Here is a 121,896-nt window from a genome sequence, read left to right on the forward strand (position 1 = left end):
GTTGGAGAAGACTCTTGAGGGTCCCTTGGACTGCAAGGAGATCCAACCAGTCCATTCTGAAGGAGATCAACCCTGGGATTTCTTTGGAAGGAATGATGCTAAAGCTGAAGCTCCAGTACTTTGGACACCTCATGCGAAGAATTGACTCATTGGAAAAGAGTCTGATGCTGGGAGAGATTGGGGGCAGGAGGAGAAGGGGACGACCCAGGATGAGATGGCTGGATGGCATCACGGACTCAATGGACGTGAGTCTGAGTGAACTCCGGGAGATGGTGATGGACAGGGAGGCCTGGCGTGCTGTGATTCATGGGGTCACAAAGAGTCGGACATGACTGAGCGACTGAACTGAACTGAACTGATGGAGAACAGTGTGGAGATTCCTTTAAAAACCGAAGATAGAACTGCCACACGACCCAGAAATCCCACTGCTGGGCATAGACACCGAGGAAACCAGAACTGAAAGAGACACGTGTACCACAGTGTTCATTGCAGCACTGTTTACAATGGCTAGGACATGGAAGCAACCTAGATGTCCATCGACAGATGAATGGATAAGTATGCTGTGGTACATATACACAATGGAATATTACTCAGCTATTAAAAAGAATGCATTTAAACCAATTCTAATGAGGTAGATGAAACTGGAGTAGCTTGGACAGTAAAGTGTCTGCCTACAATGCAGGAGACCCAGGTTTGATCCCTGTGTCAGAAAGATCCCCTGGAGAAGGAAATGGCAACCCACTCCAGTATTCATGCCTGCAAAATCCCATGGACCAAGGAGCCTGGTGGGCTACAGTCCATGGGGTTGGAAAGAGTCAGACATGACTAAGCAACTTCTCTTCACTTCATTATACAGAGTGAAGTAAGTCAGAAAGACCAATACAGTATATTGATGTATATATATGAAATTTAGAAAGATGGTAATGATGACCTTATATGCAAGACAGCAAAAGAGACACAATATAAAGAACAAACTTTTGGACTCTGTGGGGAAGGTGAGGGTGGGATGATTTGAGAGAATGGCATTGAAACATACATATAACCATATGTGAAATAGATTACCAGTCCAAGTTTGATGCATGATGCAGGGCACTCAAAGCCAGTGAGCTGGGATGGCCCAGAGGGATGGAATGGGGAGGGAAGAGGGTGGGGGGTTTGGGATGGGGGACACATGTACACTCGGGCCTGATTCATGTCAATGTATGGCAAAAACCACCACAATATCATGACGTAATTAGCCTCCAATTAAAATAAATACTTTTTTTAAAAAATAAAAAGGAAACACAACAGAGAAGGAACAATTAAGTTTCCATTTCCCTGTTCAGGGGTCTTCAAACTATGGCCATTGATGAATCAGTTCAGTTCAGTTGCTCAGTCATGTCAGATTCTTTGTGACTCCATGGACTGCAGCATGCCAGGCTTTCCTGTCCATCACCAACACCTGAAGTTTACTCAAACTAATGTCCATTGAGTGGTGATGCCATCCAACCACCTCATTCTCTGCCATCCACTTCTCCTCCTGCCGTCAATCTCTACCAGCATCACGGTCTTTTCAATAAGTCAGCCCTTCGCATCAGGTGGCCAAAGTATTGGAGCTTCAGCTTCATCATCAGTCCTTCCAATGAATATTAAGGACTGATTTCTTTTAGGATTGACTGGTTTGATCTCCTTGCTGTCCAAGGGACTCTCAAGAGTCTCCTCCAATACCACATTTCAAAAGCATCAGTTCTTTGGCACTCAGCTTTCTTTATAGTTCAACTCTCACATCCATACATGACTATTGGAAAAACCATAGCCTTGACTAAATGGACGTTTATTGACAAAGCAATGTCTCTGCTTTTTAATATGCTGTCTACGTTGGTCATAACTTTCCTTCCAAGGAGTAAGCATCTTTTTTAATTTCATTGCTGCAGTCACCATCTGCAGTGATTTTGAAGCCCCAAAAACTAAAGTCTCACTGTTTTCAATGTTTCCCCATCTGTTTGCCATAAAGTAATAGGATGAGATGCAATGATCTTAGTTTTCTGAATGTTGAGCTTTAAGCCAAATTTTCACCCTCCTCTTTCACTTTCATCAACAGGCTCTTTAGTTCTTCTTCACTTTCTGCCATAAAGGTGGTGTCATCTGTATATCTGAGGTTATTGATATTTCTCCCAGCAATCTTGATTCCAGCTTGGGCTTCCTCCAGCCCAGCATTTCTCACGATGTACTCTGCATATAAGTTAAATAAGCAGGGTGACAATATACAGCAGCATTTCTCACGATGTACTCTGCATATAAGTTAAATAAGCAGGGTGACAATATACAGCCTTGACATACTCCTTTCCCATTTGGAACCAGTCTGTTTTTCCAAGCTCAGTTTCTTCTCATTTATCATTTTTTATTGGAGTATAGTTCAATGGCACCCCACTCCAGTACTCTTGCCTGGAAAATCCCATGGACGGAGGAGCCTGGTAGGCTGCAGTCCATGGGGTCTCTAAGAGTCGGACACGACTGAGTGACTTCACTTTCATTTTTCACTTTCATACATTGGAGAAGGAAATGGCAACCCACTCCAGTGTTCTTGCCTGGAGAATCCCAGGGACGGGGGAGCTTCGCACAGAGTTGGACATGACTAAAGTGACTTAGCAGCTTAGCAGCAACTTAGCATAGTTGCTTTACAAGGTTGTATTAGTTTCTGCTATATAGCAGTCAATTATACATATACATATATGTCCTCTTTTTTGGATTGCCTTTCCATTAAATCACCACACAGCATTGGATAGAGTTCCTGTGCTACACAACAGGTTCTCATTAGTTATCTCTTTATACATCATATCAATAGTATATATGTGTCAAGCCCAATCTCCCAGTGCCATCTGTTTTTATAAATAAAGTTTCATTGGGACAAATCCATGTTCACTCAGCTACATACTATCTGTGGCTGCTTTTGAGCTACAGTGGCAAAGAAGAGCAGTAACAACTGATACCTAATGATCTATGAAGCCTAAAATATGCACTATTTGGATCCTTACAGAAAAATCTACAATCTCTGCTGTAGTTCCTCTCATGACCGGCAGCTCCTTGTTTCCCAAATGCTTCAAGCAAATGGATAAGAGGATGGCTTTCTATGTTGCCATTACTAGAATGGCTGCTGATTACTTTCTCTGAAAAACCGTCTTTTGCTAAACAAAAGGGAGGCTTCTTGCTGAATTTCTCCCAAGTTTCTTGGTGGCTTTCAAGTTCCTTTCAAGTAAGTACTTTTCCTATTAAAAATATATAGACAGAGTTACTTATTCATGAGGCAGTCTATCAGTCATGTAAAAGCAGCATTAACTTGGTGCCTTTTTACATTAAACTCACATGAAGAATATTAAAAGCCTTGACAGCAAAGAGCTTGACGGGAGAGACAATAACAACCTTGCATCTAGACCTCTGGAACATTTCCAAAGTGGGCAAACAGTTGCTAAACAAACGAGTTCTCTCATTTCCCAGAGAACTGGGGGCTGTTTTTGTCAAAGCTTCAAAGAATAGAAAGCATCATAAATATATAAAGCAAATTTCAACAAACAAAAGCTTCCGGCCTTTGAATTCATTGTAAGTAACACTCTTCACACAGCAGGATAGTAGGATGCTTGGGTAAAAGCAGAAACCCACCAAAAAAGCTCTGTGTAACACTGTGTTAACAAAACACAGTTGTGTCACTTTTAGCCAGTTGGAAGGAAGCAAGGGCTGCATCAGTTACCTAATGTTCAGCAAAGGCAAACTTATAAATACTACTAGTGCCACCTTCTGGTCATTTGCTTCTATAGCATGCCCCTCGTCACATGCTGGCCTCATTTTCTGCAAGCCAGTGAATAATATGTATTGTAGAATTATGGACTCCTAGAAAAAGATGTGCAGAGATCTCTAGAGCTCTTTACAGGTTCTAAAGACTCCAGACCATGTTACCTTTGAGATAACTTTTAAAACTGCAAATGCTTCTTTAAACCATATTTGTTGTTGTTCAGTCACTAAGTCACGTTGGACTCTTTGCAACTCCATAGACTGCAGCACACCGGGCTTCCTTGTCCTTCACTATCTCCCAGAGTTTGCTCAAACTCATGTCCATTGAGTCTGTGATGTCATCCAACCATCTCATCCTCTGTTGCTCCCTTCTCCTCCTGCCCTCAATTTTCCCAGCATCGGGGTCTTTTCCAATGAGTAGGCTCTTTGCATTAGGAGGACAAAGTACTGGAGCTTCAGCATTAGTCCTTCCAGTGAATATTCAGGATTAATGTCCTTTTAGGATTCATTGGTTTTAGCCACCTTGGAAAGACCAGGATCAATCTAACTCCACTTCTTGGCTTCAAAACCTTGAGAATTCTCTGTGAGCAAGAAAGATATGACTGTACTACTAACCCCCCATTCACCTGCAGCTCTCGCCACATCCCAAAGACAGTCAGGCAGAGGGCAGTCATTGGAGAAGGTAAGATACACATTACTACTTGGAGCCACTTTCCCTGGATAAAGAGGAAAGGAACTCTTAGTTCTGTGAAAAGACTGCCATGTTCCCTCTGGTATGTGTGTGGGTATATGTGTGCATGAGTGCTCAGTCACTCAGCCATGTCCCACTCCTTGTAACCCTATGGACTGTAGCCTGCCAGACTCCTCTGTCCATGGAATTTTCCAGGCAAGAACACTGGAGTGGGTTGCCATTTCCTTCTCTAGGGGGTCTTCCCAACCCAGGAATCAAACCTGCGTCTCCTGCATTGGCAGGTGGATTCTTTACCACTGTGTCACCTGGGAACCCCCTGGCATTAGGGATCAAATACTGGTTAGAAAACTAGCCATCCTTGTGTTTTGTAACTCTTACTGCAGAAATTAGATTAAGTAAGTAGTCCATGGGATCGCAAGAGCCAGACACGACTTAGCAACTAAACCACTATCACCACCAAGTAAGTAGAGGGAATACCCAGAACCAGCTGGGAAAAAACTCAACTACACAATCACAAGGATAGAAATAGTCTTGCTCTTCACAGTAAGATCTCTCTGCCTTGCCTGCCTTCATCCTCAATTACTCTCTGGATTCAGAACAGAGCAGAGCCTGGCCAAGACATCTCAAGAAGGGAAGGCTTAAAGCGTGATAGGTAAATGAGGCCCAGTGGGAAATATCTGAGGGACTACAGAGGGGGAAATGAGAATTTCATTGTCTCTTCCTTGACAAACATGTGGGCCTGGCCTACCTGTGTTAAATACCTTTGCTTCTGATTTGAAAAACATTTGACTTCCTGAAAAGTAAAAACTATTAAAGGACTTTTCTTAATCTATCTTGAACATCCTCAGGATTGACGTCAAAAAGCCACAGAGGAGTTTCTACCAGGCCTCTCTGGGCGGAGTAATGATGGCAAAGATGCAGGGCCAGTGTGGCCCAGGATCCTAAGGGGAAGAGAGTGGAAGGATGCTCACTGGGATCCTGGGCTCCATCAGGAAGAAGAAGAAACACATCTCTCCGAGGGGAGAAAAAAAGGCATTTGTCTCAAAGAAAAATGGTTGCATTAGGGGGAAATGTCATACTTAATGAAGCCAACCAATGGTAAAAGAAGCAAGCTGTAATCTCAGAATGTTAGAAAAACAGTGTTTGTGCTGGGAAGACATTGTTATGATTTACAATTATAGCTGTCACTTACTGATGAACGTTGTTTTCATTTAATCATATAGGCTTTATTACCCCTGTTGTATGGATGATGAAACTGAGGTTCAGAAAAGTTCAATAACCCTTCTAGGGTCAACAGGGAGTCAGTTGGAATAAACCCAGTTCTGTCTCCAAGCTTGTGCTTTGTCCTCTCTGTCCCCTGCTTCCATGATGACAGAGGTTGGTTTGCTCTCACAAATAAACTTGCACATGATTCCTTACTTTGAAATCCTCCCATTTCTGAAACTGAAGACCTGAAACACAGATTTTCACATCGAGATCACACATGTGCAAAAGCACTCCTCTACAACTCGCTCCACTCTCCCAAACCCTCAGCCAAAATGGATGAGGGGATCCAAGGCTGGCTTGAGCAGGAGCTTTCCCTTTGGCCTGAGCCAAGGCAGCTAGCCCAATTCTCACTAGTGTGCTAGTGTGCCCATTCTTAACCCGAAGCGGTCATCAGTTCACTGTCATCTTTTCTGTCTCTGCACTTTTACCTGGACTCTTCAGGGTGGCAAAATGGGCTGCAACTTATAGCAGATAGATGCTTCACAAGGAGCCTTGTTGAAGACTCCATCAGATGCCAGAGGACACCCAATGATTGAGAGATAAGGAACATCTCCACAGTGACCAGGGAAGACTGCAAAGACCCCGACAAGGATGAACTACCTGAGGGCCCCTCACTGATGCCCATATAGCACCCTAGGGATCAGGAAGTAGAGGGCAAATCTTTGAAAGGAGCGAAATACCCTTCCTGGTAAGAAGTCTTGAGTCTTGGATCTGAATAAATATTTATCCAGAAGATACTGAGCTCACCTAACAGAGACTATTTAAAAACAGAAGAGACTCTTTTACCAAGACCAAGAATTGATAAGTTTTAGATTTATTTTTCCTGCTTCCAAATGGAATATGGGATTGAGGGCAAAATGATATCACTTATGGAAAATAAGGAATACTATTTTTTTTTTTGCACATTTAAGTTGTAATGTGTAAATGTTGTCTCATGTGTGATTGTGTGTATTCTTTATATGACATAACCCAATTTCCTTTTTGACATGGTAAATTCATGCAAAGATTTCAGCAAGGCATTTTTATAAAGTCTCCCATGATATCTTCGTGGACAACATGGAGAAATATGGGCTGGATGATAAAACACTTATGTGAACTCTCGTGCTGCCTATATTTTGTTCCTTTTTGGACACCAAATTTTCAGCGAGACATTGATAAAGTGAATTTCCCTGTAAGAAAATGGTCAGAATGATGAAGAATCTGGTAATCCTATCCTGGGAGGGATGAAATGTTTTATCTTTGAAAAATGAAGACTCTGGGGGAACCGGGGAAGGGGTGTGCATCTGTGACAGAGTGGAATGAGTGTAACTCTGTCGGGTAACAGAGGTCCAAATCATGAATTTTCCTTTACTGCAAAAGGCTTTGTGTCATCCACATGCACTTACCATGCTCTGTACTGGAACTCCATTGTTTGCAGCAATATCTACAGGGCTGAGTGGGTAGTGCAAGGCAGTGGGAGACACAAAGCCAGAACTAGAGAGAAGAGGGTAGGAAATGAGAAAACCTGGGGGAAGGGTCAGCAGCCCCAAGGAGACGTTAAACTCACAAAGTAAGCTCATATTATAGATATGGCATCTCTAGAGCAATTCCAGATGGAAGGCAACAGGAGTCCATCACAAAACATATGGAATGTGGCTTTAGAATGGTCAGCTGAAGATGGTAGGAGGACCAAATCTGGAATAGGACTGTATCTGAGGTAGATCCTTCCAAGAATTGGTGGGAACCATTGCAAACAGGCCAAACCTGGATGTGGACCTGGCAGGAACACAGTTGGAAGGGAATCTCCTGCCAGCCTGGATATAAGGGCAGGGGAGGGGTTCTCAGAAAGCCTACTGAAGGTATGAGATGGGAAGAAAGTCTAGGAAGAAAGGGATTTGTCTGCCCCAGAAGAGACAGAGAAAGCTGTCTCCTCTAGGCCAACTGGACCATAGATTTGCCTGAAATTCCACTTTAGGATGACCATTCCTTTGCTATAAATCTAAATGGTCCTTAAGAGTTTCTTATCAAAACGCCAGCAATCTCAGGAGCAATAATATATCACGCATTCCAGTGCATTAAGATTTTCATGAGGCTTAATTCTGGAAGTGGCACTCATCTCTAGTAGGAGCATCCAGTGGGATCCAGATGCAAGATTAGGAATCTGCTCTGTCTAGTTTAGATGATTGGCTGAAAGAGCAAACGAGGGCATGATGCACTGCCTGGAGCTGGAAGACCTTGGTGGGCAGGAACAAACCCCAACTGCAGAATGGCCTGAGAGCCCTGCATATCTGGAAGCAAAGACAGGTGGAGAATGGGGCCCAGGAAACAGGAAAAGAGCAAAAGAGGGGATGTGTGAGGGCCCCTGAGGCCCTCATATCATGGTTCAGCAAAAAGCCAGGCCTACTTGTTAATGCTTTATTTCACATCTCTATGCCAGCAGCAAAACCAATAAGCATTCACTCAGTGAATTTCTTCCATAATTTGAAAATATTAACAGAATAACTGAAAGAAAACCATTTGGTCATTTATAAAGCATGAAGTTGGTAAAATTAGTTTTAACCTAGGTCCATCACAGTAAAAATTAGACATCTGCCATTGGCAAGATGCAAAGATCCAATTTCTCCTTGCCATTTTTTTCACACCCAGAACCCAGAAAATACTAGAAAAGAAGAGAGAGAAGGATGAGAGTCAGAAAACCAAACTCAACACTCCAAAATAAATGCATTAAATGCATGCACTTGAATTATATGCAACATGCAAGCTGATTCAGTTCTCCTTATCTTAGAAAATAAGATGGAAGCCAGGTGGTGTCCTAAAATCAGTTACACTGACAGTTCTCTGAAGTGACAGCTATTAGAAATAGAGAAATACCAAAATTAAGAAAGCTCAACAGCCTGGGGTCATCTGCACAGAAAGAGCTTCAGTAGTCTAGAAATCCATGAGGGCATTGGAATGTTAAAGTTTACAGTTAAAGAAACGTTATTAAGAAAATATGGAAGAGGATTAAATTTTAAGAATACTAGCCTTCAATTAAGCTTTACAGTCTTTATAATCTGCATCCATATTGGTGTTTCTTCTAATAACTGAAATTATTTCATATCTTAAACACATCCCTAGGCATAGCAGAGTTAATAAAGATTACATAGCTACTGAATCCTCAAGTCTTGGACTGATGAAAGTGAAAGTTGCTCAGTCGTGTCTGACTCTTTGCGACCCCATGGACTATACAGTCCCTGGAATTCTCGAGGCCAGAATACTGGAGTAACCTTTCCCTTCTCCAGGGGATCTTCCCAACCCAGGGATTGAATCTAGGTCTCCCGTATTGCAGGTGGATTCTTTACCAACTGAGCTATCAGGGAAGCCTCTTGGACTAATGAGTGGCAGGTAATCACTGATAAGGTATCGTGGTAGGGGAAAAAATGTGGACAGGGTTAATGTTTACATAAATTCAGACATGAATAGGATTCAAGTATCCTTCACCAAACATGAAGAAAGAAAGAGATATGTTGTAGAAGGAACATTATACAAAAACAGTCTACAGAAAACAGATTAGAGAGTCACCAAGCTGACCTACCTGTGATGGTCACTCACTTCTAAAGTCAAAAGGTAGAGTGTGAGAGTCTGGAGGCTCCTGGCTAATTCAGATGGCCAGGGCCACTGGATAGGGTCTTCTCATTCCAATTCACCTTCCTGACTTAGTTACTGTCCCACAAGTATTACTCCTGTAGAGGATAATCCACAGTCTATCTGAGAAGAGCGCATTCCACCCCACCCAGGAAGTGCAATTTGTTAGAGGTTCACTGCATATTTCTATGACTAAGATGGAAGAGACAGGATATAAAAGATACAAATTCCTATTTAACCCATGCCTTCTCAATAAACATTTTCTAAAATGCCTATATGAGGAAGATATTAAATATGATTGCCTTCACACAAGTCAGATAGAAATTTGAAAAACATCAATTACTAAAAACAGTAAATTTTATTTACCTAGGTAGGGCTTTCACAAAATTTTACTTTTTTCATTTTCTAAAATTATTTTTTGTTTCTTAATTTTTACCATGTTGTGTTGGTTTCTGCCATACAACAACATGAATCAGCCATAATTATATAATAAACTATTAAAGAAAGTAAAAAAAATTACGTGTTTTAAAATAAGATTTTGGTACATATGACAGACATTTATCATTGCCTTTCTAGCTTTCATTATACTTTCTTATGCCCTTAATTTTCAGAGCTTACTCCTTGCTCTCTTTCAAGCTACTGGACAGTTCAGGGCTCCCCAGGCCCCAAAGTCAACCACCCAGACCTAAGGCAATCAATACATAGAATTTCTCTAAATCATATTCATGATTGGGAAGAAGATGGGCATGTGATCTAAACCAGTTCAATCAGAGTGAATCTAAAAAGTTTTCAGGATCATGTGGAAAAGAGGCAGTGGGTAGTGAAGCGCTGAGGCTGAAATAGGTGCCACAATGTCTACCCATGCAGGGTAGACAATCTGTAGGAAGAAGAAATGGACAGATGGAGAGAAGTAGAGCTCTGGTCATACCATCTGAGTCCTTTCATCAATCAGCCCTTACTACCTTTCACTTTTAACAGCCATTAAATTCTCCTTTTGCTTAAGCCCATTTGTGTTGGTTTCCTATTAATAACCACCAAAGTCACTGGCTATCATGATTTCATATAAATGAGATGCTACCCTATGGAAATGTATGTTTACAGAGCCAATACGACCATGCATCAGTTAATACTCTTCCCTCTATATTCTATTTTCCTCTTTTGCTAAACCTCAGGAATCACTAATTCTACCTGCTCACAGGACTCTTGACTTTTGCATCTGTAATCTAACAGAGTGGAATGTTTCTTCTTGCTTTCTTATAACCCTCAAATCAGGATTATTTATTTCACCAAATTTTCATTAATTTTTTTCTCACTAAAGTTTTCCTTATTTTTTTCCACTGAAATCTACTACAAAATGTTTCCTTTAGAACAAAAACTTTCCCTGAAAATTGTAAAAGCTGAAAAACAATGGGCTTGAAATGGTAGATAATTCAAAAATTCCTCTTGAGGATTATTCTCAAAGATAATTATTATATAATAAGCTCTAGGTTCATCCACCTCATTAGAACTGACTCAAACGTGTTTCTTTTTATAGCTGAGTAATATTCCATTGTGTATGTGTACCGCTACTTCCTTATCCCTTCATCTATCAATGGACAGCTAGGTTGCTTCCAGGTCCTAGCTACTATAAATGGTGCTGCAATGGAAGGCAGGTACAAGAAGGAGGGGACATACATATGTATACCTATGACTGATTCAAGTTGATGTATGGCAAAAAATCATCACAATGTTGTAATTATCCTATAATTTTTTTAAAGATAATTATTATATTTGGCCTATATAATATTGTGCATAAAATACATAGAAACAGTTTAAAGGGGAATTAGGGCTCCAATCCAAAACATGCAAAAAAACAAAAACAAAAACCCTACCTATGAGTAAAACAGTCAAAGGTACTTCAAACAAACATGTCCTGTGTCCCCCAATCAGCCTTAGAGCCAGTTCTGAGATCCCTCAGCAAGGTTAGCCTGATTCCCTTGGGCTCAACTCAAGCTGGCTCTTTCTCTCTGCACAGCATTGCTCACATGCCCTGAGATGGAGAGCGAGCGAGCCTTCAAAGTGTTACTTTTTGAATGGGCATAAAGTGCCTATTGAGACCAAGAAAGCAGCTTCATTGTAGGGCTGACCTAGCCACAGTGCCCACATTCCCCAGAGGTACAGACCATAGCTGGAATGGAGGAAATGTCATAGAGCAGTTTTGTACAAATGAAATTTGAGAAATTTGCACGATTCATGTGGAGCCCATTGTTCACATCTAACCTTGTTAGCTATTTTCCTCCCAAGAGCACAAAAGCGTTACTCAGAGTAAAAAAGAAATCCCATTGGATGAAGGAGAAACCTGAGGGGCCTCCTGAAGGACCCTTCTCTGCAGGCAGGCCTTATTTCATGCCAAGTGAGTTCAACAGAGGCCGACTGAAAGGAGATCACAAGTATTTACCTTTCTCCTCCATCTGCTTCAATCAGTTTTGTTGAAAAAGGGGCAAAAATGCAAACACTCTCCTCATTCTTGAGCCCTCAATGCATTCATTTTACATATTTTTTATGGAAGATAGACTTTTAAAACAACAAAAGAAAATGTCATAGGAACAGACTTAAGGCTGAGAGACTGATTTCTTACCTTAGCTACACTTAGCTACATCCACCCAGTCCTGTCATTTCTTACAAATGATACTACATCAGAACAGACATCACCATAAACATCACCCACCTCTAATAACACTACAGCAGTGTTCACCCAGAGAACTGGACAAGGGATAAGAAGATAGAATAATAGTTTATAAATGCATTTATTTGATTATTAGATTAACATAAGTATAAATAATCCAAAAGAGAGGATGTTCCAAAATCTATCTATATTTTCCCTTGTACATATGGTTAAATATGTGTAGCAACTAACCTCAATTAATATATTTTGTTTTTTCCAATAAATATTAAATACATACTTTATGCCCAGTAATGTGCTATATACTAAAAAATAAAAAAGAACTATCTGTTTTCAAAGGTTCTTCCCTCTGGTAAGAAAAACAAGAAAATAGACAGGGTTCTATAAAGTTTAAGCAAAGTTTAAGTTTAATGTTGAACAGTAAGGAAAACGAACATACATTCAGGTGCAAGTGTTAACAGAACAGGCCACATGGCAAACTGCCAAGAAGCTTCTCAGGGTGGACTTACCTTGGTAAATTTCTATGTACAAGGCCTGGCTTGCTCCCTGGAAAGCTCAAACAGCTGATTTTGTCAGCACACTGAGCATGAATCTGTCTCTGTAACATTAACTTATATTAACTGAGCTTACCAACTTTAAAGCATAACCCGGAATTCTAACTAATGAGTTGATAATGAACAAAGCATCCCAGTCCGGTTTTCTTGCCTGGAAAATCCCATGGACAGAGGAGCCTGGCAGGCTACAGTCCATGGGGTTGCAAAGAGTCAGACATGACTGAACCGACTCAGCATGCACCCAGATTATAATGAAACATGTATTGTTATGAGGACTAGGGACAGAGGGCTTGTAATGATACAACGTGCTCACTCTGCTTCTGAAGACAGATCTTCCTACACATTCTCAACCTTGCTTATACTCAAAAAATATATATAGATAACTACAGAGTCAAAACTAGGGCAATGACTTAAATGAAACACACATTTGATGACTTCAGGCTATGACACCATGAAGAATCCATCTCCACACTAACGAAACCTGCTAAGAATACCTGAATCATTAAGACGACAGTCACCCTACTCCTGGTCAAGACAACGGCATGCTTTCCCTGCTGACCAGCCTACTCCCTCATTAACTCACTTTTTAAGTATACCTAATTTTAATGTATGTATATACTTTTATAACTGCAAAAAAAATTAAGAACATTTTAATTAACTGTAATCCTAGATACTGGAATGCATTTCCCCCCAACGTTGATTACATTTGCATAGAGAGATGCATGTATATTTGTACATGCACGTGTGCATGCTGAATCACTTTAGTCGTGTCCAGCTCTCTGTGATCCTATGGACTGTAGCCTGCCAGGATCCTCTGTCCCATAGGATTCTCCAGGCAAGAATACTGGAGTGGGTTGCCATGCCCTCCACCAGGGGATCCTCTCCAAGGAGTAAACATCTCTGTGTTGGCAAGTGGGTCCTCTACCACTAGCACCACCCAGGAACCCCATATGTATATGTATCCCATGGTAAGCAGGGGGCTCTGGAATGTTCCTTGTCAGTGTGGTGTCATATCTAAATGATATTTCAGTTCAGCATCTAAAATAACTGTAAAGTAACTTAAATATTTGTGAAAGCCCCTTATTTTAAAAAAAGGAAAAGAAATAGCAGGAATACATTTAGTAGAAATTCTTACACATCTTTTTACCTCATTTGATTTATTCTCTCTTAATATTACACACCTACAATTCTTTACCACCCCCAAAACATATTTAACCCCTTCAAAACTCACTCAGTCTTTTCAAACCAACAAGCTCTCTGGCTTGCTCCTTTTTCTTCTTAGTCTTTCCATTTCCAGTGTAAATATAGCTATTACCCCATCAGCATCAAAGCCATTTAGCATCTATTTTTCCCACAAATCTGTAAGCAGGGTGAGGGAAGTGACCATGTCTTTCTTCTTTACAAAAAAGCCCTAGTGCCAAACAAAGTATGTTAATACATTTGTGATCACTGAACATACACACATATTTAGGATTTTACAGAATTGAATTAATCCTCTATATACCTTTGAATCAATTTTACATTGTGAATAACTGCCAAAGTCATAGCAATTTCTCCCTATAGAGCACTTCTTATTGATGGCATAATATTCCACTACATAACTGTTCCATGGAACAACCATCATTCCTTGTTGAAAAACATCATCATTTCCCAATTTGGATTTTTTTTCTCTTTTCTTTGCATAAATAATGCATCAATAAACATCTTTGCACAAAATTGTCTCGATTATTCCCTTAGAATAATTTTCTAGAAGCAGAATCACTGGATCTGACATAAAATGAACTTTTTAAGGTCTCAATACTGACTACCCAATGGCTTTAGAGGACAATTCCAATTCCAATCCCACAGCACCCATGTGTGCCCTTCTCCCTGAGCCCTTATCAACACAGAGTATTGGGGGTTTTGCTTTTATCTTTTCAAAACTGAAATCTGAAAAACAAAATATTTCTTTTAGATATACTGATACCTTCTGTAAAGACTGACTTGAATTTTGAATCAATATGTACTAAATCTTACAGTACATAGAGTACTAAATCTTATATGCTCTACAGTTAAAGTTTCCAAGGTGACCCTACACCCTCTATTTCCAAATTGCTGCCTTAAATTTTCCTGGAGTAAGCTGAAGTAAAAATGAATACATTCTCTAAGTTCTGGATGAACACCTCACTGCTGCTTCCAGGTGAGATAATTGCAGACTATGAGCAATAGAAACACATTAAAAAATCTTTAGGGGAAACATGGAAGGCTTTTTAGAGGAGAAAAACGGAGTTTTGAACAAAGTTCTTTAAAAGCTAGACCATGGAGATAAGTAAACATCCTGAATTTTTACATTAGTGGCCCCCAGTGAACCATGTGTTCTGGCATCCAGGCTCCTGTATCGTCCTTTCCCACACTGACTCTGAGCTTGACCACGTGACCTGATTTGGTCAAGGGAATACCAGCAAATACAACATCATGGAGGCTTTAGAAGCACTCATTCATTAGGACTAGCCCACCATCACGTGAAGGAGCGCAGATGAAAGATCACAAAGAGAGAGAGGATTGGTCACTCCAACTGTCCCAGCTGAGGCACCAGACACATGAATAAGGCTATATAAGACCCTCTGATGCTGTCAAACTGCCAGCAGACCACAGTCACATGAGTGAGATCAAGTGAGGCCAACAGAAAAACTGCAGACAAATCAGAGTTGCTTTCACCCGTAAATCTAGGGATTTATACAGCAATTGACAACTGACGCAACACATTCTAGACATAATAAATAGCATTCATTCAACATTTATTGAGCACTTGGAATACAGGGGCTTAAGAGAGACTTGCATGTTAATAAAATAACTACACAGTGTAACAAAGGTTGTAGTACTTGGTAGGGAATGGCATAAAGGAAGGAGTTATCTACCCTACTTTGGCTCATCAGAAGTTTCAAAGCAAAAAGATACATCAGAGCACATCAACTTTGTCTTGAAAAATTGCCATTCCAACTAAAAAGAAAAAGATAATAATGGATAGAGGAAATAGTGATGGTGTAGAAATGAGAAATATAACAGGATGCTCAGGAACCTTCAATGACTTCATTCAATAAGACTACAGCTACATGTTGGAGAGAAGCAAAGGATAAAGTTCTTCAGGCTCAGATGAGAACTAAATTCTTAGTAGCTCCATTTTACACATATTATGTGGGACAGTCAAAACAGAAGCAAATTTGCACTTAAGCCTACACTGCCCTGCCTTTCTAGAATGCCCAACTTCTTTGGATCCAAATGCATCACAGTTTATAAATGTCACATTTCAGTTTGATTTAAGGTGATAAGGCAAGAAGTATTCAGCAGTAATGAATCGTATGCCACTCTGGAGAGAGAACTCAGTCAGAAAGAAGTCTATCCCAGTGAATTCCTCATTCTGTGTCTAATAGCTAACTTATAATTCACCTAAACTTCAGAAATTTTGTTTTAAAATTACAGAAATCTGATACGACTCAACCCAACAAATTTTAAACAATTTAGGTAATAGATACAGAGATTCAAATAATATCCAACAAATAACATGAAACCAGCAGCACTAGACTGTGTGTGTTCTAATTATTTATTCTAATTAAATAAATAGGTCAAGTTTGTTGTTTTAAACAAGCCACTACATTTTTTTGATACAAAGAAACAGAGTAAAATGAAATACCACCAGGTAATCTTTAGCTAGGAAGAAATAATTTATTGAGTCTCTAAACTCCATTTCCATATAAAGGCAGGATTTTACATTAGTTAGAATATAAACAATTAATTAATATATTAATAATATATTAGTTATTAATGTAACTAATAATATAAAAATAAAAGAATGAAGTAATGACAAAGTCTAATTCTAGTTTGTAAATATCTATACTGATGATGACTGTCCAACAACTGCTTTATATATAAAAGAGAGAGCAGGAACTTAAAACTTGGTATTAGAAAATGTGTTAAGTGGAAGCTCAAGAACAGCCCTCCACACAGCCACACACTATGAAGATCCATCCCAGAATAGATGGTGCCTCCCTTAACCTCAACAGTTGTTGATATTTACAGAGGAGCCTCCCTCTCACTCCAGATAAGGAATGACAGACCAGGCAACAAAATTAGTGAGGGTCAATAGAACTAGAGCCAGCAGTTAATCGACTGCAGAAGGAAAGCTTCACTGAAAGGAGCCAGACCCCTGTTTTCTCAGGATAATCAAATGCCTGAGTCATGTAGACAGACTCATAAAATTGACTTTTTTTTTTTCCTCTCAGTCTAATTGACTGATGCCTGGGTATCACATAAACCTTGGGTGTCAAGATAAGACTTAATACTCTCCTACTAAAGCCAGACATCTAATTACTTTCATTCCACATGAAAGATAGCCCAGTGGAATGGATGGATGTCTCCCATCAAGACAAGGCCTTTCTTTCAAACTGTCAAGGAGCTGTGCAGAAGCCCTATTGAGGAACACCTTCTGTAAGTCATACCATTCAGATAAATCTTTAGCCACAAATATTAATAGCAAAGACGAAGTTATAACCACAAAACACACTATACACGTTAAGAAGTATTCTGCATTCTGTGTTGCTTATTTAAACTGACCCTAATATAGTGTTTTACAACTTTAGATCTGATTTTTATAAATAATAGATCAGACCTGGGAGGAACTTTAAAACTTTTCTAGCCTAGTATGTCACCAAAAAGCAAAACCTCTTGTGCAATAACTCTGGAAACTTTACATAAATGTGCATGATGAAAGAAAAGAGGGGAAAACACAGATTATTAAGGTAAAAATAAAATCTTAAAGTAGCAAATTTCATTTTTGAATAGTTCTAATTATAAGAAAATTCTCTCATAAACTGGGACTAAATATGATTCTTAAAATTTCCACCCAATGATATCTTCTAAAAAGCTACGTAAACTAGTATACTTGCTTGTATGTGCATACAAAGCAATACAACCAAACTTTATTATGTTTTTCTCTTGCAAATTTTTTAGTATTTCTGACTTAAGAAATGCTCAGTTCAATTTCTATCTTAATATTTAAAGTTTTCAAAAATTTAACTATATATCTTTAAAATTAGTAGTTTCTAATGTGTTTCTTATCCATACCTTCCATCAGTTAATATTTTGAGCAAATATGTGTGTATAAATTACATGCATGTATTTCTTTATTACTAAATTATTAAAATACATCAATATCAATTTTTATTAGATAATTTAGAAAAATAAAGAATTCTACATGACCCATTAAACATAGCATATTACATACACACATTTATCACTACTTCATCCCAACCCCACAAAAGTGACAGTAAAAGATTTTTTAGAGATAACAGAAAATTGCAATCCTGCAAGTAATGGGTGCAGGAGCAGGGGTCTGAGAGAAGTAAAGTGACTAGAAAACTCAACTCAAAATACAGATTTCTCCTAGGACTTAGAAACTAGAGGCACTGTCTAGAAGTTTTGAGGATTGGTTAGAAGATCCCATCTCTGATTTATGCAGCTGAATGAATCCTCTTACCCCTCACCCCAACCTACACATTCTGGCAAAAGACAGTAAGTCTACTTTCTAGAAAGCTTTGCATGGTTGAGTGAGGCACTATACTGAGAATGATCAAGTTAAATTCTGCATACAGAAAGATGAGACCTCCAGACCCACCTTGCGTTTCTCAGCTACTAGCATGCTAGAAGTCACGTTTATTCCATCCATGCATGAAACTAAAAACTCCTCTGAGGAAATGGAACTGCTAAGTGAACAGCTACATTACTTGGCTATACCATAGTGAAAAAACCTGCTCATTGCCTTTCTTTCCTATTATGAAGCTCCCCAATAGATAAGCCTCAATTGTACATACAGAAATTTCATCATTAAGCTTTTTATGTCTCATTTGTTAATACGAACAAAGGGCCAAAGATCATCAGAAACTTGAGGAAGGTCTCTGACATGAAAAACAGAAATCAAAACTAACAGGAGAAAAAAAAAAGGCACTCAGAAGAAATAGAGCAGATTAAAACAACAATAGCAAACTATAACTAGAGCTCTACTGCTGCTGCTGCTGCTGCTGCTGCTAAGTCGCTTCAGTCGTGTCCAACTCTGGGTGACCCCATAGACAGCAGTCCACCAGGCTCCCCTGTCCCTGGGATTCTCCAGCCAAGAACACTGAAGTGGGTTGCCATTTCCTTCTCCAATGCATGAAAGTGAAAAGTGAAAGTGAAGTCGCTCAGTCGTGTCCGACTCCTAGCGACCCCATGGACTGCAGCCTACCAGGCTCCTCCGTCCACGGGATTTGCCAGACAAGAGTACTGGAGTGGGTTGCCACTGCCTTCTCTGAGAGCTCTACTAGAAGATACTATAACTGTGAAACAAGAGTAATGTGTTATTAATATAATCAAGCAATAACACAGAGAAAGAAAGACCTCTTGGAAATAAAAATGTTAGCCAAAAAAATAGTTTAATATATGGATTGGGAGATAAGGGTGATACAACATACCAGAAAGTAGGACTAAAAAGAAGCAATTCTTCAGCACTCAGCCTTCTTTATGGGCCAACCCTCATATCCGTATGTGACTACTAGAGAAACCACAGCTTTGATTACAGGGATTTTTGTCAGCAAAGTGATGTCTCTGCTTTTTAATATGCTGTCCAGGTTTGTCATAGCTTTTCTTCCAAGTAGCAAGCGTCTTTTAATTTTGTGGCTGCAGTCACCATCTGCAGTGATTTTGGAGCCCAAGAAAATAAAATCTGTCACTGTTTCCACTTTTCCCCCATCTATTTGCCTTAAAGTGATGGGATGGGGTGCCATCATCTTAGTTTTTTTAATTTTGAATTGATGCTTTTGAACTGTGGTGTTGCAGAAGACTCTTGAGAGTCCTCTGGACAGCAAGGAAATCAGACCAGTCAATCCTAAAGAAAATTAACCCTGACTATTCATTGCAAGGACTGATGCTTAAGCTGAAGCTCCAATACTTTGGTCATCTGATGCGAAGATCTGACTCACTGGTAAAGACTCTGATTCTGGGAAAGACTGAGGGCAAGAGGAGAAGGGGACGACAGAGGATGAGATGTTGGATGGCATCACTGACTCGATGGATATGAGTTCGAGCAAACTGTGGGAGATAGTGAAGGACGGGGAAGCCTGGCGTGCTGCAGTTCATGAGGTCACAAAGAGTCAGACATGACTGAACAACAGGACTGCAAAACAGATGGAAAACAAGAGAGAAATGAGAAAATTAAAATAAATATGGAAGTTCCCATATCTAATTAATAAGAATTCTCGAAAGAGAGAATAGAGAAAAAAGAGGGAACTAAAATAAAAATAATACAAGAAAAAAGTTTTCAGAACTGAAGGATATGAGTGCCTAGATTGAAAGGAACCAAGTACTCCACACAATAAAAGAACAAAGATCTACAATAAGACATATAATTGTGAAATTTCAGATCACTGGATGAAAAAGAAACCTTTATAAAAGTTCCCAGAAAACAATAAGGCATCAGGAATCAACATGACATTGAATTTCTTGATGGCAATCTTGGAAACTGGAAGTAGAGGAAATAATGTCTTATGAAGAAAAAAAATTTCTAAACTCCAATATAATCTTCATCAAAATTATCAATCAAGGCATTTCAGACAAGCAAATTCTTGAAAAGTTTATCTCCCACATACCTTCTATCAGGAAGCCATTTGAGAATGGGATTCACCAAAATGTGGAGAAAAGCAATAAAAAAAACATGTGAATAAAGTAAGAAATTGACAAAGAAAAGAGACAAAGGAATTCCAAGACGGTGAAGAAAAGTCAAAGGACAATAGCTATGCAGTAGATCTAGGAAACAATCAATCCACTACCATCATAATGTAACCACTGATTGTTAAACAAAAATTTTACGTAAACATACTGAGGCAATGGCAGTAAGGCAAGAGTATGAGTAAGCAGAATATAGAACAAAATCCTCATCTTTCATGACAGAAAACAACAGGTAATGTCTACAACAGAAAAATCAAGAAATAGTAACATGGGTATACTACTTAGAAATATAAACATAAGTGGCAAAGAAAATAGCCTCTGGGGAAAAGGAATAAGGGTAGCAATGAGTGTAACTGGGAAACACCATTTTTCTGTTATAAACTTTCAAATGGTTAAGTTTTATACATTATTTTATTCACAAAGAAAATAAGTTACAAAGGGAAATTAACAATTTTAATATTTTATTCCTGGAAGTGAGAGGATTATAGATACTGAGTATACACATTCCACTCTGCAGACTATCACTTTATACAGTAAGACAAATAAGACCTTATTTCAATAACAAGGCTTCCTAAGAGCCCTGCAAATGGGAAGAGGTCACAGGAAAAAAGTAGAATTCCAAGAGAATGCCCCAGCCTATCTTAGATAATCTATGAACATGTCATGTAAAACAAGGTAGACTATATAGCCTGTGTCAGTTCTAGGCATCCAGAAGCTCAGTTCCCTTTGCCTACACACTGCAAAGATTCTGGTTCCATACTGGTTGGAAAAACTACCTGAAGGAGCACTAGTTAAAAATGCAAACTCCACAGGCTACTTGGCTCCATGAGTTTCTATTTAGTAGAAAGTGTCATTGGAACCCAGGAATTTGCATTTTTACAATTGTCACAGGTGATTTTATGTCACTGATGCCCAAATCTTGAGAAGAACATCATGGTCTTCTTCCTGAATTCCATGCTTTAAGTCAGGGATTGGCCAACTTCAGTAAGGGACCAGATAGTTAATAATTTAGGCTTAACCCACCATTCAGTCTCCACAGCAAGTATTCATTCCCACTGATGTGTGATAGAAGCCACAGAAAATATGTAAATAAATGAAAGCAGCTATGTGCCAATAAAAATGCAGTTGTGGACACTGAAATTTAGACTTAATACAATTTTGACCTGTTACTAAACATTCTTCCTTTATTTTTTTTTCAACCATTTAAAATATAAAAGCCATTCTCAATTTCAGAGCCTTTTAAAAAAAAACAAGTGGGAGATCTGATTTGGCCCTCAAAGAGTAGTCACCTGATCCCAGCTCCAGGGCACTCCACTAAATGAGCAGTAACACCAAGATGAATCCATGGAAAGAAGGAAGCTCCAGAAACCAGAGTTAGAAAAGATCTGCTATTTTACATAAACCCTCTACAAATCAAACAGTGAAACTGGTGCTTCCTCCCTTCCACACATATCCTACTAGAGAGAATGATTTATGACTTCCTCTCACTCCCTGTAGTCTTATCCCATTCTTCCAGAAGTTTCTTTGATGATTATATTAATCTGATTTCACACAAATAAAAATACTAGGTGGGAAAAATGAGCACACACAGTGATTTCCCCAAAGTCCTTTTTCCCTTCTATGATTAGGAACCCCTCCAGAAATCAGGCTTTCAGAAGGACTCCACTCTGTCTTCTTAGTTCAACCATATGAATTTTTAGCTTATCTAATAAGCAAGTCAGAGTCATGGGTATCCAATAATATGCTTACATTTTAAAGTTGTCTGAATTACAAGCTACCATAACACCGAACCAGAATCTTAGCATCGAAATAAATCATTCATCTTCTTGTCATTAACTTAGTATTTACTATGTGACAACATAGGAGGCACAAATTAGTAAGATTATATCATTACACTAGAAGCTAGGGCAGCTACAGAAACTGGCCCCTAAAATTGACTACTGGCTCATAACCCTGAGGAATTCTGCATCAGCTTATAGGGTTTTAGAAGCATTTTTGACCAGAACGTTAGATAATTCTTCTCTCAGGTTTCAAGCTTCCATTAAGATGATCTGGTACCTATGAGGTTCTCTGTGTCTTTTTTCCTTTCAAGCACCCACATTTAGATTAATAACCATGTCAATTAAAGATTACCTTTTAAACATTTGAATTAAGGTTCTCCCTTTAATACTAAAACATACAGACCAGGTGGACATATATTGTATTACACCGTTTACCATTAACGTGTTATTTTATATTGTTTTTTTAACTAACTGAATAAGCTTACATTATATATTTTCAAGTTATAAATTGAAGTGTTTTCAGAAATATAATCATTTAAATTTTTCATAAATAAAATCTTCATATTAAGATATCAACTTATATATCCTTGATTTCATCATGAAAGGCAACTGATGATTCCAAATGTAGCACAATTTTTTTGGTTTGTTGTGAGCTGAAAATAAAAAGGAAATGGATACTTCCACACAGTGTTTGCAGACTTGGGTCAATACTGAAATAACTGCATGGCCTTGGAAATGAACCATCTACAACCTGCTAACAGCTCTGCCTCACTTGCCTCTTAGATGTCATTTCACATTCAGATCAACAGTTTTCCAAAGTCAATGCAATTGTGATTTTGCTTCATCTTTCGAGTAATACTTATAGACCTAATCAGTTACTTCACCTTAAAATTTCTTAAAAGACTCAAAAAGTACAAATGTCAGTAGCAGCCAGGAGAACAGATGTATAGAAAAACAAGCAAAAGAAGGCTTTGGCATTTCAACTCTATAGTCAGTTGCATCTCACAGATGCCCACAACTGTTCCCAATTCAGTGTTTAGTTCTTCCCTAAAATCCTTCAATACTACATACACACATGGGCATTCTCTTCCTATCTCTTCCTATCTCTCTCCTTCCCTCTCTGCATACCATTTTTTCTCTGCCTCATTTACTGCTCTACACACACCCTACTCTTGATGCTCTCCAGAAAAGCTAGCCACTTCAACAATTCTACATTCATTTACCAAATTTAGAACACTTCCTCAGACGCTCATTCTATAACATATGCTTTTAGCACCTTGTCTCAACTTAGGAGGAAAAAGCAAGAATGAAATAAAGTGTCAAGATCTTGCATTAAAAGTCTTTGGATTTATCAGAAAGCAACAGAAACATAACCACTTTTACTTTAGTCTCTGGAATGCATCTTCAATATGCCCTACTCCCCCTAGATATAAACATTCTAGGAAGGTATGAAGAACAGTGGAAGGTGAGCAGTCTCTGAATATGGGATCGGTTATATCCAGTGCTTTATGAAGTGAATGAGTAAAATCGCTCAGTCATGTCCAACTCTTTGCAACCCCATGGACTATAACCCACCAGGCTGTTCTGTCCATGGAATTCTCCACACAAGAATACTGGAGTGGGTTACATTGCCCTTCTCTACGGGATCTTCCCAATCCTGCAGTCAAACCCAGGCTTCCCACATTCAGGCATATTCTTTACCATTTTAGCTACCCAGGAAGCCCAGTGCTTCATAAGGCTCCACTAACCTGCTGCCTCGTGCTACTGTCACTTATGTTCAAGACAAACACTATTCCTTCAAAACAATTTGCGGATCATCCCTATACAATAAAATTTTTACTCAAGTACTCCAGCTGGAATCAAAATTGTGTAAAAGGTTTTAAGTGCAGAGAGCAGCAACAGCAGGAAATGTCTTCCCTAACCTTGCTTCCACCCCCAAGGACAAAGATTTTGAACGAGCAATTCAGTTCATATAGAAATACGATTATTCTCTACTAAAAACTTATACTAACACTTTCGACAAATTGTCAGGGCCAAAGTAAAAACTGAAAACATCTTAGAAACAATATTTTTATGACTGTTAATCTGGCCCATTTTTGTACCTTTAGATTAGACAGACATGATAGGAGCAATACGTCAGCAGTCACACATTCAGTGAGATTCTAAAACAAAAGGTTCAGACTCAAATGAACACAGGAGCCAGGCAATAATACAAGTGACTGTGCTCTGGGCCAGGAAAAATGGACACAGAAGAATGCATGTCCAAAGGGGACAGGCATCACTGACCTCCATCTGTCGCCATGAAGGAATATAGGCAAAAGGAGGAAAAACTTTTCAATTTTTTAAAAGAAAAGAGAAATCTTAAGTTTTAAGTGAGATTCCCAATGTGAAATGTTAGCAACTGGCATTTTTTTAATTAAACCATGTGCAGGTTGTTTAAAAAAAGTTAGTGCTCAGGCCACCAATGTCATATCCACATATCTAAAACAGATTGTTTCATCACAGCTTTGGCATTACCCTCTACCACGAGGGAGCAACTCTCTTGAGTGAGCCTGTGACAAAACTGACGTGAGAAGTACCCCAGATTGATGTCCCACTCACCACCTCCCCTAGGACTAATGACTGGATGCTTTGGTAAGAGGAACACAGGGTCATGATGAGAAGTGGATTAAGGCAACATTTGCTCTCATCTATCAATGGCCACCTTACTGCATAGGAGAGAATGGTGAACAAGGTTGAGAATGCAGAGAAGCTCCACAGAAAGGTGGCTAGCCTCTGTAGAGAGATGATTTAGCAAATACCAAGGGGATGGAACAAGTGTAGATTCTACTGTGTTATCCCTAAGGCTTAGATCCTGATCATGGCAGGGGATGGGCTGATACATCCTCCAATAATTAATCTTCAAAACTCTACATTCCAAGGGCTAGGGCCTTCACTCAGCACTGTTAAAAATATTTCTGTGCTCTGATTCAGTAGGTGAATGTCACTGAGAAACCCAATTCTCCTATTGCTTCTCCCCACTCTATGTTTTCTTCAACAGATGCTGTTACGGGCCTGAGATTACTTACTGTCCAATCACTCTTTCGAGGCCTTATTTAAATGGACCTCAAAGAGGCTTTGAGATTCCCAGGTGACACAGTGGTAAAGAATTTGCCTGTCAATGTAGGAGATGCAAGAGACATGGGTCCAATCCCTGAGTAGGGAAGATCTCCTGGAGTAGGAAATGGCAACCCACCCCAGTATTCTTGCCTGGAAAACCCCATGGATAGAGGAGCCTGGTGGGTTACGGTCCATGGGGTTGCAAAGAGTAGGATACAACTGACCACATGTGCACACATGGCAAGATGAGGTTTTAGGGAAAAAGGAAGATCTAGGCTTTCAAGTGAGAAAAGATGAAAAGAGAGTCACTGAGGTTTAAATATGATCAAGCTCAACCCCCTGGGGTTGAAAGTAAAATGGGGGTATAGGCAGGATGGAAATCTAGCCACAAATGCACTACTAGCAACTCCTCTTCATCAGAACTCTCAGTAATCAGTAACAAAACAGGGTCCAGTGAAAGCAAGGTAGCTGCAATTCACAACCAGAAGCTCCTTTTTTTCGGTTATAGAAAAATACTGTAAGTACTGTACTGTGCTCAGTCATTATAAAAAAGAAGACTGACTAAAACAGGAAATACTGCAACATTACACCTTGCAGTTACCCATTCAAGAGCAACAAAAACCAGCTAGTGAAGTCCTGATATCACTCTTGCACATTCCTGTTGCTTCACATCAGGTGGCTGGTTATGATACTGATCAAAAAATTGGTTTTTCGAAAGGTATTCTGACCTGCTAAAAGCTCATACAGTTGAAGTTATATTAAGGTAGAGCAGTTTGGGCTCTTTGGAAGTTTTAATAATTCACAATTATATAAGGAAGGGTAAGTTATCTAATTATCTGTAAGATCTATGAAAATGTTGAAAAGCTAAGACTTAGTTCATTAAGATAGATTCAGTTATTAAGGAGTCAAATATAGATGAAAGAAAAGATGATTGTAAAATAAAATTAACATGAACAAACTTTAGCAATTATTTTGTCACAGACTGAGCAAAGACATGAAGATGATTTGGGGGGGGGCAAATATTTAATATAATAAATATTAATCAGTAATTAAATCAGAAGAAATCCATAATACTTAGAAGCCTTAAATGTCTAAATATCTGATGCAAAAGTAATGCAAATATGGACTTTTTCTTTCACATCAACAGACTGCTTCATGAAGAATTTATACTACATGAGAAATCAGGCTTGATGTACAGAAATGGTGGAGTGCTTGGGTTTTCTTTTTAACTAGAAAGAAACAAACTATAATTTCTTCACCATATTTTTGCAGTAAAGCTAGGTTGATTTCCACTTTCCTATTTTGAGCTAAAGCATTTGAATAATAAATCAACAATCAAGAGATAACTTTCTTACCTTTAAGAATATGAAAAAAATGACCTGTATTCTGAATGTAATTCAGGAAGATTTCTAAAATATTGTGGAGAATGTGTGTAACATCTTGACCTGACTATTCTGATGGGGACAGTGCTCCTTGGGATGTATATATGCAGGTATATTTTAAAGAAATCACTTTAATGATTTTATAAAAATTCTCTACCATGAGTATTTCATAAAGGAATCTTTGTGATCTGGGGAGGGGCTTAATATTCTCAAGACTGGTAGCTGTAGGTGCAGCATTTCGGGGGCTTGAACTCCCCGCTTCTCTGAACGACCTTCATGCCCCTCTTCTCTTTCTGCTATCTCTAGTTTATGAGGGTCTTTGTAGATCAGCATTTACTTTTTCTTTCTTAATCACGTGTGTCTGGCGCTTTTGAGAGAACACATCCGTTTTTCATCAGGAGCTCTAGAGATACAGTAACGAAAACCTCACATCTAGAAAGGCAAGCCTGAAAGAGATCACAGGATCTTAAGGATCCTGGGCAGCAGCATCTCCACAATCCAGAGCACTCTTTCTGCACAGGGAGGATCAGCATGCGTCAGCCTGGTCCAGGCTCCACAAGGTTTTCCCTTTTTGGCATAACTGCTAATGGAACTGCCAAGTGCCCTTAAGGGCTCTTCTGCTGGGCCTCAGAGTTTCACTTTCTTAACAGTTCACCTCAGGTACAGCTGACTCCCTGCACTCTAATGCAGTGACCAACCATAGCTGGCCCATCTCCAGCACTCAGCTGGTGATAATCACAATATGAAGCCAAGGGAGAGTTACTGGGGAGTAGACAGTACAGCTTTCAGCCAAAAACCTTTAGACAATAAATTAGCTTTTCCTTCAAAAGGCAACAAACACATTTTAAAATTTCACATACTGCAGGGACCAATGTTTCTCTTTGCTCTTCCTGACTTTTGAGCAAGTCAGGCAGTTTGAGAGCAGAACACTTGATATTATAGTACAGATTTTATTATTCATTTTCTACTTAAAAGGAGTGGGGAGATTTACCCCTCACATTATGTTTGAGATGCTACTACAGAATCTGTCACAAAATTTCTATCAGAATTTTAAAATCTGACAATCAGGAACCTGGCTTACAATAACATCGGGTTAAGTCACTATGAGTATGCAGAGAGGGAGGGAGAGAAAGGGAGAGAATTTTTCTAGACTGCTTTAAATATATGGGCAAATAAGGTGAAAGAGGAGCAAAAAGTTGATGCAAAAACTGTATCTATATCCAATCTAAATGCAAGAACTATATCTGTATCTAAATTATGTAATGCTGTTTGGCTGATTGCTGGATTCTTAGCAATGCAGAATGAGAATTTTATTTGTGAATTAGGAAACATTTCAGATTTTGATCATTTAAAAATATGTTTTGCAAAAGAAAAGACTAGGAATTGATGAGCTATTTATTACCTTACTTCACTTACTCTAATGCAGTCCTAAGATAATAAATTAAAAGCAGTTCTGTCAGAGGTATGATGTCCTTTATGAATAACTATTTTAGGATTCTCCATATATTGCTCTATTTTCTTTTGCATATTATAACAACATATTTGAGGCTCTTTGTTCGATAAGCAAATTTCAGAAATGTTTACCTACATGTTTCTTCATAAATTTTTTTGGCTATGCCTGCTTTTTCATACACATATCTAAATAATTAAAAGATCTCACCATAGCCTTGAAAAATACACTGCTCCCTTTGACGCATGTGATGGGTAGTACTGTACTTAGAGCCAGAAAGTTTTTTCTAGCCTCACCTTTTGTGCAAATCCTGTATTCACATCAAGGAATGTTAGTACAACTTCAGACAAGCACTCAAACTCTTTCTGGTTCTATTTTTAAAAGACTGTTTTGACAGCTCTAATTGTGGCATGCAAAAATATCAGTCAGGTAGCTGAGCTTGCATTTCAAAGACTATCCTTCAGGGCTGGATTTATTAAATATTAAATAAGAACATTAAGGAAATCATACATTTTACATGAAATATTTTGGTTTTAACATGACTTCCTCACTGAAATCATTGGTCAGTGCAGTCCCTTGCTATTATCATACCTAAATTATGCACCAGGCAAGGAATTTTCCTGTAGAAATCAGCAAGTCAACTAGAACAACCTCTCTGCAGGAAAGCCCTGTCAAGATATATTATAATCCTTTTTCTGATTATATTTTGATAATAAAGTGAAGTAGGTTAAGAAAAGAAAATTAATTTTCTTTATAAGAAACATCTAATGAAGCTTTTATTCACTTCTGACAGGGATTCACCACATGTTGAGAATAACATCCTGAACTCAAAGAGGAAAAATCAGATTCCATTCCCCATTCAGAAAGGACGTAAATGTGACATGGTTTCTAAAGTAATACAGTAAAGAATTAATGACCAGATCACAGTATTGAGACAACTATTTTAATCAAATACATATAAAATATTACTGTTGTTATATGCTTCCTTATAAAGATCCAGACAGGATTAAAGGATTTACTAAAGACTGCTGATGCCTACCACTGTGACTAAAAGTATTCTATTTTTTCCTGGTAGACATTTATAACCACAAAAAAGAATTAACTGGACAGTCAGGCTATGAAAATTGGCTTTTTTCCTTTAAGAATAAGACTTTTTTAGGAACCAACATTTATGTGAAAATCTTCTACCACTCTCAACTTTTCCTAACTTCAAACTAAAGGAAAATCCAAATAACTAGATTTTTTTAAACATACAACATTGTAGTTAAGACAGTACCTGACAGCTACTAGGTGTTAAATATACATATGTTGGATGAAGGATAAAATAACATGGATTAGAAAATTTAAAAAGTCAAAATCTGCATGGTATATCTCTTTCCAACCTTTTACCTTTTACCTTGTCTTGACTTTTAAAATGTCTGGAGCATCTTATGGAATGTATACAGTTGGGTCTTATTCTACTAATCATCAGAGAAATGAAAATCAAACCCATAATTATGCAGCCACTATGGAGAACAGTATGGAAGTTCCTTAAAAAATTAAAAACAGAGTTAACATATGATCCTGCAATCCCACCCCTGGGCATATATCCAGAGAAAACTATAATTCAAAAAGATACATGCACCCCAATGTTCACTGCATCACTATTTACAATAGCCAAGACATGGAAGGAATTTAAATGTCCACTGACAGATGAATGGATATAGAAGTTGTGTGTGTGTGTGTGTGTGTGTGTGTGTGTGTGTGTGCGCGCACGCACGCACGCACATGTGTATAATGGAATTATTACTCAGCCATTAAAAAAGAACAAAATAACACCATTTGTAGCAACAGGGATGGACTCAGAGTTTATCATGCTAAGTGAAGTCAGAGAAAAACAAGTATCGTGACATTGCTTATATGTAGAATAAAAAATACAAATGAACTTATTTACAAAGCAGAAACAAATTCACAGACACAGAAAACAAACTTATGGCTACCAAAGTGGAAAGAGGAGGAGGGGCAATTTATCCCTTCTAATTTAGAAGGCTGGAATTAACACATGCACACTACTATATATAAAATAGATCACCAACAAAGACCTACTGTATAGCACAGGGAAACATATTCAATATTCTGTAGTAACCTAAAATGGAAAAGAATCTGAAAAAGAATATATATATATATATATACATATACACACACAGATACATATATACACTCAAACTGAATCACTGTGTGGTACACCTGAAATTAATATGTCAGTGTTAATCGCTCAGTCGTGTCCAACTCCAACTTGGCGACCCCATGTAGCCTGCCAGGCTCCTCTAACCACGGAATTGTCCAGGCAAGAATACTGCAGAATATGATAACTGTAACCCAACTATACTTCAATAAAGAAATAAAAAAGTTTAAAACTACAATGAGTTATCATCTCATACCTGTTAAAAGAGAACAAGAACACAAGAGAGAACAAAACTGTTGAGAAAAGGGAATCCCTAAACACTGCAGGTAGAAATGTAAAAATGGTACAGCCACTATGGAAAACAGTATGACAGTTCCTCAAAAAATAAAAAAATAGAGCCACCATAAGGTCCAGCAATCCCACTTCTGGGTATATATATGAAGGAATTAAAATCAGAATCTTTAAGACAAACTTCTGCATCCTCATGTTATAGCATTTTTCACAATAGCCAAAACATGAACACAATCTAAACGTACTTCAATAGGTCGACAGATTAAGAGACAATATTACACACACACACACACACATACAGATATTATTCAGCCATAAAAAAGAAGTAAATCCTGCCATGTGCAACAACATGGATGTACAGTGGAGAGCACTATGTAAGTAAAATAAAGAAAAATACTAAATGGTATCACTTATAAGTGAAATCTTAAAAAAAATGCTAATTTCACTGGAAAAGAAAATAGAATGGTAGTTACCAGGGGCTGGGGTAGGCAGCAATAGGGTGATACAGGGCAATGGGCACAAATTTTCAGTTACAAGAATAAGTTCTGAGGATCTAATATACAGCATGGGGACTACACTTAATAATATTTGTATATTTGAAAGTTGCTATGAAAGTAAACCTTGAAAGTTCTCATAGCAGGCAAAAAAAAATTGCAACTCTGTATGGTTATGGATATTAACTAGACTTACTGAGATGATCACTTTGCAGTTTACACAATTATCAGGTTACTTTGTGCCTTAGAGCCTAAGCATTCTCACCAGATACACAAGAGCTGCCAGTGTCAACTATGGGAGGTGATGGATGTGTTAATCATCTTGATCTTGGTAATCATTTTATAATATATATATTATATATAAATATATATCAAATCATCACATTATATAAATATATAAATCATATTTTCCAATTATTCCTTTGTAACAATAAAAAAACATTCTTGGGATTTAAAGATTTACTGAGTGTTCTGACCTCAGGATGAGTCCCATCATACTTTACATGTCCAGTCATTTCAACAAGAAATGCAAACTTCCAAGATTATCTGTCATCCTATAGACTCACCACTAGACTTCTCTAAAACTCCATTTCCTACTCTTCCTATCCTTACAAACTGTGATACTGTGATTTATAACAAGAAATATGTATTTCATCTTCTCATTTCTGACAGACCTCCTAAAATCTTTGGAATTTCCTAAGTGATAAAAGCAATAAAGGGGCCCTTGCATTTATAATAAACTCCTTTCTACCAACCCTGAGTTTATATTAACAAGGTGACTTTTAAGCACTTAATGATGGAAGCCTGCTGCCAGGAGTACCAGCCACAGGATTGGAGGGTTGAAACTTTCAGTAACCCCATGTTACTATAGGATTATTCACAACAGCCAAAATATAGAAGTAAACTAAGTGTCCTTTAATGGATAAATAAAATGTAGTGTGTGTGTGTGTGTGTGTGTTTAATGATTTTAAAAAAGGAAATTCTACCATTTTCAACAACATGGATGATTCTGGAGGTTATAACTCTAAGTAAAATAAGCCATAATTAGAAAGACCATGAAGAAGAGAGCAGTTGGAGGCTGAATCAATCTCCAATGGTCACTGATTTAATCAAACATACTTATATAATGAAGCTTCTGTAAAAATCCAGAAAGGAAAGTGTTCAGAGAGCTTCCAGGTTGTTGAAAATATGGAGATTCAGGGAGAGTGATGAGCCTAGAGAGGGCACGGAAGCTCCAAGCCCCATCCCATATACCTTGTCCTATGTAATTCTTCCATCTGGCTCTTCTTGAGTTACATTCTTCAGTAATAAACTGCCAGTCTTGTAAGTAAAATGTTTCTCCAAGTTCTGTGAGCCACTCCAGCAAACTAATCCAACCCAAGGCAAGGATTGCTTTCAGTCTACAGTCAGCTGGTCAGAAGGCACAGGTGACAACCTGGACCTGAGGCAGGGGAGTGACTTGGGAGGTTGAGCCTGTAGTCTGTGGAATCCACCACTGTCTCTCAGGAGTATCAGAACTGAGTTATATTTGTGGAATATTAGGTCAGTGTCCTCAGAAACTGATTTAATTCCTTGGTAGTGTGGGAAAAATACACAATGAACAAACCTTTCCAGTGCACCTTTTAGAATTCATGGTCAGTAATCAATAGGGTGACTATGTATTACCATTTGAACATTCCTATCTCACTTTACTGTTTGTACGGTGTCACACCCAATAGATAAAATTTCCCTCATTTATATAATAAATTAGATGTTCAACCTAATTACCAGTAAGCTCTCCTATCCTTGAATGTTTCCCTCACCATAAGTGCAACTGGGTGCTCCCCTAGGACGTGGCTTCTCCTGTGGTCCTCTCAAGTGGAAGCTGCTTTTCCTCCCATTCCTCTTACCTCAAAGCCTGGAGACAGAGCAGCTCTCCTTGATGGCCCTTGTCACTTTCCATCAAACTCACTTGTTCTTTCCTCTTTCTTCATTAAAAATTTATAGCACCTTTGAAAGGCATTACCAGACTATTGCCCCTTTCCCTCCTTGTTGACATTACCTATTAACTTCCAGTCACTTCCCCTCACTCATTAATGAATTCAGCACCTACTTTCCACCAATACTCCTGTTATTCTTGGGGACTTCCAGACCCCAAAACCTGACCATTCAATTCCACAGCCTCTTAATTCTTTACTTGATGGCTTTCCAGGTGGAGCTAGTGGTAAAGAACCCACCTGCCAATGCAGGAGATATGAGACATGGGTTCGATCCCTGGGTCGGGAAGATCCCCTGGAGAAGGAAATGGCATCCCAGTACCCCTGCCTGGACAATCTTATGGATAGAGGAGCCTGGTGGGCTATAGCCCATAGGGTCACAGAGTCAGACACGATCGAAAAGGCTTTGCACACACACGGTCTAGATGTCCTTCTCTCCTCATCCATCCTAGATCTGCAGTCTAGTTTATAACATAGTACCCCCAACTCCCTTACCCTCTCTCCTTCTCTTGTGCTCATCTAACAATACCCCAATCCAATCATCTGCTTCCTCTAGGACTAGGCAACACAGCAGAACATAGAGTACACACATACACAACTCACATACACAGATCTACTTCAAATGTATACTCATTACCTGAAAGGGGTACACAACAATGCCAAACAGTCCTACTCCTTGCCCTAGTAAACCCACTCTCCAGATAAATACCTCATTCTCTCTCTCCATAAACATATCCCAATATCCTTCCACTTTCTTTACTGAAAAAATATAATCAGATTCAACAATCTGTCGTTTGTTTCTTCAGCAAGTCTACCAATCTACCCAGCCAGCCATCCTTAATATCGCATATCTCTAAAAAAAAATTCCTGTCCTTTGATCCCTCTGAATGATTATTTCCCTGAAAAATTCCTTAAGACTATTTATGTGCTGTATCTTTCTCATCACTTAGCAGAAAAACGGAGAAGTCACCTCGTCCAACAAGGCCTTTACCAACTGCTCTGGCTGAACTCTCATACTCGACTTCTGGACTCTCTTCTGTAACAGCTATCAATAACTGAAATTATTTTATTACATCTGTTTCCAACCACCAAACTTCAGCTTCTTGGACACAAGGATTCTGTCTTCAACATCACTATATTCTTTAGTACTTAAAATAGTGCCTAATACATACTAAGTGCTACATAAAAATATTTACTAAATTACTGAGAAACACTAAGTAGACTAAGATCTATCTACTAACAGACATAAAAGACAGACCTTAAGACACTTTTATTATATACTGACCTTGAATTTTTATAAATACTAAAGCCTATTTCACTACTAAAGCATCACATCCAATTATCCAAAATAATGGTAGATGCATGAAGAGATATATTGCCTAACATTTTGTTCTTTGATGCAAAATACTAGGAATGATTCATATATTAATATTTCAAATTAATCATTCAAGATATTTTAATAATAATGTTATTGATAATCACCATAAAAATAAAACATAACAATTTTAATTTTGAAATAATTCAAATAACTTAACAAAAATTAGTAGAAACATTAAGTCATTAGTCATGTAATGATTTCTTTTAAAATGGAAATTAATTTTATTATATTAATCTACTGAATATTAGATATTATAAATTACAAATGTTAAGTTCTAAATAAAAACTATTGTTATACGCTGTAAGAATAAACATTAATAAATGTTAAGCTAAAATGAAGACCAATACTCTGAAAAGTAATGAAATCAAGTAGCACAAATTAAAAAATCAAAAAGTAACATCGTAATCCATTTTTCCCACTTTAACTTACTGAATGAACCCTTTATAAATTAAAGAAATAGCCAATTTGTTAATATATTTTGCCAGAAAGGTACTGTTTCTACTCATTTTAATTTTACTTTATTCACTAAATATATATTTTTCTTTTATAAAAGGCTACCCATCATGGGTGAAAGTATCTGTCATTGTCTGCCCCGCAGAATTTGAATTTGCAAGAATTCTAAGAGTTACTAAACAATACTATTAAATGTATGTTAAAATACTGGTTTCATTTCTATAATTGCAGATAATCCAGAGATGTGAAAAGGCAAGCTTACATTTTAGATTCAAAATCATGGTTTTTCATGTATATTTTTAACTGCTTCTTCATTGATTATATTAAGAAAGATGCAATTTTAGAAATAAAATTATTTAATAAAGCTTTAAAAATATGCAATTATATTTATAAAATCTGATATTTTTCACATTGTATGTTATTGCCTTTTTCACATCAATTATGTTTCCCATAAAATTAAATATATGCAAAAAATGTAATAAGAGATTTTTCACCTTGCAAATAACATATCTGGACACAGAAATGGATAAATACTTTTAGCATACAAAATTAATGAAGAGTTCATCTGTGATGAAAATAATCCTGAGGCCGATGTACTTTTAAAAATGTCTGAATTCCACAGTATATTCTTAAGTAACAGTAAATTATAATCTCTTATTCAAGGAATATCTATTTCAGTGTTTTTAATCCCTTACACTATAAAATTTCTTTAAAAAATAATTCTTATGTTTTTAGTTCAAGTGAACAATTATTAAAGACTAATAAACAATTATTTGTTTCTCTAATATGCTTTTTTAATAAACGAAGGGAGCCAAGTCATCAGCATAGAGTAAGTTAAGGAGCACTGATTTCCTGCACAAATTTTAATCTATTATAATCTACTAAAACTGCTACAGGAATTAAGAGGCAGTGGTTTATCCTATGCTATAAACAATTAGATTCCAAGTTTCATACATCTAAAACACATTATTACTAAAAAAAAAAAGCACAGTATTACTAATCTATAAAAACATCCAATTATCTATAAAAATTTATCTATTAAAAACTCACATCTATTTTTAAGGAATAACTCTACATAGTAAAAATCCAGTTATATAAAACTTCTAAGTTTACTAAGTCAAAACTAATGCTTTACTTAGAGAATCAATAACATTTACTTCTACACCAATGAAGTTGTATCCATGATCAATTTACTTTTCTGAAATTCAACATCATTCAATGGAAAGGATTCTCAATTAACATGATCACATTTTTAAACAGCCAATTTAGGGCATTAAATGGGGATATGTGATGAGGAAAGGGATATGTGATGAAGAATGCCATATGGAAGTGCTCTTCTACATAATTCACTAACAATGGTGGTGGTGAAGAGCTTCCTCCTTCCAAAATCTTAGGGAAAAGACCCCAAGATAGTAATGGTTACAGCGAAGGAAAATTTGGAGTCTTAAAGTGGGGGGAAATAATTTTTCTTAATAAAACTCTCAAGTTCCATATAACACATTTTATAACCTAAGCTACAGAAAGCTGCTAAGCACTGTGACTTGTTTTGTATACCATAGTCCTCAACACTTTATGTACATAAAATTCTCAAATACACAGTGATTTTTTAACCCACCACAAACAGGCTGATGAAACACACAGTCACCTTTATATAAATGAATACTCTCTGAGTTAACTCCATGGCTTAAATAACAATTCACAAAATAATCTACCCTACATCAAAGTATAGAGTCTACATGTAAAGTCTTCTATCAGCTACAAATCCACAACATCTGGAACTAGTCCAGGCAACTCAACCAAATACAAAGCAACTGAAGTTAAAAGTCAACTAATATAATTTTTAAAAAGTAACTTTTAAAAGTCAGATTGTTAAATTCTCACATAACACTACATATTTTGAAAAATTTTAGTAACTAAAAATATTAATAATGATAGTTTTAAAAATGTATTTAAAACTGCTTAATGAGAGTAAGTGACTTAAAAAAGCTCTGTATACTAGAAAAATTAAATATGTGTGTGTGTGCATATAAAGCTTACTTTTAAATCTAATGTTTAGTTTTTCTTTATAAGTACAAACTATATACAGGAAACTCTAGAAGTAGTAAAGAAAAAAACCAGAGCTCCCTCCTTCTTGCCTAAATATGTAAATAACTGGAGTAAATCTGAGTTAGAAATACATATATACTACATATACATCTCTTATTCTATACAAAAATCCCCATAAATATTTTCCCAAGCAGACAGGAAAATTTATTTTCTCAAATTGAAAGCTTTTGCCCACTAAAAATATTTAAATTTGTTCTCAAAATTACAGTAGTCTTATATCCTACAGTTATTTCCATGTGAAAACTTCAATATCAGTAAGGTATCACAGTCAACAAATCTATTCAATGAATACTGAGAAATCTAAAATTATTCAGATTTCATAAAAATGAAAATGTTTGCTATTTCAAAATGGCACGCACCTAGTTAAAAATTACGGCTCTATCCAAGACAATCTACAGATTCTGTGCTTTATCTATCAAAATTCCAGTGGCATTTTTACAGAAATAGAACAAATAATCCTAAAATGTGTATGAAACCAAAAAAGATTCTAAATAGTCAAAGCAATCTTGAGAAGAAAACAAAGCTAGAGATATCATGCTCCTTGATTTCAAAATACATTATAAAGCTATAGTAATCAAAAAAGTACAATACAGGTACAAAACAAATGAAACAAATAGAGAACCCAGAAATAAACCCACACTTATATGGTCAATTAGTCTACCATAAAGGATGGAAATTTTCTTCAATAAATGCTGTTGGGAAAACTAAACAGCCATATACAGTCACATGCAAAAGAAAGGAAATGGAACCACTATCTCACAGTATACACAAAGATCAACTCAAAATGTATTATGACCTAAAATTTAAGACTAGAAATCATAAAACTCCTAGAAGAAAACATAAGCAATAAGCTCTATGACATAGGGATTGGCAATGATTTTTTAAAATCTGACACCAAAAGCAAAGGCAGGCAATAAAAGCAAAAAATAAACAAGTAGGACTACATTAAACTGAATAACTTTTACACAGTAAAGGAAATCATAAACAAAATGAAAAAGCATCCTACTTAAACAGGGGAAAATATCTGCAAGCACATACTCATAATAGATTAATACCTAACATATATAAATAATCAATAAAATTAAATATTAAAAAATCCAATTTAAAAATGGGCATATGATCTGAACAGACATTTTTTCAAAGACATATAAATGGCCAACAGGTACATGAGAAGATGCTCAACATGACTAACAATTAGGGAAATGCAAATAAAAACCATGAAGAGCTACCACTTCACACCTGTTAGAATGGCCTATCACCAAAAAGACAATAAATAATAAATGCTAGTAAGGATGTAGAGAAAAGGGAACCCTTGTGCACTGTTGGTGGGAATATAAATTGATGCAGCCACTATGGAAAACAGCATGGAGGCTCCTCAAAAATTGAAAACAGAATTACCATATGACCCAGTGACCCCACTTCTGGGTATTTATCCGAAGAAAACACTAACTTGAAAAGATATATGCACCTCCATGTTCATTACAGCATTATATACAATAGCCGAGACAAGGAAACAATCTAAGCATCCATCAGTGGATGAAGAAAATGTGATACACACACGTGTGCATGTGTGTGTGCGTGTCTGTGTGTGTGTGTATATATATATATATATACACATAGGTATACATATATATATATATATGAATATGTGTAGATCTATAAAGGAATAGTATTTAACCATAAAAAATTATGAAATCTTACCATCTCCAAAAACATGGATGGACTTCTGGGTATTATGCAAAGTGAAGTAAGAAAAAGAAATGATATCACTTATATACGGAACCAGGGAAGGGGGGAAGCTTATATAAAGACAAGCTCTATGATAAATAGAACATGACTGGTGTTTTCCAGAGGCAGAAGTGGAAGTAAGGGTGGAATGAAATGAATGAAGAAGGTCAAAAAGGTCCATTTTCTAAGTCATGGGGATATAATATATGGCATGGTGACTATACTTAGTAATACTCTACAGTTTAAAGTTGCTAATGGAGTAAATCTTAAAACTGCTCATCACAAGAAAAAAATTTGTTATAACTATGAATGGTGACAGATGCTAACCAGACTTACTGTAGTGATCATTTTGTAATGTATAGAAATACCGAATCATTATTGTATATAAATACCAATAATAATATATATTATTATATACATAATAATATAATATAATAATATACATAATAATACATTATATGTCAAATGTACTTTTTCTAATCATACTTTAATTTTTTAAATTAGGGCAATTAATAGCACACTTAAGTCACATTAGCTGAATTCAAGTTTAGTTCCTAAATACTTATTTACGAAATAAAATTTCAACCTAAATTACTTGATTATTATTTTCATTTGCTACTTATTTCAAGCTATAAAGCTCATGTACAAGACTGTAACTTGCTATAGGTATCCTCTACTGTAGGTCTCTATGTAATTATCTATAAACACCCACAGAAACAATACTGAACCAATCAGGCATACCATTTTCCTTTCATTCCATTTTATAAATAAGAACTTCTAACCCAGTTCAACAACTAATCACATTTCAAATTACTGATTTGGAAAAAAAAAAAAATTTGAGGTACATTTTTAAAACAATATAGTATGAAATAAATCTTGTTTTCTGTTGAGTAAGTGAAATTTGTTTTTATGGCTATTTGGATTACTTTCTTCTTCTAGGTAAGTTTAGTATGTAACTCTTAATCTTTTAGACAAAAACCCACAGACTTAAAATGTATAAAAAATTTAACCTGGTATTGTCAGCTGCAGATTATCATAATTAGCACCATAAGAACAATTGTACTAAATTTTAACACTGTTCATTAATAGTTCCATTTTCCTGAGTTTGCGTTTGTTCTTTGGCATTGGCTTGGGATATAATCCATTTTTCAGAAGATGTTCCTTGCTGAGGCGAATTTGAGCACCATGCTGAAGCTGGAAAGAGCATAAAGCCTGAAGAGGGCGAAGCAAAGTCTGTTAAGATAAACAAAAAAAAAAGAAACATACACAAGTGTGACAAATCATGATTTTTTTCTCTGGAAACAGAGATTATTATATTTTTATTATCAGCTGTTAACTATGAAAAGCAATAGATACGCTAATAAATATATGATAATTTCTAAATGAATAATTCATATAAATTCATACCTTATATCACTGAGGAATTCCAGTAAGAAGATACAAATACTAATTTTCTATATAGGTGATAAAGTCTAAACTTAGTTTTATACTTTAATATATTCAAACAGTACAAAAATTGGTGTCATTATAATAACTAATTTGTAACAAGCAGACTAAAAGAGACATTTCAGTACAAATTAGTTAATTCAGTTTCAATCACAGACTAACACAAGCTTCCTGCTACTTGATAACAATTAGATGATGGCAACAATGGATAAGTTTACTAATTCTCACACTACTCCATGGCCTACACGCATGCTCAGTTGCTTCAGTCGTGTCCAACTCTTTGTGACCCCATGGACTGCAGCCTTCCAGGCTCCTCTGTCCATGGGATTCTGCAGGAAAGTATACTGGAATGGGTTGCCATTTCCTTCTCCAGGGGATCTTCCCGACCCAGGGATCAAACCTGCATTTTTGTGTCTCCTGCATTGCAAGTGGATTCTTTACCACTGAGCCACAGGGGAAGCCCACCCAAGGCCCACATACCAGTTAGATATTCAGTTTTTGGTGCATTTGAAATAACTGTAACTGTATACATACGTGTGACCTAGATGGACCCACAAGATAACACAAGAATAGTGAAGGTTGTAAAACAACTGGAGCATAATGTCCTTGCTGCTGCTGCTGCTGCCATAATGTCCATGAAGTTATTCAAAATCAAAAGTTAGGAAAAAATAAAAAGATTAAGCCAGCATATTTGAGTCAGATTTTTTCCTTGGGCCTGAGATACCTGATCTACTGCTACTGCTACTGCTACGTCACTTCAGTCGTGTCCGACTCTGTGCGACCCCATAGACAGCAGCCCACCAGGCTCCCCCCCCTCGGATTCTCCAGGCAAGAACACTGGAGTGGGTTGCCATTGCCTTCTCCAATGCATGAAAGTGAAAAGTGAAAGTGAAGTTGCTCAGTCGTGTCCGACTCTTAGTGACTCCATGGACTGCAGCCTACCAGGCTCCTCTACCCATGGGATTTTCCAGGCAAGAGTACTGGAGTGGGTTGCCATTACCTTCTCCGATACCTGATCTAATGCTTTTAAATAACAAACCTGATTGTGCAGATTGTTTTGAAAAAATAAAAAGATACACAGATCTTTTTAGTTAAATAGATAGTTAAATCTAAAGATAGATTTAACAACAAAAATTTCACAATGTCTAAGTAAAAATGTATTCCCTCCCATGTACAACATAAGTGGTAGCAAAGGGCTTTTAAGTTTTAATTTACAATGAATTCTTACAAATATGTGGCACTCACTGATAGCTGCTTTTCCATATCCATTCTTTTCTTATTTCAAAAAACTCCAAAACTTCATACAAGGTGGCAATGTGTCCAATTAGCAATACTACACTAACTAGTGACAGTTTATCCAACAAGATAAGTGGAAGACCTTGGATTAAGACAGACTTAGCAGGCATTGTAGGCTTTTGCCTTTTCTTCATATCTGGAACATGACTGTTAGATGTGAGATAACCATTATGTGACTACCGGGCAATAAAAATGAAGATTAAAGCCAAAAACATACAATAATGAACAGAAAGAGAAGAAATCTGGGTCTCTGATGTTCTTTTCAGCTGCATCCGCAGCCCTGGACTACTCACTTCAGCATTTCTTATTCACAGGAGAAAAATAAGCCCATATATGGTTCAACCACTGCAGTAAGGGCTCTGTTACATGCAACCAAATGAAACTCCCAACTGACACCAATGAGAAAAAGACAAACATATTGGCAAAAGCTCTGACATTGCTGCAGAAAGTCTCTGGTATGTTCTTAGAATTTTAGTATCTTCAATTCTTCAAACAAGAGAAGAAATACAGAAATGACTATATATTACTTTTAGGATCAACAAAGGAAGTGTCTGGATCCTGAAACATCGTATCAGAGACACACATCCAGGACCATATACAGACTAAGACAACTGAAGTTTCTATTGCTATGCTACGACATTTATTAGATTCTTCATGATAGAAGAGTCATGCTCCTATAATACTCTTATAACTCCTATGAGGGCTTCCAACTTTTACTTCCTGAAGATTCTATCAATTCTGTGAAGTAATTAAGAGAATGAATTTTGGAGACAGACAGATTTGTGATAATCACTAGGGCTGCTTACAAATATACCAGTCCTCTTTCAGGATACATGAGCAGACTGCATTTTTCTAGTCCCCTCTGAAGTTAGGTATGGCCATATCACTTGACCTGGTTAACAAAATATGAGCGAATAGCGTGCATCATCTCTGCTGCTAAGTCGCTTCAGTCGTGTCCGACCCTGTGTGACCCCACAGACGGCAGCCCACCAGGCTCCCCCATCCCTGGGATTCTCCAGGCAAGAGCACTGGGGTGGGTTGCCATTTCCTTCTCCAATGCATGAAAGTGAAAAGTGAAAGTGAAGTTGCTCAGTCGTCTGGACAGGTGCTTTAAAAGTGGTTAATGATTCCCCACGTCCTCTCACTCCTTCCTTGATAAAAGTAGAATGATGTGTCTAGATGGTGCATCCATCAGCCTGCATCCCTAAGTATTATTAGTAGAGGTCCCACTGGAAACCCCACTGTACAGAGAGTGCATTATGCCATTCTGATTTTGGGGTTTTAAGTACTGATGAAATCACCAGCTATGTGTTTCCAGATAAATTAGGTAATCTCTATTTGCCTCACTTTCTTAATCTGTAAAGTGAGGAATATGTAAGATGTAAAGTCCATCTTACACAGTTACTAATATGGTGGGCTATAATGATACATTTGAAGTGCTTAGCATACAACTTGATATTAAGGATCATTTTTCTCCATACATTCATAAGATTATATGTGAGGCAATGTGAAGCTATATGAGAGGTTTACATGTTCAGAAGAACAAAAATATCCTCTAGTTATAAAATTAGCTAATTTCTAAAAGTTTACTTGGGGGAAAATCAGGGTTCTGTAAATCCCTTGTCTATAGATGCAAAGTGACAGTTTCAAAAGACCATTATTACCAGCTTCTGATGATGGGGTAGAACTGAGGCATTTCGGCTACAGCACAAGCCTTGCCCCATCTAGTTATAAAAGTTCATATGGCTTCCAAGGTATGAAAAACCCTGGTACATATTACAATAGCAGAATGAAAGTTACCAACTCTCAGTTCAATTTTTCTGTCAATCTACAGACAAGAACATGAGAGACAAGGAAAGGCAAAACAATGAAATCTTCTTGAAGAGTCTGTCAGGCATTTAACATAAAGTATCCCTATGTTGTGCTTCTCATAACAATATTATGAGGTAATTATTTCTTGTATATTACACATAAGAAAGCAGCCACAAAGAGATTACATGAATTGCCTTCTGGGAAAAACTGATGATGACAAGTGATAAAGTTCTAATTCAAACTTGCTTCAAAACTCGTATCATGCTATTTCCCAGTGTTTGAAAACTGCTCAAGAATAAAGGAAAAGAATGAGTCAACAGACTAAGAAGGCCATTCTATGCCAAGTGCTTTATTTTGAGAAGCCCCACCTCTACAGAATGAAGCCAGCTGAAAAATAGTAATTTTTCTCCCCTCATCATCTTAAGGTTATATTAGAATACATCTAATAAAAGATTATTGGGGGGAAAAGGCATGCTATAGCTTTCCTTCCCAGGAAAGAAAGAAAACACCTATTTCTAAGCAGATGTTAATTGTGTTTCTCAGAAGAATGCACCAATTTTCTTTTTCTTTTTTTTTCTTTTTTACTGCAGCTAGATTTAAACAGGCTGACTTGGAGTTCTCCCACTAAGAAAGCTAATTGTCAGCCAGATGCAATAATAAGCGATTTGTGATGTCTCATTATGCTTTTTTTCTGCTCATGCTCCTGCTGTTCATCTTATCAGAACCTCCCAAATAACATACCTGACTATCAAACATCGTTTTTCTACTCCTGGTCACTACCACTACCTCAAGTGACCAAAGCAAAAAGAATGATAACTTAATGACCTCACTATTGCTTTGGGACCTTATGTTCAGCTTGACCCATTCTGTAAGGGGGCTTCTTAAAGAGATGAGAATACCAGACCATCTTACATGCCTCCTGAGAAATCTGTATGCAGGTCAAGAAGCAACAGTTAGAACTGGACATGGAAAAACAGACTGGTTGCAAATAGGAAAAGGAGTGTGTCAAGGCTGTATATTGTCACCCTGCTTATTTAACTTATATTCAGAGTACATCATGAGAAATGCTGGGCTGGAAGAAGCACAAACTGGAGTCAAGATTGCTGGGAGAAATATCAATAACCTCAGATATGCAGATGACACCACCCTTATGGCAGAAAGTGAAGAGGAACTAAAAAGCCTCTTGATGAGAAAGTAAAAGAGGAGAGTGAAAAAGTTGGCTTAAAGCTTAACATTCAGAAAACAAAGATCATGGATCTGGTTCCATCACTTCATGGCAAATAGATGGGCAAACAGTGGAAACAGTGGCTGACTTTATTTTTCTGGGCTCCAAAATTACTGCAGATGGTGATTGCAGCAATTAAATTAAAAGACACTTACTCCTTGGAAGGAAAGTTATGACCAGCCTAGATAGCATATTCAAGAGCAGAGACATTACTTTGCCGACTAAGGTCCGTTTAGTCAAGGCTATGGCTTTTCCAGTAGTCATGTATGGATGTAAGAGTTGGACTATAAGGAAAGATGAGTGCCGAAGAATTGATGCTTCTGAATTGTGGTGTTGGATAAGACTCTTGAGAGTCCCTTGGGCTGCAAGGAGATCCAACCAGTCCATCCTAAAGGAGATCAGTCCTGAGTGTTCATTGGAAGGACTGATGTTGAAGCTGAAACTCTAATACTCTGGCCACCTGATGCGAAGAGCTGACTCATTTGAAAAGACCCTGATGCTGGGAAAGATTGAGGGCAGGAGGAGAAGGGGACAACAGTGGATGAGATGGTTGGATAGCATCACAGACTCAATGGACATGAGTTTGGGTGAACTTTGGGAGTTGGTGATGGACAGGGAGGCCTGGCATGCTGCAGTTCATGGGGTCACAAAGAGTCGGACACGACTGAGTGACTGAAGTGATGTCTGATGTTGGCTGATCCTAGTGTTTTACATCAACAAAAAAGGAAAAAACAGAGACTGTACAAAAAGCAAGCCTGAACAACAGTCTTGAGTTTCATCTCTCCCTTAAGATACCTAAGTATAGCGTTACTTTCTTCTCAAGAACATACAGCGATGATGGTTAATAAACAAAGCTGACAGATTAGGGGAATATTAAGTATGTTTTGCTGATGCAAGGTACATTGGAATAGGTGATAAAGTTAAGGGAGAGGGGAAAATGTCTGAGAATACTCCCTGGTCAATTGGAGGAAGGATTTAGGATCCCTCATGAATTTTTTTCCTCAAAAGAGAAAAAGAAATTGTCAAGACCCCAAATTAACTCTACTCACACAGATTCACACAAAAATAGTCTATTCACAATACCCTACTTCTTCCAAAAGAAGAAAGTCTGCAATCCTGACACAGGACATGGCTTAGGGTAGGGTGAAAGGAAAAGGGCAATTCAATGCTTCTTCTAGCATTCTTTAACTCTCCTCGCCCTGCAGGTCTTTCATTTTTTTGTTTTTCGGTAACTAATCCAGTGATTCTGACCTGAGCTTTTATCCATTATTGGAATTTCTTTCATGGCTAAGGCATACTTTTATAATAGAAACCATGATGTATGAGGGAGAGAGGAAAAAGGCAGAATAGAGGATTCTGTGTGTGGTGTGTGTGTGTGTGTGTGTGTGTGTGTGTGTGTGAAGAAGGAGTTACAAAACTTCATTTAGTTATGCTCTATTATCCTCTGACTTATCTTCTTGAGTTGAATTTATCAAAAATTTTCACCAATTAAAAAAATCTAACAATTCAGTTTTATTTTGGTAATTTTTTCTTGTCATAAGTGTAAAGTTTCTTACATGTTCTAACAGAATGAGATAGTGAGCTTATTAAAATGTTATTATTTACTAATGATTATGAATTATATATGAAATCATCAGGCTTTTATGGAAATTAAATAAAATGTTGATTGCAGGTTATAACCTTTTCATATTCAGTAGGCTTTTTCCTCAAAAAAAATTGTATCTTTTTATACTCTAAGCAATGTTAATAAGATAAACAGAAAGTTGATATTTCTGCTCAAATAAAAGTACCAATGGAAAAAACGTTGCTGTAAAATGTTCTTTTAATTAAAAAGAAAAAAGTCGAGTACAAGAGAACACAAATATTAAGAAATACAGAATGCTGAAATATCTAGCCAAGAAAAAACTGTATTTAATGTTATGCTACTTAAAAACAATTTAGCATATTACAAATGCTGTTTGCACAGCCTAGAATGAATATTTAAATAATGCAATCTGGTATGCTAAACTAACAGAAAAACATCAGAGGAGAAAGGAAGGTTTTAAAAGTACACACATTTCTATCACAGATATAGTCTACTTGTCACTTGAGCTACAAATTTAACAAGTTATGCATTTTTTAATTTTCCAGACAAAAATCTAACCGAACACTTACTTTCAAAAACTATGTAACTTTCCAAAGACATACCTCTTGTATGTAGTTATTTTTCTCCAAGATAGAAAGAGCAACAGCTGCACACTCCAGTGTAGAAAGGCACCTATTAGTTGGTTGTGCCCGAATTACATACTGACTAGAAATGCTAGTTTTTAATTGCACCTGAAACCAAAAACAGAATAGAATGCAATTTTCATTTTAAGTTTAAAACATAAGGTCTGTATTTTAAATACCAATTACTCTAATTTCCTTCCAAAATCACTAGTTTATAAATTTAAATTTATCAATATCTTCTTTATATAAATCTTTTCATTATTGTTCTGTTAAAAAGAAGATAGTTACACATCGAATAAAGAGGATACATTCAAAATATATACAAATTCCTACAAATCAAAAATAATAAGACTAATAACACCCTCCCAGTGGGCAAAAGAGTAAACAGACACATCACAAGAGAATATATACAAGTACAAACAGGTACATGTAAAGGGGCTTAACATGATTTAATATAAATTAAAATCACAATAAGATAACATTTCATACTCGTTACTGTTATTGTTGCTTTTAGTCATTAAATTGTGTCCAACTCTTTTGCGACCATATGGACTATAGCCCACCAGGATCCTCTATCCACGGGATTTCCAAGGCAAGAATACTAGGGTGCATTGACATTTCCTCCTCCAGGGGATCTTCCCAACCCAGGGACTGAACCTGTGTCTCCTGCATTAACAGGCAGATTCTATTCCACTGAACCACCAGAGAAGCCCCCTTTCACAGCCATTAGAACAGTTAAAATAAAAAAGACTAACACCACCAAATCGGGATGCAGCAAATGAAACTCTCATACATTGAATTAGGAGTGAAAATGGTTTAATCACTTTGGAGAATTGACAACTGGGATTTTTTGTTTTACAGTTTATTCTTCCATTATTTTTTTAAATGTCTTTGAGGTCTCCTGTTGTATCTTTTTTAAACAATTATTTTTTTAAATTTATTTTTGATTATGTTGGGTCTGTTGTTACATACAGGTTTTCTCTAGCTGCAGAGAGTGGGGCCTGTTCTCTAATTTCACTGCAAAGGCTTCTCATTGTACTGGCTTCTCTTGTTGCAGAGCACATGCTCTAGGCGCACAGGCCTCAGCAGTTGTGGCACGTAGGCTCAGCAGCTGTGGCTCAAGGCACGGCTTGGTTGATCCACAGCACGTGGAATCTTCCCAGACAAGGAGCTGAACCCACGTCCTCTTCATTGGCAGGCAAATTCCCAGCCACTATACCACCAGGGAAGTCCCTTCCATTATTTTTTAAACTGGTAAGTGTATGTCTGTGTGGATGTGAATGCATATAAACACACAGACATATACATACATACCCTCTTTTTAGATAAAAGTAGTAGCATACTACAAATACTTTTCTCCATCAAGATAATATTCTAGCTGAGACAGAGTCATACATGAGAAAAGCAATAGAAAAATGAATGTCAGAATTTTGGCTCTTTGATTTCTACTTTAATTACATGAAACTCAAGCATTATCCTATACTCATAAAGCTATATCCTAAGCCCATACTCATATTTAAGAAAACGTGATGAGAAATATGGTTCCTTCACTCTTCTTTTTGTAAAGAATTCTCTACAACTTATTTCCTTTCCTTCCTCAAAAAGAGATAAAGGAGAGAGGGGGGAGGGAGAGAAGTGGGGAAATAAAGTGAGAAATAAAGTGGGTAGAGATTCACTACAGAATGTATGTGATTTTGAAATACATATTTGACTAATTATGTTTTAGATATGATCATATTAAAATCACTTCACATTTTAACCAAAGGACAAGATAAAAAATAGATGCAGCGAGGGAAAGAAATAGAAGAAAATGGTTGAGAAACACCTATAATTATAAAAGAAAGCATAAAAATCCATAATGCTGATTAACTGTTATTACTAACAGCTTTGATTATTTCATCAGGTCAACATACTAAAACAGAGTAAAGCCAACTACTGCTTTCAATACTCATTTCCAAGTTGTCAGTGGAGGAGTTTATAACAGACATCTGATTAAAACAAAACCTATGGGAAACATGCAAAATTCACAGTGAATTTTGTTTATTGGAATTAATTTTATCTTTGAAAGAAAATGGGGGGCAGTTTTATTTCTTACTATGGCTCACGTGGCTGTATGAAAACAGAATTTGAAATCTGTCATTTGTTAAAAGATTTCAGAATATCCTTCACAAATCATCTCTCCAGGGATTATCCGGTAACTGGATATATTAAAAGAGTATACATAACTACTATCTGTTATATTAGCAGCATATATGTTATTAAAACATTATAATATGATCTCACAGCTCTTCTTTTTATACTTATGTGCTATATCACCTTCAACACATGCTTAATTCAATGAGTAAATGAGCAAGACCAAAAAAAAAACCTGTTGACCCATCTTCTTGAGAAATCACAAGCATCATAATAATTTTTAGAAACTGCCTCATCAGCATGAATAAGAGGTCAAGAAAATCCATGGCAAAATTAGCTATTCCAAGAAAGAAAAAAATGAACATATAATAAAAGTATGTTATGTAGAAAGAGGAACTACTAAAGGGATCAAGACTACTATATCAAAGTTGACAATAATTAATTTCAGTCAAGTCATTTAGTTTTTCAGTTCCTGCTCACCTGATAAAAAAAATCAGACAGCTAGACATGATGGTATTAAAACCTATGTTTAGTGATGAATCCCAAGATCATATAATATATACACAATTATAATTCTATATTAACTATACATCATTATGATTAATGTGTATATTATATATATTATGTATAATTATTATATATAATCTTCATTTTCAGTTTTTGGAAGCCATGTTTATGCAAAGAATGTTTCACTAATTTTGATCTTGGAAGTTGGCTGTCCGAGGGTAGAAGCTGTCTAAGGACTCTTAATATGACTTCTTTAGGAACAGGAGTAAGACTAGCTGGTTTAGAATCCTACTGGTACAGGTTGTAAGCCTATCACTTCCACTTTAGTAACAGCCAACTTATCCAAACCTTACTCCTAAGATGTAGCTTCAATCTTTTCCACTGATTCTCTGGATTAGCTATGATTTTAATTCCTTAAAATCTCTTAAAATCCTTTTTTCTCTTCCATTAAGTTTATATTTAATATATAAGAATAGCAGATAACAGCTCAACAGCTATGATCACTGTTCAGATACCTTTTCAAAGGGTCTGTTCAAACATGTCTTTGCCAACAAAGGTCTGTCTAGTCAAGGCTATGGTTTTTCCAGTAGTCATGTATGGATGTGAGAGTTGGACTATAAGGAAAGCTGAGCACAGAAGAATTGATGCTTTTGAACTATGGTGTTGGAGAAGACTCTTGAGAGTCCCTTGGACTGCAAGGAGATCCAACCAGCCCATCCTAAGGGAGATCAGTCCTGGGTGTTCACTGGAAGGACTGATGTTGAAGCTGAAACTCCAATACTTTGGCCACCTGATGAGAAGAGCTAATTCATTGGAAAAGACTCTGATGCTGGAAAAGATTGAGGGCAGGAGGAGAAGGGAACAACAGTGGATGAGACAGTTGGATGGCATCACCGATTCAATGGACATGAGTTTGGGTGAACTCTGGGAGTTGGTGATGGACAGGGAGGACTGGCATGCTGTGGGTCATGGGGTCGCAAAGAGTCGGACACAACTGAGCAACTGAATTGAACTGAACTGAACAGCTTTCTTAAAACCATAGCCTTGACTAGACGGACCTTTGTTGGCAAAGTAATGTCTCTGCTTTTTAATATGCTGTCTAGGTTGGTCATGGCTTTTATTCCAAGGAGCAAGTGTCTTTTGATTTTTGTGGCTGCAGTCACCATCTGAAGTGATTTTGGAGCCCAGAAAAATAAAGTCAGCCACTGTTTCCACTGTTTCCCATCTCTTTGCCATGAAGTGATGAGATAAGATGCCATTATCTTCGTTTTCTGAATGTTGAGTTTTAAACCAACTTTTTTACTCTCCTCTTTGACTTTCATTAAGAGGCTCTTAAGTTCTTCACTTTCTGCCATAAGGGTGGTGTCATCTGCATATCTGAGGTTATTGATATTTCTCCTGGCAATCTTGATTCCAGCTTGTGTTTCATCCAGCCCAGTGTTTCTCATGATGTACTCTGCATAGAAGTTAAAGAAGCAGGGTGACAATATACAGCCTTGACGTACTCCTTTTCCTATTTGGAACCAGTCTGTTGTTCCATGTCCAGTTTTAACTGTTGTTTCCTGACCTGCATACAAGTTTCTCAAGAGGCAAGTCAGGTGGTCTAGTATTCCCATCGCTTTCAGAATTTTCTGCAGTTTGTTGTGATCCACACAGTCAAAGGCTTTGGCATAGTTAATAAAGCAGGAATAGACATTTTTCTGGAACTCTCTTGCTTTTTTTATGATCCAACCAATGTTGGCAATTTGATCTCTGGTTCCTCTGCCTTTTCTAAATCCAGCTTGAACATCTGGAAGTTCATGGTTCACGTATTGCTGAAGCCTCACTTGGAGAATTTTGAGCATTACTTTGCTAGCGTGTGAGATGAGTGCAATTGTGCAGTAGTTTGAGCATTCTTTGGCATTGCCTTTCTTTGGGATTGGAATGAAAACTGATCTTTTCCAATCCTGAGGCCACTGCTGAGTTTTCCAAATTTGCTGACATACTGAGGGCAGCACTTTCACAGCAGCACTCTAAAGCTGCACTTCTAAAGGATTCTAGAAAAATCAATCTATTTTGTAGTCTTTCTGAAACAACCCTAATCTAGAACAAGCTGAAATAAACTTTTTAGTGACATTCTGAATTCCTTACCAGTGGAAGATACACATAAAAACCCTCCTTTCTGAAGCAACCTTTCTTCTATGATCTTTCATAAACAGGATTCATTATCTGAGCTTAGGGCCTGCCCTTTGAAGGCAAGGTGCTATATGTTTTCTTCTGGTCCCAATCCTTCAACCCACTTCATTCATTTCCTCAGTTTAGTTCAACACTATGTTCTCATAGTGATAAGGGTCCAGCTTTGACATCAGAGAGTTGCCAATATGAACACAGACTTTGCCACTTACATGCACAGTGTCATGCACTTGGACAATAACTGCTTTTCTAGAAAATGTACATGTATTGTCTCATTCAATTCTCACAAAGACCTTATGAAGTAAGTACTGGTATTATCTCAGTTTTACAGATGAGGAAAATAAAGTACACTGAGGTAAAGTAACTTACCCAAGGTTCCAAAATCAATCATGGTAAAAGAGATAAATGAATTTATAAAGTCTTATTCAAGACTCTGAGCTCTTTATAACTAGGTTAATAATTAAATGGATGAATTCTTCAGCAAATCCCAACAAACAAAACAAAGCTATTCTGATGGAAAACAAGACTGAGGCACTCCTGAGGAATTTTATGGTTCGGATTCATGCTAATGTATGGCAAAACCAATACAGTATTGTAAAGTAAAAAAATAAATAAAATAAAGAGCAAAAAATAATAATAATAAATAAAACTAAAAAACAACAGTACAGGGGAGGAGTCTTCTCAACAGTGAAAGTTTCTCAATAAATATCACTATCTGTGGTCTTGCTCCAACCTCATCACACCATGAAGTCTGTACACTTTTTCTAAAACATAAGATTCCAAGCATATTAAAAGGATATATATATTAAAAAGACATATATAAAAGACAGAATATTAAAAAGCAGAGACATTATTTTGCCAACAAAGGGCCGTCTAGACAAAGCTATGGTGTTTCCAGTATCACGTATGGATGTGAGAGCTGGACCATGAAGAAAGCTGAGCGCGGAAGAATTGATGCTTTTGAACTGCGGTGTTGGAGAAGACTCTTGAGAGTCCGTTGGACTGCAAGGAGATCCAACCAGTTCACCCTAAGGAGATCAGTCCTGAATACTCACTGCAAGGACTGATGCTGAAGTGGAAACTTCAATATTTTGGCAACCTGATGCAAAGAACTGAACCATTTGAAAATACCCTGATGCTGGGAAAGATCAAGGGCAGGAGGAGAAGGGGACGACAGAGGATGAGATGGTTGGATGACATCACCGACTCAATGGACATGAGTTTGAGTAAACTCCAGGAGTTAGTGATGGACAGGGAGGCCTGGCGTGCTGCAGTCCATGTCGTAGCAAAAAGTAGCACACGACGGAGCGACTGAACTGAACTGAACTGAAAGATTCCAAGGTTAATGTTGAAATTCAGAAAACTTGATAAAAATAAATTTAAAGGGAGCATTAGTTATAGATTAAATGATAATATTAGTACTACTTCTAAAACACATTATTGTTTTTTATTTTTCTGAGTTGACCAGAGAAAATTCACCTCTTAAGTTTCCATGGTAAAGCACAATTCCAAAATTACTAAAAAACTTGTGGAACACATCGGGTTTAAAATTTAGTGCTTTCTTATACATTAAAGTGATAATAAAGTTACACCACATTTTTTCAACATACAAAAACTTTGATGTTAAAATGCAAACATACAATTCAGAAGTCTAAAAATTAAGCAGTTAAAAATTTCAAACTTAAGCAAATCCAAATAATGATACAAATTTAAAATTTTATTCAGTGACATATTTAATCATATATATATATCATTTATATATTTCATTTATATTATATATTTGTTTATATTATATTTATATATAAATATATATTATATATTTAGTCATTTAGACATATCTTGACTAGTGCTTTTTCCTAATAATACAAATATTTAATCTACCATTGTTTTTCACATAACTCCAAGTAATGTATATCTGAAGTCACTGAGAACTATGGGTATGGAAACATCTAGAGAAAGAAAGTAAAAACACATAGATTCATGAGATCACAGAATAGGAAGCTATCATTATAAGTCAAATAGTCTATCTCCTTATTCTAAGACATAATTATTCTTTTAAAACATTAGATTGACAGAATTAATATAAACTTTAAAATAATACTGAAATACAATTTATCTTAAATAAATAATTTTATCTGAGTTTCAAAGCCTCTTCTTTAAAAAAAAAAAAAAGAATTAATAGAGGCACAAAAACACTTTTCCACAACCTTGAATTAAAATTGATGGTTACAGTCTAGGATATGAAAGCAACCTAGATGTCCATCAACAGATGAATGGATAACGAAGCTGTTATACACATATACAATGGAACATCGCTCAGCCATAAAAAGGAACAAAGGTCAATCAGCTGAACTGAGGTAGATAAACCTAGAGCCTGTCATACAAAGTGAAATAAGTCAGAAAGAGAAAAACAAATTTTGTATATTAATGCATATATATTGAATCTAGAAAAACAGCACTGATGAACTTATTTGCAGGCAAGAATAGAGATGCAGACATAGACATTAGACTTGTAGACATGGGGGAGGAGAGGGTGGGACGAACTGAGAAGGCAGCACTGACATGTATACACTGCCATGTGTCCAACAGACAGCTAGTGGGAAGCTGCTGTGGAGCCCAGCGAGCCCAGCCTGGTGCTCTGTAACGACCCAGAGGAGAGGGAGGGGCAGCGAGAGGAAGAGTCAAGAGGGAGGGGATATACACATAGTTATGACTGGTTCATGCTGTTGTACAGGAGAAACCAACACAACATTGTAAAGAATTAGCCATCAATTAAAAATAAACTTTTAAAAACTATAAAAAGAAATGATTGGTTACAATAACTCTTTAGAAGACTACAGTAAATTAACTAAATTTTATACCATTAAACAGGCCAGAGAGAAGAATGTCACTACAGATTAGAAGCTTTAGCATTACTTTCTGCTGCCCAAATACCTATTTTTTCCAGCAATACTTAATGGAGACAAGTCTCTGTTGAGCAATGCTATAGAAACTAACTTTTGGAACATCTCCTAAAAAGGAAATTGTCCAACCTAACCATATCTACAGGTATGTATTTATTCATACTGTGCTTATATCAATTTATATCATTTATTAGGAAACAGAACAGAAACTGATTTAGGATATTAGAAATTGATTTCCTAGTCTCATCTAAGTAATAACCAATTTTATAATGTCTTGCGAGTGAAACATTTTTTTACCAAAGATAAATTTCATTTAACAAAGCTGTCATGGCTTCATAAACAGCTACTGGAAAATGAATCATAAATTAGCCTAGGTGTGAAATAAAGCACATATTATGCAATTACCTCATAAGTTCAACCTGTCACATAAAACTTTTATTTTAAGATTTACTGAGTTAAAACTGTACACTTTTTCATTTTATTAAAAACACTTTTCTATAACCTTGAATTAAAATAATGTGCATGAATGGAGAGGTAGAAAAACACCACACTAAAGGCTTAAGACAGGAAATTAGACTTATATAATTTAACTCTGCATAATAGTATGACCTCAAACAAGATTTAAACTCTGAGAGTCTAAAACTTAAACAATCTTAAAGAATAACTGTGCTTTATGGCACTAATACACGTGAAGTGTTCAGCAACGCCTGCCATATAGTACGCACTTGATTACAGACAAAGATGTTATGAGGGTGGTACTGACGCTACTGATGTTAACAAGGGTAGTGCTAGTGATGATTCACAATTCTTTCTTCACAATTTAATGAGTAAGTGTGAAGCAACTCAGCTTTTCTGCAATAAATCCAGATGAGTAGTTTGATCAACAGTGTAGGATAAGATAAAACTTATTAGCAGAATGTCAACTTTTACAAGATGGAAGAAGAAAAGGTATTGAAGAGGCAGAGAAAAAGCAGTCTTAGAAGCAAAAGAAAGAACCAGAAGAGAGCTTCACTGAATACCAGAAAAGAACAAGTTACTGACAAATAATTAATTATCAAAAGATAACCCAATCAAAAAGTGGGTAGAAGCACTGAATAGATGGTTTTCTAAACAAGACGTACAGATGTCTAACAGGTACATGAAAAGATGTTCAACACTGCTAATTATTAGAGAAATGCAAATAAAAACCACGATGAGATTTCACCTCTCACTTGTCAGGATGGCTATCATTAAAAAGTCTACAAATAACAAATGTTGGCCAGGATGGGAAGAAAAGGAAACACTTGTGCACTGTCAGTGAGAATGTAAATTGGTGCAGTCACTGTGCAAAACAGTATGGAAAATCCTCAATAAATTAAAAAACAGAACTATCATACAATCCAGCAATTCCATTCCTGAGGATATATATCCAAAGAAAATAAAAACACTAATTTGAAAAGATACATGCACTGCACCTCAAAATTCACAGCAGCATTATTTACAATAGCAAAGATATGTAAACAACCTAAGTAACCAGTATCCAAAAACATATGAATGGATAAAGAAGATGCTATAGCCAGATAGCTGGATATATATATATATACACACACACACACACACACACACACAATATAATATTGCTGCTGCTGCTAAGTCACTTCAGTCGTGTCTGACTCTGTGCGACCCCATAGACGGCAGCCCACGAGGCTCCCCCGTCCCTCGGATTCTCCAGGCAAGAATACTGGAGTGGGTTGCCATTGCCTTCTCCAATGCATGAAAGTGAAAAGTGAAAGTGAAGTCGCTCAGTCGTATCCGACTCTTAGTGACCCCATGGACTGCAGCCTATCAGGCTCCTCCATCCATGGGATTTTCCAGGCAAGAGTACTGGAGTGGGGTGCCACTGCCCTCAGCCATAAAAAAGAATTCTGCTACTTACAACAATGTGGACCTATGAAGTATTATTCTTTAAAAAATATTTTTTTAATTATTTAGTTTAATTAGAGGCTAATTACTTTACAATATTGTGGTGGTTTTCACCATACAGTCACATGAATCAGCCATGGGTGTACATGTGTCCCCCTGACCCTGAACTCCCCTCCCACCTCCTCCCCATCCCATCCCTCTGGGTTGTCCCAGTGCACTGGCTTTGAGTGCCCTGTTTCATGCACAGAACTTAGACTGGTCATCTATTTCATATGGCAATATACATATTTCAGTGCTATTCTCTTAAATCATCCCACCCTTGCCTTCTCCCACAGAGTCCAAAAGTCTGTTCTTTATAGTTGTGTCTCTTTTGCTGGCTTGCATATAGAGTTGTAGTTACATCTTTCTAAATGCCGTATATATGCATTAATATCCTGTATTCGTATTTTTCTTTCTGACTTACTTCACTATGTATAACAGGCTCCAGTTTCATCCACCTCATTAAAACTTATTCAAGCACATTCTTTTGAACAGCTGAATAATATTCCATTGTGTATATGTACCACAGCTTTACTTATCCATTCATCTGCCAATGGACATCTATATCCTATATCCTGTTGCTTCCATATCCTAGCTATTGTAAACAGTGCTTCAATGAACGTTGCAGTACACATGCCTCTTTCAATTCTGCTTTCCTTGGTGCATATGCCCAGAGGTGGGATTGCTGAGTCATTATGGCAGTTCTATTTCCAGTTTTCTAAGGAATCTCCACACTGTTCTCCATAGTGGCTGTACTAGTTTACATTCCTACCAACTGTGTAAGAGGGTTCCCTTTTCTCTGCATCCTCTGCAGCATTTATTGTTTGTAGACTTTTGGATCGCAGCCATTCTGACCAGCATGAGATGGTATGTCACTGTGGTTTTGACTTGCATTTCTCTGATCATCAGTGATGTAGAGCATCTTTTCATGTGTTTGTTAGCCATCTATATGTCTTCTTTGGAGAAATGTCTGTATAGGTCTTTGGCCCACTTTTTGATTGGGTTGTTTGTTTTTCTGGTATTGAGCTGCATGAGCTGCTGTATATTTTTGAGATTAACTCTTTGTCAGTTGCTTCGTTTGCTATTATTTTCTCTCATTCTGAAGGCTGTCTTTTCACCTTGCTAATAGTTTCTTTTGTTGTGCAGAAGCTTTTAATTTTAATTAGGTCCCATTTGTTTATTTTTGCTTTTATTTCCTTTATTCTGGGAGGTGGGTCATAGAGGACCCTGCTGTGATTTATGTCAGAGAGTGTTTTGCCTATATTTTCCTCGAGGAGTTTTATAGTTTCTAGTCTTACATTTAGAGCTTCAATCCATTTTGAGTTTATTTTTGTGTATGGTATTAGAAAGTGTTCTAGTTTCATTCTTCTGCAAGTGGTTGACCAGCTTTCCCAGCACCACTTGTTAACAGAGACTGTCTTTTCTTCATTGTATATTCTTGCCGGCTTTGTCAAAGATGAGGTGTCCATAGGTGCATGGATTTATCTCTGGGCTTTCTATTTTGTCCCATTGATCTATATTTCTGTCTTTCTTGCCACCTCTTCTTAATATCTTTTGCTTCTGTTAGGTCCCTACCATCTGTCCTTTATTGCACCCATCTTTGCATAAAATGTTTCCTTGGTATCTCTAGTTTTCTTGAAGAGATCTGATCTCTCCCATTTTATTGTTTTCCTCTATTTCTTTGCATTGATCACTGAGGAAGGCTTCCCTCATAGCTCCCAGAATGGCTACCCCTCCAGTATTCTGCCATGGTGAATTCCATAGATAGAGGAGCCTGGGGAGCTACAGTCCATGGGGTCACAAAAAGTCAAACAGAACTGAGGGACTTTCACTTCCACTTTCTTCTGGCAGAAGTATTTAAAATTTTAGCCAATCCATTCTTTAACTGAGATGTTTATTCTCTTATTACTGAATGCTAAAAGTTCATTACATATTATGAATACAGCTCTTTTTTCCAACCTATTCTTTGCAAACATTATCTCTCAGTCTCTGGTTTTTCTTTTCATTCTCTTAATAGTGACTTTTGAAAAGCAGAAGCTTTTATTCTGAGGAAAGTACAAGACAATCATCTGTTCTTTTATAGACAGTGCTTTGGGTGAAATCTTGAGCACACCTAAGATAATAAAGAAAATTCCTCCCAGGGCTATGGCCATTTTCTCACAGTTACCTCCCTGCATTAACAGGCCTCAAGAACAGAAACTAGCACAGCACCCACGCAAAGCTATTGCCAGAAAATTAAGGAAAAAATTGAATAGGAAAAACAAATAACCAAGGAAGCATAATTTAACATCGTTAATAAATTACATACATCCATACCTAAGAAGTGAGGCAGTTAAAATAAATACAGAAGCTATTTACCTATAGATACAAGTAAGTCCTAAAATAACTTGTTAAATGAAAAAAGCAAAGATTAGAGCAGCAGGTATCTACCACATATTGAGGAAAGGGGGGATTTAGTTGTATATAAATAAAGTAATCTGGAAAAATGCGTAAGAACTTGATATATTGGTTACCTCTGGGAATGATAAAAGGGCATATGGGGTATAGAGGCCAGAAGAAGACTTTTTACTCTAAACTCTTTCATATCTTTTAAACTTTCAGCCATGTGAATATATTACTTTTATAAAAAATTAAATTCCTAAACATGAATTATAATTATAGTCTTTTCAACAATTATTTAATTACTGTGATGCAAGATAGTGATTAAATCATTGCTAAGACTAAAATGTATCCCTTAAAAAATACAATTTTTCCAGAAAGAATTACGAACTTAATTCAGTTGTCTATTAAAACTCAAGATCCTCTAGCTTCAGAAATATTACATCTATTACTATCTGGTAATATGAAGCAAAGTTATTAACTAAGAAAAAAGTAAATGACTTGGGCAAGCCCTAGTTATCCAACAACATTATACATATTATCAGTAAATAATACTTAGTAGGTACATATAAGCCAGGAGCTATGCTAAATGCTTTGTGTGTGTTATCTCATTTAAATGTCACAACAATCTATTATGTAAATGACATTATTATTTCTATTTTCCAAATGAAGACTCTAAGAGCAGAGATAACCTGTCATGTCAAACGGTAAGTAGCTGTAGAGCCAAGTATAAAGCCAGGCAGTCTGATGTCAAGAGTCTGAGCTGAGATATGCCATGAGGCCTGTGCCACACATTCCATTAAACAAGGTACTATAAGTTTCTAAGAAGACAGCCTTGTATCTACTCTTTAGTAATTCATATTTTATAAACTCTAAAGTTGTTAGATTTTGAATTAATTCTTTTAAATTTCTATGTGTCTTTGAAAACTGGTGGACCTCACTTTTTAGGTAGAAGGTAATCCTTAGATATAAATTACAGCAAGTCATCAAAATGCAAAATCCCAATTTCACAAGTTTTGAGCCTTAATTACATGAATTACCTTCCTTAATTCATATGCCAAATGAAGGCATAGGAAGAAAGTGTTTTTAAAAACATATATAGTATATTATTATTATTCGCAATTTGTATGGCAAGACAAAAAACCTCAAATAGCCAAAGCAATCTTGAGAAAGAAGAATGGAACTGGAGGAATCAACTTGCCAGACTTCAGACTATACTACAAAGCTACAGTCATCAAGATAGTATGGTACTGGCAACAATGACAGAAATATGGATCAATGGGACAAAATAGAAAGCCCAGAGATAAATCCAGGTACCTATAGACACCTCATCTTTGACAAAGCCAGCAAGAATATACAATGGAGAAAAGATGATCCCTTTAACAAGTGGTGCTCGGAAAATTGGTTGACCACTTGCAGAAGAATGAAACTAGAACACTTTCTAACACCATACACAAAAATAAACTCAAAATGGATTAAAGATCTAAATGTAAGACCAGAAACTATAAAACTCCTAATGGAAAACATAGGCAAAACACTCTCTGACATAAATCACAGCAGGGTCCTCTATGAATATTCTGGGAGGTCCTCCACCTCCCATAATAAAGGAAATAAAAGCAAAAATAAACAAATGGGACCTAATTAAAATTAAAAGCTTCTGCACAACAAAAGAAACTATAAGCAAAGTGAAAAGACAGCCTTCTGAATGGGAGAAAATAACAGCAAACGAAGCAACTGACAAAAAATTAATCTCAAAAATATACAAGCAACTCCTGCAGCTCAATTCCAGAAAAATAAATGACCCAATCAAAAAGTGGGCCAAAGAACCAAACAGACATTTCTCCAAAGAAGACATATAGATGGCTAACAAACACAGAAAAAGATGCTCAACATCACTCATTATCAGAGAAATGCAAATCAAAACCACAATGAGGTACCATTTCATGCCAGTCAGAACGGCTGTGATCCAAAAGTCTACAAGCAATAAATGCTGGAGAGGGTGTGGAGAAATGGGAACCCTCTTACACTGTCGGTGGGAATGTAAACTAGTACAGCCACTATGGAGAACAGTGTGGAGATTCCTTTAAAAACTGGAAATAGAACTGCCATATGACCCAGCAATCCCACTGCTAGGCATACACACCGAGGAAACCAGAATTGAAAGAGACATGTGTACCCCAACGTACATCGCAGCACTGTTTATAATAGCCAGGACATGGAAACAACCTAGATGTCCATCAACAGATGAATGGATAAGAAAGCTGTGGTACATATACACAGTGGAGTATTACTCAGCCATTAAAAAGAATACATTTGCATCAGTTCTAATGAGGTGGATGAAACTGGAGCTGATTATACAGAGTAAAGTAAGCCAGAAAGAAAAACACCAATACAGTATACTAATGCATATATATGGAATTTAGAAAGATGGTAATGATAACCCTGTATGCAAGACAGCAAAAGAGACACAGATGTATAGAACAGTCTTTTGGACTCTGTGGGAGAGGGAGAGGGTGAGATGATTTGGGAAAATGGCATTGAAACATGTATAATATCATATAAGAAATGAATCACCAGTCTAGGTTTGATGCAGGATATAGGATGCTTGGGGCTGGTGCACTGGGATGACCCAGAGGGATGGTATGGGGGGGGAGGTGGGAGGGGGGTTCAGGATTGGGAACACGGGTACACCCATGGCATATTCATGTTTACATATGGCAAAAACCATTACAATATTATAAAAAAAAAATGTTATTTAGAAAGATAGTAACAATAACCCTGTATGTGAGACAGCAAAAGAGACACAGATGTATAGAACAGTCTTTTGGACTCTGTGCCAGAGGGCGAGGGTGGGATGACTTGGGAGAATGGCATTGAAACATGATAATTATCATATGTGAAATGAATCACCAGTACAAGTTCAATGCATGATACAGGGTGCTCAGGGCTGGTGCACTGGGATGACCCAGAGGGATGGGATGGGGAGGGAGGTAGGAGAGGGGTTCAGGATGGGGAACACATATACACCCATGGTGGATTCATGTCAATGTATGCCAAAACCAATACAATATTGTAAAGTAAAAATAAATAATAAAATAAAATAAAATAAAGTTGCTAAGAGAGTAGATCTTAAGCATTCTAATCACAAGAAAAAAATTCTGTACCTGTGTAGAGGAATGGATATTAACTAGACTTACTGTGGACAGCACTTTGTAATATATACAAATATTGAATCATTATGCTATACACCTGAAACTAATATAACATGTCAATTACACCTCAATAAAAAACATTTTAAGGATAACAATGAATTTTAATTAAGCAACAGATTAGATGTAACATAAGCCAGTCCTTAACAGCTCTATATAGACACAAGACAAAGTTTTTACAAAAATGTCTTAACCAGTGAGTGCTCCCAACAGTGCTCTGATTATCAAGTGAAAAATCAAGCTTTGGTGAAAGTTTTAAAGGCAATAAAGCAAGAATATGCAAACATTTCCTGAAAATAAGTTTATGAAGAAAGCCAGAAGCCTCTACAAACATTTCCATATTCACCTTAGATTTATTCCTAGCAAATGTCAAGAGTTTCCTGTGTAAAATTCTTCTGAGGGAAGAGATAGTCATTCATTGCCAAATGGCCTGGATATATTAGAAATTCAGATTAAAAGGAGGCCAAGTTAATGTTTGCATGGGGCTTCCCAGGTGTCTCAGTGGTAAAGAATCTGCCTGCAAACACAGTAGATGCAGGAGACACAGGACCATTCTCTGGGTCGGGAAGAGCCCCTGGAGGAGGAAGAAATAGCGACCTACTACAGTATTCTTGCCTGTAAAATCCCAAGGCAGAGGAACCTGGCATGCTAGAGTCCATGGAGTCACAAAAGAATCAGACATGACTGAGCATAGCAAGTTAGTATCTGATTTACAATTCTTTCATTTCACAATTAGATAAGTATGAAGTCCACCTGTGTATTTGGGAAAAGACCAATACTTTGGATGTTAATTATGATTTCTGTTTTCTTTTTGTCATTTTTTTCTTTCTTGTATTTAAAGCAGAAACGTATACTACTACAGAAACTAAGCAGATCAACTAAACTGAGAATAATAGCTAAGACAAACTGATGCAAAAGGCAGGTATATGGGTGTATGTATACTGAGGTGGTAGTAAAAGAAATGACAAATAAATTACATTTAGAAATAAAACCTAATTAACTTAAACAAATTATTATTTAGAGATTATTTTAAACTACATCTCATACTGGCGAGAGATGGTGTACATTTTCCTTTTTCATTTTTATTTTTCACTTGGTGAACTAGACTGTAAGAAAGAATTATTAAACTATTTATATAGAGCAGTAGCTTTGAATGAACCAAGAAATGTATAAATAAGCATAGTTTTACAAGTAAACAACTGGTATATAGTAGACTGTAGTTATCTTAAGGGCTTTTGTTCTGCCCATTCATGATTCTAAATCATCCTGCTGATAGCAACACCCCAAGTTCCCTAAGGAATTTATTCCTAATTCCTGCAGTACTTCTGTCAATAATGGTACCACCATCCACAACAACTCCAATGAAAGAACAACCCAGGATTCTACTCTGGGAAAGATAATTTATCTTTCTATTATAATAAATAAAACCAGGGGAGACCACTTCCCACACACATCTTCCAGTGGCAGGGAGGAAGCTCATTCATAACAAGAGAAAAATCAAAACACAAAGGGAAGCAAATTCTCAAAAGATACTTCAGAACCAGATTCAGCCAAGTTAGAACCCATCCCCATCTATTCAGAGTTTCCCAGTAACATGACTTATATACTTTCTTTTGTTTAGCTTGAGTTGGATTTCTGCCATCCATGAGAAAGACATGTTACGTACAATTTACTCATATCATATATTAAAACAAGGCCCCTAGGAAAGTCCACTATATAATAAAATAAATTTTCTTTCAGAAAAGCTGAGGAATAAAGTTAATAATTAAGTAAAAATCATCACATATACAGGAAATGTTTTCAAGAAATGGGAGAAATACTAAAAACAAGCGAATTTTTTAATGTTACAGAAGACAGTTCAGACCTTACTATATAATCACTGCAATTACCAATATCATTTTATAACTAGATATGTGTCTAAGGATATGTGTATAGTAACATTTAAAAATCAATCCACTTTTCAAAAAAAATCCACTTTTCAATTCATCTCACTTATTTCTGTTTGTATATATTTATGTTTATATACATACATCACTTCATGGCAAATAGATGGGGAAACAGTGGCTGACTTTATTTATCTGGGCTCCAAAATCATTGCAGATGGTGGCTGCAGCCATGAAATTAAAAGATACATACTCCTTGGAAGGAAAGTTATGACCAACCTAGACAGCATGTTAAAAAGCAGAGACATCACTTTGTCAACAAAGGTATATTTACTGTCTGTCTAGTCAAGGCTATGGTTTTTCCAGTAGTCAGGTATGGATGTGAGAGTTAGACTATAAAGAAAGCTGAGCGCAGAAGAATTGATGTTTTTGAACGGTGGTGTTGGAGAAGACTCTTGAGAGTCCTTTGGACTGCAAGGACATCCAACTAGTCCATCCTAAATCAGTCCTGGGTGTTCATTGGAAGGACTGATGTTGAAGCTGAAACTCCAATACTTTGGCCACTTGATGCAAAGAGTTGACTCATTTGAAAAGACCTTGATGCTGGGAAAGATTGAGGGCAGGAGGAGAAGGGGACAACAGAGGATGAGATGGCTGGATGGCATCACTGACTCAATGGACATGGGTTTAGGTGGACTCCGGGAGTTGATGATGGACAAGGAGGCCTGGCATGCTGCAGTTCATGGGGTCGCAAAGAGTCGGACACAACTGAGCGACTGAACTGAACTGAACATATACAAAGTATATACGTATATACTGTATATATACCATATATAATTTATGTATAAAATATATTTATATGTTTTAAAAAGAGTAAATATACAGATTTCATTGGGTTTTTTTGCAACAACTTCTAGAAACATATCTTTTCTAAGTCATACTCATATACTGGGGCTGAATACTATGATGCTCTAAAAAGCAATGCATATTGTTTTTACAATGATTCATATTTCCAAAATACATTAAGATGAAACTTATCAAGATATATAAAAAGTTTTTATAAATTATGTCATGTTTTAGTTACTATTTTTTATTTCAAGCAAAAATATTTAGGAAAAAATCATCTTTCTGGTCTAGACCTAGCAAATTTTCAATTCCAAAAAGTAAAACTTGAATATCTATTCCTTACTCTCAAAAGGTTTAGAAAAACATAATTATACAGAGACAGAGTGATATATGGCATAAAGTTAACAGCTGAGGGTATTTGAGGGAACTTTGTACTATTTGTGAAGTTTTTCTGTAAGTTTGAAGTTATGTCAGCATCAAAGTTCACAACTTTGTATCTTGTCTATCAGATGATTATTAGAGTAAGTGATGATGTCATTAAAAGTACATTCTATTTTGTGAATTTTGTTTTTATATTGAAGACCCATTTTTGAGATTTCTGCCTTTACCTTATTAATTTCTAAGAACTCCAAGTTTATGAAGCCTTTTGCTGATTCATACTCTTCTCAAGAGCCATTTGCCTTTTCACTTTAGTTTATGGTGATATTTTCCCCGATGTTAAACCTATCTGATGTTTCTTTTAGGCATTTTCTCCTATGTTCTGGTTGTGACATACCAATTTAAAGGTTTAATATATAATCTACCTACATTTGCTTCTAGTCTAGAAAAACAAGAAGAGAAAAAGATGATAGAAAAGTATGGCATAGTAGGACTAGTAAAATCAATTTACCTATTTCCTTATCTGCTACTAAATTTAAAAGAGAAAAAAGTTTTGGCGAATTTTCATTTTTAAAATAGCTTTTAATTTTTTTAATGTGACTATGTACTTTATTTCTGTGGTAGTCATGTAGTTACCGCAAAATGAAAGCTTAGAGTTGCAGACATGACATAACCGTGCACAAAAGAAAAAAAACATCAAATATTTGCACAAATGTTTTACAAATGTAACATTTTCATCAAACTTTTTTCTTTATACTAAGAAATATCTAAATGTAATACAAACACACACTTCCCTGGTGGCTGAACAGTAAAGAATTTGCCTGCAATGCCAGAGACTTAGGTTTGATCCCTGAGTTGGGAAGATCCCCTGGAAAAGTGAATGTAAACATAAAATTTTACCTGAAATGTGCCACATTCTAACAGTATCTATGCCTTCAATGAGCTGGTTCTTGTGAACACAGGGACTACTTCAGAAGTTAAATAAACCTACAGAAGCCATTATATATATGTAAATAGTCCAGATGAAAGTTTTCCATTTCAGAAGTGGTACAGTACTTTAAGACCATAGGCGATGGCTCTAAACTAGGTAGATTCAAATCACAGTTCTGTTATGAAGTAGTTATATGATCTAAAGTGAGTTAACTAATATAATTAACAATCCTTACATCATGGAATCTGGGGAAAGATTAAACAGATTAATATATGTAAAGTACCTGGAAATAGTACTGACCCATTCAAAGCGTTCAACATGTAAGCTGAGTTTCATCTAAAAACCATGCCCACATTTTAGTTTAAAGGAATGAAAACTAAAAAGAATTTGAGATCGAAAATCTCAGAATTAGGGTTTCACAGCTATTTTTCACTAAGTGCATGGCTTGTATAAACCCAAAAAGAGTGTAGAAAAGTATGTAAAAACTATTGAAGGTATAGGAATGATTTCATTAAAAATATACAAATAGAAGTTTTTCATATACCTGTTTCAATATAAAATATCCTAAGTATGCCAAAAATAAAAGCTTAAAGAAAAAACTGCAAATAAACTTTAAAAAGATGTAAACACTTTCATTGGTAAACAGAGAACATAAATTTTTTATACTCATAGAACATGCATAAAAATTTTCCATGTACTTGCCCTCATAAATATCATAAAATTATTCAAAATATTGTTGGCAATGTTATCATGATCCAACAAAATAAGAAATAAAATACTGACAAAAAATGTTAGAGCACTTGAGAATTAAGAACTCATTGTAGTTCATGAACAGAAAGAAATCAAAACAAGTAAGAAATTATATCAATGTTACAGATAACAAAAAACACATCAATCCAAAGCCACAGAAAACAATGACAATTACACTAAGAAGAAATATTACAGTCTTCCTTTATTATTAAAGAAGAAACTAACTAATCTTGGTAAAGAAACATAGCACTAGTAAGCACAAATCTTACAAAATCAAAAAGAAAAAAGTCTGAAAACATGAAATAAATGGATCAAGGGAAAAGCTCAAATTAATGAAGAAAGAATAAAGTTTAATAGTCATTAAAACAATCTAAAGGTTAATACTTCTGAAAGCTCAATAAATAGGGAAACCCTTTTTGAGTCTGTTCATGGGAAAAAGTGAGTATGTGAGAGAGAAAGAGATTAGAAAAAAGTAAACATTCAAAAGAAATTTAAGTAAGTACTTAAGAATATGGACTTCCCTGGTGGCTCAGACGGTAAATTGTCTGCCTGCAATGCAGGAGACCCATGTTTGATCCCTGGGTCGGGAAGATCCCTGGAGAAGGAAATGGCAACCCACTCCAGTATCCTTGCCTGGAGAATCCCACGGACAGAGGAGCCTGGTAGGCTACAGTCCACGTGGTTCGCAAAGAGTCAGACATGACTGAGCTACTTCACTTTCACTTAAGAATATACAGGTACAGACGACCAATTTGTTAACCCAAGAGAAAGGAATAGTTCCCTTAAAAAGATAAGCTATTAAAAACCAAATCAAATAGAAGTAGAAAGCTTAAATAATTTTGATAAAAGAGTTTGAAAGAAGTATTTTCAAGTTATTTTAAAGTGACCAGGATCAGGTGGTTTACCAGTAAGTTCCATGTAACTTTTAAGGAGCAAACTATTATTTAAACTATTCTAAGCCATAGGAAAATACTAAAATTTCTATTTGGTGAAGTGAATATTATATTAGTTCTCAAATATTGTAATAAAAGTACAAAAAATATATAAATTATAATTTAATGCCATTAACTAAAAATATAAACTTTGGCAATATATCAAAAGAATCTTTAAGTGTTCATTCTAGCAACACAAGAACAGTTTAACAGTTAGGAAATTTATCATCATCAATTACATCAACAAACTAAACTTTGATTTCATTATATGATTATAATGATTATATGATTATAATCATGAGCGACCAAAAAAGCCCTTCATAAAAACTCAGTCATTTCCAATAGAAAAAAAGCAATTTAGTATCCCCAAAATATTTAAACATAACATTTCTTAACAAAAACATTAATACACATAAAGTAAATAATCCATAGACTCTCCTGATTAAATGTTTGAGACTTTTAATAGATCTAAATACCTAAATGATGGTGAAACTTGATGGTAGGAATTAAGAAATAAGGACAAATCTGAAATTTTCTACATATATATAAAACATACACAAAAGCATATTCATACCTATGTACAGACATGCTTATATATAAATACCATCAAATTCACATATAACAGCATATGTGTGTCCTCTCAGAAAATACATACTACACACAGAACTATACATTTGTATTTTCTCTAGGTCAAAATACTAGTGTACCTGTTTAGGCAGTCGGAACAAGGAATTCTTGTAGAAAATGTCCTTGGCCTGGCTCCACGTGCCATCGATGATGATTATTGTGGAAGGATAAACAGGAGAATCTAATATAAATTCTTCCAAATTAGCAGCTTCAGCCCCTGGATATAATATTAATGTATCAGACTTCCGACAAATAGTTGAAAGTTCAGGATCTCTGGAAATAAAAGCAAAAATAAACAAATGGGATCTAATTAAAATTAAAAGCTTCTGCACAACAAAAGAAACTATAAGCAAGGTGAAAAGACAGCCTTCGGAATGGGAGAAAATAATAGCAAATGAAGCAACTGACAAACAACTAATCTCAAAAATATACAAGCAGCACCTGCAGCTCAATTCCAGAAAAATAAACGACCCAACCAAAAAATGGGCCAAAGAACTAAATAGACATTTCTCCAAAGAAGACATACAGATGGCTAAAAAAACACATGAAAAGATGCTCAACATCACTCATTATCAGAGAAATGCAAATCAAAACCACAATGAGGTACCATTTCACACCAGTCAGAATGGCTGCGATCCAAAAGTCTACAAGCAATAAATGCTGGAGAGGGTGTGGAGAAAAGGGAACCCTCTTACACTGTTGGTGGGAATGTAAACTAGTATAGCCACTATGGAGAACAGAGTGGAGATTCCTTAAAAAATTGCAAATAGAACTGCCTTATGACCCAGCAATCCTACTGCTGGGCATACACACCAAGGAAATCAGAATTGAAGGAGACACGTGTACCCCAATGTTCATCGCAGCACTGTTTATAATAGCCAGGACATGGAAACAACCTAGATGTCCATCAGCAGATGAATGGATAAGAAAGCTGTGGTACATATACACAGTGGAGTATTACTCAGCCATTAAAAAGAATACATTTGAATCAGTTCTAATAAGGTGGATGAAACTGGACCTGATTATACAGAGTGAAGTAAGCCAGAAAGAAAAACACCAATACAGTATACTAACACATATATATGGAATTTAGAAAGATGATAATGATAACCCTGTATGCGAGACAGCAAAAGAGACACAGATGTATAGAACAGTCTTTTGGATTCTGTGTGAGAGGGAGAGGGTGGGATGATTTGGGAGAATGGCACTGAAACATGTATACTATCATGTAAGAAACGAATCGCCAGTCTATGTTCGATACAGGATACAGGATGCTTGGGGCTGGTGCACGGAGATGATCCAGAGAGATGATATGGGGAGGGAGGTGGGAGGGGGGTTCAGGATTGGGAACTCATGTACACCCGTGGCTGATTCATGTCAATGTATGGCAAAACCAATACAGTATTGTAAAGCAAAATAAAGTAAAAATTAAAATTAAAAATAAATAAAGTTTAAAATAAAAAGTCTTTATTAGTCTGTGAGGAGGACAGAAGCTTTATTATTCTTGTTGAACTTCTCTCAGAAATGCATGTTAAAGCGTTTTAGCAGAAGAGATATAATAATGAGTAAGACAGCCTGTCTGCAAGCAGCAAAACAAACTTCAGGGGGAAAGAGACAAGTTAAAGAATCAATTAACAATAATATATGGTATCATCTCTGAACTAATAAATGGCATCTACAAAAATATACAGTTAATATAAGTTTTAACAATGTCCCTTGAGATTAGGATCAGGTAAAGATATGGGCTTTTGCCACTCACAGTACACATTGTACATACTGAAAGTCCCAGTTACTGCAATAAGGCAAGAAAAAGAAATAAAAGCCATAAGCAACAGAAAAGAAGACATATAAATGACATAAAATGCTACTTACATATAAAGTTCTACGGAGGAGTCAATTATACAGAGTGAAGTAAGCCAGAAAGAAAAACACCAATACAATATACTAACACATATATATGGAATTTAGAAAGATGGTAATGATAACCCTGTATGCGAGACAGATGTATAGAATGGACTTTTGAACTCTGAGGGAGAGGGAGAGGGTGGGATGATTTGGGAGAATAGCACTGAAACATGTATACTATCATGTAAGAAAAAAATTGCCAGTCTATGTTCGATACAGGATACAGGATGCTTGGTGCTGGTGCATGGGGATGATCCAGAGAGATGATATGGGGAGGGAGGTGGGAGGGGGGTTCAGGATTGGGAACTCATGTACACCCGTGGCTGATTCATGTCAATGTATGGCAAAACCAATACAGTATTGTAAACTAAAATAAAGTAAAAATAAACATAAAGTTCTAGGGAATCTACAAAACAATTTCTATGACTAACAAATAAACTTAGAAAATCATAGTATACAGAGCTAATATACAAAGCCCAACTCTTTTCTTATATACTAATGGCTAAAAACTGATAATAAGTACTTTTAAATTCTATTTACAAAGGATACCAAAAGTAATAGGCCTCTTATCCCCCCACAGTAATATCATAAACTCTATAACAGAAAACTAAATCAATCATTTAATTACTAGACTAATATTAACACAATATTCTTAATCAGCTTTAGTTTAAAATCCAAGAGTGAATGAGAATTTACTGCATAAGCACTATAGTAGGCACCGTCAAAAAAACTGAACTTAATAACATAGGCTCAAAATGAGCTACACAATTTAGAAAAGTATGAAGTTTCTCATCCCCAAGCACATTTGTGGAACAGTTAGACAGTCAAATGTCAGGGACGACCCAGATAGTTTCCACTTCTACCACCAAGATACTCACCATTTTTGCAATAAAAAAACAAGGTCCAAGTTGGCAAATTATATACCCACATCTATCCAAGAATTATAAAGAAACTATCATTATAAAGAGCATCTGTGTGTGAAAGAAGTGTCACAGTGTAAATTATTTGGTTGCTCCCCCCAGGAAGAGCTCTGGATAGTGCTTCCATTCCCAACAAAATGGCAAAATTCAAACAGCAGCACCAACCCCAGACAAAAGCTCACTTCTGCAGGGCAAAGCAATGCAAACTGTAAATATACACATATATAAAGAATGCCTAACAATAATTTCAGAAAAAGGAAAAAAGTTATTTTATAAACTTCTAATATGATGTTATTTTCATAATACAAAGATAAAATAATAAAGGAAGAAAAACGTTTGGTAAATTCCTTAGGCTTGGTGCTGGCACTAATCTTACTTAGCATTTTCATTAGTGAACTGAAAAAGAAATCTCCATATTTTCAAGAAAAATTAAATTTTTCATCTAAAAATATATTTAGTATCAGTTCAGTTCAGTCGCTCAGTCTTGTCCGACTCTTTGTGACCCCATGAATCAAAGCACACCGGGCCTACCTGTTCATCACCAACTTCCAGAGTTCACCCAAACTCATGTGCATCAAGTCGGTGATGCCATCCAGCCATCTCATCCTCTGTCGTCCCCTTCTCCTCCTGCCCCCAATCCCTCCCAGCATCAGGGTCTTTTCCAATGAGTCAACTCTTCGCATGAGGTAGTCAAAGTACTGGAGTTTCAGCTTTAGCATCAGTTCTTCCAATGAACACCCACTCCTTTAGGATGGACTGGTTGGATCTCCTTGCAGTCCAAGAGACTCGCAAGAGTCTTCTCCAACACTACAGTTCAAAAGCATCAATTCTTCAGCACTCAGCCTTCTTCACAGTCCAACTCTCACATCCATACATGACCACAGGAAAAACCATAGCCTTGACTAGACAGACCTTTGTTGGCAAAGTAATACCTCTGCTATTTAATATGCTATCTAGGTTGGTCATAACTTTTCCTTTCAAGGAGTAGATGTCTTTTTATTTCATGGCTGCAATCACCATCTGCAGTGATTTTGGAGCTCAAAAAAATAAAGTTTGACACTTTCCACTGTTTCCCCATCTATTTCCCATGAAGTGATGGGATCAGATGCCATGATCTTCGTTTTCTGAATGTTGAGCTCTAAGCCAACTTTTTCACTCTCCTCTTCCACTTTCATCAAGAGGCTTTTTAGTTCCTCTTCACTTTCTGCCATAAGGGTGGTGTCTTCTGCATATCTGAGGTTATGGATTAGAGATACCAAGGGAACATTTCATGCAAAAATGGGCTCAATAAAGGAGAGAAATGGTATGGACCTTACAGCAGCAGAAGATATTAAGAAGAGTTGGCAAGAATACACAGAACTGTACAAAAAAGATCATCAGGACCCAGATAACCATGATGGTGTGTGTGATCACTCACCTAGAACCAGACATCTTGGAATGTGAAGTCAAGTGGGTCTTAGAAAGCATCACTATGAACAAAGCTAGTGGAGGTGATGGAATTCCAGTTGAGCTATTTCAAATCCTGAAAGATGATGCTGTGAAGGTGCTGCACTCAATATGCCAGCAAATTTGGAAAACTCAGCAGTGGCCACAGGACTGGAAAAGGACAGTTTTCATTCCAATCCCAAAGAAAGGCAATGCCAAAGAATGCTCAAACTACTGCACAATTGCACTCATCTCACATGCTAGTAAAGTAATGCTCAAAATTCTCCAAGCCAGGCTTCAGCAATATGTGAACTGTGAACTTTCAGATGTTCAAGCTGGTTTTAGAAAAGGCAGAGGAACCAGAGATCAAATTACCAACATCCACTGGACCATCAAAAAAGCAAGAGAGTTCCAGAAAAACATCTATTTCTGCTTTATTGACTATGCCAAGGCCTTTGACTGTGTGGACCACATAAAACTGTGGAAAATTCTGAAAGAGATGGGAATACCAGACCACCTGACCTGCCTCTTGAGAAACCTATATGCAGGTCAGGAAGAAACTGTTAGAACTGGACATGGAACAGACTGGTTCCAAATAGGCAAAGGAGTACGTCAAGGCTGTATACTATCACCCTGCTTATTTAACATATATGCAGAGTACATCATGAGAAACGCTGGGCTGGAAGAAGTACAGCTGGAATCAAGATTGCTGGAAGAAATATCAATAACCTCAGATATTTAGTATAGATAGGATCAAAGTAATTGTGAAGACTGTGAATAGGCAGAAAAGCAACAAATATGCTTCAAAGGTAAGAAACAACTTGTAGAAAAATTTAAATAATATATATTTATATAATGGGTTCTATAATACAGAGCAAAATAGGATCCAACAGTATTGTAGAATTGTCTGTGAAGATATCAACTAACAAATTCCTACACATATGGGACCTCATCAAAAAAATATTTTACAACACAAGAGAGGGCATTCTATCATTTAAAAAAAAATATGACGTGCCTATTACTAGAATACTAAATACAGTTCTCATCACTGTACCTTAGGAAGGTCTTAATGGACTAGAAATGGAATATATGTTTTTATACAAATGGATATCATATATAATTAAAAGAAAAAGAAAGAAAAACAGGAACTGAATCTAATACAAGTACTAACATCTTAAAATAAACCATCTTAACAAAAATGAAACAAACAGTAAATATACATGCCTTTTGAGGGAGAAGGCAGAAATTCTATTTTTTAACCACTTCCAATGTACTATGTTCTAGGTCTGATAGATACCCTGAAGGAAATCATTTTTGAAGTAAAGAAAAAATTTGATTAAATTGCCCTAAAAATTAATTTACCTTTCCTCACTGAAGCGACGACCAATCTTGATTTTACATTTATCTTTGGGGAGACATGCTGCTAGAAGAGGAACTGTCCGCAACACCTTGTTTTCCTGTAATTAAAAAATTAATTAAAATCCAGATTTTACTTAGATAAACACACTTTTAAGACTTTTTTATTTTGGCCACGCTGCACATGCCGGATCTTAGTTCCCCACCCAGGCCCTCAGCAGTGAAAGTGCCGAGTCCTAACCACTGGACTGCCAGGGAATTCCCCACTAAAAATTTTCTGATGAACATTTGATTCACAACATTATATACAACTTTTACAAGTTGTTTACTACAGACCACAATTTAATAAAACAGAGCTACAGTTTCTCCAACTTATCAGTACTATAAGTGTACATTTTTATTCTATTTGGGTGTGTTTACATGTTTACTGATCAAAAAATATAACATTAATCTAAATAATAATTAAGATTATAAAAAATGTAAATGTGTTTAAATTGAATCAAACTTTTTGATTCAATTTAAAAAAAAACAAACTTTTTTTTGACTACTACATTTTGTAGTATGTCAACTTGAAGCTAATTATCTAGATATTGATGCCTCAAAAGCAAACGTGTTCAAAAAACAAAAGAATCGGGCATATTGTTTTGGAACAATAAAGAAACACAGAAGCCAATCTTAAAAGCACCCAATGGAACAACTTGAGCAATAAAATAATAAACATAGTATTTGGATTATAACCCAAAGTATAAAATAGAGTCCAGACTGATATAAATAAATATTAAATAAATAGGAGGGAAGAGACAAGTCTTCCTCATAGAATAATTCCGAGTAATAAACATAAACTCTCCCCACTCCAGTGGGGGTGATGTTTCCTCTCTCTTTCCTACTTGAGTGTGAGCTGGATTTATGACCTTCCATCCAAAGAATAAAGTATGGAAAGAGAATTAAAATATAGTTTTCATGTAGAAAAAGTTGGTGACAATTTCTGTAAATTGCATTAACTATCATCATAGTTAATGTTCACCATAAATCAGTGGTTTTTTCCTCTTAATGTCCTAACTTCCAACACCAAAAATCACCTTTCTGGTTGTCACAAGAATTCCATTTTTAAGCCTAGTAGAGTCAGTTCAGCCAGTTCAGTCGCTCAGTCGTGTCCGACTCTTTGCGATCCCATGAATCGCAGCACACCAGGCCTCCCTGTCCATCACCATCTCTCGGAGTTCACTCAAACTCACGTCCATTGAATCAGTGAGCCATCCAGCCATCTCATCCTCTGTCGTCCCCATCTCCTCCTGCCCCCAATCCCTCCCAGCATCAGAGTCTTTTCCAATGAGTCAACTCTTTGCATGAGGTGGCCAAAGTATTGGAGTTTCAGCTTTAGCATCAGTCCTTCCAAAGAATACCCAGGGCTGATCTCCTTCAGAAGGGACTGGTTGGATCTCCTTGCAGTCCAAGGGACTCTCAAGAGTCTTCTCCAACACCACAGTTCAAAAGCATCAATTCTTGGGTGCTCAGCTTTCTTCACAGTCCAACTGTTGCAGGTGATTAGCTATTGTGTCTTAGCCTCATACTTATCTTGGTTATTCTGGCCTACAGTGCTCAGTCACTGCCTGGCTTTTTTCCACTGGCCCAACTGGAATGTCATGCTTAATGAAATAAGTGACAGAGCCCTAGAGAATCCCATGGACTGGCAGGCTACATACAGTCCATGGGATCGCAAAAGAGTCAGACACAACTAAGCCAACTGAGCACCCATGCACATAGACTCCAATGTTATCTTTACCAGTTTACTTAATCTTGCGTGTATATACATCCTCAGAGTAAATAATTTGACTACTTTCGTGTCTGTAAAAAAGTGACAATGTCCTAAAGGATTATCAAATATTACTTACCTTCCTTTAGGAATGTCAGTTATTTAGCAAATTAATACATAAAACAATAAAATTATACATGAATGTATTAAAGTAATTAAAAATAAATGTATAATTACATTATTTATTTTTGCACAGAAACAAAAAGTATTGTAGTAATGGTATTCAACAAACACATACACACAGTTAGTTACTCTCTCAGGAACATTCTGTGTTTACTTCTTTAACCTCTAAATCTAGGAAGTATTAATTAAAATAATATGAAAAAGGTAAATTTAAACATGCTGAGAGTAGTTACACTGATCTACCTAATAAAAAATTCAAACAGAAACAGGAGAGTCAGAATTTGCTGGGATTTTCACTAAAAGAACATGCAGCAGTCTGGCGCTTGAAGCAGCCTGGCAAGAGCACTCTGGGGCAGCTCCCCTGGTGGGGGGCTGCAGGAGGCGGGCAAGGGGGCTCCAGGACCATTTCCAGTGTCTCACACTGTCTCCTTCCCTCCTTCCCCGCACTTCTGAGACTCTGACACATAAGTAAACCACCTTCCAAACGTCTGTCAAAGTAACACATGTATGAGCGTCAAACAGTGCCAAAAGATTTAAACTGTTCCCAGATACAATCCCCAATACTACTTCCCAGAGGCAATTGCTTTAACTTCTCCAGCTATTTCTTCCAATAGTTATGTCCATATTTCTATATGTGCCTTGCTATTTCTTATCAATTTTAGATATTACATACAAACTGTCAATTATTACCATCATATTAGGTAACCTTAATGTAATTCTAAGTGCATTTCATGTATTATTCATTTACTACTCACCATAAGACTCTTCCCTCATACCTTCCCTCTATCCTCACACTTCCTTCAGACCCTCAGTTGGTAAAGAATCCGCCTGCAATGCGGGAGACCCTGATTCGATTCCTGGGTCAGGAAGATCCACTGGAGAAGGGAGAGGCTACTGCCTTCAGTACTCTTGGGCTTCCCTGGTGGCTCAGCTGGTAAAGAATCTGCCTGCAATGCAGGAGACCTGGGTCTGATCCCTGGGTTGGGAAGACCCCTGGAGAAGGGAAAGGCTTCCCACTCCAGTATTCTTGCCTGCAGAATCCCTATGGACAGTGGAGCCTGGCGGGCTGCAGTCCATGTGGTCGCAAAGAGTCAGATACGACTGAGTGACTAAACACCGACCATTCACCATAAACCAGTAACATAGTATATTTTTATTACATCCATTTCATTAATGACAAAACTGAGGCACAAAGAGGTTATCTTTCCCAGGGTTACAGAGTTTACAGAGCTGTGAAGAATTTAAACTCCTGAGCCTTACTCACTCTATAACTAAAACCTCTCATAATAAATGAAGATTTAGCTTTCTTACATCACTGCTTACCCTTACATCTTCTAGCATTTTTAGTGAAATCAATAAACAGTATTTACATCATTAATGGCTATATGTGTGTGTGTGTGTGTGTGTATATATATATATATAGTTCACAAAAAGCCAAGCTATTTAACATAACCTTTCTTTTCTGTAAAGGTTTTTTTTTTTTTTTGTTATTTTTGAGGTAACTCTTTTCTTTCTATCCTTAAGTAATTTTCTATATGCATGTCCATACTCTTTGAAATGCTCCACCATAATAAACACCATTTCATCCATTCCATCAAGTCTTCTTTCCTCAAAGCCCCTTCCTAGAGCCTGGTTTTCAATCAGTTTTTAGGGGAACTCATCAAACTGACCTGTTCTGTGACTGAAAACTGTATGCTGAGATTAAGCACAAGGCAGCCCAGTATGACTGAGTTAAATTAAGATTGTAAAGTTCCTTGAGTGATAAAGAAAAGCAATACAGATGGACTTGTACATACATGAAATACATTTGCAGCACATACAATTATGAATGGATCATCTAAAGTGTGGATTAACCATGAAAGAAGGAAGGAAGTGAAGAATAGAGATAGGGATGAAGAAAAGGAAGGGGGGGAAAGGCAGGAATGAAGAAAACAAGGAATAAGATATGAAAACATTAAAACTGCCGCAAATCAATGAAAAACCTCCAGTTTAAAATCCATCTTATGTCTGGAACCAAATAAAAATGAAAATGCCCCATACTATGTGTATTATGAAATGAAAACAACACTTGTCAGCAAAAGTCAAGCTTTAGTCAAAACTGTTATGGCCAATAAGCTATCATTTTATGTAAATTTGAGCTACACCGGGTTATAAGTTTAAATGCAGTAATATAATGCTAGTGATAAAAGTGTCACAATCCTAACAAAAGCATGCTGTTAACACTGGAGAAAAAAAAAAAAGGTTGCCCAGCAAATGAAACATCTAACAATTCACAATAAAAGTAATTATTTTATCATTTGGAAAAGGAAAGTGACAGATTAATATCCTTTAATGTCTTTATTAAAGTCTGTATATTAATACTTCAGAAATACAAAAAAAAAATTATTCCTCCTTCAAAGCCTGGAAGAGTTTTAACTTCAGTTTACACTAAACTCATTTTTGTACCTGTATCACACATCAAAGACTTTGGTACTGATGTCAATTTCTGATTATCTATGATATCCTTCCCTCCTCTCTTCACTACTGCATTTGAGTTACATACACACTACTACATGCATAATCCTCCCCAATATATGAAACCATTAACTAAAAAGTTTTTATATACAACATATACACATATTTTATATATTTTTATTTTCATAAATACATGTAAAATATACACATTTGTTCTATTCACTTAAAGAAGTAAAAAACTTACACATTCATTTTATAACACTGAAGTGCTGAAAATAACTTCTACCTTAACAAGGAAAGACATCAAAGAACAAAAGCGAAGATCAAAATTTTTAAAGCAATAATTTCTTGAGTCAACTCACAAAATTTCATTTTTTTCTCCATATAAATTCATTGGAATTCTAAGTTTCTCTCTACCATTCAGTAACACAGTTTTTATGAAATAGTACCATTTTACGAAATATATTTTATCTGTCTATAAAGCATATCAGTTTATTTTTTTAAATGCTGAAAAGCTGAAAGGGATGAGTATGTTCACCTGCATGCATCCTCTTGTGTACTAATATCCTACCTGACACTGTGTATTTCACAACACCTTACTCACCTCTGCTGGATGCTGAATTATATACAAGTAGGTAGAGATGTGTAGAGGATGCGCTGGTAGAAATGGGCACAAACACACTTTCTGAGGCCGGCTAAAGGACAAAATAGAAAAGAAAAACTGTAGTATGTTTAAAATAAAATTATATAACAATAACGTAAAATTTGAACATAATCACACTTAATTATATAGATTTGCTAAAGCTGAATTCTTTTAAAGTGATATTAAGAAAGAATTTAATCAAACATATTTTCAATATAAGAATTTGAAAAATAAGACTCAGGTAAATTTTTTACCATCCATAGTAGATCAAAGTATCTCAAAAAATCTTGCCTTAATTATCTTCAGTGGAAGAAGAGTCATAAGTCACCACTATGGTCTTTTTATTCATGAAGCAATACTTCTACTAACTTGCATTCCAAATCAAGAACAGATCTCATGTCAAACAGAAACCTGGCAACTAATCTGAATCTTCTGCAGTTGGAAGGAACAAAGTGATAATAAAATACTGGAATATAATCACCACCTAGAAGACTGCTAATCGAACTTAGCCATCAGTCAACATGGAGAACTTACCAATTGTGAGAAGAAACCCAAACAGGGACCACCAAAGAATATTTGGCTAGAATGACATCCTCAGAGCATGTATCATACCCATTTATTTTCCCTTTCGTTATTGTTTTCTCTGTTGCTTTCATTTTCCTTACTTTTTAGTGCCTTACTTGTTTCAGTAGCACTTATTACAAAATTCGGACGGAATAAAAGGGTACACTTCCCATCTCAGTTCTCCAGTCTAGTGCATTCCCTTCCCTAAAGGCAACCAATGATTAGTTTCTTGTGTGTCCTTCCAAAGGTACTGAAGGAATATACATGGGTAGTTTATCATTACATCCTGTATTAAATATGTGTGTTTATAACATGAAATTAATCAAGCAGCCAGATACAATATGATGGAAGCAAATGTTCACAATAAATCACTATTACAGGCAGATGTCACATAGCATTATAACAGTATACAAGTGAATGTTATATTTTAAAGAGAATTCCCAACAGCATACTTACTACTAGAAAATTGATCGCTACCTACTGTTTCCTCAATTTTACTTATGTTGAGTTATAGCCTGAGGTAAAAAATATGTATATTAATAAAACACACAGTGTGAGTAAATTGGTTCGATTGTATCTACCACCTCACTTTGCAAGAAACTGTTAAAACTTTGCTCCTGGTGAAGAAATTATCTAAATAATATTTGAGGCAGAGGTATAAACGTATTGTACAATGTGACCTCACTTCCCCTCTTCACTACTGAACCAAGAGTGAATGATTAACCCAAGGAAATCAATACACTTGTTTTCCAATGACATCTGAAATGACTCAGTGTGTCCCTCTTAGAAATGTGAGCAAATTTCTAGGAACAGAGAGTTTCTCAGTGGTCACAAGAAGAGTAAACATGAGCAAACACAGGAGCAGTGACTTATGGAACTATATAGTGATAAACAGGGGCTTCCCTGGTGGCTCAGACGGTAAAGAGTCTGCCTGCAATGCAGGAGACCAGAGTTCGATCCCTGGGTCAGGAAGATCCCTTGGAGAAGAAAATGGAAACCCAAATCCAGTATTCTTGCCTGGAAAATCCCACGGATGGAGGAGCCTGGCGGGCTACAGTCCATAGGGTCACACAGAGTTGGACACAACTGAGCAACTTCATTTTCACTTTCAGTGACAAACAAATCACTGGCTACAATTAGAAAGGACTGCCCATTCAATGAAAGGAGACAGTGGATGAGATATATTCGAGTTTTAAAAGTTTAAGTTTCTGGAGACTACCCCATCAGGATGCTTACATAAGCCTCTTAGCCTAATCCACAGGGGTCAGACAGAAGAAGCAAGAAGAACTACAATCCCAGAGCCTCCAGAACAAAAGACACAATCACAGAAAGCTAATCAAAATAAAAATTCATAGGATTATGATCCAGACAAAGGAACAAGATAAATTCCAAGAAAATCAACTAAATTATATGGAGACAGGCAACCTTCCAGAAAAAGAATTCAGAATAATGACAGTGAAGATGACCCAAGATGTTGGAAAAAGAATGGAGAAGATGCAAGTAAAGTAACCTTTACCAAAGTCCAAGAACTAAAGAACAAACAAACAGAGATGAACAATACACGAGAGGGAATCAATAACAGAATACCTGAGGCAGAAGAACAGATAAGTGATCTGGAAGAAGAATGGTGGAAATCACTGCTGCAAAACATAGGAAAAAGAAGGAAAAGAAGTGAAGACAGCATAAGCGACCTCTGGGACAACATTAAACACACCAATATTCACATTATAGGGGTCCCAGAAGGAGAAGACCTAAGAAAGGACAAAGGACCTAAGAAAATATATGAAGAGATAAAAGTTTAAGTTTCTGAATTTTTTTTTGCATTAAACTGCATACGACCGCAATGCATGACCAAATGTCAATAACATTATTTTATAAAATGTAATTTAAGATCAGATGAAAGGACTTCCGCAGGTGGATAGGACCCTTCCACTTCAGGTGGATAGGACTCTGCCTGCCAGTGCAGGGGACATGGGTTCAGCCTCTAGGCTGTGAATATTCCACATGCTGAGGAGCAGCTAAAGCCCACACGCTACAACTACTGAGCCTGCACATGTTAGGGTCCACCATCTGCAACTACTGAAGCCCGTGCACCCTAGAGCCTGTGCTCTAGGAACAAAAGAAGCCACCAAAATGAAAAGCCCATGCACCACAACAAAGAGGAGCCCTAACTCTCTGTAAATAAAGGAAGTCCAAGCACAGCAACAAAGACTCAGTACAGCCAAAAATAAGAAAAAGATCAGATGAAGCCATTTTTTAAAAATCAGAACTTAACTGCAAATCAACTGACATATTTATAAACTATATGGTTCTAAGAATATGAAAGAATGTAAAAAAAAAAACTACCATATATCTTATGTAGGAAAATCCACATATCAGTAGAGCCAAAGAACTGAAAAATCCAATCAAGAAAACAAGATGAGTGAAAGCCATAGACTTCTGTGAGTAGCAGAAAATTGGCAAAATCAACTCTTGTTAATAACATCTTTCCAGCTTGTGATTACAAGCTGGAATCAGGATTGCCAAGAGAAATATCAATAACCTCAGACATGCACATGATACCACCCAAACTGCAAAAAGTGAAGAGGAATTAAAGAGCCTCTTGATGAAGGTGAAAGAAGAAAGTGAAAAAGCTGGCTTAAAACTGAACATTCAAAAAACTAAGATCATGGCATCCGCTCCCATCACTTCATGGCAAATAGATGGGAGTGGGGGCGCGAGAAGGAAACAGTGACAGACTTTATTTTGGGGGACTCCAAAAACACTGCAGATGGTGACTGCACACATGAAATTAAAAGATGCTCGCTCCTTGGAAGAAAAGCTATGACCAACTTAGACAGCATATTAAAAAGGAAAGACATTACCTTTCCAACAAAGGTCCGTCTAGTCAAAGCTATGGTTTTTCCAGTAGTTAAGTATGGATGTGAGAGTTGGAAAATAAAGAAAGTTGAACACCGAAGAATTGATGCTTTTGAACAGTGGTGTTGGAGAAGACTCTTGAGAGTCCCTTGAACTGCAAGGAGATCCAACCAGTCAATCCTAAAGGAAATCAGTCCTGAGTATTCATTGGAAGAGTTGACTGATGCTGAAGTTGAAACTCCAATACTTTGGACATCTGATGTGGAAAACTGATTCACTGGAAAAGACCCTGATGCTGGGAAAGACTGAAGGCAGGAGGAGAAGGGGACGCAGCTTGATTCCAGCTTGCACTTCACCCAGCCCAGCATTTCACATGATGTACTCTGCATATAAGTTAAATAAGCAGGGTGACAATATATAGCCTTGATGTACTGCTTTCCCAATTTGGAATCAGTCTGTCGTTCCATGTCCAGTTCTAAATTGTTGCTTCTTGACCTGCATACAGATTTCTCAGGAGGCAGGTAAAGTGGTCTGGTAGTCCCATGTTTTTAAAATTTTTCCATAGTTTGTTGTGATCCACACAGTCAAAGGCTTTGACATAGCCAATAAAGCAGAAGCAGATGTTTTTCTGGAACTCTCTTGCTTTTTCAATGATCCAACCAATGTTGGCAATTTGATATCTGGTTCCTCTGCCTTTTCTAAATCCAGCTTGAACATCTGGAAGTTCTTGGTTCACATACTATTGAAGCCTGGCTTGGAGAATTTTGAGCATAGCTTTGCTAGCATGTGAGATGAGTGCAATTGTGTGGTAGTTTGACAAACCTAGACACAGTATTAAAAAGTAGAGACATCACTTTGCCAACAAAGATCCATATAGTCAAAGCTATGGTTTTTTTCAGTAGTCATGTATAGATGTTAGAGTTGGACCATAACAAAGACTGAGCACCAAAGAACTGATGCTTTCAAATTGTGGTGTTGGAGAGGACTCTTGATAGTCCCTTGGGCTGCAAGGAGATCAAACCAGTCAATCCTAAAGGAAATCAACCCTGAATAGTCACTAGAAGGACTGATGCTTAAGCTGAAGCTCCAATACTTTGGCCACCTGATGAGAAGAGTCGACCCATTAGAAAAGACTCTCATGCTACCAAAGACTGAGGGCAGGAGAAGAAGGGGGCGACAGAGGATAAGGTGGTTGGATGGCATCATCCACTCAATGGACATGAGTTTGAGCAAACCCAGGAAATAGTGAAGGACTGGGAAGCCTGGCATGCTGCAGACCCCCAGTTCTGGCATGCTAGGGTCAGAAAGAGTCTGATTCGACTGAACAATAACATCTTTAACTCATGACGTACATACATACATATATATACAAATATACATATATATACAAACATACATATATACATACATACATACATACATACACACACACACACACACATATATATATAATTATAAAAGTCCTTAGTATGACAGGATAGTGCAAAGAACTGCTCTGGTTATTGATAGCTCTGGATTTCATGTCTGACCAAAACCTCTGTTCATGGGGGCGGCAGCAAACTGGGATAGTAATTTCTTTACTAGGAAGATATGCTTGGTCTTTAGGAAGATTTAGAATTAAGTAGTTTGGAGAGTTGCACTCCCAGGATAATAAGGAAAGCTGCATCAGGCACCCACTCTCCAGGGAAAGAGGCAAAACTGACTAATACTATTTTTAAAAAGAACCACTTAAAGACTCTAGAAATTATCCTAAGGGTATATTTGAATTAAAAAAAATTACTCAAGAAAATTTACAGGAAAATTTGGTATTAGGATAGTTTGTGGCATTTGAGTTATAACCCATTTACTACCTTGCCCTGGTTCAGATTGATAGAAAGTCCTCTCCAGGTAAGTGTGGCCAAGAGAGCAGAGCTTCCTCTCAGCTTTCAGTCAAGACTTACCATATGTCATCTCCAATTCCAAATTGAAGAAAATAAATTCCTAGTGAGTGTGGCCAAGAAGACAAGAGGCTCCCTTCCTCCACCCAGCCTTCACTTTACAACACAGAAGCTTTACGACTGTGCAGGAGGCTGAAGATGTTGGGACCCCAACTGCCCTCACCCCAAATCACTTGTAGGATAGAAGTACAAGAAGCTGCTACACCAGAAGCAGCAAGTCAGTGGCTACTGCCCAGCCCTGTGCCCAGGAACTGCCCAGGAGAGTCAAGCTATGTAAGAAAAAAGAGCTCTAAAGCTCTCCCTAAAGTAAATTATTTTATTTGAAATGGAGTATGAGAAATTCAAGCCCAAGAGTGCTCTCAAAACAAAAACTCTTCTTAGTTAAGAGCAACAAGCTAAATAACAGGCCAGCTAGTCATCAGAAAGAACCAGAGAAACAGCTCAGAAGAGCACATCTGCAGTCAAAACCTCAGAAACTACCCCTCCCCAAATTTAACTGGACTGCTAGGCAATTCTCCAGAATGATCAGCTGATAATTAGTGGAAGCTAATAGGAAGGATGCAATACAAAAGGAAGAAGGCAGCTTAAGAGAAAGATGCTGAAGAGACATTCAACGAAAAACTGCTAAAATCACTGTAATACTGGTGGTGTCTACACAACTTTGCTAATATAACAAAAAAAAAAACTCTACATTATATACTTTAATATGATAAACACCATGGTCTGTGACTAATATCTAAATAAAGTTGTTATTTTAAAAAATATAAAAATGCAATGAAAAAAGAATGTTAGGGTGTGATTAGTAAGAAAGAGGCTGAGCCATGTGCTTAGTCACTCAGTCATGTCCAATTCTTTGGAACCCCATGGTCTACACCCCACCAGGCTCCTCTGTCCATGGGGATTCTCCCAGGCAAGAATACTGGAATGGGTTGCCATATCCTACTCCACGGGATCTTCCCAACCCAGGGACTGAACCCAGGTCTCCCACATTGCAGGCAGATCATCTGAGCCACCAAGGAAGCCCAAGAAAGAGGCATTTTACCATTATTTGACATCATGTTTTGTTAAGGTGGGTTTCCTTTTCTACAAAGTAAGCTCCCTAAGGGCAAGGACTTGACTTGACCTACTTTTTTCACTTTTATATTCCAGCAACTAGCATAGTAAGCTTTCAATATATACTGTTGCATACATAAGCAAATACCTTTGCATTCCCTCTTACCTCGACCTTGGAATACCCTTCTCCTACACAATTTCTTATCCTATCCCTTCATTTTCTTACATATCAAATACTAATCTCTCCTTCACTTCCTCTCTAGTACTAAGACAATTAGTTTGCATTATAAATGAAATTCAGAGTGTCAGAGGAAGACTTTCCTGCTCAAAGGAAGACTGACATTTTTGTTGCTTTATTCTGGGCATAACACACAACTGTGGGATCGTAGCTCCCCTGTGTGTTGACAGTGAAAGCACCAAGTTCTAGCCACTGGATAGCCAAGAATTTCCTCAGATCTTCCTTTGTTATCATTTGTGATCTTTCTCCCTTTTTAGAATGGACTAGTAGGATCTCCTTGCAGTCCAAGGGACTCTCAAGAGTCTTTTCCAACACCACAGTTCAAAAGCATCAATTCTTCAGAGCTCAGCTTTCTTCACAGTCCAACTCTCACATGGTGATGGACAGGGAAGCCTGGTGTGCTGCGATTCATGGGGTCGCAAAGAGTCGGACACGACTGAGCAGCTGAACTGAACTGTGATCTTTCTTGTAAGCAACAGCATACAGGAGGCAAAAATATATACTGAAGAAAATATTTACTAAACAACAGCAACAACAACAACAAAAAAACAGTTAAGCACTTTATATATAAACCCTGTAACTGTGATTTAAGCTAAACCTAATTGTTCTGGCTTATGCTTTAACATGCTCATAAAATATCATTACCTGTTTATTTTAAAGCATGCCCCCTTTATTAACCTAATTCTAATTACCTCAAGCTAATAAAACTATAGCTCTTTAAAACATTTTGTATTTCAGATGATTAACTTTATATTTAGCACGTTACTTTACAATAAGAATGTGTGCTTATTTATTATTAGCAGCTATTCTTCTCACACTTTCCTACTCTACAATTGTCTGTATGTACTACGCTGGTGACTAGCTATCCAAATGTTAAACCATTTCTTACCAAACTACTGGTAAGTGTGGAATAACTGCTCTCCTAATTTTAAAATCCTTTTCCGAAAGAATAAAATGCCTAGGAATAAACTTAACCAAGGAGGTGAAAGACCTGTATGTTGAAAGCTACAAGACATTAATTAATGAAAGAAAATGAAGAACACACAAATAAATGGAAAGATACTCCATACTCATGTATTGGAACAATTAATATTTTTTAAGTGTCCATACTACAGATCACTGCCTTGTCATGGCAAAGGGGCCTGCATAATTCAATGAAGCTATGAGCCATACACCGAAGAATTGATGCTTTTGAACTGTGGTGTTGGAAAAAACTCTTAAGAGTCCCTTGGACAGCAAGGAGATCAAACCAGTCAATCCTAGAGAAAATCAACCCTGAATATTCATTGCAAGGACTGATGCTGAAACTGAAGCTCCGATACTTTGGCCACCTTATGAGAAGAGTCGATTCATTAGAAAAGACCCTGATGCTGGGAAGGACTGAAGACAGGAGAGGGACGACAGAGGATAAGATGGTTGGATGGCATCACTGACTCAATGGACATGAGCTTTAGTAATCTCCAGGAGTTGGTGAAGGACAGGGAACCCTGGTGTGCTACAGTCCATGGGGCCATAAAGAGTCGGACACAACAGAGCAACTGAACAGTAATGCAGGGCCACCCAAGACAGACGGGTTATAGTAGAGAGTTCTGACAAAACCTGATCCACTGGAGGAAGGAACAGCAAACCACCCCAGTAGATTTGCTGTGAGAATCTTATGAACTGTATTAAAAAAAAAAATGACACTGAAAGGTGAGTCCCCAGGTTGGAAGGTATCCAACATGCTACTGGGGAAGAACAGAGGACAACTAACAGCCCCAGAAAAAATGAAGCAGCTGGGCCAAAGAGGAAGTGGAGCTCAGCTGTGGATGTGTCTGGTGATGAAAGCAAAATCTGATGCTGCAAAGAACAGTATTGCATAGGGACCCGGAATGTTAGGTCCAAGAATCAAGGTAAATTGGACTTGGTCAAGCAGGAGATGGTAAGAACAAACATCAACATCTTAGGAATCAGTGAACTAAAATGGATGGGAATGGGAGAATTTAATTTAGATGACCATTATATCTACCGCTGTGGGCAAGAATCCCATACAAGAAATGGAGTAGCCCTCATAATCAACAAAAGAGTCTGAAATGCAGTACTTGGATACAATCTCAAAAATGACAGAATGATCTCGGTTCACTTCCAAGGCAAGCAATTCAACATTACAGTAATTCAAGTCTATGCCCCTACCACTGATTCCAAAGACGCTGAAGTTGATCAATTCTATGAAGACTTATAAGACCTCCTAGAACTAATACCAAAAAAAGATGTTTTACTCATCACTGGGGATTGTAATGCAAAAGTGGAAAGTCAACAGATACCTGGAGTAACAGGCAAGTTCAGTCTTGGAGTATAAAGCAGGGCAAAGGCTAAAGGCTAACTGAATTCTGCTAAGAGAATGGACTAGTCATAGCAAACACCCTTTTTTCAACAACACAAGAAACAACTTTACACATGGACATCACCAAATGGTCAACACTGAAATCAAATTGATTCCCTTCTTCGTAGCCAAAGATGGAGAAGCTGTATACAATCAGCAAAAACAAGACTTGGAGCTGACTGTGGCTCAGATCATCAGCTTCTCATAGCAAAATTCAGACTTAAAACTAAAGAAATTGGGGAAAACCACTAGGCCAGCCAGGTACAACTTAAATCAAATCCCTTATGAATATGCAGTGGAGGTGGCAAATAGATTCAAGAGATTAGATATAGTGAACAGTGTGCCTGAAGAACTATGGACAGAGGTCCATAATATTGTACAGGAGTCAGCAAACAAAACCATCCCAAAGAAAAAGAAAAGCAAGAAGGCAAAGTGGTCATCTGAGGAGGCTTTACAAGTAGCTGAAGAACAAAGAGAAGTGAAAAGCAAGGTAGAAAGGGAAAGGTGCACCCAACTAAATGCAGAGTTCCAAAGAACAGCAAGGAGAGACAAGAAGGTCTTCTTCAATGAACAATGCATAAAAACAGAGGAAAACAACAGAAGGGGAAATAGTAGAGCCTGCTTTAGGAAAATATGAAATATCAAGGGAACATTTCACCCAAAGATGGGCACAATAAAGAACAGAAACAGTAGAGACCTAGTAGAAGGACAAGAGACCAAGAAGAGATGTAAAGAATCCATGGAAGAACTGTACCAAAAAAAGACCTTAATGAACTGGATAAGAATGATGGTATGGTCAGCCACCCAGACCCAGACATTCTGGAGTATGAAGTCAATTGAGCCTTAGGAAGCACTGCTGTCAATAAAGCTAGTAGATGTGATGGAATTCCAGTAGAGCTATTCAAAACTCTAAAAGATGATGCCATCAAAGTGTTTCACTCAAAATGTCAGCAAATCTGGAAGACCCAGCAGTGGCCACAGGACTGGAAAAGGTCAATCCTCATCCCAGTTCCCAAGAAGAGCAGCCCTAAAGAATGTTCAGAACATGAGACAACTACACTCATCTCCCATGCTAGTAAAGTCATGCTTAAAATCTTGCATGCTAGGCTTCAGCATTATGCAAACCAAGAACTTCCAGACATCCAAGCTGGATTTAGAAAATGCAGAGGAATGAGAGGTCAATTGTCAACATTCACTGGATCACAGAGAAAGCAAGGGAATTCCAGAAAAACATCTACTTCTGTTTCATCAACTACGCTAAAGTCTTTGACTGTGTGGATCATAACAAACTGTGGAAAGCTCTTAAAGAGATAGACCATATTACCTGTCTCCTGAGAAAACCTGTATGTGGGTCAAGAAGCAACAGTTAGAACACTGTATGGAACAACTGGATTGAGAAAGGCGTACAACAGGGCTGTCTGTTGCCATCCTGTTTATTTAACCTATACACTCAGCACATCATGAGAAATGCCAGGCTGGGTGAGTTACAAGCTGGAATTGAGATAGACAGGAGAAACATCAACAACCTCAGATATACAGATACCATTCTAATGGCAGAAAGAGAGAGGAACTAAAGAACCTCTTGATGAGAGTGAAGGAGAAGAGTGAAAAAGCCAGCTTGAAACTAAATATTGAAAAAACAAAGATTATGGCATCTCATCCCATTACTTCATGGCAAACAAAAGAGGAAAACGTGGAAGTAGTGACAGATTTCCTCTTCTTGAGTCTGAAAATCACTGCGGATGGAGTCTGCAAAATCAGAAGACAACTGCTTCTCAGCAGGAAAGCTATGACAAACCTACACAGTGAAAAGCAGAGACATCACTCTGCCAACAAAGGTCCATATACAAGGTTGCCATCTTCCCAGTGGTCACGTACAGTTGTGAGAGCTGGCCCATAAACTAGAAGGTAGCGTGCCAAAGAATTGATGCCTTTGAACTATGGCACTGGAGAAGACGCCTGAGAGTCCCTTGCACAGCAAGGAGATCAAATCAGTCAATCTTAATGTAAATCAACCCTGAATATTCACTGGAAGGATTGATGCTGAAGCTTCAAGTATTTTGGTCACCTGATGCAAATAGCCAACTCATTGGAAAAGTCTCTGATGCTGGGAAAGATTGAGGGCATAAGGAGAAGAGGGTGTCAGAGGATGAGATGGCTGTATGGCATCACCAATGCAATGGACATGAACTTGGGCAAACTTCAGGAGATGATAAGGGATTGGGAGGCCTGGCTTCCTACAGTCCATGGGATCACAGTCAGACATGAGTGGGCAACTGAATATCAACAACTACAGATTCAATGTAACCCTATCAAACTTCCAATGACATTTTTTACAAGAATAGGACAAAAATTCCTAAAATTTGTGGAACCATTAAACCAAATAGCCAAAGAATCTTGAGAATGATGAATAAAGCTTGAGGCATCATGATCCCTGATTTCAAACTATACTAACAAAGCACTAGTATTTAAACAGTATTGTACTGGCATAAAACCACACATAGATCAACAAAACAGAACACAGAGCCTAGAAATAAACCCATGCATATATGGTGAATTAATTAACAACAAAAATGCCAAGAATATACACTGGGGAAATGACATTCTGTTCTAAATGGTGTTAGGAAAGTTGGACATTAAAATAAATGAAACTGAACCATATACAGAAATCAACTCAAAATGAACTAAAGATCTGAATGTAAGGCTGGAAACCATAAAACCACTAGAAGAAAAATATAGACAGTAAGCTCTTTGACTTACATCTTGGTAATGATATTTTTAACCTGACAACAAAAGCAAAAACAAAAATAAACAAGTGGGACTATATTAAATTAAAAGTTTCTGCCTAGCAACAGAAACTATCAATAAAATGAAATGACAACCAAGACACTAGAAGAAAATATTTGCAAATCATATATCTCATAGGGGGCTAACATGCAAAATATATAAAGCACTCATACAACTCAAGAACAGAAACAAACAATCCGATTGAAAAATGGATATAAGATCTGAATAGACATTTTTCTAAAGAAGACATACAGATGGCCAACAGGTACATGAAAAAATGCTTTACATCATTATTCATCAGTGAAATGCAAGCCAAAAGCACAATGAGATATCACCTCACACCTGTTAGAATGGCTACTGCCAAAAAGAATAGAAATAAATGCTGGAGAAGGTGTGGAGAAATAAACAATCAAGCATACTTCTAGAATTTACATAGATCTCAGGAAGAACAATTAATATCAGATAAATATACTGGTAGATTGGGTATAGGTTTGGAAAACAGCTATTAAGATATCTCACTGACAATATCGTTGTCTTGCTACCTGATCTTGTCTGTGTCAGAGGTTTTCAATTTCCTTTTTCATAGAACTGGCAATGAAACACCAAGAAAGTTCTGGGAAATAACCACTGAATCACAGGCAAATGTAATAAAATGTAGTCTTTTATGACTATTTTAAACTAACTTATAACAGAATGACCAAAGTAACAGCTAAGATTTTTAACTCTTCTACATTTACAATGCATTGCAAATGTATTATAAATACTGTTTTCTGTCACCAGGTGTTAGCTACACAACCCAATAGACATTTATTGGTTATCTATACAACCCAATAAGTGTTTATCAACTCTTAATACATAAATGGGGTTTTCAAATAATTTCCTTAAAGAAATTTTATGAAGCATGCTTTTTCTTCTTTTCTCATTAAGGTTTTATGAATAAATACACACACCTCCTGTCAGACGGACTGACTAGCTTCTGAAGTGAATGATGTAACACAAGGGTAAGCTGTCACTCTTGTATGCTATCTTTGATAGCCTATAGGCAAATAAATATGACTACAGATGCTAAAACCTACAAAAACAACTTTCAAAAGCTTAAATATTAATTAATATTTAAAAGTTTCATTAAATCTCTAACAATATTTACCAAGAGCTATTTTTCTCACAGTACTAATTTTAATCAAGAAAATCTCACAGAGGCAAAGTTTAAAGATTAGTGAACAGATTTACAAAAATCATTAATTTAAAAAGAATTTCTTTTACCCACTAAAGTAAAGCAAATGTAGAACCCAGAAAGATACCGCACCTCAAATTTCCCAGTACTCAACAAAAATTTTATAGTTCCACAGAAAGAAAAAGCAAAGAACAAAGAGTTTTATCACTCTTCAATAGATCAGTTAACAGATACACTGCATCACACATTAAAAATAGCAACAACTTTCCAATTTTAAAAGACTGTGAAAAAACTAAATGCCACAGTGCCCTCTATTGTCATTTTAAAGAAACAAATAATTTGTAAATAAACTCTAGGTTTTACATTTCTGAAACTATACTTAATATAACCAGCGAAAGAAGGAACAACTTTTCATTATTAATATCACAATAAAATTTCATCTTATAAAGAGAAGCAATCTCAACCATGTCTAACAGCTTCAAGTGTAGTAAACCATATTTTCATAACCCCCAAAACCATTTCTATCACTACATTATTTTATTTTATAAATGCCTTCTGAAGTAGAGGAACAACAGGCTCAGAAAAATAAGTCATTGTTTCGGGAGAGGAAGTAACTCTCTAAAGAGAATAAATATCTTTAGATGAGACATATTGACCTAAGCATGCCTAGAGCAGTGATTTCCAAAGTGAGTAAATTATCCCAAGCAGGTGCAAAAAGGTAATATTATCACTTCTATTTATAATTAAGCATTACTAATATTTAGTATATAGAATAACACGCCCTCTGTGGGATGGTAAAACACATGGTAATGTGTCAGGATATGCAGTATCCTAATAAAAAAGGAGTTTCATAACATGAAGTGCTAACAATAGCATCCACAGGAAACTACATCCACAGGAAAGAGTCTATACTGAAGAAATTCTATCTACATAATCACAAACAAACAATAAGTGTATGGCAGAGGTGTTTCTTCCTTACTGCTACTTCAAACTCTTCATTAGAGCTAATAAATCTCAGATATGACAATAACTTTAGAAAGGAGAAATTATAAAGACACTTGAACTGTGAAATCACATCTTACTATCAGTAACTTATTATCATGAACCTTACTATAAGTATATATTATGTCCCAAAAATACTAAATAATAAGAGTAGGGCTCTATCACAATCAGCAAGCAAGCAAGCAATCGCTCAGTTGTGTCTGACTCTTTGCGATCCCATGGACTGTAGTCTACCAGGCTTCTCTGTCCATGGGCTTTTCCAGGCAAGAGTACTGGAGTGGGGTGCCATTTCCTTCTCCAGGGGATCTTCCTGAACCCAGGTCTCTTGCATTGCAGGCAGACGCTTTACCCTCTGAGCCACCAGGGAAGCAGGACATTTTTAAACAGTTTGTTTCATCATACTTTCTTCCTTTTATCTATGTTTTTCTATTTTTTATGATGCAAGTCATACATTAGTATATGATCAACATGTATTATCAGAGATAAATATGTATACCTATTAGAATTACATCTTAAGTATTTTAATCAACTGTGGTATGTATTCAAAACAATTTAGGGATCACTGGCCTAGAGATAAGTTTGTTCCTACTTCAGGATCTTTAAGAAAAATGTTAGTGTTATTATAATTAAAGAAGCCTTCAAATGAGCCAGATGCTTGGAAAACAAAAGCCTGTGTCCAGAGATATAATTATATATAACAGCTATATAAAGCTTCTACTAGAGCTTCAATGACAAAATGGCAGATTAACACTGAGAATCTTATCATCAAGTAAACATCTACAGTCAGTTATCTTATTATTTACTCTGTCTTCTTATATAGAAATAAAACAAAAAAACCTTAATAAAGTAAATCACTCTTTGCAAATTCTTATTTTATACTTTCATAATTTGTCTTAAATATTAATTACATAGACATGTTTTCTCATACTCAATTCACTATGAATTCTAGAGGAAACAATTTCTTACTCATTTTTCTATGTCCCTTTACTGGATACTGTCTTAATAATAACTGAATGAACAAAGACTACCCACATGGTTAGTCAAAGCAAGCCTCCAGGTCCATGAGGGGCATAATTCTATGTTCCTTAGCCAATGGCCAACAAAAAGGAACAGCATGAATGACCATCCTGACAAGCAAGGAGTCAAAGCTGATCTGTGAAGCTATTCAGGGGTCAACTATAAATGAAATAAAAAATTTTAAGAAAAAAGAAAAGATGAATGAAACTAAGACTAGTGAAACTAAGACTGGTTCTTAGAAAAGATAAACAAAACTGGGCTTCCCTGGTGGCTCAGTAAAGAACCCACCTGTCAATGCAGGAGACACAGGTTCAATCCCTGATCCAGGAAGATACCACACGCCACGGAGTGACAAGACCATGCGCCACAACTATTGAGCCTGTGCTCTAGAGACCGGAAACCGCAACCACTGAGCCCACATGCCCTAGAGCCTGTGCTCCTCAACAAGATAGGCCACCGCAATGGAAGCCCACGCACCGCAACTGGAGAGCAGCCCCTGCTTGCAACAACTAAAGCCCTCACAGCAGCGAAAACCCAGCCCAGCCAAAAATAAATAAATAAAATTATTTTTCAAAAAGAAATGATGAACAAAAGTGATAAACCTTCAGCCAGACTCATCAAAAAATAAGCAGATCCAAATAAATAAAATCAGGGACTTCCCTGGTGGCCTAGTGGCTAGGATTCCAGGCTTTCAATGCAGTGGGCTGGGTCCAATCCCTGACCAGGGAAGATTCCATAAACTGCATGGCACAGCCAAAAAGAAAGAAAAGAAAATCAGAAATGAAAGAGAAGTAACAACCAACACTATAGAAATACAAAGACTCATAAGAGATGACTATGAATACCAATATAATACTATACACACCAATAACATGGTCAACCTAGAAGAAATGGAAAGATTTCTAGAGATGCACAATCTCCCAAGACTGAATCAGAAAGAAATAAAAGACATCAACAGGCTAATTAATTAATAACATCAAAATACAATCAGTAATAAAAAATCCCCACAAACAAAAGTCAAGGACCAAACACCTTGACAGGTAAATTCTACCAAATAGTTAGACTTAACACCAATGCTTCTCAAATTATTTCAAAGATTTGAAGAAAAAGGAATGCTTCCAAACTTACTATACGAGGCCAGATTTACCCTGATACCAAAACCAGACAAAGACACAATAAGTAAAAAAATTACAGACCGATATTACTAATGAACATAGATGCAAAAATCCTCAACAAAATTTTAACCAACAAAATTCTGCTTTACATTAAAAGAAACATATACTATGACCAAGTAGAACTTAGCTCAGAAACAAAAAATGGTTCAATAACCCACAAATCAATCAGTGTGACAGACCATATTAACAAACTTAAGAATAAAAACCATATGATCATCTCAGATCCAGAAAAAGCTTTTGACAAAATTCATCATCAATTTATGATAAAAAACTCTCAAGAAAGCAGATACACAGAGAATGTATCTCAACCTAATAAAGGTCATATACAAAACACCTACAGCCAACATCATATTCAACAGTAAAAAATATTTTGTCCAATATCAGGAACAAGACAAGGATGCCCATTCCCACCACTTTTATTCAGGAGAGTACTGAAGGTCCTAGCCACAGCAACCAAACAATAAGAAGAAATAAAAGGTATGCAAATCATAAAGGAAAAAGTTAAACTGTCCCTGTTTACAGACGACCTGACACTATATATGAAATCCTAAAGACACCACCATAAAACCTATCAGAATAAATGAATTCATTATGTTGCAGGATATAAAATTAATACAAAGAAATCTGTTGCATTTCTATACACTACCAATGAACCATTAGAAACCATTAGAAAAAATTCAGAAAAAAAAATCAATTCACAGTTGCATCAAAAAGAATAAAATGCCAAGGAATAAATCTAACCAAGAAGTGAAAAATCCATACACTGAAAACTAGAGGACACTGATGAAAGAAACTGAAGATGACACAAACAAATGGAAAAATATACTACAGATTAAAAGAATCAGTACTGTTAAAATGACCCTACTACCCAAGGTAATTTACAGATTTAATGCAATCCCTATCCAAATATTATCATATTTTTCACAGAACTAGAACAAATAATTCTAAAATTTGTATAGCAGCACAAAAGACTCTGAAAATCAAACAATCTTGAGGAAAAAAAAAATCCTGGAGGTATCATGCTTCCTGATTTCAAAGTACACTACAAAGCTACAGTCATCAAAATCGTATGGTACCAGGACAAAAACAGACACACATCAATGGAACAGGATAGAGAGCCCAGAAATAAACCAACATTTATATATTAGTCTATGACAAGAAGGCAATAATATACAGTTGGGCAAAGACAGCCTCTTCAATAACAGTACTGAGAAACCTGGACAGCTACATGCAAAAGAATCAAACTGAACTACTTTCTTACACTATATACAAAAATGAATTCAAATTCAAACCCTTAAATTTACATTTAAAGGCTTAAATGTAAAACCTGAAACCATAAAAACCCTACAAGAAAACAGCCTGTATGCTTTGACATTTATCTTAGCACTATATATTGTTTTTGGATAAGTCTCCTCAGGCAAGAGAAACAAAAACAAAACCAAAGCAGGGAAACTATCAACAAAAAAAGTATACAGGAACTCTCTGTGCTATTGTTACAACCTTTAAGTCTAAAATTATTTTTAACTTAAAATTAAATCAATCAGTAGCCAAATTCCAACTCTTATACTCCAAAAGAAAATAATAATGAGTCATCATTGTCACTGTAAAATTTTTACATCTTACACTACATTAGATTCTCCTTCCAAAGAATTCATTATTTATCAAGGAGAGTCACAAAAATGGATAAAGAGGGTCAAAAGGTACAAACTTTCAGTGATAAACTGCATATTTGAAAGTTGCTAAGAGAGTAGACCACCTGATGTGAAGAACTGACTCTTTGGAAGAGACCTGATGCTGGGAAAGATTGAAGGTGGGAGGAGAAGGAGACAACAGAGGATGGGATGGCTGGATGGCATCACCGACTCAATGGACATGAGTTTGGGTAAACTCCAGGAGTTGGTGATGGACAGGGAGGCCTGGTGGGCTGCAGTCCATGGATTGCCAAGAGTAGGACACGACTGAGCAACTGAAGAGAGTAGAGTCAACAGCTCTCATCACAAGAGAAAAAATTCTTCTGTAACTATATTAAGGTGACAGATGTTAACTGGACCTATTGGGATATCATTTTGCATTATATATAAATATCAAATCATTATGCTCTAGTACACCTGAAATTAATATAAGGTTATATGTCAACTATACCTCAGTAAATACATTTTTAAAGAATCTATGTTTTGCTAAAGCAATGTTAACTGCTAAATTTTTTTTTTTAGTGATTTCTTCCCTTTGAGGGTTTGTATTAAAGATTCAATTTCAAGTATATTAAGCATGATATATATGCTTTGTTTGTTAACTACTCAGGTACCTTCAGTATTGTGGAAAGTAAAACCTTTGTGCATTGCCAATAGAAATGTAAAATAGTTGAAACTGCTATGGAAAACAGTTTGGCAATTCCTCAAAAAGTTAAACACAAAAAACTACCCTAAGAGCCAGCAATTCCATTCCTAGGTATACATCCAAAAGAATGAAAAGCAGAAACTAGATTTGATATTTGTATACCAATGTTCACGGTAACACTATTCACAGTAGCCAAAAAGAAACACAAGTATCCATCAACAAAAGAATGGATAACGGATAAATTAAAATGGCATATACATACAATTCAGGGTTTCCCAGGTGGCACTAGTGGTAAAGAACCCGCCTGCCAATCCAGATGTGAGAGTCAGGTTCGAAGCCTGGGTCGTGAAGATGCCCTGGAGGAGGTCATGGCAACCCACTCCAGTATTCCTGCCTGTGAAATCCCATGGACAGAGAAGCCTAGTGGGCTACAGTCCATAGGGTCGCAAAGAGTTGGACACAACCAAAGCAACTCTGCATGCATGCATGCATACATACAATTCAGTCATAAAAATGAAATTCTGATGGAACCTGAAAGCACTATTCTTAGTGAAATGTCAGAAAACAAATATTGTATGATTATACGAAGGATCTAGTGTAGGTAATTCTCAGAAACAGTATTAATAGAATAGAGGTTAGCAAGGCCTGGGGGAGAAGGGGATGAGAAAATATTATTTAACAGGTACAGATTTTATACTGGGGATGATAAAAAGTTTTGGGTAGAGATAAGCAGTGATGGTTATACAACATTATGAATGTATTTAATGCCACTGAACCATACACTTATAAAAGGTTAAAATGATAAATTTGTTATATACATATTAACACACCTTTTTTTAAACTGAGCTGCCAAGTAACACATTTACATAGACAAATAAATCATACACATCTTTAAGACGTTTTCTAGAGCAGCTTTAGATGCACAGAAAAATTGACAAGAATGTACAGAGCTTTTCTATACACCGCTTGTCCCAACACATGCATAGCCTCCCCATTAACAACATCCCCAGTCAGAGTGGTACATTTGTTACAAATGACAAACCTACCCTGACAATTTGCACAGACTTCTAAAAACAATTTCTATCCCTCTACTGAGAATCTCTGTTGCATCATGGCCACTGTATTTTTTTTTCCTTTAGTTCTCTGAATTTACTATAAGAGTTAACTTCAAATATTTTATTTTTCTACTAAATCCAAAATCTTGATCCATTCAAAGAACAATTTTCTATTGTTCTCCCTGTATGTGGGTCACACTTTCCTGTTACTTTGCATGTTCAGTAAGCTTTGGTTGAAAACTGGACATTTTTAGACAATCTAGTACAGAAACTCTGGATTCTACTTAATTTTTTGGTTCTGGTTCTTTGTAAATTTCAGTTCAGTTCAGTTCAGTTCAGTCGCTCAGTCGTGTCCTACTCTGCGACCCCATGAACTGCAGTACACCAGGCCTCCCTGTCCATCACCAACTCCTGGAGTCCACCCAAACCCATGTCCATTGTGTCAGTGATGCCATCCAGCCATCTCATCCTCTGTCGTCCCCTTCTCTTCCTGCCCTCAATCTTTCCCAGCATCAGGGTCTTTTCAGATGAGTCAGTTCTCCGCATCAGGTGGCCAAAGTATTGGAGTTTCAGCTTCAAAATCAGTCCTTCCAATGAATATTCAGGACTGATTTCCTTTAAGATGGACTGGTTGGATCTCCTTGCAGTCCAAGGGACTCTCAAGAGTCTTCTCCAACACCACCGTTCAAAAGCATCAGTTCTTCTGCGTTCAGCTTTCTTTATAGTCCAACTCTCACATCCATACATGACTACTGGAAAAATCATAGCCTTGACTAGACGGACCTTTGTTGGCAAAGTAATGCCTCTGCTTTTTAATATGCTGTCTAAACTTAGCTAGACTTAAACTGCAGACTCTCTCCTCTTGTAGTGTGCAGTCACTGATATGTCTGTCCAGCTTTTTCTTTTCTTAATTTTTATTTTTTCCTAGGGGTCTCACCTGTGAGATCAGACATGTTTCTATCAGGTCAATCTCTCTAAGTCTTTGCAAGGTCAGGAGACTCATTCATTCCATAACTTTCCTTTCTTTTTTTTTTTCCCCCTTGAGTAATCCTGGAACATTACTGTGTTTCATAATATTGGAACACAATGTTTTGATTAGGCTTCCAGTAGAAGAAAAATGAGAAACAAGAAAGCTAAAAACTCATCAGAGGAGTGTCTCTGGTGGTCTAGTGGTTGGGAATCCACCTATCAATGCAGGGGACATAGGTTCAACCCCTGGTCCAAGAGGATCCCACATGCCATGGAGCAACTAAGCCTTTGTGCCACAACTGCTAAGCCTGTGTGTGCCTAGAGCACATGCTCCACAAGAGAAACCACCACAACTAGAACAGTCTCCACTCACTGCAACTAGAGAAAGCCCATGTGAAGCAATGAAGATCCAGCAGTCATAAATAAATTTAAAAATCTTTAAAAAGCTCAGCAGAGGAAAAAAAGAAAAAGTGAAAGTGTCAGTTGCTCGGTCATGTCCAACTCTTTGCAACCCCATGGACTGTAGCCCACCAGACTCCTCTGTCCATGGGATTTCCCAGGCAAGAACACTGGAGTAGGTCACCATTCCCTTCTCCAGGGGTTCTTCCCCAGCCAGAGATTGAACTCAGGTCTCCTGCACTGCAGGCAGATTCTTTACCATCTGCGCTACCAGGGAAGAGAAAAAAATCAATCAATAGTACCTTCAAATTTGCCTTTCTGATTGATGAACAGTCACCAAGAGAGAAGCTGACCACAAGCAGATAAAGGATTCAGGAGGTAAAGGGGGACGTTAAAAAAGACAATAAAACTGCCCCTCTCAAAAAAATTAAAAATCACCATGGACAAAGCAAAAGAATCAATGGGCTAGAAGAAGGAAAAGGAACACCTCACTGGAAGTATTTATTACATGCAATAGGAAAACAAAGACTGTAATATTGTTCATTTCAGTATAATTCATTATTATCTGATGTGGAAATATAAATATGAACAGTAATGGAGCTCACTGCAGATGGTGACTGCAGCCATGAAATTAAAAGACACTTACTCCTTGGAAGGAAAGTTATGACCAACCTAGACAGCGTATTAAAAAGAAGAGACATTACTTTGTCAACAAAAGTCTGTCTAGTCAAGGCTATGGTTTTTCCAGTGGTCATGTATGGACATGAGAGGTGTACTATGAAGAAAGCTGAGCACCAAAGAATTGATGCTTTTGAACGGTGGTGTTGGAGAAGACTCCTGAAAGTCCCTTGGACTGCGAGGAGATCCAACCAGTCTACCCTAAAGGAGACCAGTCCTGAGTGTTCTTGGAAGGACTGATGTTGAAGCTGAAACTCCAATACTTTGGCCACCTGATGTGAAAAGACCTTGATGCTGGGAAAGATTGACGGCAGGAGAAGGGGACAACAGAGGATGAGATGGCTGGATGGCATCACCGACTCAATGGACATGGGTATGGGTGGACTCCAGGAGTTGGTGATGGACAGGGAGGCCTGGCATGCTGCAGTTTATGGAGTCGCAAAGAGTCAGACAAGGCTGAGCGACTGAACTGAACTGAACTGAATGGAGCTCTACCCTATTACTTACAAGACCTTAAAAATACATAAAAGAGAATAACTATTTAAATCACAAAGTTGTTTTATGTGGTAAATAAAAACATATATGAAAAAAGCACTGTGTAACCTGTGAACTCTTTTAAAATAATGCCGAATTTACTCAAAGAGAATAAACAAGTGGTTGCCATAGGAGAGGAGAGGGGTGGGAAGATAAGCGGAAAAGGTGAAGGAAATAAAGAGGTACAAATTTCCAGTTACAAAATAAATGTCTTACCTGTATGAAATGTACAGTGTGAGGAATATAGTCGATAATCTTGTAATATCTTTGTCTAGTGACACCTGATGCAAAGACCCGACTTATTGGAAAAGACCCTGATGCTCGGAAAGATTGAGGACAAGAGGAGAAGGGAGCAACAGAGCATGAGATGGTTGGATGGCATCACCGACTCAAAGGACAAGAGTTTGGGCAAACTCTAGGAGATGGCAAAGGACAGGGGAGCCTGAATGGCTGCAGTCCATGCGGTCACAACGAGTCAGACATGACTTTGCAACTAAACAAAACAATAGTAACTGGTAACACTGGTAACTAGACTTACTGTGGTGACTGTCTTCTAATGTACAGAAGGATCAAATCACTATTTGGACACCAGGAACTAACACAGTGTTGAAGGTCGATTATTGTTCAACCAACAAAGAAAAAGATAAGGTTTTTGGTTACCAGAGGTGAGAAGTGGTGAGAGGGGGAACTGGATGAAAGTGGTCAAAAGGTACAAACTTCCAGTTATAAGATAAATTTAAGTACCAGGGATGTAATGCGCAATATAATGTAATTAGCACTGCTGTATATTATAGATGAAAGTTGTTAACAAAGTAAATCCTGGCAGTTTCCTGATGGCCTGGTAGTTAGTAGGATCCCAAGCTTTCACTGCTATGGCCCATATTCAAATCCTGGTTGGGGAACTGAGATTCCATAAGCCTCAGCACAGCATAAATAAATTAATTAATAAATAAAATAAAACTTAAAGAGTTCTCATCATAAGGAAAAATTTTTTTTATTTTTTTAATCTATATGAGATGACATATGTTCTACAAATTTATCAGAATAATCATTTCATAGTATATGCATGGTATACGTCCCATATGGTATATGCAAGTCAAATCATTATGTTGTATTTAAACTTATACAGTGCTGTATGTCAATTAAATCTCAATAAAACTGGAAAAAATTAAAGTACCTTACATATTTTTAAAAATAAAAAAAACAAATGTTATACTAGACTATCTCAGAATATATTCTCTCAGTACATAAGCACTAACAGAACTATAAATTTTTAATTCAGGACAAATGTAAACATAGTTAAAAAATTAATGTGCTTTGACGTTCTTTGAAGAAAACATCTATCAGAGGGTAATGATAACATTCTTGTTTTTCTTGTGGAAAATAAATCAAACATTTAGAAAGCTCTGATGTGTTTTTTTTTTAATTGGTCACTCATCTTTGGAGACTTAATTAAGAAAAGAACTCCCTCTTGAGATATATCATTTCTGCTCAACTCTGAACATATGATTAGCTTGCACAGTAATTTGTAAATCAGTTAGCGTCCCACATATCTTAAGAATAAACTACTTCAAAGAATAAACAGATTTTCTAGATTAACAAGAAAGAACAAATTAACTTAGTGTCTTAAGAATATGATACTTTTGATATGCACAAGGAATTAAATTTGAAGACTATCTAAATTTTTATCCTAAAAATTATCATCAATAATCTAGCTTATTTTAAATTTACCCAAACAGTTTTCTAAGTGTCAATACCAACTCAACAGTCTCAATTATTATAAAGGAATTGCTTTGGGAATTACCATTTTTCACTTTTACCTATAAAACGTGCAGGCTGATTTACCCTGCTGCTGAGGCAGACCAGACCACAATGACATACATGAGACCCAGATGAAAAAGCAAGTATCTATGAGGGGCAGGCAGTTAATCAGAGATGAATGAAGCAGGATGGACTGGGAGCAATGATGACCTGGACAGATCATACCCAATTTAAAGGCACAACCAACACTCAGGATGGTGGCCCCAAAGCTGCTAGATCTCCCCATTCTTACAGAAACCAGAAATCTGGATTCTGATCTAAAACATCTTCATTTTTAACTATTAACAAACCAATTTCAAACTGGTAAAAATATAATTTTAAAAAAAACATCTGTGGGCTGCCAGCTTGTGGCTCCTGTGTTCTTCTTAAACACCTACAGTTTTCCCTGCTTCACTTTCTCTTGTTTTCATTCCCATCACCTTATTCTCCTAAATATTCAAGCCTAAAGAATACAGAAAAGGTTAAGACATGGAATAAGGAAACAAGATGCTATTAAAGGGTACAAACTTGGAAGCAGAAGATGAATAAATGCTGGAGATCTAATACACAGCACTGTGATATAGTCAACAATACTATATTACATACTTCAAACTTGCTAACAGATTACATTTTAAAACTTCTCAGCACAAAAAAGGAAATGATAATTAGGTGACAACAGCTAACCACTACCAGGGATAATCATACTGAACATATAAATGTATCAAATCAACAGGCTGTATACCTTAAACTTACATAACATTGTACACCGACCAAACGTATCTCAATTTACGTAAAAAAGGAGCTGTGTGCATGCTAAGTCACTTCAGTTGTGCATGACTGAGTCTTTGAGACCCTATGGACTGCAGCCTACCAGTCTCCTCTGGCCCTGAGATTCTCCAGGCAAGAATACTGGAATGGGTTGCCATGCCCTTCTCCAAAGAATCATCCCAACCCAGAGATCGAACCTATTTCTCTTACGTCTCCTGCATTGGCAGGTGGGCTCTTTATCACTAGTACCACCTGGGAATCCTAAAAAGGGAGCTAGAAAATACTAACACTCAGGCATCCTGTTACTAAGCTTGAAGTAAACATACTTCTTTATGGTACAACTCTCACATCCATACGTGACTACTGGAAAAACCATAGCTTTGACTAGACGGACCTTTATCAGCCAAGTAATGTCTCTGCTTTTTAATATGGTGCCTGGGTTGGTCACAGTTTTTCTTCCAAGGAGTAAGTGTCTTTTAATTTCATGGCCGTAGTCACAATCTGCAGTAATTTCGGAGCCCAAGAAAGGAAAGTTTGTCACTGTTTCCATTGTTTCCCCATCTATTTGCCATGAAGTGATGGCACCAGATGCCATGATCTTAGTTTTTGGAATACTGAGTTTTAAGCCAGCTTTTTCACTCTCCTCTTTCACTTTCATCAAGTGGCTTTCTAGTTCTTCTTCTCTTTCTGCCATAAGTGTGGTGTCATCTACATATCTGAGGTTATTGATATTTGTCTGAGCAATACGATTCCATTTTGTGCTTCATCCAACCCCAGCATTTTGCAGGATGTACTCTGCATACATAAGTTAAAAAAGCAAGGTGACAATATACAGCCTTGACATACTCCTTTCCCAGTTTGGAACCAGTCTGTTATTCCATGTCCAGTTCCAACTGCTGCTTCTTGACCTGCATACAGATTTCTCAGAAGGCAGGTCAGGTGGTCTGGTATTCCCATCTCTTTCAGAATTTTCCAGTTTGTTGTGATCCACACAGTCAAAGGCATTGGTGTAGTCAATTGAGCAGAAATAGATGTTTTTCTGGAACTCTCTTGCTTTTCTGATGATCCACGGGATGTTGGCAATTTGATCTCTGCCTTTTCTAAAATCAGCTTGAACATCTGGAAGTTCTCAGTTCACATACTGCTGAATCCTGGTTTGGAGAATTTTGAGCATAATTTTGCTAGCCTGTGAGATGAGTGCAGTTGTGCAGTAGTTTGAACATTCTTTGGCACTGCCTTTCTTTGGGATTGACCTTTTCCAGTCCTGTGGCCACTGCTGAGTTTCCCAAATTTGCTGGCATATTGAGTACAGCACTTTCATGGCATCACCTTTTAGGATTTGAAATAGCTCAACTGGAATTCCATCACTTCCACTAGCTTTGTTCGTAGTGATGCTTCCTAAGGCCCACTTGACCACATTTCAGGATGTCTGGCTCTAGGTGAGTGATCACACCATCGTGATTATCTGGATCATTAAGATCTTTTTGTATAGTTCTTCTGGTCATTCTTGCTACCTCTTCTTCACATCTTCTGCTTCTGTTAGGTCCATACCATTTCTGTCCTTTATTGTGCCCATCTTTGCCTGAAATGTTCCCTTGGTATCTCTAATTCACTTGGTATCTAATTTTTTCTGTGAGAATTGGAGCATAAAGAAAGCTGAGCGCCAAAGAATTGATGCTTTTGAACTGTGGTGTTGGAGAAGAATCTTGAGAGCCACTGGGACTGCAAGGAGATCAAGCCAGTTAATCATTAAGGAGATCAGTCCTGAATATTCATTCCTGAATCTTGAGAGTCACTGGGACTGCAAGGAGATCAAGCCAGTCAATCATAAAGGAGATCAGTCCTGAACAATCAGTCCTGGAAGGACTGATGCTAAAGCTGAAACTCTAATACTTTGGCCAACTGATGCGAAGAACTGACTCACTGGAAAAGACCCTGAAGCTGGGAAAGACTGAAGGCAAGTGAAGAAGGGGACGACAGAGAATGAGATGTTTGGATGGCATCATCATGGACATGAGTTTGAGCAAGCTTCCGGAACTGGTAATGGACAGGGAAGCCTGGGGTGATGCAGTCCATGGGGTCACAAAGGGTCAGACATGACTAGGCGACTGAACTGAACTGAAACATACTTCAGCTTAAAAAGTATGAAAACAGAGCTACTCCTACAGCTTTAATAGCTCCGCTTTAACTAGTGACTACATCCACTCCACAATCAAAATAAGGCGGCTTCTTCAGCAAGCGTGGAGCGTACAGCAAAGGGTCAAGCTTGCAGGAGCTTGGGAGGAGCTTGGGAGCCAAGCGGACCGGAGCCAGAGACCCTGCTCTGCTACCTGATTGTTACCTCCACCTTTTCATCCTTTAAAAGCTAATGATATCATCAACTCCAGATGGCTGTTATGAAACATAAAAAAAAATAAATATAAAACACCTAATCTCAGTGGATAACCTGCTAATAACCAGTATCTAATAAATGGGTGCTATTTATATTGATGTGGTTTCACATAATCCTTACAACTTTGTACTTTTGAAAGAAAAAAGCACTGGAGAGAGAAAAATTATGTCTCAGGGCCGATCTGTGTCAGTTTATGTATATGCTGTCCCTGCTATCTTCCTCCCTCAGACACATTAAAAAATTCTCTGTTCTTATTTTTATGACCAATGATTTGCAAGTGGTTTCCAACTCTTGTCCGCAGGCAGGAATATCCACAGAAGACATAAAAATATAATTAAGATGTTTGGCATCTTTACTATAATGAGGCTCTAACTCTTCCCAGGCAAGCCTTTACCACTGTATCACTATTCGGTTTGCATTTTTCTTAATAAAACAGAGTATAAATTATGATAGCTAAAAGCCACCCACAGAAGTCAAATTGACACCTCCATTCAAAAAAAAAAAACTTCAGTGGCTATTTTGTCAGGCTCTAGTGCTTTAGGAAATGGCAACCCACACCAGTGTTCTTGCCTGGAGAATCCCAGGGACGCAGGAGCCTGGTGGGCTGCCGTCTATGGGGTCACACAGAGTCGGACACGACTGAAGCGACTTAGCAGCAGCAGCAGCAGTGCTTTAGGCTCAAACTTCCTGCTGCTGCTTAGTCCCTCAGTCGTGTCCAATTCTTTTCAACCCCATGGACTATAGTCCACCAAATTCCTCTGCCCATAGGATTTTTCAGGCATGAATACTGGAATGGGCTTCCATTTCCTTCTCCAGTAGATCTTCGTGACCCAGGGATCCAACTCATATCTCCTGGATTGCAGGCAGATTCTCTATCTGCTAAGCTAAAGAGGACGATTAGAAGAGTGAAAGTGGTTAGACGCTCAATCATGTCCGACTCTCTGCAATCCCATGGACTGCAGTCCGCCAGGAATTCTAACTTCCTAACACAGCTTATTTGGCCCTTCCCAGCAGAACCACCATCAACCTCTGCAGCCTCACCTCTCCTTCCTTTCTGCCAAGCTCTCCAAATACACTGTACAGATACAGTGTACTCCTGTACATGCTGTTCCTTTTAATAGGGATATACTTTTTATAAAATCTGTAACCTGCAATACCAAACTAGTATGCATCTTTTAAAGGATATTTCATTCATATTTTGTTGTGGAATCCAGAGTCACAAAACACACCTCAGAAGACACTCAAGACAGTGGAGTATAGCTTATTACCCGGGCGGGTCCAAGAGGAATCAGTTCCCAAAAAGGACCCTGATGTTTCTGAGAGGCCCAGTTTTATATCCAACCCCCACATGACTGGTTACATATTAGCAACCTCTTTGTTGTATATGACTGAGTTTTACAATAAGTAGGTGCTAGGAGAACAAACAATTAAAGTTAAGGGGGAGGAGGGATAATGGTTATACATCAAGGGGGGATGTCACCATGGTTAATCTAACAGGGGCAGCCTGACCTCAACTACAATCTCCATTTGCCATCTGTAGGGAGGAAAGTCTCCAGGAGACCTGGTTTCCATTAGCAATGGTTTCCTCACTCTTGGGCAGGGTTCAGGCCCAGTGTATATCCTATCTTTAAGACCAATGACAGGCCTCAAGATGGAGTCTCTCCTGCTTTCCTCACACTGGCCCCAACATTTAAGATATGATCTATTTCTAACAAGCAAGATTCTGCTGAGAATTTAAATTGAGTCTACACTTCCCAAACAAAACCAATCTCTAGGACTCTTTGCTGCTGCTGCTGCTAAGTCACTTCAGTCGTGTCCGACTCCTTCCTTCTCCAATGCATGAAAGTGAAAAGTGAAAGTGAAGTCGCTCAGTCGTGTCCGACTCTTAGAGACCCCATGGACTGTAGCCCACCAGGCTCCTCTGTCCATGGGATTTTCCAGGCAAGAGCACTGGAGTGGGGTGCCATTGCCTTCTGTGCTAGAACTCTTTAAGCAGTGATAATTATAGTAATGTATTTAGAGAAATAAATAGTGTTTTAAGTATTAAAAAAGGGCAAAATAATTGTGACATACTGATCACTCAAACCTAAAAATGCATTTCAATTTTAAAAACTATTATAAGCATAACAGTAAAGAAGTTCACTCAGGCAACTAGTTGAGACTCTAATAGCCTAATGAAATAAAATATAAATAGCTATAAATTAGTTTATATTTTATTGGTAACACCTAAATATTCTATTTCTAGAACTGTATCCTAACCAATTAAAAAAATAAAATGCATAACATGCCAAGGGAAAGAAAAGTCTTTAAAAGGTAGAAAATTTCACCAGAAAAAGCAAAAAACCCAGAAATGTCAGAGTGAATTATAATTCTCAAATATTAACTAAATAAAACTGAAAACACGCTAAAATCCAGTAAATTTTGTAAACAGTAGATCAGGTTAGAGGGGAGAGAGGAATGAAAAGGCAGAGCCAAGAGGATTTTTAAGGCAGTGAAAACACTCTGAATGAACTATAATAGCAGATAAATGTTATTACAAATTTGTCCAAACTTACTCAACACCAAGAGTAAACCCTAATCTAAACTATGGACTTTTAAGTGATAATGATGTGTCACTCGAGTCCATCAATTGTAACAAACGTACCACTCTGGTAGGGGATGTTGATAACTGAGAAGCTATGCATGCGGTGGGGGGATGGAGGGGGCAGAGGCCATATGGGAAATCTCTGTACCTTCCTCTCAAGTTTGTTATCAATCTAAAAGCGCTTTAAAACACAAGGAGAAACAGATCAGAAACATTATAAAATTTTGCTAACCACAGAAGACTAACTTTTAAACTATTTCAACTAGCAGTTCTGAGTAAACTAAAAGCTATATGACAAAGCTAGCATAATTTAGCTCTGGATTTATATTTGAAACGTTTTTCTTTCAGCGTACTAGTAGACCTCTTTGCCACATTTTTAAGTGTTATCATCTAACAACTTTAGACAACTTATTTAACTAAACTGTATTCACATACCCCTCTCTTTCAACCAGTCTCTTCTAGATACAAACTACTCACCTTTGTCAAAGGTCTACAGAATATCTACTAGACATATACAGTCAGAAAATATAAAAAGGTCCTTACACTCAAGATTCTGACTCTGAGGTCTTTTGATTGAGCCCTGGGAAAAGGTCAAATGGTAAAGAAAAGCAACCAGTCTGTCCTTCGGCTCCCCTTCTTGAAACACTTTTCTCTTGGTTGAATCATTCTTATCTTTCAAATCTCAATGTAAGTGCTATCTTTTCAGAAATCTTTCCTGACATCATCCTGCTATTTTCTATTACAACATCTCACTTCTCTCCTTCATTGCTGTTCTTTTGTGGTTTTTTTTTAAATCTGTAATTACTATTTGGTTGTTTTTTTACTGGTTTATCATCTGTAACCAACAACAAACTAAACAGTCTATACGGATAAAGCCTCCAACCGTATTAACAGTAATTAGCAAAGTACTCCATACACAATGATTAAATGAAGACATTCACCTCTTACTCCAGAGAAGAGTCTGATGTAGACCAATGTAGAGGTGACAACTTAACCGTGAAAACCGGTAAGATCATCTGTGGGAAGTGTATGGCATTAGAACAAGAGAATCTAGAAAAAAGACCTTGAGGTGGCCCAACATTGACAGTTTGAATAGAACAGGCAAAGAAGACTAGGATAGAAAAGTCAGATAAATCACACAGAAACCAAAGAAAGAATGTTTCAAGGAATATTTCAATTGCAGAATTCTCCCAAGAGGTCCAGTAAAAATTGAAAGGCTCCATTAGCTTTCATTCCATTAAGGTTAATGGTGGGACTTCCCTGGTGGTCCAGTGGCTAAGATTACACACTCACAATGCAGGGAGCCCAGGTTCGATCCCTGGTCAGGGAACTAGATTCCGCATGTCACAACTAAGATTTTGCATGCCACAACTAAAGATCACATATGCCACAACAAAGATCAAAGATTCCTTGTGCTGCAACTAAGACCCCAAATGGCCAAATATAATAAAAATAAACACACATTTCTTAAAGCCTATGTTAATGTTACAACAGAAAAGAAAGTTATTTTTTAAAATTGTACATCTGTATGAGACTCAAACAAGCAGGGAAAACAGTCCTCACAATTGTGAAAGTACATTCAGTTCGGTTCAGTCACTCAGTCGTGTCCCACTCTTTGTGACCCCATGAATCACAGCAAGCTAGGCCTCACTGTCAATCACCAATTCCGGGAGTTTACTCAAACTTATGTCCATCGAATTGGTGATGCCATCCAGCCATCTCATCCTCTGTCGTCCCCTTCTCCTCCTGCCCCCAATCCCTCCCAGCATCAGAGAATTTTCCAGTGAGTCAGCTCTTCGCATGAGGTGGCCAAAGTATTGGAGTTTCAGCTTTAGCATCAGTCCTTCCAATGAACACCCAGGACTGATCTCCTTTAGGATGGACTGGCTGGCTCTCCTTGCAGTCCAAGGGACTCTCAAGTGTCTTCTCCAACACCACAGTTCAAAAGCATCAATTCTTCGGCGCTCAGCTTTCTTCACAGTCCAGCTCTCACATCCATACATGACCGCTAGAAAAACCATAGCCTTGACTAGATGGACCTTTGTTGGCAAAGTGGCTATCTAGGTTGGTTCTTGCCTGGAGAACCCCAGGGACGGGGGAGCCTGGTGGGCTGCCGTCTATGGGGTCGCAGAGAGTCGGACATGACTGAAACGACTTAGCAGCAGCAGGTTGGTCATAACTTTCCTTCCAAGGAGTAAGCGTCTTTTAATTTCAGGGCTGCAATCTCCAACTGCAGTGATTTTGGAGCCCCCCCCAAAATAAAGTCAGCCACTGTTTCCACTGTTTGCCCATCTATTTCCCATGAAGTGATGGGACCAGATGCCATGATGTTAGTTTTCTGAATGTTGAGCTTTAAGCCAGCTTTTTCACTCTCCTCTTTTACTTTCATCAAGAGGCTTTTTAGTTCCTCTTCACTTTCTGCCGTACAAAATCGAGCAGACAATGCTAATTGCTGCTTCCCTGGTGGCTCAGAGGTTAAAGCGTCTGCCCCCAATGCGGGAGACCCAGGTTCGGTCCCTGGGTCGGGAAGATCCCCTGGAGAAGGAAATGGTAACCCACTCCAGTATTCTTGCCTGGAGAATCCCGTGGACGCAAAAGCCTGGTATGCTACAGTCCACGGGGTCGCAAAGCGTCCGACACGACTGAGCAACTTCATTCACATTCACTCAGTTTAATAAACAGTCTCCTCATTGGACCAGAAGAGGCCCAGTGAGCTCAGAGACATGTTCTATCCATTCCTGCTGCTGCTAAGTCGCTTCAGTCATGTCCGACTCTGTGCGACCCCATAGACCGCAGCCCATCGGTCTCCGCCGTGCCTGGGATTCTCCAGGCAAGACACTGGAGTGGGTTGCCATTTCCTTGTCCAACGCACGAAAGTGAAGTCGGTCAGTCGTGTCCGACTCTTAGCGACCCCATGGACTGCAGCCTACCAGGCTCCTCCGTCCATGGGATTTTCCAGGCAAGAATTGTGGAGTGGGGTGCCACTGCCTTCTCCGCAATCCATGCCTAGGTTACCAGAAACCTAGCATAGTGCCTGGCTCACAGTAGGTGCTCACTATATATTTCTAAGTGAATTCAGAATTCGGAATCCAATCTCAACTACTGTAATAGCCACCGTGACTGTCTCTCGCCTCTAATCCGTTTTATGCTTTTGTTTTGTTTTGACCGTGAGATGGCTGTGTCACGTAAACATAAAAGTGTTATTACTGTTATTACGCCTTACTTCCTCCATCAGACATTTGTTTCTTGACAGCGGAGCTTCTGTCCGCTCATCCCATGACCCGCTAGTGTCTTGCATGAATTAAGGGTAAGTAATCCTGAACCTGGAGAAAAGGCTTCTTACTGAAAGAGTTGTGGCTATTTCACAGTGATTTCAACGTCAACCAGTGGACCCTGCCGCTCCAAGCGCAGAGACAACGCTCCCCTGGTCCGAGTCGCAGCAGCCGCCTCCCCGGCAGGGGACGCTGCAGCGCGCCCCTTCCCTCCCCCACCCCGCCCCCCAAGCCCGCCGCCGGCCTCAGTCCCCGCCCTCGCCCCCGCCCGGCGGTCACCTGCAGTGGCTGCACTCGGGCCTCCGCTCCGCCGGCTCCACTGGCAGTTCCCACAGCCCGTCCGCACTGGCCCCATACGCCTCCGCGTCCAAAACAGACGCCGCTGGCGCTGACCCGCCCACCCGCGGCTCCTCCTCCTCGGGTGTCTGAGACCTCAAGGTCCCAGGCGGCCACGCGACGGGGTCCCCGGGTGTTCGCGCCTCTTGGTGCTGCTCCATGGCAGGCGCTCAGGGCCGGCCCTCACATCGCTTCACTGCTACCGCCAGGGGGCGCCACAAGCTGAAGAAACCGTCCCGCGTCGCACGGTGCTACGCACACACGCCACGTACGGAGGGCGGGTCTCCGAAGCCGAGGCGGAAGACCCCCCCCCGGGCCGCGGAGAAGGAGTGAGCCCATTGGTTTGTGCCCAGTAAAACAGCTCGGCTAGAACCCGGAAGGAAAGTGTGGATTGTCCTGGGAAGCTACTGAGGTTAGGGTGGTGTCTCTGGGGCAAGTAAAGAAATCTTTTCTGAAAACATCTCAGGTGGCAAAGTTGTACTTTCCTCATTTTTAACCCCTTCAAAAGTGAAAGTAAAGTGGAATTCTGCATAATCCGCCTCAGGATGGCAGTTTAATAATTATTAGTAGCTGCGTGAGTGCGCACAGTCGCAGCCGCTGATGTACTTGATAGTTTCAGGCCAGCATGGGAGAGTATGCACCGACTGTAAATAGGATTCACTGCTGGTCTGCTCCAGAGGATTTCCTACTCTCGAAGGTCAGGAACCTGTGCCCTGTGACTTGTACTTGGTATTTCCAATAGCAAACATGCATTTTACGCTAGACACTAAATATTTCTTTAAATGAGGTTTTTTTGTTTTGCTTCATTATCCGAGGACCCTAAGCTTAGGAGGCAATAAGAGAGCTGAGCTTTCATGGAGAGGAAAGAAAAGCCACAGAAAGATAACTGCTTTGCCTAAGGTTTTACAGCTATACACTGCTGAGTTTTCCAGATTTGCTGGCATATAGGTGAAATTAAAAAAAAAAAAAAAACAGCAATATAGACCGCAGTTTTTTAAACACTAACTTCACTTTAGAAAAGAGACTACTTCTTGCCTTATAGGGGTGCTGATTCTTCTCACTTACTAATACTTTGTTACTTCTTCCAGCATTCAACGTTTTATACATAAAAAGTTTTCAACAGACATGAATTGTTTTGCAATGACAATTATCTTGATTCTTGAGCTACGAAAGAGTAAATATAAAATAAAGTAGATTTATCACTGATAGTAATAGAACAGTACTGTATTTCTTAAAATGTTGATCTCACTATGACATTTTTAGTCATCTTAGAATCAAGCTTGTATATAGAATACGGGGCTATTGTTTTCAACTTCCCTGCATTCTTTTCCCCTGGAAAGGGTACCTGTCATTTATTTTGGAGTACTCGAAGGGAGAATAGAAAAAAGCTGAAAAACCTGCCTGGTGATGAATGTGGGATGGGAGAAAAAACTGGAACTTAATGTCAGTTGTAGTTGGGAGATAATGAAATCCTAGAGACTGTACAAAAGGAGGTGAATCAGAAAACAAAGAAATAAGGATGCAATTTAGATTGGAGAACCAACTCTTTAACTACTAAAAGTCTCCTGTGACAACCCTTAAACTCTGATCTCCAGTCTCAAGATGTGAAATGTTCTGGCGAGTCATTTAAGGTCCCTCCAGACTCCCAACTATGAGTTATGTGAAGGAAGTTAAGTTCTAACAAGCCTATTTATATTTGGTTTTCTCTTTTAGCACCCAACATGAGATCGTTGGTTGTACCCATCAAAGAATTCAAAACGCAACCATTTATTTCTACTACCTCTGCCCTGATTCAAGCCTGTGCCATCTCTTGCCTAGAATATTACCATAAACACATTTAAATGGGCCCCTGCTTCATCCTTGCTTCTCTACAGTTCATTCTCCTAGAGGTTGACCAGAATCAAAGAAAACTCCCATGCCGGTGAGATAGAGCCAGAGCTGGGTGAAAAGACAGTCATTTTTCCCGTCTGAAAAGCAAGAAATTCGCCCAACGTCCAGTTTATGAACCCTGACCTTAAGAAGCCTGAAAAAAATGTATCACACACCCAGCCAGCTGCTATTTTTTGTGAGTTTACCAGCCTGAGACAGACTTCAATACCAAAATAAAAACCATCAGTCACCAAACCTCTGAGAAATACCAAGGCACTGGGAAGGTAAGCAAAAGCTCCTTTAAGAGAGAAAACCAACTTAACAGTTCATCAGTGTTAACAAACTAATCTTAAGATGTTAATTTATATTTTATTTATCTCTCAGCTCCTAGTAACCAGATCATTATGCTCTTTGTTTCAAGGGAGTCTGAGAGGTTAAAACAGATTAGAGACAACCTCAATATCAGGCCTGATGTGTGTGCACATGTGTGCAAGGAATGAGATGGATGTGTCCTTGGGTTAAAAGCAAAGATTGTTAGACTGTTAGAGGGAAGATTTCCCTGAGAAGGGGACAAAGGGTTACCAAAATCCCATTCCTAACCCCCAGCGCTCCCAAGTAATGATACCACACCCAGAGGGGACGAATGAGGGGATGACTTCCTGGATGCCTAGAGGAGCTGAACTCTAGATTCCAAATTTCCCAGCCTTGTGAAGATTCTGCTGCTGCCACCAAGTTACATGTGACCAAGAACCAGGGACTACGGCATCTCATTGATAGCAAATGATTACAGAAGGTCCAAGGGGGCCTCCTGGGTATTTTGGCTCATGGTTCAACAGCATTAATTCTTCGGCGCTCAGCTTTCTTCACAGTCCACCTCTCGCATCCATACATGACTACTGGAAAAACCATAGCCTTGACTAGACAGACTTTTGTTAGCAAAGTAATGTCTCTGCTTTTTAATATGCTGTCTAGGTTGGTCATAACTTTCCTTCCAAGGAGTAAGCGTCTTCATTTCATGGCTGCAATCACCATCTGCAGTGATTTTGGAGCCCCCAAAAATAAAGTCTGACACTGTTTCCACTGTTTGCCCATCTATTTCCCATGAAGTGATGGGACCAGATGCCATGATCTTAATTTTCTGAATGTTGAGCTTTAAGCCAACTTTGTCACCCTCCTATTTCACTTTCATCAAGAGGCTTTTAGTTCCTCTTCACTTTCTGCCAATCACACAGACCACAGCCTTGTCCAACTAATGAAACTAAGCCATGCCTTATGGGGCCACCCAAGACAGGTGGGTCATGGTGGAGAGGTCTGACAGAATGTGGTCCACTGGAGAAGGGAATGGCAAACCACTTCAGTATTCTTGCCTTGAGAACCCCCTGAACAGTATGAAAATGATAGGATACTGAAAGAGGAACTCCCCAGGTCGGTAGGTGCCCAATATGCTACTGGAGATCAGTGGAGAAATAAATCCAGAAAGAATGAAGGGATGGAGCCAAAGCAAAACCAATACCCAGTTGTGGAAGTGACTGGTGATAGAAGCAATTTTTCCCAGCTCCCTGGCAAACCTCATTTTTCTTTTTGTTGCATTCCTCACTCACAATTCGCTTAATATGACTCAAATTGTAAACAGACATTGGTAGGAAGATTTCTATCAAACTGCAAAAACAGGGACTTCCCTGGAGTCCGGTGGTTAAGACTGCACCTCCACTGCGGGCACAAGTTCAGTCTCTGGTTGGGGAACTAAGATCCTGCATGCTGTTCAGTGGGCCCCCCTCAAAAAAATTAATAAATAATAATGATAAAGTTGTATACATGGTATGTGATAACTTACAAAAATCATTTTTTAAAAAAATATGAATAAAACTGCAAAACAGTACCATCAATGTCTGGCAGGTCAGGTCCATAACCCTGGGAAAAAACTACTCTTGTCCCCAGAGACCTCAGACCTCCTTTCTCTGGACCCGTGGAACACCTAAAACTGGACTTCATTCAACTGCCACTTAGTATGGGTTATAAATATGTTCTTATAATTATCAATATATGTGTGTTTTTCCCATAGGTTGAGGCCTTCCCTTACCGCAAGGCTGATGCCCTGATATTGGCAAAGAGACAGTTTTTTAAAATGTGTTTTCCTCTTGGGGTTTTCTGCAATCTCCAGTGATCAAGATACCCAGTTCACTGGGCAAATCATATAAGCCTTAACAAAAACCTTGCAAACTTCTTGGAATTATCACTGTCCCTGTCACTCTCAATTATCAGGCAAGGACAACAGAACTAGTGGAAAAACTGAACTCAAAGAACAACAATTAATTATATGGGATTGAATGAACTAATGAATATGGTTACAGTTTTTATGACTTTTTGTCTAAAATATTCATACTCGTGTTCAGTCGTGGCCAACTATTTACGACTCTATGGACTATAGCCTGCCAGGCTCCTCTGTCCACAGGATTTTTCAGACAAGAATACTGGAGTGGGTTGCCATTTACTACCCCAGGGGATCTTCCTCACCCAGGGAATAAACCCACATCTCGTGTGTCTCCTGCATTAGCAGGTAGAGACTTTGCCACTGTGCTGCTTGGCAAGGCAGTCTAAAATATGACTAATTTTTAAACCTTTTGTTTTTCAGATACAAGGAAGTTTTATAAAAATTTGGTAAATTATACTTTTGTAAGCAGAACTGAAACACTTACCTTTTTCTCTCTACCTGATCCCTCCAGAATTCAAAAACTCTCAGGAAGTATCCTTATTTTTTGGCAATATAGTTATTTATGTAAGTTCAATAAGAATCTGTTCACCTTAAAACAGAACACAATTGGAAACATTGATTACATTACCAAGGCTTTGACTAGAATGGTCTTTTCTTTTTTGGCTGCACCTTGAGGCTTGCAGGATCTCGGTTCCCCAACTTGGGATCAAACCCCAGTGCCTGGCAGTGAGAGCTTGGAGTCCTAACCACTGGACCACCAGGGAACTCCCAAGAATAGTCATATGTGAGACAGACCCTTGTAGACTCAGACATGACCAGACAGATTAAAGGAACTAAGGTTGACTTTATGGAACCGATAAAGCTTGTAAAAACAGCCTAATATTAACACCTTGCTTACAACTATCCCAACAGCCTTACCAGGTGAGTAAGGAAGATCACATCCTGGCAGGTACATGAAATGCAGGATACTGAGGGGACCTCAAGAAAGGAGGAATTCATCCAAATCTATAGGTATTACAGGAAAGTCTGATAAGCAAATCTTTTGTGTGGCTTCCTGGCCTCAAACAGCGTTAAAAGTTCAATCTGGAAATTCCTTGTAAAAGTTCAAGCAAAATAGGTTTAAAAGATCATACATGGTTAGTCACTATTCTTGCTAGACTTATATAAACACTCAGTTCAAGTTTATTAACTCAAGACATAATTTGCAAACAAATTCGTCTTAATTTGGCTACCTTAGTAGAAATTAGGGTGATTTTAGACAATTTTGTGTCAATAATAATTCATACATATAGGTATCAGATTTTATTGCTATTATCTTTCCTTGAGGTTTTATAATTTACCTAAAAACTAGACTGAATTTTTAGAGTTTCCTCTAGTATTTGACTACAACTCTCTAAACTAACTTGTCCAATTTTCTCCCACCTTTTGGACTTGAAATCACTGAAACCTAAAACTATTCCACAAACCAAAGCTAAACAACTTGATGTAGAGTTCAGAGAAATTGCCACAACAGCTTATACTTAAATAATCCTTGTGCCTGTTGCTATATGAGTCACTCAGAAAGCTTACGTGAACACCCAATCACATCATCAGAGATGTTTCAAACTGCAAAAGATGCTTGGACATTGATAATCTAGAAGTCCTCTTGACTGACTGCCCTCTGGGCTCAAAAACTGGTTTATAATCTGCTCCAATTTTTAACCTTTATTTTTCTTTTGTTTCCATAGAAATGCCACTAATTAAATACCTGACTCTTTGCACAATAGACCTAGTGTTGGGAGCCCATCTGCCTGACTGCCTCCTGAAATGAGATACATGCATGCATGCATGCTAAGTCACTTCAGTCATGTCCGACTCTGTGCGACCCCATGGACAGCAGCCCACCAGGCTTCTCTACCCACGGGATTCTCCAGGCAAGAATACTGGAGTGGATTTCCATGTCCTTCTGCAGAAATGAGATACAATTATTGAAAAAAATCTGTCCTTTTCTCAGGACTAAGTAACCGGTTCAGTGAAATGGAAGACTCTGCGAACCTGCTCTCTCTCTCCATGGTCATCAGTTCAGCTTTGAGTATGTGAAACTTCCAGGCAAGTTTCAAAGGAGGGAATTGTTGGGGCCCAGAGAAAACTGACTTGAGTTTCACTTTTCGCTTTCATGTATTGGAGAAGGAAATGGCAACCCACTCCAGTGTTCTTGCCTGGAGAATCCCAGGGACGGGAGAGCCTGTTGGGCTGCCGTCTATGGGGTCGCACAGAGTCGGAGATGACTGAAGTGACTTAGCAGCAGCAGCAGAGAAAACTGCCCAAATTGTGCCTTAATGGTGTATTGTTTAGAATTAAAGATACTTAAGAAACAGCCAACAAGAGGACACTCTGACCCTCCTTCATGTCTCCCTGGAAGCAGAAAATCCATCTCTCAGATGAAAGGTATACTCCTTGCATCTGGAGGGAGAAAGACACCCTGTTGCCAAAAATAGTGAATTCCAGCCTCTAAGCCTATATAAACAAACACCCTTGCTTCTTTAATTCACTACCTCAAGCCGAAACTCCATTTAAATTTTTCACTAACTGGACACCCCAAACCTGAGTGGGATCTCAGGTTTGTCCTGTGAATTGTCCTGTGAATTCCTTACAAATTTATTGTTCTTTCATTTAACAAATATAAAAAACCACCTGCGTTGGCCACTTACCATATCTCATTTCTATGGGACCTCTATGCACATGAATTAAAATGATTTCTTTTTCCCTGTTAATCTGTCTTTTGTCAATTTTATTGTTAGTCCAGACACAAAAATTCAAGAAGGGTAAAGGGGGAAATATATACATATATACAATGGAATATTACTCAGCCATTAAAAAGAATGAAATTATGCCATTTGCAGCAACATGGATGGATATTGAGAGTGTCATACTGAGTGAAATAAGTCAGACAAAGAAGGAGAAATATTGTATGACATCCCTTATATGGGGAGTCTAAAAAGAAATGATACAAACAAACTTACAAAACAGAGACCCATAGACTTAGAAAATGAACTTATGGTTGCCAGGGGGAAGGGATAGTTAGGGAGTTTGGGAAGGTCATATACATGTTGCTATATTCAAAATGGATAACCAACAGGGGCCTACTGTATAGCAAGCATGTGGAACTCTACTCAATGTTATGTGCCAGTCTGGATGGAAGGGGGATTTGGGGGAGAACAGATACATGTATATGTATGACTGAGTCCCTTCGCTGTTTACCTGAAACTGCCATAACATTGTTAACCATCTAAACCCTAATACAAAATGAAAAGTTTTTAAAAAATCACCAGGGCCCAAAAGATTGAAGACTCAGGAAGAAACTTTGACCTTCCCCTTAAGTGCCTAAAAGAATGGAGGTGGTAGATGACCTTTTCTAGTGACAGATAACTATGGAGTAAACTGGATGCAGTAGATAGAGCGGATCCCAGTAACATCTGTTTGTTAAAATTTCTCTGGGTCCCATGCTGTGCATGGCCCAGCAGACATTTGTATATCAAACATTTGCTTTGTTGTTGCTGTTGTTTGCTCTCTCAGTCCTGTCTGACTTTTTGTGACCCCATGAACCACACTGCCACACCACACAAGGCATCTATGTCCTGGGATCCCATCTCCTGGACTTTGTTCAGACTCATGTCCATCGAGTCAGTGATGCCATCCAACGATCTCATCCTCTGTCTTCTCCTCCTGCCCTCAATATTTCCCAGCATCAGGGTCTTTTCCAGTGAATCAGCTCTTTGCATCAGGTGGCCAAAGTATTGGAGCTTCAGCTTCAGCATCAGTCCTTCCAATGATATTCAGGGTTGATTTCCTTTAGGGTTGACTTGATGTTCAAGGAACTCTAAAGTCTTCTCTACCACCACAATTCAAAAGCATCTGTTCAGTGCTCAGCCTTCATTATGGTCCAACTCTCACATACATGACTACTGGAAAAGCCATAGCTTTGACTATATGGACTTCTGCTTTTCTACCTAAAAGGTGATTGCCTTCCTCCCCTTTGAAGTCCTAAACCACTACTTCAGAATCCTCCATTGTGTTTAGCTGAAAATGGTACTTAAGTTTAGGGTTTCAGCCACTTTGGCGAGTTACTCAATTTTCCTGAGTCTCTCACATGTGTACATGTTATTAAAATTTTATTTGATTTTCTCCTGTCAAGGTGCTGATGCCAATTCTTATATTAGCCAGAAGAACATAGAAGAAAAGAGGAAACCCTCTTCTTCCCAGGTGGCTCAGTGGTAAAGAATCCAAAGGTGAAAGACTCAATGGACATGAGTTTGCGTAAACTCTGGGAGTTGGTGATGGACAGGGAGGCCTGGCATGCTGCGATTCATGGGGTCGCAAAGAGTGGGACACAACTGAGCGACTGAACTGAACTGAACAGCTTTGAGCTGCAGGGCATCTTGATCTAACAAGTTATCTGTTGGCAATTCCTCGTTTGAGCCAGTAACTAAAAGGCATAGGCCCCAACACTAGGTATCCTTTTAATTCTTTCTGTGTTTTGAATTGAAGTATAGAGGGAAATATGAACTTTGCTTAAAAGTTATGCAAAGTTTAAAGATTATAGAGGTTTGTTGGCAGTTATATTTTGTTCTCCATTCAGATATCTCTGAGGGAAAATGCTATAAAAGCAATGATTAAGTGATTTTTCATGTTCAGAGTTGAAGTTCCAAAACCAGTGTATAGAGCCACAGTCCTTGAGCAGAGGAGGGATACAGGTTTTACTAATCTTCTTTACCCAAAGCAACAACCCTGTCTGTGAGTTCCTGTAGTAACCTGCCAGGACCTTGAGCTCAAGAAAGAACTGTGCCTTTCATCACCCTATCCTTGATGTAGTGAGCCCATCCATTAATGAGGAGCTTCAAAATGGTGCTAGCATTCATCCTGAGGTAAAAAATGAGACAGGAAGAGAGCAGGGCACAACCTTCAACCTTTAAAAGAATGATATAGCCCTAGGGTACAACAATAAGCTGGTTAGAACCAGCAAGGTCCAAGATGGTGGACAAGTCAACTTCTACTAGACCTTGAGCCTCAGTATACGCTTACTGTAATACATCAGCATGCTAAATGACATACCCACAGGCCTATGTGAATCACTATGCTATACACCTGAAACTTATATAATATTGTAAATAAATTATATTCCAATTAAAAAAATTTAAAAGACTTCAAGTCCTTAGAAAGCACACATACACACACACACAAATTCCTTTCTGTGTTCCATTATCTATGCATGGCCCAGCAAAAATATAGGGGATTATTGATGATCCCCCATATGATTGATAATATGATTATTATTGATAATTGATTGATAACAATGTCATCAGTTCAAATAGGAAAGACTGGAGTGAAGAATATCTTTGGGGAAAGATGTGTGCCAAAACAGGCTGCCAGGAATTCTATTCTGTCCATGCCATGTTTCAAGTACCAATGTTGAAATTAATATAGAAATATCAAGCATGCTGTTGGATATAAGAATCTGGACTATTAAGGATAAGACAGGGATAGAAACATTAAATGCACTTTTTTTTCCTTCCAGTTTTATTGAGATATAATTGACATATAGCACTGTGTAAGTTTAAGGTATAATGATTTGACTTAAATCATGAAATGATTATGACAATAAGTTTACTGAACATTCATCATCTCATATGGATATAAAATTAAACAAATAGAAAAAAATCATTGTCTTGTGATGAGAACTCTTAAGATAT

At 37.6% G+C, this 121,896-nt stretch overlaps 1 protein-coding gene across 1 annotated transcript; it reads right to left on the minus strand.

The window, feature by feature from the left end:
* Nucleotides 1-36,374: 36,374 nt before the first annotated feature.
* Nucleotides 36,375-112,335, minus strand: DTWD2 (DTW domain containing 2). Its single transcript, XM_040241686.1, has 6 exons — nucleotides 112,030-112,335; nucleotides 78,756-78,846; nucleotides 73,768-73,862; nucleotides 68,236-68,428; nucleotides 46,544-46,672; nucleotides 36,375-39,810 (listed from the first exon to the last, which is right to left on the minus strand). The coding sequence occupies exons 1-6, from the start codon at nucleotides 112,245-112,247 to the stop codon at nucleotides 39,640-39,642; spliced, it is 897 nt and encodes a 298-aa protein (XP_040097620.1). The 5' UTR covers nucleotides 112,248-112,335; the 3' UTR covers nucleotides 36,375-39,639.
* Nucleotides 112,336-121,896: the final 9,561 nt, after the last annotated feature.

This window comes from Oryx dammah, unplaced genomic scaffold (assembly GCF_014754425.2).
Source record: "Oryx dammah isolate SB20612 unplaced genomic scaffold, SCBI_Odam_1.1 HiC_scaffold_5, whole genome shotgun sequence".
NCBI lineage: Eukaryota > Metazoa > Chordata > Mammalia > Artiodactyla > Bovidae > Oryx > Oryx dammah.

What these genes read in the sequence shown, in the direction of transcription:
- DTWD2 (XM_040241686.1), bottom strand. Translation starts at nt 112,247, where the DNA reads ATGGAGCAGCACCAAGAGGCGCGAACACCCGGGGACCCCGTCGCGTGG. An exon ending in CGTCGCTTCAGTGAGGAAAG is followed by an intron (nt 68,429 to 73,767) that starts GTAAATTAATTT and finishes TTTTATTTCCAG; the next exon opens with AGATCCTGAACTTTCAACTA. An exon ending in AAAATAACTACATACAAGAG is followed by an intron (nt 39,811 to 46,543) that starts GTATGTCTTTGG and finishes TTATCTTAACAG; the next exon opens with ACTTTGCTTCGCCCTCTTCA.